The sequence below is a fragment of the Callospermophilus lateralis genome, chromosome 11 (genome assembly GCF_048772815.1).
Source record: "Callospermophilus lateralis isolate mCalLat2 chromosome 11, mCalLat2.hap1, whole genome shotgun sequence".
In the NCBI taxonomy this organism is placed as follows: Eukaryota; Metazoa; Chordata; class Mammalia; order Rodentia; family Sciuridae; genus Callospermophilus; species Callospermophilus lateralis.
In genome coordinates, this window is record NC_135315.1 from 5,053,018 (window position 1) to 5,155,138 (window position 102,121).

Here is a 102,121-nt window from a genome sequence, read left to right on the forward strand (position 1 = left end):
CATTAAAAAAAAAAAAAAAAAAAAAATCCTTTGTAATAGACATCAGTTTTCCTCCAGGATACTTCAAAATTCATGACATGATTCATTATTCTGTTAGTCAAAATCAGATTGTCAAAGGACTAAATTTCTGCAAGTTTAGTTCCTGATCTAATTGAGTTTTATTAGTGATTCATGAATGTGGCAGCGTCCCATCTATGAAAGAGAAGGGTGTTTTCCATTGAGTTAAGCAGAAGAGGTGGGTTTCATAGGTAAAGAAAGGGCTGCAAAAAGCAGAAATAAGGAACAACAACAACAACAACAACAAAAAAGCCAGAGTGATCATTTCAAATCACTTTCTTTATGGTGTTAAAGCAGAAGGGACTTCCTTAACTTGCTTAGGTTGACCACGTTCCTTCTGATTGGTTGCTGTGAAAAATCTCTGTCTTGCAGGACACTGTGGTGCACACCTGCAATCCCAGCAACTTGGGAGGCTGAGGCAGGAGGACTGCAAGTTCAAAGCCAGTCTCAGCAATTTAGCAAGGCCTTAAGCAACTTAGCAAGACCCTGTCTCAAATTAAAAAAAAATAAAAAATAAAAAGGACTGGGGATGTGGCTTAGTGGTTAGGAGTCCCTGGGTTCAATCCCTTGTACAAACCGCCCCCCCCCTTCCCTTCCTGTTAGCTCTCTCTTTGTTCATACTGCCCTATTTTTTTTTTAATATTTATTTTTCTTTTTCTTTTTTTTTATTTATTTTTTTTGGCGGACACAACATCTTTGTTTGTATGTGGTGCTGAGGATCGAACCCGGGCCGCACGCATGCCAGGCTAGCGCGCTACTGCTTGAGCCACATCCCCAGCCCCATACTGCCCTATTTTAAAGTTAAGTTTCCTTTAAAAAAATTTATTTTTTAGTTGTACACAATACCTTTATTTTATTTCTTTATCTTTATGTGGTGCTGAGGGTCGAACTCAGGGCCTCGCTCATGCTAGGTGAGTGCTCTACTGCTGAGCCACAACCCCAGCCCTCAGTTTCCTTATATAACACAAATAACACGTTCTGTTTTGGTCTGGTCTGTTGGAGGCTAGTGCAGAAGCTCTGTCCAAACAATAGCCTCCCATAAATTTTATTTAACAAGATTAAATTTGGCCAGGTGCGGTGGCTATACCTGTAATCCCAGGTACTCGGGAGGCTAAGACAGGAGGATGGCAAGTTCAAGGCTAGCTTGAGCAATTTAGCGAGAACACACCTAAAATAAAAAATTTTTAAAGGTCTGGCAGAATGTTTACCTAGCATGCACAAGACCCCAGGTTTATCCTGGAAAAAAAATTACATTTGACTCCAAGTCCCCATGTGCTAGAATTGATAAATAAAAGAGCCCCATCACCCCCACCATCCCTACTCACACTGCCACCAAACCCTGAGCTTCAGGAAGACCTTCTGGTCTTCCACTTCTCCTGATTCCTCTGAGGGTCCTCAGGCACTGACTACGTGCCCCACCTGCCAATCTGCACCATCTCTACAACCTGGGAAGACTCCTCTCTCTCCAGAGCTGGGGTACCCAGGAACACTCCAGTTGTTTGTCTTTGGGAATTTAGACTTTTATTGAAATATCAAGTCCCTGGGACATGCCCCTGTGTGTGTTCTCTTTCTCTTGAGACATGCAGGAAAATGCAACTCAGATAATTTCTAAAACAGGTTATCTTATCACTTTGTTTATGCAATATTACATTACAATCAATGTTATTTTATGAACAAGTCATCAATGATTCTTTAAAAAGCTAACTTTGATGACTGCCAAGTACTGCATTGTGTAGAGGGATCATATTTATTTAGCTGTCCTGTTATTCTTGGGCATTCAGGTTACTTCTAATTCTTCTTGTAGCTAAATTGAGTAGCTGCTCCTTAGGCTCAATGCATTGAGAAATGAGCTGTTATATCTTCTCTTCTCCAAGGGACCCAGCAATGGTGCTATGCACGGGGTGCTGCCAGGGGGCCACACAGCACAGATATTGCAAAGTGGTTTGAGTATCAGCTGCTTCTGGGGATGAGGACATGGCTCTCTTGGGGAAAGACAAACCAGGCCACTGTGAAGCCCACCTGTCAGGCAGAACATAGAGGTGTGATATTGTAGCCAGGCCCAATCTGACTGTCTGTTTATACTGCTGCAAAATACCACTGACTGGCTAGCTTAAATAACAAAAACTTGTTTTGCCCAGTTCTGGAGGGCTCTCTTCTGGTGGCAGACAGCCATCTTCTCACTGTATTCTCACATGGCAGTCAGAGGAAGCTCTGCTGTCTTTTCCTCTTCTCATAAGGGCTCTAATGCCTTCATGAGGCTCCACCCACACTCAGCCCCAATTACCTCCCAACAGCCCCATCTCCTAATATTGCCAATCCCCGGTAGGATTTCAACGTATGAATTTTGGAAGGACACAAACCTCCAGTCCATGACCATCAGCCAGCCTGAGGCATCCCATTATAGTTGAAAGCCTGTCCTCATACTTCTATGTCCCGGGGGAAGGGGGTATTCTAGTGGGCACGGACCCTGTAATAGGTTCACATGGCACCTTCTCGTGCAGCTTAAGGACGACTGTGGTGGAGACCAAATGCTCTCCCTTATTCCAGGGCATGGACTTGTCCAGGTGGAGACAGCGGTTCTCAGCTTCCTTTGCAGCCAGGCTGACCCAGGGACTGAGTTTTGGCAGTGAGATGCCCAGAGGAGTCATCTGTGGCTCCTCCTCACTTCCCTACTCCTCTGCCACGGTGGGAAAGGGGGATGACTGGGGCACTTGGGAAGCGTGTGCTGAGGATAGTGGTATGATGGCACCCCTCCTCCACAGAAAATCTTCCTTAAGCTTCTCCAGAGACCCTCTCCATAATTGTTCTTAGACTACCAGCAAAATTTTCTGCAAAAGAGTTTTCAGGGGGAAGGTGTGTTTACAAAAGCAGACTGCCATGGGTAAGGGGGACAAGGCCTCTAGCCTTGGACTGGAGCCTTCACTGAGGTGTTTACATTTCAAAAGAAAGTAGGTAGATCCTAGGGAAAGTGTGTGGTGCAAATTAGGTTCCTTGGAAACCAGCTGGCTGAAAAGTAAGGGGAACTCTCCCTTTCCCAGGCACTGGTTTTTCCAGGGGGTGTCCTTGGGTTACTTTTAAATCCAGGCCTGAGTTGATTGCCCAGAACAGTAGAAAAAAACCTACTTTTATGTGGACTTTTGCAGATTGTGAGCCTCTGAGCTCCCTCTCCCCCTACACACTGAGTATAAAGTTCTAAACATTTCTGCACTCAGCATTCAGAGGAATGAATTGATTTAGGCAAAAGCCTTCCTCTGGACCTGGCTGCAGCCAATAAACCTGCTAATTCCTCAAGGTCCAGCCTCTTCTGCCCTAAACAGTGGAGCCTCCCATACCTGGATCCCTGGATGACTTCCTGGAGCAGAGCCTGCCTACTTACTCCGACAAAAGAAGAAACGCAGGTGTTCTTTAAGTCCTCCCTACGTTATGAGGTCTTTCTGATACTGCAATTTGTCCTTGGCCTTCACTAAATAAGACATAGGCCTGCAAATTGTTTTTATTTTATTGTTTTAACTATTTATTCTTAAGGTTTTTAGGTGGACACCTTTATTTTACATTTATGTGGTGCTTATCGAACCCAGTGCCTCCCGCATGCTAGGTGAGCGCTCTACTACTGAGCCACAACCCCAGCCCCTGTGAATTATTTTATTACAGTGAGATTTATTTAAAAAAAAAAAAAAAAAAAAAAGAAAGAGTTCAGTGGGGGAAAAAGAAAAGTTACCAGTCAGGGTCCAACTAGGAAAAGAGAAATCACTCAGGGTATTTAACACAGAACAGAGGGAATTTAATGTAGGCAATTGGTCGTACAGGTATTGGAAAAGGCTGAGAAGCCAAACAGCAGACAAGCAGAGGATGCGGAAAGCATGGGGGAGGTGCAGTTCATGCTCAGGATATTGTCCAGGGAAGATTAAAGGAAGAAATGTCCCAGTTTCCTTCTCCTCCCACCCCAATCTCCTTCCAGCATCTCTTATTGGCCAAAGTGGGCCAGAAGAAGCTGATGCAGAACCTGGAACATTCAGGCTTCAGGGATCAGCCTTCGGTCATCCAGAGAATGAGGTGTATGATTCTGAAGACAAAGAAGTGGGTTCACTTGCGAAACCCACAAACATGTGCTGAGTTCCTGCTCTGTATCGGGCCCTGGATCAGATGCTAGGGAACACCGATTTATAGCCTGGCACATAAAGAAGGGGCAATCTTGGGGACTAAGCCCTCTGTGTAGGATCAGCCACCATCTCCAGCTAGACAGTGTCAGAATTGAATTGAGTTAGTGGACATCCCGCTACAGAATTACTTGCTTGTTGGTGGGAAGACCCCATACCTTTTCAGGTCACAGAGGTCTTCCCTGTGGATTATAGCAGAAGAAAACTGTTGTTATTGTTGTTGTTGCATTTTCCTATGGGACAGGATGACAAGCCAAGACCTTGCAATCCTGTAGGCAGTTTTGTTTTTATTCTAAAGGCAACAGGGTTTTAGGTGGAGTCCTAATGGGTTTCTGTGCAGATGGAGCTCACTCCGGCCCAAGGGTGCAGAATGGATATAAGGTATTTCCCATACCTGTTGGATCATCATGGTCAGGAACATAGGTTCAGGTCTCCCAGGTGATTCTCACATCTGCAGGGGAGGGAGATCCTACAAAGGACAGAACCCCTCAGTGAGAACCTGGTGGTCCTAGCAAGAGACCTGCAAAGGGGTGAAGGGGATGGGATGGGTCCCACAAGAGACAAAACCCGTTTGTTAACCCATTATAGAACCTCCTTGCCCTGTCTCCCCTTTTTATTTTGTTACCTTCTCTGTCAGGGAGAATAGTGGTCCCCCAGAGATGAAAGATGTTGGTGTCCTAACTTCACGGGTGTAAGTTCAGGATCTTGGTGGGGACCAGAGGCAGAGGAGTGGGGGGGAGGCTCTGGGGAAGGTTGACCCAGGGGTACTAAGTTATAGCTAGGTAGGTAGGAGCAAGAAGTTCCTGGGGGCTGAGGTTGTGGCTCAGCGGTAGAGCACTTACCTAGCACACATGAGGCTCTAGGTTCATTCCTCAGCACCACATAAAAATAAATAAATAAAGGTATTGTGTCCAACTACAATTAAATTTTTTTTTTTTTTTAAAAAAAAGAAGTTCTGCTGTGCTATTGCACAGTAGGATGAGTATGGATGACAATAATGTACCATACATTTTGAAAACTAGAAAAAGGATTTTGAAAGTTTTTACCATAAAGAACTGATAAATGTTTGAGTAGATAGATATGTTTAACCTGATTTAAACATTACATAATGTAAACCTGTATCAAAACATCATTTGTCCCATTGATTATTATGTATACAGGCATCAGTTAAAAATAAATTTTATTTAAAAAATGTTAAGGATTGTCACCAGCCATCAGTGGGCTGTGGGTGCACTATGTGGCACATAGTAGCCTCTAGAGGGGATGAATCTGGTATTGGGAACTCCCTGGTGCACTCCCCACAGAGACTGACTGCCTGGTGCAGAGGAACTTCTGCCTCAAGCTCTGCCTGAAATCCCACACAGCACCTGAGATGGATGTGATTGCCAAGATGTCAATCAACCTGCTGACTGCTGAGATATCACAAAGCAAGACTCTGCCCTCAAAACCTTACCCCTGCCTTTGATGTTACCCCTTAAATAAACTACAGGAGCCAATTTGTCTTTGTCTAGTTTAAGAACCCATGTGGACTAGCTCTATCAGGGATTCACTTTTGTAAATATATTTCTGATTGTTGGTGTTTATTATTTGTTAATTATTTGAGATATTAAGATTTAGGGTGGCTATTTTGGGTGGCTTAGATTTCTCTGGGCAGAAGAACCCCCCCAATGATATGCTGGCCATCTTGCCCTCCCAAAAAAGGATCTTGAGATGGGGAGCCTATCCTGGATTACCATGGATTAGCTTTCCATTGCTATGGCCCAAAACACCCGACACAAACAACCCAAAGGCCCAGCTTGGCGGCATAAGCCTGAAATCCAGCTAGTTGGGAGGCTGAGGCAGGAGGTTCTCAAGTGTGAGGCTAGCTTCAGCAACTTAGTGAGACCCTGTCTCAAAATAAAAAAATAAAAAGGGCTGGGGGGATGTGGCTCAGTGGTAGAGCACCCCTGGGTTCTATCTCCAGTACAAACAAAAAAAAACAAAACAACTGAAGGAAAGACTTACTTTGGCTCTCTGCTTCAGAGGTCTTAGTCTTGGTCAGCTGGCTCCATTGCTCTGGGCCCGAGGTGAGGCAGATTATCATGGCCCAAAGGGGTGGTGGAGGAAAGCTGCTCTGCTCAGGGCAGTTAGGAAGCCGAGGGTTGAGGGGAGAGAAGGAGAGGAAGGGTCCAGGACAAGACATATTCCTCCCACCTACTTCCCAGTGACCTACTTCCTCCAAGCAGGCTCCCCTGTCTACACTTCCCACCTCTTCCCAGTAATGCCATCAAATGTGAAGTCCTCAAGGGGTTAATCTGTCAATGAGCTCAGACCTAAAATCCCCACCTCTGAACGCTGCTGCAATGGGGACCAAGCCGTCAACTCAGGAACTTTTCAGGGACATTATATATCCAAACCATAACAATCTAATTTGGTCTAATGTAGCACAAGGGTCCTTATCAGAGCATGATGGTCTGTTACTAATTATTTTTAAAAGTATATGTCAGGTCGGTGGCAGTGACTTAAGACAAGGCAGCTGTGCGGGAAAGGAACATCAATCAGGCACCAAAAGCCTGTCAATCAGTGGGATCTCCTGGGTAATGCCTGTGGATCAGCAAGACCTCCTGACCAATCCTGGATCTCAATCAGTGTCCCCCCCCCCCCCCCCACCAACTCCAGCAGGACAAGGGACTCTAAAAACACCTTTTCCTGTCCCAAGCTCTTCCCTTCCTGCCTAAGCCCCATAAAATTCCAGTCTGGTCGAGCTCCAGAGTGGTTTCTCCTCAGATCCTTCTCCTGTCCACTCTGTGGGTCTGATTGATTTCTGTCCAGGAGTGATATCTCAAATAAAGCCTCTTTTGGCAGTCCTTTTAAATCTGCCTCCCGGGCTGGGGATGTGGCTCAAGCGGTAGCTCGCCTGGTATGCATGCGGCCCGGTTTCACACCCTTCGAGGAAATGGAGGGTTCGATCCTCAGCACCACATACAAAGAAAGATGTTGGGTCTGCCGAGAACTAAAAAATAAATATTAAAATTCTCTAAAAAAAAAAAAAAAAATCTGCCTCCTTTGGTTGCTGCCCCCCTTGCCTGATCTCACAGTATATATATAATAAAATTTTATACACACACACACACAAATATTTATTTGGTTTGGTACCAGGAATTGAACCTGGAGGTACTTAATCACTGAGCCACATCCTCAGCCCTATTTTGTATTTTATTTAGAGAGAGGGTCTCACTGAGTTGCTAGGTGTTTCGTCTTTGCTGAGGCTGGCTTTGAACTCATGATCCTCCTGCCTCAACCTCCTGAGCCACTGGGATTACAGGTGTGTGCCACTGTGCCTGGCTGTATTTATTTTTAATTGACACAGTGATAGTACATACTTATGGGGTACGATGTAACATTTGAAGAATACAATGTGTAAATTAGGGCAACTGGTGTATATATCATATTAGACATTTTCGGGGCTACTAAATTTCCTTATTTAAAGGAATGTTACAAATTAAAGGACTTTAGTGGATGTTTTGGAACAACTGATGGAAAAGGTAACCCTGACAAGCATGCACTGCCTTGGTGGCCAGGGCAATCACTTGGTGGTCTGAGGCTTAGCTCTTCTTGTTACTGTCAAAGAGATATTCTGTCATGCCTGATTCCAGGCCCTTGTCTTCTGCAAGTTGGCTACATGGTTACCCAGTTCTTGATGAACTTCATTTCCACATTCAGGTAACGAGTCTCAATGAAGTCACACGAGCAGCGGTCACTTCTGTCAGTGGCCAGTGTGTGGTCCCAGTAGTGACTGATTCACACTTTTTCCAAGTGTGAGACACATTCCAGTGCATCCCCCCCGCTCTCCTGGTCTGGTTTCTTGACATCCTTGACATCTAGTTTCTGGACTCTGCTACCTCCTTGGTTCTGCAGCCCCCTCAGTTTCTCTGCATGCCCCTCCCGCCATGAGACTGGTGAAGAGAACATGTGGCCAAGTGCTTCAAGGCCACACTCAAGGTAGCAAGATACTGACTCTCCAGGAACACGCCTCCGAGCTTTATTGTTTTGTTGGGTTGGGAACATTCAAACTCCTCTCTATTACACTACTGGTTTTGGAGATGGAGGGTGGAGACCATGAGCTGAGGAATGAGAGTGGCTTCTACAAAGTGGAAAAGGCCAGGGTGTGCTGTCCCCTACCCCACCCCTTCAGAAGGAGCCCAGCCCTGATTTTTGGACTTCTGACCTCCAGAACTATAAGATCATGAATTTTTGTTTGTGGTTACTGTTACTGCAGCAATAGGAAATAGATGTGCCTCTAACATCCTTTATAATTTTACTTGCTTATTAGAATGGATTTTTATTTTTATTATCATTATTTTTTTAATCTTTTCCCTGCTATAAAGTTTCCCAAGGGTAGGGATTTTAGTCTTTTTTCTCACTGAAAAAGCTGAGCACCCAATATGGCCCTGGCAAACAGTAGGTGCTCAGTGTGTATTAACGTTCAGATGAGGGATGGGAATGTAGCCCAGTTGGTAGAGTGCTTGCCTCACATGCACAAGGCCCGGGGTTCAATCCCCTGCAGTGTGTGTGTGTGTGTGTGTGTGTGTGTGTGCGCGCGCGCGCGCGCGAGCGCGGGCACACAGGTTTTAAAAGGCAACAAGCTTTCTGTCTGCGTCCATGTTTGCAATGGTTACTAATTTGGTCTAAGTTGACCACCCCATGCTTTGTTTCCATCAAGGGGGTGAGTGGGCCAGTAATTTTGAAGACCCAGCCAAAATAGGGGCCAGATTGTAGCAGATCCCAGGGCCCTTCCATTTCCAAATCCCGAAATTTCAAGTGTCACGACAGGCTGAGTCATCATCTTGTTGTTCCTTTAGGTCCTCTGTCACAATAGGCTGACCTTCTCAGAGATGGTAGTGTCAATGAGCAAGAGCAAGACCCCCCATCCCCTCCAGGTGGTGGGGCAGCCATAACTAGTGGTTCCACTTTCCTTTCCTTTTGGACGGTACTGAATAAGCACCCACAGCCTGCGGGAGAAATGCGAAGCAGTAAGCAATACCTATCTTGCTGTTGCGCTTAGTTGAGTAGACAGACGTGCACAAAGGTAAATGAAAATACAAACCACTACACGCAGTGCAGGCCTGCAGGCTGGGGGGTTTATGGTGGTTGAGGTGATGGTGCATGAGGATGCAGAGGGTCTTTGAGGGACCGGAGCACAGGGAAGGGGAACAAGGGGGGCTGCGGTGATTGGGACAAGTGTGAGAGCCAAGACCCTCAGGAGCCTTTGACACGTCCAGGGAACCTTGCCTTACAAGGCCAGAGTGCGCGGAAACCTCAAACGCCAGGCTCAGGAGCAGACCAGCTTTGCGGCGTTTTAGAATTCTAGTCCCCAAATTGGCGTTTACTCCGCCCTCCACTTTTCAAATAAATCTCAGTTGTGCGCACGCGCCTCGCCAACGCGGAGCTAGCTCATTTACTTCCATGGGGGCAGACATTTTTGATTCTGGCAGAAAAGTTGAAAGCTGGGGACATTATTAACCTGAATGCACTACTCAGCAGGGTAGGGGAGCTAGAACTCCTCCGAGAGCGGCAAAAACAAGCGGCGGAGAGAGCAGTGATGCGTCTGTCGGCAGAACAGGCTCCAAAGCGTCGCCGCTGCCCTGCCCTCACCAGATATGGCGGCGGTGGGGGCGCTCTAGCCGGCACCTCGCGGGCTGCCGGGGCGAGCCCTTCAGGGGGCGTGGCCGGGCGTTCGGCTGGGAGGGGCGGCGCGCTGGGCTCGACGGGAGCGGCCCAGGAGCACGGCCCGAGGGCGGGATTTCGCCCCTCTCGCGCGCTCCGCGGCGCGTCCCGTAGCCCTACGCCGACTCGCCGCCGCGGCCGTCACAACCGCTCCGGGTTCTGCCCCGCGTGGGCGGCTGCCACCGCGCCTCGGGCCGGACGATGCCCAAGAAGCTGCTGCTGCTGCCCCCACTGTCCGCGTGCTCGGCCTTCCGCGCCCCGGGAGCCCGCCCCGCCGCTGCGCCGGCCATGAACGCCGCCCGCACCGGCTACCGCGTCTTCTCGGCCAACTCCACGGCCGCCTGCACCGAGCTGGCCAAGCGCATCACCGAGTAAGCGCGCGGCAGGCCGGCTGCCTGCTCCTCGGCGCCCGGCGGGGCAGCCGCAGGCCCTCGCAGCCCCGCAGCCCGGCCCCGGAGAACGGGCCGCCTCCCCATCCCCGGCGCCGGGGGCGTTGCTGAGCCCGGGGGCGCGGCGCGTCAGGGCGCGGCCCCGCTCCGCGGCCGGAGCTGCCCCCCGGAGCTGATCGCCGCTGTCCCTGGGCTCCGAGCGAGACGGGGTGGGGGTTGTGTCGGGCCACACACCGAGGGTGTGCGGAGGGCAGGGAGAAGGGGCACCTCTGGGAGCGCGTTGGCCGGGCCTGGGCGGAGCAGAGATAGGCCTGACCGTGCTCTCTAAGGCGGCTTGAGGTTGGAGCTTTCAAGTCAAGCCTTCGCCCATCTGAGCCTGTGGCCTCAAGTGGCTTTTGGGTCTGACAGCTCTGAATACCTTCCCTGGCTTCTTGCCACTTACCAACTCTGTGACCTGGAGCAAAAGACTTGGTTTTCCTGAACTTCATTTGTCAAGGGATGATTCTGTCTATTGGACAGGGCTTTTGTGAGCATGACGGTGATAATGAAGATCATCAGATACATAGCAGAGCAGGGGCTCCAAGTGGCCCTCTGATAATAACCTGTTTTCTAAGCCCAGACTTCTAATGGGAAGAACCTTACAGGAAGAACCCTTTCCAAACAAACTTGTTAGGAATATAAACATAAAACGAATAGTTTGTCTTGCAATATTTAGTCATTTTCACATTTTTTAAACACCTTTATTTACTTTTAGTGGTGCTGAGGATCCGAACCCAGAGCCTCTCGTGGTAGGCGAGCGCTCTATCTCAGAGCCACAATCCCAGGCCCAGTCATTTTCACATTTTAAACAGTTTAAGTTAGGTTTCCTGGGTGAATTCTCAGGGCTGGGGACAGTTGCATTCATAATGTTGTAAAATTCTAGATGGAATTGTAGAGGAAAACAAAACTTAACACTTTTTTCAGCTGTTTTTCAGTTGGAGTTTTGAGATTGGAAGAGTGTTAAGAAACAGTTGTTTTGCAGTCTACTACCTTCTGTTTCTAAGCCCCTATTATTTGTCTTATTGAGGCCAACTAAAACACTAACTTTAAACCTGAAGGTTGTGTTTGTTTACATTGGGTCAGATTTACCACACATGACCTTGCCTGAGAAGCTAAGAGAGAAGGGCACATTTAAAGACAGTGGTTTTTGTTTGTTTTTAATGTTAGATTCTTCTCTGCCATGTTCTAGAAAGGTTTGAAGTCACTGTAAATAACAAATATTTGTAAATACTTATTTGCTTTATATATTGTTTCTAGTAGCATTGTGTGTGTATATACTTTATAATATTTTTTTTGGTCTGGGTCAAACCCAGGGCCTTCCACATGCTGAGCAAGCTCTCTATCACTGGGTTACAACCCCATCCTCTCCAAAACATTTTATTTGAAGAAAGAGTTTTGCCACTAAACAGGGTTTGAAGATGACTGACCTTTGAGGTTATCATATTTTATTTCCTGATTCTTTTCAGCTCTGAATTCAACCAAGGATCTTTGACCCCAACCCACCCGCCCTGGATTGAAGCTGGTGTACTCTACCATGAACTATGGCCCCAGCTCTTTTTATTTTTTGAGACAGGATTTCACTAAGTTGCGAGGCTGGAAAATTTGTTGTCCTCCTGCCTCAGCCTCCCAAGTAGCTGGAATTGCAGGTGTGTGCCACTGTGCCCAGCCAAGGAATTTCAGATTTTTGGTTAATGCACTTTAATCAGCCAAAGAGTTGGGTGCCTTACATTCCCAGAATATATGTTAGAGATATGTTGTACTTACTCCCCAGGTGCCCTGCATCCAGCTTCTACTAGAAGTCTTTTTACATGTATTCCACTATTATAAATTGGGGGGGGGGGGCTGGAGTATTTTTTTTTAAATTTTGTTAAACTATACATAAATTACCTTTTTAACAGTTTTTAATTATACGGTTCAGTGACACTAAGTATTCACAATGTTTGAGCAACTATCACTACCATCCATTTCCAGAACTTTGTCATCCAAACACAGACTCTTTAAAGAGAGAGAGAAAGAATTTTTTTTTTAAATTTTTTTTTTTCTTTTCAGTTTTCGGCGGACACACCATCTTTGTATGTGGTGCTGAGGATCAAACTCGGGCCGCACTTATGCCAGGCAAGCGATCTACCGCTTGAGCCAATCCCCAGCCCAAACACAGACTCTTTATGTGCTCACGAAATACTTACTCCCATTCTCCCAGAACCCAGGATCTTAGTACATGCAAGGCAAGCACTCTACCAACTGAACTATATCCCCAGCCCACCCCTGGTAATCTCTATTCTGCTTTCCGTCTGTGAATCTACCTGTTCTAGGTACTGCCTATTGAATGGGATCATGCAATATCTATCCTTTTGTGTCCAGCTTATTTTACTTGGATTTTTTTCAAGTTTCATTTGTGATTTCGCACATATTAGAGCTTCATCCTAGAGACTGGTGAGGTTCTGTTGTATGCATGAACCTGGCTGGAATGGTTTTAAATAGATTCTACCCTTGTGACATATAACATATCCAGGCAAGATTCATACTACATATGGTTAATGGCACTAAAGTTCCTTTTCATCTATATGTCTTTTTTTTTTTAATATTTTATTGGTTGTCAACGGATCTTTATTTGTTTGCACGTGGTGCTGAGAATCAAACCCAGTGCCTTACACACGCTAGGCAAACGCTCTGCTACTGAGCCCCACCCCAGCCCTACAAACCTTTTTTTGTATGTGGTGCTGGGGATTGAACCAGGGCCTTGTTGTTCTAGGCAAGTGCCCTACCATTGAGCTACATCCCCTGCTCTTTTCTTTAATTTTGAGATAGGGACTGATTTAGTTGCTGAGACTGGCTTCAAGTTTGTGATCCTCCTGCCTCAGCCTCCTGAGTTCTTGGGATTACAGGTGTGCATTGTCATGCCGGACTCCATCTATATATAATGCTTTTGACAATTGAGGCATTTATGTGTGACTGTTTTTGAAGTCATTGCTGGTAACCATATATTTGGGAATGATTTTCCAAGACAACTATTGTTCAAAAAACAATGAATCACTGGGCATGGTGGTTTGGGCAGGTAATCCCAGCCATCTGGGAGGCTGACGCAGAAAAATTCCTAGGCCAGCCTAGGCAACTTAGTGAGACCCTATCATAAAATATAAAACAGACTAGGGAGATAGATAGTTCAGAGGTAGTCCACCCTGGGTTCAGTTCCCAGTACTGCAAACAAAATCAGAAAACCAAACCTAACACAGTTGTGCGTGCCTGTAATCCCAGCTACTTGGGCTCTATTTATTTATTTATTTATTTATTTTTGGTAGCAGATATTGAACCCGGGGGTACTTAATCACCAAGCCACATTTTTAAGCCCCACCCCCACTTTAAAAAATATTTTTAGTTGTAGATGGACACAATGTCTTTATTTTTTATGTGCTGAGGATTGAATCCAGTGCCTCACCCAGTGCTCTGCCACTGAGCCACAACCCCAGCAGGAGGATTGCAAGTTTGATGCCAGCCTGAGCAACTTAGATTCTGTCTCAAAATCTAAAAAAGTAAAAGGAGCTGGGGATGTAGCTCAGTGGCAGAGCCTCCTGGAATCAGTTCCTAGTACCACAAATCACAGTGACCCTGATGTTAAATATGGGTTGTGGGCTTTCTCCAGTAAAACTGTTACAAAATGGCACTCTGCTTAGGGAGCAGGGGTGGGGTTTTAGCTTGGGCTTCGGTCTAGTGCCCTCTAGTTACTTTCTGTTAAAACAGATACATGAACTGGATTTGCCTAGGAAGAGAATTCTTAATTGCCTTTTTGTCTTGTTTTATCTGTGCTATAGGCGTCTTGGTGCTGAGTTGGGGAAGTCTGTTGTATACCAGGAGACTAACGGAGGTAAGTTGGTGTTTCCTGATGATCCTGTCTTCCCTGAGCTGTTGAATCAGCTGGCGTGTTTTTAGAGAGTAGAACATGGCAATGCCAGAGGTATACAGACTGTCCTTCTGTGCTTCCCTTGAGATATGACTTCTCCTTCTCTTCCACAGTGTCTCCTTTTCTTTTTTTCCATGATGATGTAAATATTCATCTGTTGTTTTAGAATAAAACAAGGAGACACATAGAATGTTTTTTCTTGTTCATCAGGTTGTAGTTGATAAATACTTTCTACGTTTGTCTCATTTGTCATCAGATGACGTCAAGAGCCATTGGGTGCTAGGTATAATGACTTACTAAAAAATTGTCTTTAAATCTTAAATTTTTTCAAGTCTTCTAGACTCTCACCGTGGGCTGGTGACCCATTTTTGTTTCCCACCTTTGTGCAGAGAACTGTACAAAATTGACAGCACTTGAAGGCGTTTTGTGGTGGCCAGTGTTCTCTCAGTGCTGGATCAGAAACGTCCCCGTGGGGCCAGGTATTTCAGATTATACTGCTCCTATTAATTGCAAAGGCAAATTAGTATATAATAATTTGAGATTGTTTCTACAAAATTGAAAGACTAGGTACATGACTCTCTGCTTCCCTTTCTTTTTCTAAGATGTGACTATAACTGACTTAAGTAGCTTGAGGAAGAGTTACCAGGACAGTGACAATGGGGTCTAAGCTGGCCAAGCACTGCAGAAGGAACATGGAATGGAGTTCAGTGGGTTGTTGTGTGGAAGGCATGTGTTCCCAGACGTGGATAAGTCACTTGTGGATTTTTGTTTGTTTGTTTGTTTTTTCATGGTTGTAGATGACCAGAATGCCTTTATTTGTTTACTTTTATGTGGCACTGAGGATTGAACCCAGTGCCTCACACAAGCTAGGCAAGTGCTCTGCCGCTGAGCTCCAGCCCAGCCCTCACTTGTGTTTTAATTTACCACCTGGCACCTTTCACCTGGCTTCTACACTTAGCAACTTTTTACTTGGTGACTCTATTTATTTATTTATTTTTGGTAGCAGATATTGAACCCCGGGGTACTTAATCACCAAGCCATATTCTTTTTTTTTAAAGATAGAGGGAGAGAGAGAGAGAATGAGAGAGAATTTTTTAATATTTATTTTTTAGTTTTCGGAGGACACAACATCTTTGTTTGTATGTGGTGCTGAGGATCGAACCTGGGCCGCACGCATGCCAGGCGAGCGCGCTACCGCTTGAGCCACATCCCCAGCCCCCCAAGCCACATTCTTAAGCGCCACCCCCCTTTAAAAAATATTTTTAGTTGTAGATGGACACGATGTCTTTATTTATTTTTTATGTGGTTCTGAGGATTGAATCCAGTGCCTCACCCAGTGCTTTCCCACTGAGCCACAACCCCAGCCTCCCTAGCCTTTTCAGTTCTTATTTTTGAGTCAGGATCTTGCTGAATTGCTGAGTCTGACTTTGAACTTGTGATCCTCCTGAGCTGCAGGGATTATAGGCATAGTTATGGTGTAATGGGTGATTTTAGGACTTTATCTACTGCCAGGGAATTCAGAGATTTAAAATCTGAAGCTGAATGTGGGTGGGTCTCCAGCTTAAATCATAGTGTTACATTTGGGGGTCTCATGAGATGAAGCACTTGGGGAGGAGAAATGAGTAAGGAAAACCCTTTCCCACCCTTCCCTCATGATGGGTTGTGTGCCTCATGGTCTCTCTGGAGCCATAGCTTCCGGTGACCTTCCTGTTTCATTTCCTGCCTCTCTCATCCACTCTCTTCACCTCTATTGGTAGTTATTTATTATTATCATTTTTTGAGGGTGCTCAGGATTGAACCCAGGCCTCCTGTGTGTCCGGCAGGCAGTCTCCCACTGAGCTACACCCTTAGCCCTTTCTGTTCTTTAGCCCTTTCAATTCTTGATGAATTGCTTAGACTGGCCTTGAATTTGCAATCCACCTGCCTCAGCCTCCTAAGTAGCTGGTATTTCCACCAGGGTATTTCTAAAATGGAAATATTGTTGACTTATTACTCCTTCCTTATTACACTTTATCTAAAATGCTTGGGACCAGAAGTGTTCCATATTCGAGTTGTTTAGATTTTTGAATATTTTGCATAGACTTTACTATTGAGCATCCCTTATCCAAAAACCTGAAACGCTCCAAAATCCAAAACTACTTGAGCACCATCAGCACTCAGAAAGTTTCAAGTTTTGGAGCATGGATTTCTGGGTTAGGGTTGCTCAACCCGTGCTAACCCACAGACTGGCATCCAGTCTGTCTGGCTGTCACACGGGGCTCTCTGGGATCCTATTCTGCCCCCTTACCTGCCTGATCTTTGCTCAAGTCCACCACCATGTTTTGTGCACTTTCCTGCCTCCCTGAGGACATTTCTGCCCTGTCACTTTTCTCACAGTAGCCGGCCATTATTTTACAACAAGTTAGTCAAACTCTTTCTACCCTCATACTGTCCAGTGGCGTTGCTTTCCTGTCACACATAAAAGAAAAGCCAGAGTGCCATGTGGTTGGGCCTCTGTTGGCTTCCTGGCCTCCTACTTACCTCCTCTTTCAATTGCCCTGCTTCCCAAGTGGCCACAGTGACCATACCTCTGCCTGGCACATTCTTCCCCGCTTCCTGGTCTCCTCATGGACTCCCATGCCCGTCCTCCTTGCGTGTTCCTGAGCCTCCAGCACGTTGGCCTGGAGGGTTAGCTGGCCTTTGTGTTGAGTTGACTCTCGGGTCAGTCTTCATCCTTTTGGTCCTTGTCCTCTACTTTAGGACCTCAGCGTTTGTTGAATGAAAATAAGGGTGTTAGCCTTTGGTCTCTTTATTTGCTACAGACTCCCCTAGCATCTTTTTGTTTTTAAAGAATTTAACCTTTATTTTAGTTGTTGTTTCTTCTGTGGTGCTGAGGATCAAACCAGGGCCACCCCAGTGCTAGGGAAGTGCTCTACCCCTGACCCACAACCCCAGAACCTCCTAAGCATCTTATGTACAAGTATCTTTATTTCAGTGATAGTTTTGGGGGTATTTCCATTTTATTTTGTTTATTGGTTTTCTTTTTTCTTTTTTTGACAGAGATTTCATGTGAATCTGTTGGTTAGTTTTTTGTTTTTGGGGGTTTTTTTGGTACTGGGGATTGAACTCAGGGGTACTCCACCACTGAGCCACATTTCCAGCCCTGTTTTATATTTCATTTACAGACAGGGTCTCACTGAGTTGCTTAGCACCTCACCATTGCTGAGGCTGGCTTTGAACTTGTGATCCTCCTGCCTCAGCCTCCCAGGCTGCTGGGATTACAGGTGTGTGCCAACATGCCCAGCTGGTTAGTTTTATCTTCTACTTTTGGCTTATTTTTTCCCTAGCTTGACTTTACTTTTTTCTTTCTTTTTTTGCACAGCGTTCGAGATTGAACATAGGCTCTCACACTTTGCTAGACAAGAACTCTGCCACTGATCTCTGCTTCCCCACCAGCCCTTTTAATAAATGCTATTTTTAGATGGGGTCTTAAGTTTTCAAGGCAGGCATCTAACTGGTCATCCTCCTGCCTCAGCCTCCCAGGAGCGCCCCCATGCCCCACCAGCTTGACTGTCCTGATGTGTATGTTTGTCATTCTGGAGTCCGTCAGGAACTGACTTTGTTTTAGCAGTTGAAGTGTTGATTTAGAGTCTTCTTTGCTCCCTTTAAGTGCCAGCTGCTAATCATTGCATCGTGAAGTGCTGCTGTTAAAACTTGAGAACATTTCTATTTTTCAGAAACAAGAGTTGAAATAAAAGAATCTGTTCGTGGCCAAGACATTTTCATTATACAGACAATACCCAGGTAAGAGCACTATTTGATGAATTCTTTTTTTCCTCTAAAAACCATTTTTTCCCATGTGAGCAAGTCAAGGTTCTCCTAAACTATAAATTTGTCAGCATGTTAAATGCTTCCCAGAACACATTTCTGGTCCCCTAGAATTCCTACACTGTTGCACTACACTGTACCAGTGTACTTGACCTCTTCCCAAGCGTCAAACACCTCAAGGACAAGATCTTGTTTCTGGGTGCACTAAATCCAGGCCATTGTCTGCCAGCTCCACTCTGCAGAAGAGCTTGTTGTTGAACCTGCTTTGTAACTGCTCCTGGTTCACAGATGGCCTTTCTTTTTTTTTTTTTTTTAACTCTTTGGTCTTCTAGGGATTGAACCCAGGGCCTCGTGGATGCGAGGCAAGCTCTCGATGGCTGGGCCACCTCCCAGCCCTGCACACCATTTTATTGTGCACTGTTTGCCTCTTCTGGCCATCTCTATTACAGACGGCATCATCACTCCTTCCCATAACACAGGGGGGCTGACCCAGGGGCCTGTGGCCTGTGGTCATACATCTGGGATTCTTTCTCTTTTCATTGCCTGTACAATGGGATTCCTGATCCCCTTTGCATTCCTAAGGCTTTGTTAGCATTAAAGATGGTACTGAAGCTGGGTGTAGTAGTACACGCTTGGACTCTCGTACTCAGAAGGCTGAGGCTGTGGGAATAACTTAGGCCCTGTCTCAAAGCAAAAAGGGCTGAGGACGGAGCTCAGTGGTAGAGCCCTGTACACCCTGCATGGGCCTATCAGTCTTTCGTACCCCCTCCTCCCAAAAAAGAAGACTGGCACTGAGTGCCCGTGGTGTCCAGGCATTTTGTGTGTTTCACATTTAATCCTTAAATGCTACCTGACAGCTGTTTTTGCCACCATTGAGGGGATTGAGAGGGCTGGGTCTGCAGGAGATCAAGAACAGCAGGGTCATGGAGTTATACACACTCAAATATAACCAAATCTCCTACACAGTGTTACTGGCAGGTAATAAATATTTGATGTATTTTTTTTAAGATTTGTTGATTGACCTTTTTATTTATTTTATTTATTTATATGTGGTGCTAAGACTCTAACCCAGTGCTTCATGCATATCAGGCAAGTGCGCTACCACTGAGCCATAACCCCAGCCCAGATATTTGATTTTTAATGCTTTCTTTCTGATCATAACAATAACAATGTTAATTACTAAAAATACAGACAGGTGATTATGGTGGTGCATGCCTGTAATCCCAGCAGCTTGGGAGGCTGAGGCAAGAGGATCAAGAGTTTAAAGCTAGCTTCAGCAACTTAGTGAGGGCCCAAGTAACTCAATGAGACCTGTCTCTAAAAAAGGTCTGGGGCTATGTCTCAGTGGTTATGTGACCCTGGGTTCAGTTCCAGTACAAAAAAAAAAAGGGGACAGGAGAAAGGGTTAGGGATATGGATCAGTAGTAGTGTCCCTGGGTTCTATCTCCAGTACCAAACAAACAAAGAACTAGGCATATCAGTATAAAAGAGCTATCTCATCTTTTAAAAATTCTTAGTTTGAAGCAATCAAACTTACAGGAAACTTGCTTGTACTACCATCTCTGTTTTTTAATGTGGTGCTAGTGATGGAACCCAGGGCTTCACACATGCTGGGCAAGTGCTCTCCCTCTGAGCTCTACCCAGCCTTGATGTGGCCCTCTGAGAGTAGGCTGGCACCTGATGGCTTCCCAGCCCAGAAGTTCAGGGTGTAATTCCTGTAAACAAGGACTTTTCCTTCTGTAATCACAACATAGCCAACAGAATATTAAACAAGTGACTCCTGTCTAATCCTCGGGCCATGTTAGTTCTGCCCACTGTTGCAGTGATGTTTGGAGCAGAAAGATCTAGTTCAGAACCTCAGCTGGTGTTTAATTGGATCTGCTCATCCTCACTCTTCCTTTGGCCTTCAAAACTTTGACATTTTTTAAGACTTTTTATTGAAGATTTTGACATTTTGCTGTTGGGATGATGAGATTGAGGTCAGACATCTGTGGTGGGAGGTGGGGGTGAAGCCATGCCTTCCTGTCGTCCTGTTGCATGGCATCGCGTGGATGTGCCATGTTCTAGCCAGCAGTCTTGGCCAGCTTGCGCCTGTGCTGACTCAGCAGTGTGTGAGCACATCGCCTGTTTCCAGCTATAGGAAGATTCCAAGAAGTGGCATTGCTATTTGGAAGGTTCGTGCATTTGTGTCTGGGGAGATATGGCTGCATTGATAGATATTTGCAGTATCTGTGGTATTGATAGATATGTTCCTCTCGGGGTGACTGGTTCTTTTTTGTTTAGTTGATTTTGACATGTGTCTTGGGAACGAGGAAGACCAGGGGGCCTACCTAGAAACCCAGGGAAATGGATGATAGACACATTGCTTTTGCTTGTCCTCCTTTCTAGCACTAGACACAGTGCCTTGAATTTGGAAGCACTGGGCAGTCCTGTTGCATGCTTCCAGTCTCAGAGTCACTTCCTGCCTTGTATTCTTTCTCTTGTGACCGCTCAGTGTTTTTGTTTATTTTAGTGTTGATGGACCTTTACTTTTATTCATTTATTTTTATATGGTGCTGAGAATCGAACTCAGTGCCTCATACAGCCTGACTGCTCAGTTTTGATCCCACAGAATCCCTGTTTGAGGAAGCCTCTTACTGTGTGTCTTTCCCAGTTGCCTCGCTGTGGGTAGCTAGCTGTGGACGTGCTGAGAGGTACAGGTTTTTGTGGACCATGTAAATCTGGAAATGGAAGTGGCTGGTAAGGGATGGGCAGCACACAGGTGGCAGGCAGAACAGGAACTTCCTTTTGGGTGTCATCTGAGAAGATCGGTTGTTCTAACTCCATTACAAACTGCTAGTCCCACTATCAACAGACTTTGCTGACCCACTCTTGAGTCTAGCAGAACACGACAGCGGGTGTGCAGGTGTCACTACAACCTTGTACACCTGTCTTCTCTGCCTTGAAATGAATGGGTTTGACCTATGTCACTAGCATATAGAGTCCCTCAAATTCTTGTGGAGTGAATTAATGAATACTTTGCATAATTTTTTGCATCTCTGTCTTTTCTTCATTTTCACATGATAATTGTGATCCTTTTGTACTGTTCTTGGATCTCAGCAAGATCCTTCCTTCCTTCCCCAGTTGGTACTTTGATATTCCTGACTGTAACTCAGACTGTCCTTACCATGTCATTTTAAGTGCAGATTCACAGTTTACTATCTTGGCAAGAAAGCGTTCACCATTAACAGCAGCATCCTCTGTGATCCCTTCCTGGCGTCCAAGTTGTCCTAAGCTAGTCAGCCAGAATGCTGCAGTTAGTGTAGGAGCATTACATAGTGGCGTCCTCTGTGGTAAGAGGTTGCATTTTATATAATCCTTGGTCTCAGTATCATGGTGGTCATGAGTGCTCAGTATAAATATTTATCGCCTGCAGTCCAGAGGATCCTAGGGCAGTGTGTAGGCCATACTTTGCAAGTGAAGGATCATTGATGAGCAGGTTTCTTCCGGGGAAGGAGCAGAGAAGCATGGAAAAGCAAATTGGTTAATGAATAACGGGGAAACATTTTTGCAGTTTTTTTTTTGCTCGTACCTAAAGTGTTAGAAACTTGGACCAAAGGGTTCACAGATGAACTTTGTAGAATAGCTGTGAGGATTTTACACATGACTCAACACATGGAAGACCCTTCCTCTTGAGAAAGGAGTAGGAGTGTGGCTGTATGCCTCTGAGGCCAGAGTCTCCCTGAGGATGGCCTAAGTCCCCCAGGTGCAATAGCGCACGAACTCTCTGAGGTTCCAGAAGCCACAGTTCTCTTCCCAGTGGCTCAGTGTGGCATCAGAGCAAACTCTGGCTTACCTGGCAGTGTCCTAGGGTGGCAGGATGGAAGAAATGAGGATAAACTTGGAGAAAGGTTCAAGAGGGTGAAGGTTACTAGGTTTGGCATAATAAACCAGTATTTTTATTGCCTGAGAATGGAACAAAGTTAAAGTACAGAGAGCCATGCACAGTAGCCACACCTGCAGTGCCAGCAATTGAGGAGGCTGAGGTAGGGGGACCAAAGTTCAAGGCCAGGGGCTAGGGTGGTGGCTAAGTGGTAGAGTGCTTGCACTCGTAGGTCACAGGTTTCAAATCTCAGCACCGCATATAAATAAATAAAATAAAGGCCCATTGACCCTAAAAAGTATTAAAAAAAAAGAAAAAAGAAAAAGTTCAAGGCTAGCCTGGGCAACTTAGTGAGACCCTGTGCCAAAATAAAAAAGGGCTGGGGATGTGACTCAGTGGTTAAGTGCCCCTGGATTTAATCCCCAGTACAAAAAAAAAAAAAAAAAGCTGATTCTAAACAAAAGCTTAGACATTCAGATTAGTTTAGTTCCTGCAAAATGCTCATCCTGAGAGCACTGTGTGAACCCTTTTCTTAGTGCTAGTGTTGCTCAGAATAGCTTTTGAACTCCTGAAACCGCTTTCAAGACATGCAGTGTGTTTCTTATGACTAGTCCAATAATAGCAAGCTTTCGGTTGTTCCTCATTAAATTTTTGGAAAGGGCAGAAGGCCATTCTGAATGAAGTGAGTATGCTGGTGATTGAACTGTGTGCTGCTAATCACCAAAATTTCAAATCCACTGAGCCATGGAACTAAGTAAAATAAATGTAAATCTTAAAGGCATTTTTTGAGAGACAAGTTTCATTTTATGTACAAGTTTCTGCCTGTTGATACAAAGTAAGACAGCTCATTAAAATACCATTTGCAGGGGCTGGGATTGTGGCTCAGCAGGAGAGCGCTCGTCTTCCATGTTCGAGACCCAGGGTTTGATCCTCAGCACCACATAAAAAAATAAACAAGTGAAATAAAGGTGTTGTGTCCAACTACAACTAAAAAACCCAAAAAAACATTTGCAATGTATTTGCTGAGATGATTAGTAGTTGGGGGTGGGGTAAGCCCCACGCCTCGCCAGGCTGCTGTCACTACAACTCGGTGGTATCTCTGCTGCAGTGCTGAGCCGTATGGTCAGTGTTGCTGCGTCCACTGCTCACCTCACCTTGTTTTGTTTGGTTTTTTGGGGTGCTGGGGTTCAAATGCAGAGCCCCATGTGTGCTGGGCAAGGGCTCTGCCGACTGAGCTGCACCCCAGCCCTCAAGTGTTAGAGCAGTGGGGCTGAGTTCAGAACAGGGTATGACTGCCCAAGGAGAGGAAGCCCCTTGACAAAGCAGTCAAGATTATCCTACTTAGATGCAAAGACTACACGAACTAGCCAGGATGTACTTGGACATTCTTAGGTACAGATAAACAGCGCAGTCTGCCAGCCAGTTTCTCTTCATCCAGCTAACAATTACCATCGCCTGTATCCAATTTGTCCAGTATCTCTCAGCGAATGGGTCAGACCAGTGTGACAAAGGCCCCTTTGTCACCTTCCTGCCCAGCAAGGGGTGGGGGTGGAGGCCTGGAAGCTCTTCTTAGCCTTGGGCAGAAGGATGTTGAATTCCTTGGCATAGGTCATTAGGAAGAGGGAAAACTGGAAAATGAAACCTGTGTGTGGGGAATTGTCCATTAAGGGAAGTAAAGTCACCCTGGAATGAAGACTCCTCAGAAGCTGTCTCATACAGTAATGTCTCACTCCCTGGGCCTCCTTGGGATGGCTCTGCAGACTCATCTGTCATACAGTTGTGTATTATTAATGCCATACCAAAGCCAACTAAAAGCCTACCCTTCTTCCAGAATTTTCTAAACTAACTTCAGCTCTATCTTTGCTCTGGATTAGCCCAAGAGGCTACACTAGGGGAGATTTTTTTGGGACCACACAGTGTCATACAGTAGAGGGTCAGGAAGTGCTCTGATTGTTTCTAGGGTCACAGCAGCCTATGGAGGAGATGTGGGGTCACCAGTATTTCATCCAGCCACCTACTCAGCCATCATTGGCCAGGTCCCTCTTGGGTTAATGGCAGAATGTGGATTCAAGGCCTGGTACCTCAAGAACCCTCTCCTACCAGCCTGGGAATTGGCTACTGGAAGAGGGCAATAGTCCTCACCCCAGACAGGGGTTCTGAGGAAGCGTGGAGAGTCCCTGGAGGGATTCTGACACACAGGTGGATGTGGGACGTCATCCCGGCAGACCACGGGGTTCTCGTGCTCAGAAAGGCCGAGCCCACCATGGCTTGATCAGCCTTGGCAAAGGGCAGGAGCCCACATTCATCACTGGTGGGACTTCCCTTCCAATGTCTTTCGGGGCTATATTTCCTCCTGTAGTCTTTTCAGGAATCTGTATATCTCAGGGAAAGAAGGGACTGGCTGACAGGAGGTTTTTGAGCGGCACCAAGACTTCCCTGTTCCCTCAAGCCCTGAAAGAAAAGAGATCAAGCTGAGCATGGTGGCATATACATATCATTCCAGCAAATCTGGAGGCTGAAGCTGGAGGATCGAAAGCTTGAGGCCCGCTTCAGCAATTTAGAGGATACCCTGTCTCAAAATAAAAAGTGCCAGGGATGTAGCTCAGTGGTTAAACACCCTGGGTTCAAGCCCTGGTACCAAACCAAACAAAAAGAGATCAAAATCCTTTCTGTTAACCACAGCTAAATAGCAGGACAGGTTTCTCTTGGCATTCATTGGTCTGAATCTCTGGGAGAGTGCCAGCAGATTTCAGGTATCCGTGGCCTCCAGCAGCTGCCTCCAATACCACTGCAAGGGCTGTCACCACATGGAAGATCCAGGTAAACGAGAGTGGGTTAACTGTGCTGTGGGTTCAAGTAACCACAAGTGGACCCAGGGCTGACTCCACCTTGTACAAAGAGCAGTTGCCTTGCTTTTCCCTGCATTTGTGGGTGCCGTCACAAGCCGGGTGGTGACAAGATCCCTTTGTCAACATCTTGGCAGCCCAAGTTATGTCGCTGAAGTTGAGATCCTTCCTAATACGCATTTTAACTGTTCCAGAGATGTGAACACAGCTGTGATGGAATTGCTGATCATGGCTTATGCCCTGAAGACGGCCTGTGCCAGGAACATCATCGGCGTCATCCCCTACTTCCCCTACAGCAAGCAGAGCAAGATGCGGAAGAGGGGGTCCATCGTGTGCAAGCTGCTGGCATCCATGCTGGCCAAAGCAGGTGAGCGCACAGGGACCCTGGTGGAGGGTCTCAGGCTCTGCTGTTGGGCTGCAGCCTGCCTCGGGCATCTAGTCTGGGCCTGCTTCTTTATGCGGTGTTTGCTGGTTACTCTGTTGCTCCTGTTGCTTGGCTGGGCTAGGGATCTGTGAGGCAAGGCAGCTCCCACCTTCCTCTCTGTTGCCTTTGGGATCTGCTCGCTCCTGCTTTCTCTGACCTTGGGCTGGGCTTTATGGTTCTGTCACTTCTCTTCCGTTTTCAAGTCAAAACTGGCTGGCTTGGCATTCTTGTACAGTCTTTTGAATTTTGGGTCTAGATGTGTGTATTTGCCTTAGTTAGCCATGTTCCTTTTATGTTCACAGAATTAAGACACTATTTTTCTTTTATTACTTCTTTAGTTTATATACTCTTTCCCTCTTCTCATCTCCAGTTGCCTTTGTGTACAGCACCCCATTTCTATTGCTTTTATTTTTCTTATGTAGTAGTGGTATACTTTCTGACCTATAATCAAATGTAATAAAATATTAAACTTATTGAATTTTTATTTGTCTGACATTTATTTAAAATACTGGTTCCTTGCTGGTTATGGTGGCACATACCTGTAATCCCAGCTCCTTGGGAGGCTGAGGCAGGAGGATTTCAACTTCAAGGCCAGTCTGGGCAACTTAGTAAAACCCAACTCAAAGGGAGAAAAAAAGGTGGGGGTATGGTTAGGATGTAGGTCAGTGGTAGAGGATTACCTAGCTTGTATGAGGGTTCCATTTCCAGTACTACTCAAATATATATATGTGTGTGTATATATATATATATATGTATATACATATATGTATGTATATACATATATACATGTTCTTCACTCTGGAGGTTTTGCATTGACCTTTGACCATTCTCAGTGTCTTTCCATGTATCCTTTTCTGTTCAGCACTGTTGATTATTCTGAGTATGTTTTCATTGTTTTTCTATAAAATACTTCTTAAGCTGTTATTTTATCACATGTAGAAATTACCTCATCCTTTAGCATTTTATCCTTGTGATGTATGAATTTCTTTTCTTCCTGTGTGCATTCCTTTGCATTGCTTTCTTGTTCCTTTCTGCTGAGGCCACATCCTTTAATAAAGGCCTGTCTGTTTCTTGCATCTGTTATTACCTGGATATTTATTAATTCATGTTCATATTTTTGCTTCCACCCGGTTTCCCTCACTGGTCAGGACCAGGCTATGGTCAGAGTGGAAGGAGCACACTTGTCAGCCTAGCTGTGTCCTATGGTGGGGCGCAGGCTCTTTGGCATTAGGTTGGACAGCTCCTCAGCTCCTTAGGTCTTACAGCGAGTCTGTAACTGCAGCACTGGCTCACAGTGTCTCCTGCCTTCAGCCTCCTGGTGGGAAACAGGAGTTGATCTGCCCACTGAGGCCATTAACTTGTAGGGGAGAACTTTGTAATTTTTTGTTTTAAAATTTCAGGTTTAACTCACATTATCACTATGGATCTTCACCAAAAGGAAATACAAGGCTTTTTCAGCTTTCCCGTGGACAACCTTAGAGCCTCACCTTTCCTGCTTCAGTATATCCAGGAAGAAGTGAGGAGCCACCAGCAAACACCCCTTTGTCCTCAAAGAGATCCTATTTAGTTTTTCTCTGGCACCAGATTTCATGATTGAAAGGCACATGTGATGCTTCCTTCTCAGACTTACTGCCCGTGGCAGCCGGATAGCCTCAGATTCAGCATTTAGTGGCGCAGGACCATATTTTTGAAAGACATTATAGCGAATTTCCTAATAAGTACCTTTAGCAATCACACTTTCTAGAATGAAGGTTTTTTAAAATATTGTTTACCTTCTTGATCTAGCAGTACCTTTGCAATGAAGTTAATTGATAAACAATGAAAAATTTAAATGTGTAAATGAAATTCTGGCATATTTGGTTGCTAGTTTGGGTCACTGATGAGAGGAAGAAGTGTTATCCAACATCTAGGGGTTTTTGATGACATTTCAGTATTTTCTATTTTTCCTCCAAATCTAGATACCAAATTACAGAAATGCTGTCATTGTAGCTAAGTCTCCTGATGCTGCAAAAAGGTAAATGAATCCTATATTTATTTAAAACAAACAAACTCTTGAGAGTTGGGCACGATGACATGCACCTGTAGTCCTAGCACTTGGGAGGCTGAGACGGGAGGACCCCTTGAGTCTAGGAGTTTAAGGCCAGCCTGGGCAGCACAGCAAGACCTTGTCTCCAAAAAGGAAAAGGTGAGAAGTCCTTTTGGGTGCTCTGAGATCAGAATTAGCTGTTTTGGAACCCACAGCTCCCATGGCCAGCAAGCTCCCCGGCTCAAGCTCCCCTGGCCTTGGCCTCTAGGCTACTAAGGAAGGTACCTCTGAGTTCCTGGGTTTTTCTCTAAGATGGAGTTCTCTAAGTTCTCAGAAAGAGAAGAGTGGGACTGTGGGGTTTTTCAGGCAGTGGTTTTTAAGACACCATTTTAAAGAGAGTTCATTCTCCTGAAAATGACTATTAGAATATTGGACGAAACAAAGAAGAAAAATACATTGTAAAAAATATTGGGGGCTGGGGTTGTAGTTCAGTGGTAGAAAGTTTGCCTAGCGTGCATGAGGCACTGTGTTCAATCCTAGGCACCACATGAAAATAAGACAAATAAAATAAAGGTATTTAAAAAGAGTATATTAAAAAAAAAAATTGGACTAAGGATAGAACCAAAATTATCTAGACTCAGCTGCTGGCCCAGAACCCAGTTCCTGTGCCCTGAAAGCATTTGTACCTGACCTGCTGTGTGTAATTCCTTTGTTCCTGAAAGTGGAGTGGTAGAGTGATGCTTCTTCCCCTTGGTGCTCTTCTCCCTTTGTCTTCTCTTAGGGCCCAGTCATATGCTGAGAGACTGCGTCTGGGCTTAGCTGTGATCCATGGAGAAGCCCAGTGCACAGAGCTGGACATGGATGATGGCCGTCATTCTCCCCCAATGGTCAAAAATGCTACCGTACATCCGGGCCTGGAGTTGCCGTGTAAGATTAGCTCTATACTTTTATTATAAATTGGAGAAATTTCTAATGGCTAATATGAATGGCTAGGTGTTAACCCCTGTGTCTGCTGTGCATGGTCTCTTGCTATTTTAAAATAACTGAATGGGCCAGGTGTGGTGGTCCTTACCTGTAATCCCAGTTACCCAGGAGGCTGAAGCAGGAGGGTCATAAGTTTAAGGCCAGCCTAGGCAACTTAGCAAGACCATGTCTCAAAATAGAATATTTAAAGGCGGGGGGGGGGGGTGCATTGGGGATATAGCTCAGTTGGTAGAGTGCTTGCCTTTCATGCACAAGGCCCTGGGTTCAGTCCCTAGCACCACAAAAAAAAAAAGACTGGAGCTATATAGCTCACCACTCTTGGGTTCAATCCCCAGTACCCCCACAAAAAACATAAAAAAATAAAAAGGACTGGGGATGCACCTCAGGGGTAGAGCACCCCTGGATTCAGACACGGTACCACAAAATAATAACTTATCATATATTTATTATGTATTTTATATTATTGAATAGCAGTGCCACGATTTCCCCTTTTGTAGGAGGTTGCATGTGTTATACACATTTGCAGACTGTGTAAGGACAATTAAGCTGATCTGGGTAGCATTCAGTGTTAAATAATTTTAGCTTTAGAAAACAGAGTTGTGTGTAATGGTGGCACATCTGAAACTTTATGTTCAGTAAAATGGGTGATAATAGCCATTAGTCAGATACCGGGTATTAGCCACCAGGTAACCCTGAGCACTTATGTTAGAATGTAGTTCTCTGACCCGATGCCAAGTAATTTCTCTTACTCATCTAACAGTGTAGAAGCTGTTTACTTCCATGGACTTTGGCACTGAGTGCATGTATATTTTATGTGTGTGTGTGTGTGTGTGTGTAGATACATTTAGAGTTTTCAGAGGAAGCAGGTAGTTTCTTTCTAGATCTATTTGCCACGCCTCAGAAGCATGCAGTGGTTGGTGGGATGGAGGCGCTATGGGGCGGGGCCTCAGGTGGTTTGTTCGAGGCAGGCTCCTATCTCAGTGGAGCATTCTAACCTTTACTCCTGCTAACTTTGCCGTTGCTTCGTTTTAAACTTGGAAGATTTTCACATAAGAGTAATATACTTTGTTTAACTTTAATATTTGATATCAGTATGGTTTTTTTTTTGAGGAATTCATAATTAAAATTTTTGAATAGATAATACATTCACGTGTTACAAAATTCAAAAAGTATAAAATTCTTCACAGTGTGAAGTATTCCCCACCCACAAGTTCTCTTCTCCTAGCTCCTTGGATATCTAGTACCTTGGTTTTCTGTGTCAGGGCAGAGACTTTTTGCATTTATTAGCAAATACGTATTTCTTTTTCTCTCATTTCTACACAAATAATAGTAAGTTGTACACCTCATTTTGCCTCTTGCTTTTCTCATTCAGTTCCCCTTTCCCTGTCAGCATGTACAGTGGAAGGCATCTCAGTCTCTTGTTGCAGTTCCATAGAATGGATATCTCATAATTCTGGTGGTCTCAGAATACAGTTGAAAGGCATGTAGATTTTTTTAAGTCTTTGAAAAACAAGGCTCCAGTTACTGTGAGCATTTGTTGGACCCCTGCTGCAGACCAAGAGCTGTGCTAAGCTCCACAGCTATCCCTGCAGGGACTTGTTTTCATCCTTCTGCAGACCAGGAAGCAGTCACATGGCCAGGACCAGCTGTGGGATGAGGCAGCTGGCTCCATGGGCCACATTTGCTTGTTTTTAGCTATTTGATTTTAGTTGTAGTTGGACACAATACCTTTATTTTATTTATTTTTATGTGGTGCCAAGGATCGAATCCAGGGCCTCACACATGCGAGGCGAGTGCTCCACCGCTGAGCCACAACCCGAGCCTCTTGTTTTTAGCTTTTTATTTCAGACATGAAAGAAAGGTAAAGAATGTAGATGTTCACCGTGCTCTCAGAGTCCCACACTTCACGTTTCTACACATATTTTTGTGTCATTTAAGAATGAGTTGCGGACGTAATGTTCCTTTATTGCTAAAGACTTCAGTATATATTTCCTAAATACTAAAGGCTCCGTTTCATCACCACAGTATAATTCTCAACTCAGGAAATGAATGCTGTTACAGTACTATTGTCTAATCCACAGGCTTTATTCAGGTTTCAAGAATGTCCTTTTAAACAAAAACAGGGGAAAAAAGAACTTTTTGGGGGCCAGGACCTAATCCAGGGTTGCACATGGCATTCAGTTGTCATTTCTCTTTAGCCTCAATCTGGAATGGCTCCTCCGTTCTTTGTCCCTTGTGATCTTGATGCTTTTGAACAGCACAGGCCAGTTATTTTGTAGGCTGCCCCTTAATTGGGCCATTTGTGTGCTCATGCCGAGATTCAAGTTGTGTGGTTTTGGCAGGAATGTCAGGAAGCACGTGATGCTCCATTGCTGGAGAGTTGATTTTGGTCATTTGATTAAGCCAGGTTTTCCCCTGGATGGCTGCTCTTTCTTCTCTTTGTAGTTAGTGGTGTCATAGGTTAAAATCTTGTAAATATCCTGTTTCCTGTTTATCCTCAAACTTAGCATCCAGTGAAGATTCTCACCTGAATCCATTATACTGTGATTATTGACAAGTGGTCTTTTCAAATTTTTAAGTATTTATTTTTTGAGATAGTGTCTGTTGCCCAGGCTGGTCTCCATCTTCTGGCTCAGGAGATCCTCTCTCTGCAGTCTTCTGTGTAGCTGGGCCCACAGGACCAGTGGTCCTGTTCCAAGTTCATTGTTCCTTCCACGTTTATCTGCTGGCATCCTAGTGTGGGCTTTCCTTTCTTCTCTGTTCGTTCATTTATTTGGAATGTGTGGGCTCATAGAATCCTCTTTAATTCAGTGGGTTATACTGTAATTTCTCTCCATGCTCAGAGTATCTTGGACTTGACCAAGGCCAACTCTTCAAGCTCCTCCTTTTAACATATTCATTGTTTTTCGATACTTCCTTATTTCCTGATATAACTGGATGCTCCACTTTCTTTTTTTTTTTTTTTTTTTTGTATCAGGGATTGAACTAAGGGCCACTCTACCACTGAGCCACATTCCCAGCCCTATTTTGTATTTTATTTAGAGACTGAATTGCTTAAAACCTCGTTTTTTTAAAAAAAATATTTATTTTGTAGTTATAGGTGGACACAATATCTTTATTTTATATTTATGTGGTGCTGAGGATCGAACCCGGTGCCTCATACATGGTAGGTGAGCACTCTACCTCTGAGCCACAACCCCAGCCCACACACCTGGTTTTTTGCTGAGGTTGGCTTTGAATTCATGATCTTTTGCCTCAGCCTCCGAGCCACTGGGATTTTCTGTGTGCACCACTGTGCCAGCCACTCCATGTTCTTGTACCTTCTTAGCCCTGGAATCAGCCCCTTCTCCAGGGATCTCCAGTTGCTTTGGTGGAGAAGGTGTTTAGAAGCGGCCTTGGGCTCCGTGTATACAAGTTCAGTTGCCAGGCACCGAGGCCCGTGACTCACCTGGTCTTAGGTCCATCATGAGTGATTGAGAATCATTCAGGGTAGCACCAAGAAGCAAAACAGCTGGGTTTGAGATGTTTGGATGGATGTCACTGTATTGAGGCATAAAGTACATTGAATTTGGAAGGCACAATTACACGTACAAGAAATAATGTTTTAAGCAGGGTCCGATGGCACATGCCTATAATATCAGCTACTTGGGAGGCTGAGGCAGGCGGATTACAAGTTTGAGGTCGGCTTCAGCAACTTAGCAAGACCTTGTCTCAAAATAAGATTTAGAAAGGGCTGGAGACATAGTTTGGTGGTGGAGAGTTTGCCTAGCATGTGCAAGTTTGGAAAGATTGTACATGTTGAGCATCCGTTGGACCCCTGTTCTAAGAATGTTGCTTTGTTAGGTTTGCTGTTGCCGGCATGTTCCCTTCCTGGTCCTCTTCATGAACTGTGGAAACGTTTTAGAAGAGTGCCTCCCTTCAGGGGGCGCTGGCATGCTTTCCCTGTAACTTGCACAGTTGCTGCAGGGCTATCTCCTGTGATTCCCCACTCACATAGTCCTTGCCAAGAGAATTCTGAAAAACCGATTTATTTATTTGTGCTGGGGATTGAATCCAGGACCTTGCACATGCTAGGCAAACTCTCACCACCAAACTATGTCTCCAGCCCTTTCTAAATCTTATTTTGAGACAAGGTCTTGCTAAGTTGCTGAAGCCGACCTTGTAATCCGCCTGCCTCAGCCTCCCAAGTAGCTGATATTATAGGCATGTGCCATTGCACCCTGCTTAAAACATTATTTCTCATACGTGTAATTGTGCCTTCCAAATTCAATGTACTTTATGCCTCAGTGGTTCACTTATTAATATACTGGAATGTTATGCCAAAGCAAGAAGAAAGCAAACACTTGCACTTGGGGTCTGCAGCTCTTAGGGAGATGTTTTAATTATGTTTCTCAAACTTGTTCATTAGAGCAGTAACTCTCAACCAGGGTCAATTTTGTCCCCAGAGGATGTTTTGCAATATTAGAAGCAGATTCTGTCTGTTACAGCAGGGGAGGTAGAGCACTGCTGCGTCCCCCTACCCCAAGTCTTTAGCCCAGAATGTCTGCAGTGCCAAGGTCAAGAAGCCCTGTTTCAGCAAAATGATTTATTAAAAGTTAAGTTGTAAATGAAGTAGTGGGACCTTGAAGTTCTTCCATTTTACAAAATAGACTTGCTGCCTCCCTGAGGATGGACAGGGAACAAGTTTGGAAAGATTGTAAGTTATATGTCAGTGCCTCTGCTAGAGATGGCTGGTGCTTTGCCACAGTGGTGCATGCCTGGCAGGAAGATCAAAAGTTCAAGGCGAGCCTCAGCAACTTAGAGACCCTGTCTCAGGATAAAAAGGACTGGGGATGTGGCTCAGTGGTTAAGAATCCCTGGATTCAGTCCCAGGTACAAAAAAAAGAAGAAAAAAATTAGGCATTTGGATAATAAAAAATGAGATGAAGTTACCTTTTATTGCTTGCTATTCCTGGGTTGTGGTGGTGGTTGTTATTTATTTTTTTAATTTTTTTTTTAGTTATAGATGGACACAATATCTTTATTTATTTTTATGTGGTGCTGAGGATTGAACCCAGTGCCTCAAACATGTGAGGTGGACACTCTACCACTGAGCTATAGCCCCAGCCTGTTGTTGTATTTTCTAGGGAAAGTTTTTCCTGAGTTTTTTTGTTTTTCTTTTATCCCAGGACTGGTGTCCCTGACCCACAGCAGGATATTTTGCAGTTGCCTGGGGCCAGGCTGAGAAGAGGTGCCCAGACTGTCAGCACTGGCCCTCAATCCTCCTTTGGTGTCCTGCTATGTCACATGTTAGAGGCAGCATCTTTTTGCATCCAACTTAGTTTTTGCCTGCTAAGGCTTCTTATTAGGTAAAGCAACTCCCAACTGCAAGATTGTACAATAATTCAGAAAACCATTCAAAGACCAGATTATTACAGTAAAACATCATCTTTTTCCTAGACACGTGTACATCTATAGGTGGCTCATTCAGCCAAGATCGTTCCCAAGAAACAATCTATAGGATCAACGCACTATTGCCTATGTCTTAAAGGGCCAGAAACAAATACAACCAAAAAACGTAATGTTGGACAAATAGAGGATCCCCGAACCATGGCCGACAGATGGGAAACCTTTAAAACAGACCAGATAGGGGCAAAATCTCCCCCACCAAGTTCCCAACTCTCCCTTAACATGACTCCTACACCAATGGTATCACGGATGTCCCCATGAAGGGACCAGATGCTCCCACAAAGGGGAACCAGAAGTGTAGAATTAAGGGTCTCAGTGTGTATACTGGAGGAACTTACCAAATGGCCAAGGTGTCACCACTTCACTGCGTACAATTTCCTTTTTCTCAAAGTAGACCAAAATGGAGCAATCCTGACAGTGCAGGGAAGGAAGGCCAGAGTTCCCCAAGGGGAGCAGCTGCTGGGAGTCCCTCAGTCCCTCCCTTTATTTACAGGAATAGCTTCCGGGGTTTGACTGGAGGCACACCTGCTGGTCTCTTCTAATCAGCTCCCAAAAAGTTGCCTTATATCCTCAGCATGGAAGTGCAGTTGCTTGGAATGCTAGGCTGGTCCAAGAAAGTTGGAGTAGAGGTTGCTCTCTGGTCCCATCTGGGTTGCCAGAATTTGCAGCCTAAAGCTCAGTCCCTGTCTCCAATGCCAATCAATGCCAATTTAAAATAAAAATGCTCACCATCTCTAGCAGTCAGAAAAATGCAAATCAAAACCACCCTAAGATACCATCTCACTCCAGTAAGATTGGCAGCCATTATGAAGTCAAACAACAAGAAGTGCTGGCGAGGATGTAGGGAAAAAGATACTCTTCTACATTGCTGGTGGGACTGCAAATTAGTGCGGCCAATTTGGAAAGCAGGACGTGGTTTTGAGAGAAAGGAAAAAGAAGGCTTATTGCTTTGTTAGCAAAAGAGAAACTCGGGGCCTGCTATCCCAAAGGCTGTGACTCTCCCCCATCCTGAGGGACAGAGGTTTTTAAAGGAACTCTTCAAGGGTTACGTTCCAATTCCAGGTGTGCTCTGGTAGGGGGTCCCAGGGCACTCTGTTTGCTTGTTGGGATTCACTTGTTGATTTGGGAGATATTCACTTCCTAGGTCCTCAGCAGGCATCTCCTTCCTGTAGTGGGTGTGCTAAAGGGCAATTAACTAGGGGAAGAAAAGATAACACTGTCTCCCTAATCTTTTTAGGGAGGAGGAAAAGGGGAGAAGAGAGGAAAATCATTCTTTAAAAAAATAAGTCTTGGGTTGGGGATGTGGCTCAAGAGGTAGCGTGCTCGCCTGGCATGCGCGGGGCATGCAGGGCGCTGGGTTCAATCCTCAGCACCACATAAAAATAAAGATGTTGTGTCCACCGAAAACTAAAAAATAAATATTGAAAGAATTTCTCTCTCCCTCTTTAAAATAAATAAACAAATACATAAGTCTTCCAGCGATGAGGGCTGTATTTAGAAGGTGAAGGGACCACTGTTAAACCCCAGTCTCGCTCCTCCAGGCAGGAGGGAAGTGGTGTGGATGAGTTGTGCCTTGGAGGAAGGGCTCCATCCTTTTGTAACTAAGGACTCCTATAAATGAAGCCATTGTTTTATTTGGAAAATGCTGATTTTAAAAGCGGAATGCAGTTTCCTACTCTTATTGTAAAAACGTTGGAAGCCTTTGAAGATGTTGTATCCTGGCTAACAGAGTTTCTGGCCTCAGTGATTTGGTATAGCTCAGTTTTATTCTGAGACCATCGGGTTCTGCCTGACACGATTCAGGAGGAGAGCAGACTCTTAAGCGTAACTGGTCTCAGGTCCCTTCACTTCCACCTTCAGCGTGGACTTGTGGAGGGCGTGCTCTCCATGTTTCCTCCTGGGTGAGCCTTATGAATTGTTGACCTTAACCGCCTGTGGTGAGGTGTGTGTCAGTTCCTGTCCTTAGGACAGGCAATCTCTGTTTTTGAGAAGACATCAAATTATGTGTTCATTTTTGTCCAGATACGTAAGAGGAAGGCGTCTATGGGGAGAAGGGCCCTCTCCAGCCTGGGCAGGCTCCACCAGCCCAACCTGGGTTTCCATTTCACACCAGCAGTGTTTGTGGGGAGGGAGGATTTTAGAAAGTAAACACAAACTGTGACCTGTTTTCTATCAAACTGAGCCAAATTGCTGATGATTTGATTAGCGTCATCTGCTTTTATCTTTTTCTGTTAATTCAAAGAAAAATGTTCAAGAAAAGTTACCACATCTCTGTGAAGCAGGTAGGTCAGCATAACCACTTGTCCAAATGGCTTAATTTAAAGGGAGAACTGGTGCTGTGGTTTCTCTTGAGATGGTCTGAACCTTACCTTTGAAAGCTGGAACCCTGGGAAGTTGCCCTGATGCTGGTGGCTCCCACCCTCCCTCCTCAGGAGGTGTGCACAGAGCCTTCTTCACTGCTCAGTACAAGACTTTCCCATGTTTTCAGGAGGACTGCAAACTAGACACCAGCTCAGCTGCTTCAAATATAAACAAATGGGGCTTCAGACAAAACTTCCAACAAAATAAACAGGGCTGGGCATGTAGATCAGTGGTGGAAAACCCCTGGGTTCCACCCCTAGTGCCACGAGAAAAAGAGGGAAAAATCGTTGCTGAAATAGAAAGTCAGGAAATAACTATTAAAATTTGTTAGTAAAACAGTGCTCAGTTTCAGCTCAGCCTTTTTCCGTAAGCTGAGCCTGTGGGTAAGAATCAGCTGGAATTGATTGTTAATCACTAAACTGTGTAGTCACCCTGAATTGGGTTCTTTCCTCTCCTCCACTACTACTTTAATAAGTATTTCAGAACAATAAAAAGCTTCCCTAAAGAACAGAATACTCAGTTGTTCTTCTGTGACTTTCCGCACCCCCCTTCAGTTCCCTCACTTCCTCTTGAAGGTGATTCCATTTTTGTTTCTCTGTCCTGCGGTTGCCTTTTGTACACTCATGGCCTCTTCCAGATGCAGGTTCTATAGTCAGATAAGATGAGGGGCTTGTAATGACTGTCTTGAGGTTCCTGATTTTCAGGAAAGTCATTGTGTGAGTGGTGCCAGTCACTTGATGAGGCTAAATAATCAAAACAAGGTGACACAGAAATCAAAGGCGGTTAAGCCGCCTCTCCACCTGGAGGCCTTTCCCTGGGTGTCCCACAGGGTGGCACTTACTGGGAGCACTGGATTCTTCTCAGTGATGCTGCTTCTCTGCGCTGTGAAATCCCACTCCTCTGCTCTCCAGCTCTCCACTGTGTTGTGCCCTATGTGGCCACAGTCACAGGCTGTGAGCTCTTGAGACCAGGCTAGTCTTAACTGAGAACTGGGTTTTATATTGATTATGTGTTGAAATGATGACATTTTGGATATACTGAGTAAAATAAAATCATTAGTTTCACCTGTTTTTACTTTTGATGAGGCGACTAGGAATTTTAAGCTACATTGCAGGCTTGCCTTCTACTTGTTTGGGTCTTCGCTGTTCTCAACTGTTTCTGAGACTCCAGGCTGGTGGTGGGGGGAGTCTGCATGGGTGGTTGTCATCGTCATCTGTGCTCTGGTTTTTGCCCCACTCCCAGGGATGAGGTTGGGATTGCTTAGTTATCTAGAAACACACAACTAACAAGTCTTGTGATCTGTTTTGTTTTGCTAGTGATGATGGCCAAAGAGAAGCCGCCAATCACCGTAGTTGGGGATGTTGGAGGACGCATCGCTATTATAGTGGTACGGTGACCTGTGGCCGTCCTTGGTGCATGGGTGACACTGCTGGCATTCAGCCAGGAGGTGTCCTCTTCTGGGTTGTACTTCCAGTGCAGCGCTGGATTCAGTGGGTCTGTCCATCCTTTCTCACCCAACTCCTTTAGGAGAAGTAGCAGCGGTAGTTGAACAGGGATTAGAACATGACCCTTAGGTGTAAAGGAGCATGGTTCCTCCTGCTCAGCACTGCAGCCTCACCTCGGGGCCCCAGTTCCCCTGGGGCAGCCGCCTCATCCTCCTTACACTTTGAGACCATGTGATGAACTGGCGATGCACTGTTCCCTTGTCACTGTTGAGAAGAGAGCCCCAGTTCCCCTGCACGCTGCATTCTGACGTGTTGGCTCTTAGCTCCAAGTTTCTTTGCTGGCAAGAGGTTCACCTGTCATTACGGTAGCTCACTTTATTCTATTTTCCTGATGTGTCACTTTTTCCTAGAAGAAAAAAAAGTGGGACACTGGCTCTGTGGGATGAATCAGGAATTTGAAAACAGAGAAGGAGCCTTGGCAGTCCTCAGCTTGAGCTCTCCTGTCACACGTACTTGACTGGAAGATTTCACCACTTTCTGCCAGTCATGCGAGGTGCTGCTGAAGTGTTCCTCTTGCCATCTCTGACTCAGGCCCAGACTTGGAAATCCTCCAGAACCAACTGCAGAAAAGAGCAGGGAGCTGTGTGTCCATAGATAGGAGCAGAGGCCATTTCCTTACACTAACACTGTTCTCACAGGATGACATTATTGATGACGTGGAAAGCTTTGTTGCCGCTGCAGAGATCCTGAAAGAGAGGGGCGCTTACAAGATCTATGTCATGGCCACACATGGCATCCTGTCTGCAGATGCCCCCCGCCTGATTGAGGAGTCCTCCATTGACGAGGTATGTCTATTTCTGAAGGACTAGGACAGGGCTGGAGTAGGACTCGGTGATAGAGCTCTGGCCTGACATGCACGAGGCCCTGGGTCCATCCCTGGCACCATGAAACTAGCTTGAGTCAAGATCTGCTGCTGTAGTTTCTGTGAATAAGAAGATGACCCAGTCAGTGTTAAGTTGCTTCATCCCTCTAGAGTACCTATGAAACAGTACTTTTTTGCTGACTAGCAGCCTTGTTGGGGTAGAAACATATTTAAGAATATATGCCTATTTGCATAAATGTTTGTTTCAGTTTTTTAATATGATTTGACACTGAAATGGCATTTGAGACTTGAATTTGTCCCTGATAATAGGAAAGTTTTGCACAATGCCGGGGCTCCCTGTATAGAGACTGTGACATTCCCAGGGGCCTGAGTCTTATTTTCTGAGCCATGTAAGCTTTCCTTGTGGAAACTTGGTTAACTTTAGTTTGTAAAAACTGTATTGAGGGGGCTGGGATTGGCTCAGCAGCAGAGTGTTTGCCTCGCACATGTGAGGCACTGGGTTTGGTCCTCAGCACTACATAAAATGGATAAATAAAATAATGGTATCGTGTCCAGTAAAACTAAGAAAAAATTAAAAACATGCTCAGTAGAATGAAGTTTTGTAGCTTAGAACTTGGCTTGTGGGTACTGAATGCTAGATACTTTTCTGAGTAACCATTTTAGAGCACACACATTTGGTAACTTTATTTTCTGCTGCTGTATGACTAGGTGGTGGTGACAAACACTGTCCCTCATGAGGTCCAGAAGCTGCAGTGTCCCAAGATAAAGACTGTGGATATCAGTTTGATTCTTTCTGAAGCAATTCGGAGAATCCACAATGGAGAGTCCATGGCCTACCTTTTCCGAAACATCACAGTGGATGACTAGCTTTCATGGTGGCCCTGGCCCTGGAACTCCCAAGGAAAACATACCAAGCAGTGCCGGCAGCTGTGAACATAGTGTGTCCTTGCAGGGAGGACAGGACGTGGTGTGGAGTTAGCTAGTCTCTCCAAGATCTGTGGAAAAGGGGCCTTAAGTAGTGGAGACGGAACTACCGTAAGTGGATGACAGCCGCTCTCTGAGGAGTCTCCTTGATACTGAAGAGGAGTTCAAGGCCGATGAAGTCTTAGCTCTGTAGTGTTCCTTCAGTTGTCTCAGCTTTGGGGCGCAGTGTGAGTTTGACCTTGGTCGGGAGCTGAGTCCCTGGCACCATCTCTCTCCAGTTCTCTCCCTAGTCAAGTTTGCAGAAGCCTTTTATAGAGAATCCTCTTTTTTTCAGAATCTGCTGTGCCTGCTGCCCCTGCACAGTGGAGCACTGTGTCATTGCTCCTCTCCAGATGTTAGGTTGGAGAGGAGCAGCCTGCCCCTGGGTATCTGCGTTGCTAAGTTGCAAATAAAAGATTTTATTGTCTCTCTGGTCTTGTCCCTGCTCTGCAGAGCTCCCTGTTTCCTGCCTGGGTGGTGACTCACTTCTGTCTCAACTGTTCAGATGACAGTGGATACAAAATGAGGGGTGTTGGGGGTCCAGAGCCTAGAGGACTTTATGTGGTGCTGAGGATCAAACCCAGTGCCTCACATGTGCGAGGCAAACACTCTGCAGATTCCATCTCCTTCCTAAGCCTTGAAGTTGAATCCTTGTTAAAATCTAAACGAGAAATAGAATGAACTGTCTTTCCTTTGTGATAGATGATGCCCCATAGATTGTGTTCTTAGGACTGCCATGGCCCTGCTGCCTTGCTGTCCTGCCGTCCTGCCTTCTAAACTGCATCACTACTCCAAGTTCTTGTCACCTTTGTCAGGAGGCGGTCACTGCAAGCTCCTATAGCTTGTCATGCCTTCAAGCTGCTCCAGCCCAGAACCTTGTCACAGGAAGGAGGACTTGGCTGGGAAATGAGCTGGAATTGCTAATTGGCTCTGTGAGGCCTCAGGGAAGATTCTTTTATTTGTACAATTGTATTTCTCTACAGGAAAGTTTCCTTAACTTTATCCCTTTCCTAATGACAAAGTCCCCAACCCACATTTGCTTTTTTAAGCACAAATAAGTTCCCTTCTTTTGAGCAAAGGACAGTCATTAAAGTAATTAGCATGGAGGTAGGGAAGAGCCAGTGGGCTGCTGGGGGGAGACCTGGCTCTTACTAGTCAAGGGTAGGCAGATGATGGCCCCTTCCGGGTCTCTGCCTTCAGTTGTGAAAAAGGAGACTTGGGGTTAAAAACTAAGGTCCTTTTTGAGTCAAATTCCACTTCTATCTCCAGTTAACATTTTTTTCTTTCCCTGTATTCAATGGTAGAGATTTCCAAATCTACTTATTTAGCAAAGGTAATTAGTAAAATAGATCATAGTTTCTAGAACTAGAAAATGCTACTCTGACCCTTGGTGTGTTTTGTTTTGTTTGGGGTACCAGGGCTTGAACCTGGGGGGCACTTAACCATTGAGCCACATCAGCCCTATTTTGTATTTTATTTAGAGACAGGGTCTCACTGAGTTGCTTAGTGCCTCACTGTTGCTGAGGCTGGCTTTGAACTTGCAATCCTCTTGTCTCAGCCTCCCAAGCAGCTGGGATTACAGGCATGCACCATCTTGCTTGACTGTTAGTTTTAATGTGCCTTAGCAAGATACTGAGAGAAGAGGTGTAGCTTGTGGTAGATTACTTGCCTGACATGTAGGAGAGTTCAGGTTCAATCCCTACCACTAGAGAGAAAAAAGATACTAAACCTCAGGGGCTTAACAGTGAGCTTTTGAGGACACTTCAGTTCTGATTATAGCTAGTGTAATTGTATCTGCTAACATTCTGAAAAATTCCTGAAGTTGCAGATAAGCATGTGGACCTACTGGTCCTGCTGTGTACCACAACCCCCGGTGCAGCCCACACTTGTTCCTAAGGCTTTAACTTTGTGATCTGGCCTTAAGTTTTCAAGGTAACAGTGTAAATGTACAAAAGATTACAAAGAGATTCTTAGGTTTGTCAACCATTGGGGGCTGGGCTGTTCACTAGATACTGGGAACATGGGGTGCTGAAATTGTTCAAAAACTGTCAACTCAGACTAACTGCAAATTTGAGTTGGTATGGTTGAAGGATGTGGTGTACACACTGCCATAGGCTTCCTTTAGCCTTACTGCAGGTAAAATCTTGTCTTCTGGAAGAAACTGGCATGGGATTTGCATCAGATTTGCCTGGTCCTAATGAACTTGTGGTGCTGGCACTTGACCATCTAGATGAAGCTTGTCTTGAGATGTTAAGCGGCAGAGAAAGTCTGCCACCTAGCGGATAACTGGAACCGCCTGAGCAGTGGGTAATTTCCAGGTCGCCTTTTGGTTTCACAAAATGGAACTGCGCCCACAGGGCCAAAGCTCAGGATTGCATCCTGTGGCCCTACCGTGGGCGGTGGAACGGCGATTGGTGGTACAAAGCAAAGCGTGGTGCTACTATTCCCTTTAAATCTTTCGGGTTTTAACGATCCCTCAAGAACAAGTGGGGGGACTTTCTAGGTTAGGGGGATGGACAGAACCTAATTGAGCCTTAGGCCACCCCACACCCCGTCCCCAGACTTGGTGTCATACACATGGCTTGGGGCCGCCCACGCACCTTTCCTCGGAACACTTACATGGAATAAAAAAATAGTGGTGCCTTGGGGTATGCGAATGCTGCCTCCCCGTGGGCTCCCCTTGGGCTTGGGGGAGTCTGAGCAGCGCCCCGCCCCCCAGACTCGTCGGGCCTGTTCTTACACGGAACCCTTGGGCGCGCGGAGCGGGGGTGGGGCCGTGGAGAACCAGGCGTCCGCGTTCCTAACGGCCGCCGCTGGCCTGGGCCAAGCAAGGGAGCGAAGCGGGCTGGAGCTTGGAGGCCGGAGACCCGACAGGGAGGGCCGCCGGCCTCACCCCGCCCAGAGGCGGTGGGGCGCGGACTGTGGGAGGCCAGGTGCGCACCTTTGACTGCGGGGGCGGCCCAGGCGCCTTGCAGGACCGAAAAGTCTCTGGAGGCGAGGCGAGCAGTGAGGGGACTCAAGTCGCCCACACCCACGTACCCGCGCCCGGCTCCCGTTAGGACGCACGATGCCGCCCGCAATTCCAGCAACCAAGGTCTCCCTCCGGGAGTTGGCCGACCTGGCCATCGGCACCCCGGAGGTGGGCGCGGTCAACTTCACCGTCCTGCACACGCTCATCTTGGCCATACTCAAGAACCTCGGCATCCTAGAGACTCTTATCGACCTCCAGACCTTGTCCCCGGAGGCAGGCCGCTCACTGGAGTCCCTCCGGGGCTCCTTTAGCACTCAGTTCCCGCCCGGGGCCAAAGAGAAACGCAGAGGTATGAGCAGGTCCTTCTCCCTGGCGCTGGAGAACCAGGTGCAGGACCTCACCAAGCAGCTCAAGACCATGGACGGCAGGGTGGAGGACATCACCACCCACTTGCAGTTCATCACTTCCAAGGTCAGCGCACAACAGTTGGCCATCCCAGAGTGGCTGGAGGAGATGGACATGCCAACCTTGGACACAGCTCAGATAAGGTCTGGGAAGGTCCTGAAGGACACCGTGGGAAGCAGCACCCCCAAGGTCAGTGTGCAGACGTGCAGACCCTCTGTCCCTCCAGACTGCCCTCAGCCTGTGGGAGCTAAGCCCTGAGCTGCCACAGAGAGGGAGAGGGCCAATCCAGGGTCACCAGGCCTGGGTGCAGCTTGTTCCCACCAGGCCCATGCTATTCCTTGCAGGTCATGCGCGTGCTCCAGGACGTGGTGGAAGATGTGAAGAACCTGAAAGAAGCCTACAAAATGGTGTCTCCTGAGTTTAGGCCTCAGGTGAATGTGCTTGGGGACTACACCTTAGAGCAGAGTGGCCTCTTCCCCAGTTTTTCCTCCCTTAGCCTTGTTTCCGGAGATCACCTACCCCTTATCAGGCACCCACAGTGTCTGGACTGACCCAGCAGGGTCAACATCTCAACTATGCTTAGAGCCTATTTCCATTTCCCTTGAATAAAGAACCGTGGTGCACACATGTAATCCCAGTAACTTGGGAGGCTGAGGCAGGATGATTGCAAGTTCAAAGCCAGCTAAACAATTTAGTGAGACAGAACGTCCCTGGGTTCCATCCCCAGTATTGCTAAATTAATTGATATTAAATAATCAGGTGGCAGGCATTGAAGACCAAAGGCCAGTGCACAGAAGGGGAGGTGGGAGGAGGAGTTAGACAACAATGTCTTGGTTACAGACAGGAGCTGCAGCATGTGGGATCAGTCAGTTTCAGTTGGACTTCCAGGTTTCTGGAGGGTGAAGTATACGTAAATGCTTCAGCATAGCCTGTATCTGATGCACGGTAAGAAACACCCAGCAATTCTGACAAAGGTGATAACAGACACATGCTCTTATTTCAAGGCATGTGTCAGGTTGTGGATAGTGGACCTGGAGAGAAGGCGGAGCAATTGGGAAGAAAGCCTGGGGGAGACTGGAAGAGAAATGGGAAGGCCAGAAAGGCTGGAGGAAGCCAAACCCCCAGGGCTGCCTGGCATTGCTGCCATCCTACACACCAGCACCGGCCCGGGGAGCCCAGCACACTCATCTTTGCTTTAAGAACCATCTGCTCTTCTTTCACATTTTTGATTGGTACATTATGGTTGTACATAATGGGGTTTGCTGTTACATACTCATACATGCACACAATGTAACAATATAATTTGGCCAATGTCTTTCCCCATTATTTCCCCTCCTTCCTCTCTCTCTCTCTCTGCTTTTTAAACTTTCAAATCCAATGTGTTTGTTTCTTTTTGTTTTGATCCTGGAGGTGGCACAAGTTATATGGTGCAACTTACTCTTTAGCAGTTTGCTTGGATTCCCTTGAGGATTCTTGTCAGCCAACATATGCCTCCGAGGTTTCTGGTCCTTGCTCCTTGTGAGGCAAGGTGGACCTCTTGCTGCAGTGCTGGAAGGCTTTGCTAGAGGGTCGCATGAGATGAACCAGGATCAGTGGTTCCCTCCCCTTCACTGGCACTAACTCTTGGCATGATGTCTCACAGTACCACCCTCAGTGCTGTCTACTTCCCTTCCTCTGTTGGTTGGGGAAAGACCTGGAAGCTTGGCCTTACTGACCAGGCAAAAAATCAGGTAGAAACTAGAAACCCTCTTTTGTTCTAAGAGCCACTGAGTGTGTGTGAGTGTGTCTGTGTGTGCATGTGTGTGCACACACGTAGGGGCGCCAGGAGAGCTGCCTGATGCTCCTTCTCTGAACTCTGTCTCCAGGAAGTCCTCCACCGAATTGAAGACCTTGAGAAGCAAATCAAAGATCGAGATGAAGTCCTGGTAATATGAGCGAGCTCTGGGGAAAAGGCTCTCTGGGCTGGGGGCTGTCCTCAGCCTGGCTTCACTCTAGGACTGGGCCCCACTCCCCCAGAGCAGGGTGGTGCCCCTGGATTGAGGGGGAAATCCTTTCCATCCCTGACCATCAATTGGGAACTCACAAGGGACAAAGAACTGGCTGCCCAAGACTGGTTGGTCACTTGAAGGATGGTGAATTCTTCCTGGGGCTAGGGCTGTGGATGGACCCACACATCCTGTTCCTAAGCCGTCCGTCCTACGATTAAACCTGGGGTATGTGTGTAAGTGTACTATTGTTATTGTCAGGAACAAATAAACTGGAAACTGGGTTCCGTTCCTGGTGCAGAAGAAGCCACTATGGTCACCTGGGAAGAGCTGGAGCAAGCCATCACTGACGGCTGGAAAGGCTCACAAATGGTGAAAAACTGGGGTCCCTGGTGGTGGTCTTGGGTGTGGCTCCCCAGAACCTCTCTTTGTACCAAGAATGGGATTCTGCTGTGTTCATGTCTATCCTTTATTTCACAAGTTCCCTATTATAGACAAATATTTTCCTCAATTTTATAAGGAGTGCTCCCAGGTGACATATGTGTGAAGAGCGTAAATTCCTAGAAATGGAAATGTGCCTTTGAGTTTGGCTGACTATTGCCAGATTGTCTTCCATGGGTGTTGTTCCAGCCTAGATTCCCTAGATTCCCACGAGCGACATAGGAGAGAACTTATTTCATGACACCCCCACCCCCACCCCATGTGTCAGTCGATGTTTGGAACTTTGCCAATGGGTTAGGTAGAAACAGTACCCACCTGATTTTCATAGCTTTTGTAGTTTTTTGAGCTGTCCTGAATTGCACAAGTCCCTTCACTGTTCATGGAACAGGGTGACCAACCCTGGAAATAATACCCTTGCAGGAGGCCCCTTGCTGATGGTGACTTCTGCATATGGGCATGTGGCCATCTGTTCTGGTTCTATGCACAGGAAGACCAAATCATTTTCAAACCCTCAACCTTTCTTCACCTGGATATTTTCAAACAGCCCCCGCAGACCAGGATCAGCTACTCCTTTGGTCTCCATGCTCTCTGTCCCCCAACTCTGCAAGTGGTCTCCTCAAACCAGATCCCCTGAGGTACCCACAGAAGTGAGTGAAGCAGGAGCCTTTTGGCGCCTCCCAGTGGCCACCTAGGGAATACCAAATACCATCTGGATGCCCCAGGCATCCTGCCAATCTCCAAGACTGTTTTCTGAGTTCCTTGCCCATCCTCAGAGGAAACAGCTTTAGAAAGAGTTGCCAGAGGGAGCTGGGAATGTGGCTCTGTTGTGGAGCAGTTTCCTGGTATGCATGAGGTCCTGGGTTTTATCCCCAGCACCAAAAAAAAAAAAAAAAAAGTAAATGGAGTTCCTTGGAAAAAGGTGGCTTTTTAAAATTTTTTTTATTTTAAAGAAACTGTCTCAAAAATTTAAAAAGGACCAGAAATGTAGCCCAGTGGTAGAGCCCCTGGGCTCAATCCCCAGTACCACAAAGAAATAAAGTTGAAGCTTTATCACACGGGTACCACTACCATGTTGCTTTAGCAAGCAACGCATTTCCTCAGGGTGACAGCAGAGGTCACCCCCAAGACTTAAGCGTAATTATACACCTTCAGAGATTTTTACTTTTTCAGAGACAAGGAAACATCCATTTTTGTCTTTTGTTTTGTTACTACGGATGGAACCTAAGGGCACTTAACCACTGATCCACATCTCCAATACCACTCCCCACCCTTTTTTTTGAGACAGAGTCTCACTAAATTGCTGAGGCTGTCCTTGAACTTGTGATCCTCCTGCCTCAACATCTTGAGTTGCTGGGATCACAGGCATGTCCCACTGTACCCAGCCAAGAGTATATTGTAATGGCAGCTGGGCAGTTCTTCATGACTTTGTGTACCACAGGATGATGGTGATGATAAGGTGATGCTCCTTCTCCACTTCCTACATTTTTCTTCATGATAAGAAAGAATAAGAGTTACTGGGCTGGGTGTGGTGGTGCACACCTGTAATCCCAGCAACTTGGGAGGCCAAGGCAGAAGGATCACAATTTTGAGGCCAGCCTCAGCAATTTAGTGAGGACCTAAGCAATTTAGTGAGATCCTGTCTCAAAATAAAAATTGCTGAGGATGTGGCTTAGTGCTTCAGTGTCCCAGTTTCAATACCCAGTGACAAAAAAAAAAAAAAAAATCTTATTGAAACTAGGAAAATCCAACCCCAGAGCATAGTCAATACCTGCTTAATAAAGGTCTGAACGTATAGTCAGTGCAGAGCCCTTGCCTGGCATATGCAAGGCCCTGGATGTGACCCAGCACCACAAAACCAAATAAAACAACCTGTTTTTAAGATGAGACCAAGCTTCTTCAGTTTCCTGTAACCAATACAATAAATCCAGATGACAGTGACTCAGTCCTGAGGGAGAGGTCACAATTGTTTGATCATCTTCCAGCCACCCTTTTACCAGGTCCCACGACCTGGAGCCAAGTGCTCCCTTGCAGAAATGGTATGCCTGAGGTAAGGATGTCTTCTCTATGAAGCTCTGGTGGCCTGACAGGCAAAAATAGGGAGTCATGTTCACAGCCTCTGTGGAGGACAAGGCCACAGAAAAAGTTTAACACCATGGACAAGTTTAAAATGGCCAGAAATGACATTGTTCTTTTTAATCATCTTGAGAAATCCAAAGTCCAAATTTCCCAGGTGCTTGAAGGCAAAAACTGGAAGGCAGGACAGACAAAGGTGGGCACTGGGGCTGGCTGGGACTTTGCCTTCCAGGACTTGCCAGATATGAGCTACTAGATTGTAAAGTAATATTTCCACATTAACAGAGTCAAGATCTTGAGTAAAACCACCTATTGTGTATTTTGAGAATATCGAGGATTTGGGAGCTTATAAATGGGTGTAGTTGGAAGTGTGATTCCTGAAGCAGGGAATTAGGTGAGGAAATGTTTATTTTGGACCAATGTTTCAAGTCAAATTGTATTTATCCTAAGTCCATCCTTCTCTGTCCACCTCCTGGATTGGGATCAACATTTGGATATCTCCAGCTTTGGAACCCAAAGCCCAGTGGAGGAATTCAGAAAGGTGCTTCATAAAATTAACTTGATCTTAACTGGGCAAAACGAATACATCTGATGTCATGGCACCTCCCAGGAAAACAGAAATAAGAATTTTGTATTGTACTGCGGTCACGGAAATAGCAGGTTGTCCGGGCTGGAGTCTTTGTTAAAACAGTCAGGATGCAGCCCCAGTGTGGGAGGGACAGCTAGACACATTCAGGCTTGGGGAGCGTCACACATCCTAATTGCTCAGGAGCCCCCAGCCTAACAGGTGAACAGAGAAAGAGGGCTCTGGAGAAATGTATCTCAGTTTAGACCAGACTACACCCACTGACTCTAAGATGAACATTGGTGGAACCAGGATGTGTCTTAAGAGTTGGTGGCATTTCATCATTAATTGGAACTGTTTTCTCTTTCCTGTTGGTACCTAAAATAATGGTGCTTTAAAAAATATTATCATCATAGACTTAGTGGAACAGAGATGGCAGGGAGAGATGAGAGATGGGTTAGAAGGTGAGACAGACAGCATTAATGTTCTAGGTGGAAGGTGCCTGCTGTTTCTGACTCTGCATCCTTGACGTGGAGTGCCAGGGGAAGGGACTGAACCGCAGAAGGTGTTTCTGGTCTCCAGGATTCCTTTCCTGGAAGAGCCTGTACAGTTGTTGATTGTTCATTTGGATACTTAAAGGACAAGTCTCAAGAGTGGTCTGCATTCGGTCATCAGCACTTGCCCCCAGTGTCCTCAGAAATGAAATGGTCTCATCTGATGCCCTTAATAAGAACTGAACCAGCTCCTCTAGGACCTCATTCCCACCCCCACCCCCACCCCCCCCAATCTCTGGAGCTGTTACACCTATTTTTCCAGGATTTCAAAGTGTTCTATAGAACCGTGACTTTGGTTTTAGTCACTGGATGTGGGACGGCTGAGTAATAGCTCCAAGGATGTCTGTCATAATCCACAGAACCTGGACATGCCACCTGCCATGGCAAAGGGACTTTGCAGATGTGGTGAAGGGAAAGATGTTGAGGGTAGGAGATTCTCCTGGTCATGAAGGGAGTCCAGTGATATCATCACCAGGGTCTTTATAAGAAGGAAGCAGAAGGAGATAGCCCTATAGGAGAGAAGGTGATATGGCCAAAGCCAAGGACCACTGGCAACTGTTAGAAGCTGAAAGAGGATTTTCCCCTGGAGCCTCTGGAAGGAACCAGCCCTATTGACCGGCACCTTGACTTTTGCTAGTCAAGTTGGACTTCTGACCTCCAGAATGATAACATTTTTATGTTGTTTTAAGCCACCAAGTTTGTGGGTCCTTTGTTACAGCAGCTGTAGGATACTCATACATACCTTATCCTCCAGAGGCAGTATATACAGTGTACCTGAATTTTTTGCTGCCATTTTCCTGCTATTTTTGTTTCTGAAATTTGGATGAAAACCTGGACACAGTCTGCCACACCTGCTTCTGGAGTGTTTTTCTGACACTGGTAATGTGTTGGGTGTCTCTGAAAGGTTTACTTTTGAAAGTCTTTCCATGCTGCCATTTCCTTTCTGCTTTATTTGCAGTAATTGGTTTGTAGCCTTTCTAAGGCCTTTTAGGTATTTTCTACACCCCCTTTCACTTCTTCTTTAATCCATGGTATATTTGGAAATCTGCATTTTTTTTCTAAATATTTGAGGACTTTCCAAGGATATTTCTGTCACTGGTTTCTGATCTATGCACTTGAAATGTTTTAAAGTTATTATCTACCTTGGTGACCATTTTATGTGAACTTAAGGAGAAATATATCTTCTGCTGTTTGGGGTGAAATATTCTACAAATGTCAATCAGATCAAACAGGTTGATGGTGTTATTTAAGTCTTTTATATATATTAGGGTTATATATATATATATAACCTTAATCAAACAACAAAGGTTATATATATATATATATATATATATATATATATATATATATATATATAACCTTTCAAACCTGTCCTTTCAAAACAAATCTTGAGATCTTATACCCCAGGACCTGCAAACATGGCCATATTTGGAAATAGGAGCTTTGCAGATAATGAAGTTCAGATGAAGACATTACGGTGGACCCTAACCCAATACGACTATGTCTTTATAAAAGGGGAGATCTGGATAGAACAGTCATGTACCAAGGGAAGATGATGTGATGATAAGAGAAAGAAAGGCTGGAGGCTATAAGGCACTGGGAGAGAAGAGGAGACCTCCCTCACAGCCTCAGATGGAACTAGTCCCGCTCATTATTGCATTTCAGACTTCTAGACTCTAGAACTTCGAGACAAGAAATTTCTACTATTAAAGGTTATGGGACTTTGCTATGGTAACCCTACGAAACATGCAGTGTTCTTACCTGACTTTCCACCTACTTCTAACCAGGGGTATTGAAATCCCTGACTGGGGCTTCATCCACCACCTCCTGTAATTGGTGGCTCTATTAGGTGCACAAACATTTAGAACAAATGTCTTTCTTGGGGGGTGCGGAGGAGTACAGGGGATTGAATTCAGGAGCACTTGACCACTGAGCCTAGGGTCTGAGTTGCTTAGTGCCTCATTAAATTGCTGAGGCTGGCTTCGAACTTGCAATCCTCCTGCCTCCACCTCCCGAGCCACTGGGATTACAGGTGTGTGCCACCACGCCCTGCCCAGATGTCTTTTTGATGGATTGATCTCTTTATATTAAGGAATTTTTTTTTTTTTTTTTTTTTTTTTGTGCTGGGGATTGAATCCAGGGCCAAGCATGCTGATAAGCACCTGCTCTACCATTGAACTACATGCCCACCTTCTTCTTTTTTTAAAAATTTATTTTTTAGTTATAGTTGGACACAATGCCTTTATTTTATTTATTTTTATATGGTGCTGGGGATTGAACCCAGGGCCTCGTGCACAAGTGTTCTACCACTAAGCCACAACTCCAGCCCCAGTAATTACCTTCTAATACTAATAATAGTCTTAGCTTTGAAATCAGTTTTGTCTAATATTAATATTGTGATTTCATTTTTTAATAACAAGTGGTTTTTAAAAGATTTTTTTGATCCATTTGTTTCTTTGTCCCTCTTTTCTGCCCCTTTTGAACTGAGTATTTTTCATTCCATTTTACCTTCTTTGTTGTCTGACTAGCTGTAACTTTAGGTTTATAGAATACATTTTTTGTGTGTGTGTGTGTGGTACTGGGGATCAAAGCCTTGTAATGTACATTTCTTTGTCTCTAGTAATAAATGTGTCTTAAAGCTATTTTGTCTGATATTAGTATAGCCACTTTTTTTTTTTTTTTGGCTACTATAATGCATCCCCCCTCCTTGTTTTTCTTTTGGTGCTGGGGATGGAACCCAGGGGTGCCTTACCACTGAGCCATACCCTCAGCCTTTTTTATTTTTTATTTTGAGACAGGATCTTGCTAAGTTTTTGAGGCTGGCCTCAAACTCCTCCTGCCTCAGCCTCCTGAGTCACTGGGATTACAGTGTGTGCCATGGTGTCCCAGCCTGTGGACAGCTTTTATTTCCCAGGGGGGCGTCACCCGCTGCCTCCTTGCAGCCCTCTTCCCAGTGAGCACTCCACCACATTCTGCTTGGTTCTGCAGCGTACACCTCCTTTTTTCTGCTGTTTTAAGATTACCTCTACATCACCGCTTTGGTGTGCCTTGGCATGTCATGGTGTTCTGTGCTTGAGTACATTGAGCTGCTTGTATCTCTGGGTTTATAGTTTTCATCAAGTTTGAGAAGTTTTGGACCATTCTTCAAATCTTTTTTTCCTCTTCCGTCTCCCTCTTCTCCTTCAGGAATTCCAATTTGTATGTGTGTGTGTGAGTGTGTGTGCACGCGCGCACGCACACGCACATGCACACATTTACCTAATAGCTCACTGACGCTTTTTCATTTATATTTATATTTCTCATTTGGTTTCATTTTGGCAAACTTTTCTTCTGTGATGCTTAACCTGTAATTAATCTCATCCAGTTATTTTTCATCTCAGACTTTAATGCAATTCAGATTGTTTTTAAAATATCCTCCAGCTGGGCGCAGTGGTACACAACTGTAATCTCCAGTGACTCGGGAGTCTAAAGCAGAAGGATCATAAATTTGAGGCCAGCCTCAGCAGTTTAGCAAGCCCCTGTTTCAAAATATAAAATAAGATAAAATAAAAAAAATTTAAATGGGCTGGGGCTGTAGCTCAGTGGCAGAGCACTTGCCTAACATATGCAACATCCTGAGTTCAATCACTGGCACCACCAAAAACACAAAAAAATTTCCATGTCTCTACTTACCTTGTTGAACATAACAAATAATAGCTGTGTTCATTGTTTTAGTATCCTTTCCTGCTAATTCTAGTACCTGGGTCACTGTGGGGTGGTTTCAATCGACTGAACCATCTCCTCATTAAGGGTCATGTTTTTATGTCTGTTTACATGCCTGGTCATCTTTGATTGCTTGCTAGTCACTGTGAATTTTCTTGGTGGAATGCTGAATTTTTTTATAATCCCTCACCATAATGCAGTTATTTGAAAATAGTTTGATCCTCTCAGCTCTTGTTTTAGATTTGGGAGGTGGGTCCGTAGCAGTGTTCGGTCTTGGGCGGACTGTTGTCTACCTCAGAGGCATCCCTTTTCTGAGAACACTGCCCTGTGCCCCTTGAATGATGAGTTTTTCCAAACTGGCTGGTCAAAGCAGGCACTCCTCAGCCCTGTTCTGGGCCCTGTTCTCCTAGCTGTGCAAGGTGGATTGGTGCTCTCCTCACACTGATCCTTTCTGTGCTAGATGCATTTCTCTTCCTGCTGATACTCTGTCCTGTGGTCTTGAGTTGCCTCCGTCTCTACTCCAGGAATCCTGTAGGCTCCATCCCAACCTCCTCCCTGCACTGTAGCCACTCCATTCTCTCAGGAATTTTTATTTCTTCATTACCTGTTACCCTTGTTTGAAAAACCACTATTTCATAGTTATTACTTTTCGATGTTTTAGTTTTGGCTGTTACAGTTGAGAGGGTAATTTCAGTCTCTGTTACACCCTCTTGGCTAAAAATGGAAATATTCCATCATTAATTTTGAGTGGGTTCATAGTATTTCACCACCTGGGTCTGCCCCAAGTATGGATAATCTATTCCATGAGCAGGGCTGCAGGCTCCATTTTGTACATACCTTCTGGCATTCTGTGTGACAGTCCATAGAGAAAATCCCTTTCTGTGGAGTTCCAACCCAAAACTTGGATCCTTTACAATTTGGTTTGCTCATCTCCAGTGTGCGCCTCTACCATCAGCAATGGGCCAATAATTGGGCAGACTTTAGATTTTAAATTTAACAAGTGACTTCCATCCTTTATTCGTGACTCAGTGAGAGCCTGGAGGATCACTTGTATTTGTAGTTTCCCATCTTTTATGAAGAAAATTGCATGTTAAGATGCCATTTACACAGGTGCAGTCTCAAAAACCTGATGACCTTTAAGAATGTTAAAGTCTTGGGGCTGTGGCTGTGGCTCAGTGGTAGAGCACTTGCCTTGAATGTGTGAGGCACTGGGTTCGATTCTCAGCACCATATATAAATAAAAATTAAAGGTTCGTCAACAAGTAAAATAAATAAAATTTTAAAAAAAGAATGTTAAAGTCTTTATGTCCAACTTAGCTTTTAGGACCAGATAGTTTTTCTCATTAAGGGCTTTAAGTCACCAGAGTTAGATATCCCAGATCTCCTTCCTTTTGACTCTTGCAGTATTTTTGACTTGAAGTTATTGACTTTCTTCTTCTAGGGCTTAGGCCAAATGGGACTTCCTAAGCGCAGAGGGCAATCTGCTTTAACATTGAGTGATCGGGCTCCTAGTCTAGCCTCTGTGAAGCATCCAAGTTCTGACCAGGTTCGGGATTCCACTGGTGGCCTAGATCAGTCATCAGAATCCAGTGGATACCCCTCTGAAGATGCTGCCCTCAGGGAACGAAGCAGGGGTCCCTCTACTACTAGATTCCTTGCAAGGGCCCGTGATGAAGCTGGCATGTCAAAACCCCGCCAAGCTACATCCCAGTTAAAAGCAGAGCCAGAGCGCCGCAGAGGTAGAGAGACCTTAACACGTCCAAGAAGAGATGAACGAGATGCACACCCTGGCCCATCGCAACAGGACTTACCCTCAGCCAGAGTTCGGCATTATGCATATCCAGATCAGCGCCGTGGGGCACGTGTCAGCCAAGACGAAGCCTATGCAAGGCCAGATCAGCAAATCATGGGACTCCCTGGCACAGTGTTGCCATATGCTAGCACTTATCCACATGGTGTGGTGCCACTTCGTGAGAGTCAGCTTGGTGAGCCACCACCTGAAATATACTATCAGGGCTTGGAACCACTTGGCATGGATCAGCATGGTGTTGTGCCACCTTTAGTACCTGGCAGAGATCAACAAAGATTGGAACTACCTGGTATAGACCAAGTTGATATGGTCTATCGGTATGGCATGATACTTCCTGGCACAGATCAACTCAGTATGGAACAGGCCGGCATACATGAGCGTGATATGGGACTACTTGGCATGGATCAGCAAGGACTGATACCCGCTGCCATGGGTCAGCAACAACTGGTACTGCCTGGAATAGATCAACAAGGATTGCTTCTACCTCTCACAGATCAGTATGATTTGATATCACCTGGTTTGATGCAAGTTGGTAGAGATCAACAAGGTTTGTTACAGCCCACTTTGGAAGCACCTGGCTTCATACAACCTGGCACTGAGCAGTATGATTTTATCCAGCCTGGGAGAGATCAACCTGGTTTGGTGCAGCCTGGCAGGGTTCATCCTGGTTTTGTGCAAACTGATTCAGGGCAGCGTGGTCTGGTGCAGCCTCGTGCAGATCAGGGTGGTTTGGTAACACCTGGGACAGACCAACAAGGTTTGGTGCAACTTGGCATAGGTCGGCGTGATTTGGTCCGGCCTGGTCCACATAGGCCTGGTTTGGCACCTCCTGGAATAGCTCAGCGTGGCTTTGTCCAACCTGGTATATATCCACATGATCTGGTGCCACCTGGTGCAGGTCAGCTTGATGTGGTGCCACCTGGTAAAGATCAACGTGGTGCAGTGCAACGTACCAGAGATCAGCGTGGGTTAGTCCATCCTGGGGTAGATCAGTATGGTCTGGCACAACTAGGGGAACTGCCTAGTGATTGGGTGCAGCCTGGTGCATTTCCACCTGGGTTGGTGCAGCCTGCTGCAGAGCCATATCATTTGGTCCAACCCGATATAGGTCAGCATGGTTTGGCCCAGCCTGGCATAGATCTGCAAGGTTTGGTGCAGCCAGGAGTGGATCAGCATGGTTTGATATCACCTGATACAGTTCAGCATGATTTGGTGCAACCTGGGATGAGTCAGCGAGGCGTGGTGCCACCTCATATGGGTCATCGTGGCATGCTGCCACCCCGCATGGGTCCACGTGGCTTGGTGCCACGTGGCATGGGTCAGCGTGGCTTGGTGCCACCCAGCGTGGGTCCACATGGCTTGGTGCCATCCAGTGTGGATCAGCCTAGCATAGTGCCACCAGGTGCTGATCAGCCTGGCTTAGTACCACCTGCCAAGGATCAACATGGTATAGTGCCACCCGCCAAGGATCAGCATGGTATAGTGCCACCCACCGTGGAAAAGCCTGGCTTGGTGCCACCCGGTGTGGTTCAGCATGGCACAGTGCCACACAGTGTGGGTAAGCCTGGCATGGTGCCACCCAGCATGGATAAGCCTGGCATGGTGCCACCCAGTGTGGATCAGCCTGGCATGGTGCCAACCACCGTGGATCAGCCTGGAATGGATCAACCTGGCTTGGTGCCACCTGCTAAGGATCAGCGAGGTATAGTGCCACCTGCCATGGATAAGCCTGGCTTGGTGCCACCCAGTGTGGATCAGCGTGGCACAATGCCACGTGAGATGGGTAAGCCTGGCATGGTGCCACCTGCCTTGGGTAAGCCTGGCATAGTGTCAACCACCCTAGGTAAGCCTAGCATGGTACCACCCGGCATGGACCAGCCTGGCATGGTGCCAACCACCGTGGATAAGCCTGGCATGGTGCCACCTGGTGTGGATAAGCATGGCATGGTGCCACATGGCATAGATCAGCGTGGCTTGGTGCCACCCCGCATGGATGAGCATGGCATGGTTCTACCGGGTGTGGATCAGCCTGGTTTGGTGCCACCCAGCATGGGTCAGCCTGGCTTGGTGCCACCTGGTGTGGATCAGCCTGGCTTGGTGGAACCCGCCATGGATCAGCATGGCATGGTGCCCCCTGGTGTGTATCAGCATGGCATGGTGCCACCTGGCATGGATCAGAGTAGTTTTGTGCCACCCGGTGTGGATCAGGGTACTGTAGTAGTACCACCTGGTGTGGATCAGCCTGGCTTGGTGTCACCTAGCTTGTATCAGCGTGGCATGGTGCCACCAGGAGTATATCAGCGTGGCATGGTGCCCCCTGGGATGGATCAGCGTGGCATGGTGCCCCCTGGTGTTTATCAGCGTGGCATGGTGCCACCTAGCATGGATCACCGTGGCTTTGTGCCACCCGGTGTGGATCAGGGTACTATAGTAGTACCACCTGGTATGGATCAGCCTGGCTTGGTGTCACCTAGCGTGTATCAGCGTGGCATGGTGCCCCCTGGCATGCATCAGCGTGGCATGGTGCCCCCTGGTGTGTATCAGCGTGGCATGATGCAACATGGTGTGGATCAGGGTGCTGCTGTAACACCTGGCATGTATCAGCATGGCATGGCACCACCTGGCATGGATCAGCGTGGCTCTGTGCCACCTGGTGTGGATCAGGGTGCTGTAGTACCACCCAGTGTGGATCAGGGTACTGTAGTAGTATCTCCTGACAAAAATCAACATGGCCTGGTGCCAGCTGGTGTGGATCAGCGTGGTTTGATTTCCCCTGGCATGGATCAGGGTGCTGTAGTAACAACTGGCATGGATCAACGTGGCTTAGAACCCCCTGGCATGGATCAGCATGCCATGATGCCCTCTGGCCTGGATCAGGGTGCTATAGTACCACCTGGCGTGGATCAGCATGGGTTGGTGTACCCTGGCATGGACCAGTATGGTTTTCTGTCACGTGGTGTGGATCAGCGTGGGTTGGTGTCCCCTGGCATGGGTCAGCATGGCTTGGTGCCACATGGTGTGGATCAGCATGCTGTAGTACCACCTGTCATGGATCAGCGTGGGTTGGTGCCCCCTGGCATGGATCAGCGTGGCTTGGTGCCACGTGGCATGGATCAGCGTGGCTTAGTGCCACGTGGCATGGATCGGCGTGCTATAGTACCTCCAGGTGTGGATCAGCGTGGCTTGGTGCCCCCGGGCATGGATCAGCGTGCTGTAGTACCACCAGGCGTGGGTCAGCGTGGTTTCATGCCACCTGGCGTGGATCAGCGTGGATTAGTGCCCTCTGGAATGGATCAGCGTGCTGTAGTACCATCGGGTGTGGATCAGCATGGCTTGGTACCAACTGGCATGGATAAGCGTGCTGTACCACCACCAGGTGTGGATCAGCATGGCTTGGTACTACCTGGTGTGGATCAGCGTGGCTTGATGCTAACTGGAGAGGATCAGCGTGGCTTGGTGCCCCGTAGCATGGAGCAGCGTGCTGTAGTGCCACTGGGTGTGGATCAGCGTGGGTTGGTGCCCCCTGGAGTGGATCAGCATGCTGTAGCGCCACCAGGTGTGGACCAGCATGGCTTGGTGCCACCTGACGTGGATCAGCATGGGTTGGTGCCCACTGGCGTGGATCAGCGTGCTGTAGAGCCACTAGGTATGGATCAGCGTGGCTTGGTGCCACCTGGCATGGATGAGAGTGGGTTGGTGCTCACTGGTGTGGATCAGCATGCTGTAGTGCCACCAGGTGTCGATCAGCGTGGATTGGTGCCACGTGGTGTGGATCAGCGTGGCTTAGTGCCCCCTGGCATGGATCAGCGTGCTATAGTGCCAGCAGGTGTGGATCAGCATGGCTTGGTGCCCCCTGGCATGGATCAGCGTGCTGTAGAGCCAGCAGGTGTGGATCAGTATGGCTTGGTGCCACCTAGCGTGGATCAGCATGGGTTGGTGCCCACTGGCGTGGATCAGCGTGGCTTAGTGCCCCCTGGCGTGGGTCAGGGTGCTGTATCACCAGCAGCTGTGGATCAGCGTGGCTTGGTACCACGTGGCATGGATCAGCGTGGGTTGGTGCCCCCTGGCATGGATCAGCGTGCTGTAGCGCCAGCAGGTATGGATCAGCGTGGCTTGGTGCCACCTGGCGTGGATCAGCGTGGGTTGGTGCCCACTGGCATGGATCAGCGTGGGTTGGTGCCCACTCGCATGGATCAGAGTGCTGTAGCGCCACCAGGTGCGGACCAGCGTGGCTTTGTGCCACCTGGCGTGGATCAGCGTGGCTTGGTGCCCCCTGGCATAGATCAGCGTGCTTTAGTGCCACCAGGTGTAGATCAGCGTGGCTTGGTGCCCCCTGGCGTGGATCAGCATGCTGCAGCACAACCAGGTGTGGACCAGCATGGCTTTCTGCCACCTGGCGTGGATCAGCGTGGCTTCGTGTCACCTGGTGTGGATCAGCGTGCTTTAATGCCACTAGGTATGGATCAGCGTGGCTTAGTGCCACGTGGTGTGGATCAGCATGGCTTGGTGCCCCATGGTGTGGATCAGCATGGGTTGGTGCCCCCTGGCGTAGATCAGCATGCTGTAGCACCACCAGGTGTGGATCAGCGTGGCTTGGTGCCACGTGGCGTGGATCAGCGTGCTACAGCACCACCAGGTGTGGCTCAGCGTGGCTTGGTGCCACGTGGCATGGATCAGCGTGCTGTAGCGCCACCAGGTGTAGATCAGCGTGGCTTGGTGCCCACTGGCATGGATCAGCATGCTATAGCGCCACCAGGTGTGGATCAGCGTGGCCTGGTGCCACGTGGCGTGGATCAGAGTGCTGCAGCACCACCAGGTATGGATCAGCGTGCTGTAGCGCCACCAGGTGTAGATCAGCGTGGGTTGGTGCCCACTGGCGTGGATCAGCGTGCTGTAGCACCACCAGGTGTGGATCAGCGTGGCTTGGTGCCACCTGGTGTGGATCAGCATGCTGCAGCGCCACCAGGTGTGGATCAGCATGGCTTCGTAACACCTGGTGTGGATCAGCGTGGGTTGGTGCCTCCTGGCATGGATCAGCGTGCTATAATGCGACCGGGTGTGGATCAGCGTGGGTTGGTGTCCCCTGGAGTAGATCAGCGTGCTGTAGCGCCACCAGGTGTGGATCAGCGTGGCTTGGCTCCACCTGGCGTGGATCAGCGTGGGTTGGTGCCCACTGGCGTGGATCAACGTGCTGTAGCGCCAACAGGTATGGATCAGCGTGCTGAGGTGCCAATTGGTGTGTATAAGCGTGGCTTGGTGCCACCTGGCGTGGATCAGCATGGGTTGGTGCCCACTGGCGTGGATCAGCGTGCTGTAGCGCCACCAGGTGTGGATCAGCGTGGCTTGGTGCCACCTGGCGTGGATCAGCGTGGGTTGGTGCCCACTGGTGTGGATCATCATGCTGTAGCGCCACCAGGTGTGGATCAGCGTGGCTTCGTGTCACCTGGCGTGGATCAGCGTGGGTTGGTGCCCAGTGGCGTGGAACAGCGTGCTGTAGTGCCAACAGGTGTGGATCAGCGTGGTTTGGTGCCCACTGGTGTGGATCAGCGTGCTGTAGTGCTACCAGGTATGGATCAGCTTGACTTGGTGCCACCTGGTGTGGATAAGCGTGGGTTGGTGCCCACTGGCGTGGATCAGCGTGCTGTAGCACCAACAAGTGTGGATCAGCGTGGCTTGGTGCCACCTGGCGTGGATCAGCGTGGGTTGGTGCCCACTGGCGTCGATCAGCGTGCTGTAGCACCAACAGGTGTGGATCAGCGTGCTGTAGCGCCACCAGGTGTGGATCAGCGTGGCTTGGTGACACCTGGCATGGATCAGCGTGGGTTGGTGACCACTGGCGTGGATCAACGTGCGGTAGCGCCAACAGGTATGGATCAGCATGCTGAGGCGCCAACAGGTGTGTATAAGCGTGGCTTGTTGCCACCTGGAGTGGATCAGCGTGGGTTGGTGACCACTGGCGTGGATCAGCGTGCTGTAGCGCCACCAGGTGTGGATCAACGTGGCTTGGTGCCACCTGGCATGGATCAGCATGGGTTGGTGCCCAGTGGCGTGGAACAGCGCGCTGTGGTGCCAACAGGTGTGGATCAGCGTGGCTTGGTGCCACCTGGCATGGATCAGCGTGGGTTGGTGCCCAGTGGCGTGGATCAGCATTCTGTAGCACCAACAGGTGTGGATCAGCATGCTGAGGCACCAACAGGTGTATATCAGCGTGGCTTGGTGCCACCTGGCATGGATCAGCTTGGGTTGATGCCACGTGGCGTGGATAAGCGTGCTGTAGCGCCACCAGGTGTGGGTCAGCGTGGCTTGGTGCCACCAGGTGTGGATCAGCGTGGGTTGGTGCCCACTGGCGTGGATCAGCGTGCTGTAGCACCACCAGATGTGGATCAACGTGTTGTAGCGCCACCAGGTGTGGATCAGCGTGGGTTGGTGCCCACTGGTGTGGATCAGCGTGCTGTAGTACCACCAGGTGTGGATCAGCGTGGCTTAGTGCCACCTGGCGTGGATCAGCGTGGGTTGGTGCCCCCTGGAGTGGATCAGCGTGCTGTAGCGCCAGCAGGTGTGGATCAGCGTGGCTTGGTGCCACCTGGCGTGGATCAGCGTGGGATGGTGCCCACTGGGGTGGATCAGCGTGCTGTAGCGCCACCAGGTGTGGATCAGCGTGGCTTGGTGCCACCTGGCGTGGATCAGCGTGGCTTGGTGCCACCTGGCATGGATAAGCGTGGGTTGGTGCCCACTGGGGTGGATCAGCGTGCTGTAGTACCACCAGGTGTGGATCAGCGTGGCTTAGTGCCACCTGGCGTGGATCAGCGTGGGTTGGTGCCCCCTGGAGTGGATCAGCGTGCTGTAGCGCCAGCAGGTGTGGACCAGCGAGGCTTGGTGTCACCTGGCGCAGATCAGCGTGAGTTGGTGCCCACTGGCGTGGATCAGCGTGCTGTAGCGCCACCAGTTGTGGATCAGCGTGCTGTAGTGCCACCAGGTGTGGATCAGCGTGGCTTGGTGCCATCTGACATGGATAAGCAAGTGTTGGTGCCCACTGGCAGGGATCAGCGTGGGTTGGTGCCCACTGGCGTGGATCAGCATGCTTTAGTGCCACGAGGTGTGGATCAGCGTGGCTTGGTGCCACCTGGCGTGGATCAGCGTGGGTTGGTGCCCACTCGCATGGATCAGCGTACTGTAGTGCCAGCAGGTGTGGATCAGCGTGGCTTGGTGCCACCTGGCATGGATCAGCAAGGGATGGTGCCCACTAGGGTGGATCAGCATGCTGTAGCGCCTCCAGGTGTGGATCAGTATGGCTTAGTGCCACCTGGCGTGGATCAGCGTGCGTTGGTGCCCACTGGCGTGGATCAGCGTGCTGTAGCGCCAACAGGTGTGGATCAGCGTGGCTTTGTGCCACCTAGTGTGGATCAGGGTGCTGTAGCGCCAACAGGTATGATTCAGCGTGGATTGGTGCCACCTGGCATGGATCAGCGTGGGTTTGTGCCTACTGGCATGGATCAGCGTGCTGTAGCACCACCAGTTGTGGATCATCGTGGCTTGGTGCCATCTGGCGTGGATCAGCGTGGGTTGGTGCCCACTGGCATGGATCAGCGTGCTGTAGCGCCAACAGGTGTGGATCAGCGTGGCTTGGTGCCACCTGGCATGGATCAGTATGGCTTGGTGCCACCTGGCGTGGATCAGCGTGCATTGGTGCCCACTGGCGTGGATCAGCGTGCTGTAGCGCCAACAGGTGTGGATCAGCATGGCTTTGTGCCACCTGATGTGGATCAGGGTGCTGTAGCGCCAACAGGTATGATTCAGCGTGGATTGGTGCCACCTGGCGTGGATCAGCGTGGGTTTGTGCCTACTGGCATGGATCAGCGTGCTGTAGCACCACCAGTTGTGGATCATCGTGGCTTGGTGCCATCTGGCGTGGATCAGCGTGGGTTGGTGCCCACTGGCATGGATCAGCGTGCTGTAGCACCAACAGGTGTGGATCAGCGTGGCTTGGTGCCACCTGGCATGGATAAGTATGGCTTGGTGCCACCTGGCGTGGATCAGCGTGCGTTGGTGCCCACTGGCGTGGATCAGCGTGCTGTAGCGCCAACAGGTGTGGATCAGCGTGGCTTTGTGCCACCTGGTGTGGATCAGGGTGCTGTAGCGCCAACAGGTATGATTCAGCGTGGATTGGTGCCACCTGGCGTGGATCAGCGTGGGTTTGTGCCTACTGGCATGGATCAGCGTGCTGTAGCACCACCAGTTGTGGATCATCGTGGCTTGGTGCCATCTGGCGTGGATCAGCGTGGGTTGGTGCCCACTGGCGTGGATCAGCGTGCTGTAGCGCCAACAGGTGTGGATCAGCATGCTGTAGTGCCACCAGGTGTGGCTCAGCGTGGCTTGGTGCCACCTGGCATGGATCAGCTTGGGTTGGTGCCTACTGGCGTGGATCAGCATGCTGTAGCGCCAATGGGTGTGGATCAGCGTCCTGTAGCGCCACCAGGTGAGGATCAGCGTGGCTTGGTGTCACCTGGCGTGGATCAGCGTGGGTTGCCCACTGGCGTGGATCAGCGTGGGTTGGTGCCCACTGGCATGGATCAGCATGCTCTAGAGCCACCAGGTGTGGAACAGCGTGGCTTGGTGCCACCTGGCGTACATAAGCGTGGGTTGGTCCCCAGTGGCGTGGAAAAGCGTGCTGTAGCGCCAACAGGTGTGGTTCAGCGTGGATTGGTGCCACCTGGCGTGGATCAGCGTGGGTTTGTGCCTACTGGCGTGGATCAGCATGCTGTAGCACCACCAGTTGTGAATCAGCTTGGCTTGGTGCGACCTAGCATGGATCAGCATGGCTTGGTGCCCACTGGCATGGATCAGCATGCCGTAGCACCACCAGGTGTGTATCAGCGTGGATTGGTGCCACCTGGTGTGTATCAGCGTGGATTTGTGCCCCCTGGCATGGATCAGCGTGCTGTAGCACCAACAGGTGTGGATCAGCGTGGTTTGGTAGCCACTGGCGTGGATCAGCATGCTGTAGTACCAACAGGTGTGGATCAACGTGGCTTGGTGCCACCTGGCATGTATCAGCGTGGTTTGGTGCCCACTGCCGTGGATCAGCATGCTGTAGCACCAACAGGTGTGGATCAGCGTGGCCTGGTGCTACCTGGTATGGATCAACGTGCTATAGCACCAACAGGTGTGGATCAACTTGGCTTGGTGCCACCTGTCGTGTATCAGCGTGGTTTGGTGCCCACTGGCATGGATCAGCTTGCTGTAACGCCAACAAGTGTGGATCAGCGTGGCTTGATGCCACCTGGTATTGATCAACATGCTGTAGTGCCACCAGGTGTGGGTCAGCGTGGCTTGGTGCCACCTGGTGTGGATCAGCGTGGATTGGTGCCCACTAGCATGGATCAGCGTGCTGTAGCGCCACCAGGTGTGATTCTACGTGGCTTGGTGCCACCTGGTGTGGATCAGCCTGGGTTGGTGCCCACTAGCATGGATCAGCGTGCTGTAGCGCCACCAGGTGTGATTCTGCGTGGCTTACTGCCACCTGGTGTAGATCAACGTGGGTTGGTGCCCACTGGCGTGGATCTGCATGCTGTAGCGCCAACAGGTGTGGATCAGCGTGACTTAGTGCCACCTGGTGTGGATCAGCGAGGGTTGGTTCCCACTGGCATTGATCAGCGTGCTGTAGCTCCACTAGGTGTGGATCAGCATGCTGTTGCGCCACTAGGTGTGGATCAGCGTGGGTTGGATCCCACTGGCATGGATCAGCGTGCTGTAGCTCCACCAGGTATGGGTCAGCGTGGCTTGGTGCAACCTGTTGTGGGTCAGCGTGGGTTGGTGCCCACTGGCTTGGATCAGCGTGCTGTAGCACCACCAGGTGTGGACCAGCGTGGGTTGGTGCCAACTGGTGTGGATCAGCGTGGCTTTGTGCCACCTGGCATGGATCTGCGTGCTGTAGCACCAACAGGTGTGGATCAGCATGGCTGGGTGCCACCTGGTGTGGATCAGCGTGGGTTGGTGCCCCCTGGCGTAGATCAGCATACTGTAGCACCACCAGGTGTGGATCAGCGTGGCTTGGTGCCACCTAGCATGGATCAGCATGGGCTGGTGCCCAGTGGCGTGGATCAGCGTGCTGTAGCGCCACCAGGTGTGGATCAGCGTGGCTTGTTGACACCTGGCGTGGATCAGCATGGGTTGGTGCCCCCTGGTGTAGATCAGCGTGCTGTAGCGCCACCAGGTGTAGATAAGCGTGGCTTGGTGCTACCTGGCATGGATCAGCGTGGGTTGGTGCCGAGTGGTGTGGATCAGCGTGCTCTAGCGCCAACAGGTGTGGATCAGCGTGGCTTGGTGCCACCTGGTGTGGATCAGCGTGCTGTAGCGCCAACAGGTGTGGATCAGCATGGCTTGGTTCCACCTAGTGTGGATCAGCGTGCTATAGTGCTACCAGGTGTGGATCTGCATGGCTTGGTGCCAACTGGTGTAGATCAGCGTGGGTTGGTGCCCCCTGGCGTGGATCAGCGTGCTGTAGCGCCACCAGGTGTGGACCAGCGTGGCTTGGTGCCACCTGGCGTGGATCAGCATGGGTTGTTGCCCGCTGGTGTGGATCAGCGTGCTGTAGTGCCACCAGGTGTGGGTCAGCGTGGGTTGGTGCCACCTGGCGTGGATCAGCATAGGTTGGTGCCCACTGGCGTGGATCAGCGTGCTAAAGTGCCACCAGGTGTCTATCAGCGTGGCTTGGTGCCCACTGGCGTGGATCAGCATGCTGTAGCGCCACCAGGTGTCTATCAGCGTGGCTTGGCGCCACCTGTAGTGGATCAGCGTGGCTTGTTACCCCCTGGAGTGGATCCACGTGCTGTAGCGCCAACTGATGTGTATCAGCGTGGTTTGGTGCCATCTGGTGTGGATCAGCGTGGCTTTGTGCCCCCTGGCATGGAAAAGCATGCTGTAGTACAACCTGGTATGGATCAGCGTGGCTTGGTGGCACCTGGTGTGGATAGGCGTGGCTTCGTTCCTCGTGGCGTGGAAAAACGTGCTATAGTACCACCTGGTGTGGGTCAGCGTGGCTTGTTGCCCCCTGATGTGGATCAACGTGGGTTGTTGCCCACTGGCATGGATCAGCTTACAGTAGTACCACCAGGTATGGATCAGCGTGGCTTGGTGCCATCTGGTGTGGATCAACGTGAGTTGGTGCCCCCTGGCATGGACCAGCGTACTTTAGTACCATCTGGTGTGGATCAGAGTGGCTTGGTGCCATCTGGTGTGGATCAGCGTGGGTTGGTGCCCCCTGGCATGGATCAGCATGCTGTAGAACCACCTGGTATAGATCAGCCAGGCTTGGTGCCACCTGGCATGGACCAGCTTGCTGGAGTACCACCTGGAATGGATCGGCGTGGCTTGGTGCCACGTGGCATGGATCGGCATGGGTTAGTGCCTCCTGGCATGGATCAGCGTGTGTTGGTGCCCCCTGGCATGGATCAGCGTGGGTTGGTGCCTCCTGGTGTGGATCAACGTCGCTTGGTTCCACGTGGCATGGATCAGCGTTCTGTAGTACCACCTGGCATGTATCCACATGGGTTGGTGCCCCCTGGCATGGATCAGCGTGGTTTGGTGCCACGTGGCATGGATCAGCATGGGTTGGTGCCACGTGGCATAGATCAACATGCTGTTGTACCTCCTGGCATGTATCCACGTGGGTGGGTGCCCCCTGGCATGGATCAGCATGGTATATTACCATCTGGTGCGGATCAGCATTCTGTATTACTACCACCTGGTGTGGATCAGCGTGGCATGGTGCCCCCTGGTATGGATCAGGGTGCTTTAGTACTACCTGGCATGGATCAACGTGGCTTGGTACCCCCTGGCATGGATCAACGTGCTGTAGGACTATCTGGTATGGATCAGCGTGGCTTGGTCCCACCTGGTGTGGATCAACGTGCGGTAGTACCACCTGGTGTTGGTCAGCGTGGCTTGGTGACACCTGGTGTGGATCAGGGTGCTGTAGTGCCTCCTGGTGTGGATCAGGGTGCTGTAGTGCCACCTGGAGAGGATCAGGGTGCTGTAGTGCCCCCTGGAGAGGATAGGGGTGCTATAGCACCCCCTGGTGCAGATCAGGGTGCTGTAGCACCCCCTGGCATGGGTCAGGGTGCTGTAGCACCCCCTGTTGTGGATCAGCATGGCCTGGTACCACCTGGCATGGGTCAGCGTGGTTTGGTGCAACCTGGGGTGGTTCAGCATGGCTTTGTGCCATATGGTATGGATCAACGTGGTTTGGTCCAGCTTGGTACAGGGCAGCCTGGAATGGGTCAGCGTGTTTTGTTACGACCTAGTACAGGGCCACGTGGCTTGGTTCAACCTGGTGCATACATGTCTGGCTTAGCTCAACCTGGTTTGGTCCAACCTGATGCTTATCTACCTGGTGTTTTCCAACCTGGTGCATATCCTGGCAGTTTGGCTCAAGCTGGTGCATATCCTGGTGGTTTGGCTCAAGCTGGTGCATATCCACATGGCGTGGTGCAACCTGGAATGGATCAACGTGGTTTGAGACAACCCAGTGCTGATTGGCAAGGCTTGATGGCATCAGGCACAGAACCTCGTGGCTTTCCAACATTCCAGAGAGATCCTCAGGGTTTAACATCACTTCGCCCATATCCACCTGGTGTGGGACCTTCTGGTCGAAAGCCACGTGGCCAGGTGTCATCACTGTTACCCAGTCGAGGTTTGGCATCACCAATTATAGACCAGAGGGGTTTGGTACCACCAGAAACCTATCAGCAAAGTTTGATGCATCCTGGCCTAGAGCAGCGGGGCCAAGCCCCAGATCAACAGCTTTCGGTATCATCTGGGCCAGATCAGCCAGAACAGGTGTACCCAAGTGCACTTCAGCAAGATAGAGCATATTCTGTCTCTGCCTCTGGTGGCCCAGATTATGAGGGTATTGGTCCACATGATCAGGATTATTTGGATCTACGCAGAACAAGTGATTTACAGCAACCTGGGCGACCTGCCCAGGCTGCCTCTGTCCAAGAAGTTCCCTCTTTCCTGAGTCAAGAAGACTCCGAAAGGAGTGAGGTCCAGAGTGAGCGACATGATTCACTGGAGAAACTGGCCCCCAACTTCCCCATAGCGGTGGAAACGTTTCGTCTGATGGGAGAGATGATCGGTCTCTATGTGGAGCTAAAGGAGAGAATAAAGGATCTGGATGAGAAGAAAGCCGGCCAGACTGACTTGGAGAAGATAGAGTACCTGCTGGCACTGATGGGTGGGTACCACTTGTGAGGTGTGGGGGAGGAGAGGGCACTGTTTTCACTCTAAGTCGGTGGCATCCTTTCCTTGCCCTGGCCACAACTATAGGCAGAGCGTCCCTCTCAGACCTTCTGGGCTCCACAGGCCTTCAGGGTCCAAATGAACAGGTCGGGCAAAGGCTGGGGCAGGCCAGCGGGACTGATGGAGCCTAGGGGAGGGATGAAGAGTGCCTCTTCTGCCTCTGTCAGTCCTCCTGGAGAGCAGCTGGGGGAGGTGTCGGGAGGTGTGGGGAGAGAATGCTGAGGACTGAACTTAACACTTGCTCAGGGCTGGGGGTGTCGCTAAGTAGAAGAGTGCTTGTCTGGCTTATGCCAGGCTCTGGGTTCCATCCCCAGCATAGGAGGAAAAATGGTCCAATCACAAGTTTAGGTTCCAGGGAGTAATTAAGATTTCAGTCGTGGGTCAGTGGGCGGGGTTTCTATGGGTGCAAGACAACCCTCTTCCCTCTTTCCTCATCTCCTCACCCCAGTCACCAGGGAAGGCCGTGTTCTCTGGGGTCCTTCATTTTGTGGGGTTGGAAAGAGAGTGGGAGCCCACTGGGAATCTAACCCTTTTGACTTTAAGGTCTCCATTTTTCCTAGTCCAAAAAACCATACCCCCTGACCTGCAGGAACAGCTGAAAAGCATAAAGACCTTGGCCAAAGAAGTTCGTCAGGAAAGAGCCCAAGTATGTAAGGGAGAGTGAACCTCCTTTGCCTTCTGGATGGGGTGGGTCAGAGCCCTTGTGCTTTGTGCTTGAGGGTGACAGAGTCCTTTTTCAGATCTGATTGGACCTTTGCCATCCCTCAGGTAGAAAGTGCACCCTGGGTGTTACTGTGTTTGTTTCCTGACCCTCAAAGCTATTAAGATACAGCTGAGTTAAGCAGGCTTGGCACTTTCTGGGGACAGAGGTCATTGCAAGGGGCTGCTAGGAATTCAGCATTCTCAATGCCAACGACTACATCCAGGAGGTAGATGGATGGCTGGATGTCCAGAGAGGACCTAGATTTCATTAGGTAAAGATTAGAGAATGGAGAGGAGTGGGGGGGGGCTGCAGGATCACATGCAGGAAATGGGGGAGCAGGCCTACCTGACCTTCCCCTTCCATTGGGTTTGCAGCTGAACAAGCTACAAAGAATCCTGGAGGGTGACAGTGACCAGGAAGCAGGGAAGGAGCTGAAGGCTAGTCAGCTGAGCCTGCAGCTGGGCATCATCAGGTGAGATGCCCCTACCCTGTGCACTGCAGTCCTGGTGTCCTGTGTTCCCAAGCCAGAAGGTGGTGGCAGCCTTCACTTTTCCTCCTGCTCTGACCTGACTGCTGTCTTTGACCTGGATCATACCTAGTCTTCAGGTTGCCAGATCTAGTTCAAGGAACTGGTACAAGTTCCCCAGGTTCCTAAAACAGCTCATTAGCAGGTCTAAGAAGAGCACAAGGCTCTTACACTGTCCCCAGGGAGATGCAGCTCAAGCTCCTCAGAGCTCCTCTTTGCAGGGCCCTGTATCACTGCCTAGAAGCCTTAGGCCAACACATGGGGCAGCCCCTGGAACAGAAGTAGGACCTGGGGCTCCCTAAACAGAGCCAGCCTCCTCTCATCCCCTGAGTCCAGGGTGGCCAGGCTCAGTACTACTGGGCTCCGTTCTCTGAGCTGGCCCTGGTATCGCAGAGTCACCGTGGCTGACATTGAGAAGGAGCTGTCTGAGCTGCGGGAGAGTCAGGAACGAGGCAAGGCTGCCATGGAGAACTCCGTCTCGGAAGCCTCGCTTTACCTGCAGGACCAGGTGAGGAACTGGTGCTCCTCAGCTCCAGGGACCACGCACCCTTCTCAGAGTTGGCTATGGACAGTGGACAGGCCTGCCTTCTCACTCCTCAGAGACCAAGCTTTCAGGTCCCCCTTAGCATGTGTGGGGAGGTGACTGTGTCTAGGATTCAGCCTCCTCCCAATGCAAAACTGAATTGGGCCACAGGTGCACAGGCACGAGCATCCTGGAGCAAGGTGATGATGTGCTGTTCACCTCCCACTCATCTACTTTCCCTGTCCTTCCTTCATTATATAATTTATATATTATAAAATTGCCCTTTTAAAGTGAACAAGACAGTCGGGCACAGTAGCACATACTTCTAATACCTGGGCTCAGGAGGCTGAGGCAGGAAGGTCACAGGCTGGAGGCCAGTCTCAGCAGTTTAGCAAGACCCTCAGAAACTTAGCAAGACCCTGTCTTAAAACTTGAAAAAATGTAGCAGAGTGGAGGAGCACCCCGGGGTTCTAGTACCAAAATAATAATGATAATAAAGTGAACCAGGTATTTTGTAATAACTCACAAGTTGTGCAACCATGACAACAACTCAATTCCAAGATGTTTCATCACTGCCTAAAGAGGCTTTAATCCTGTTAGCAGTTTCTCTCCCACACCCCATGACCCCCACCACACAAGCCCCAGGCCCTGATAACCATTCTTCTGCTTTCTGTCTTTTGGAAGTGTCTTCTTTTGGACATTCATTTCATAGAAACAAAATCTTGTGATAAATGGTCTTTTGCATCTGGCTTCTTTTTCTGAGTAGTGTTTTCAAGGTCCATCCATGTTGCAGCATGTATCAGTCCTTCACTCTTTATTACTCAGGACAATTTTACTTTGTGGCTATACCACAGTTTATCTATTCATCAGTTGAAGAACATTTGAGTTGTTTCCATCTTTTGGCAATTAGAACTAATGCTGCCATGAACATTCCTGTACAAGTTTTTAATGTGGAGATGTTCTAATTTCTCTTAGAAACATACCAAGAGTGGGATTGCTGGGTCATATGACAACTTTAATTATCATTTGAGAGACTGCCAGACTGTTTTCCAAAGTGGCCACACCATCTGACATTCCTCCTAGCAATGTTGAGAGGGTTCCACTTTCTCCCTGTCCTCACCAACACTTGTTATTTTCTTTCTTTTAATTTGAGCCATCCTAGAGAGAGTGAAGTGGTATCTCATTATGGTTTTGACTTACATTTTCTTGATGACTAATCATGCTGAGCACCTTTGCATGTGCTTTTTGACAATTGTATGCCTTGTTTTTTAGCGATAAGGGATACAAATATCTACTCAAATCCTTAGTCCATTTTTACATTGAGTAATTTATCTTGTTATGTTGAGTTCCACAAGTTCTTTACATATTCTGGATACCAGGCTTATCTGGTATAGACTTGCAAACATTTTCTCCCACTCTGCAGGCTGTCTTTTCTTTTCTTCTTTTTTTTTTTTTCTTTTTCTTTTTTGTGGTGTTAGGGATGGAACCCAGGCCAGGCAAGAGCTCTCCCACCAAGCTACAACCCAGCCTCTCACTTTCTCAATAGTGAGTGTCTACTTTTGAATCTTGAATGACACTGGCCTTAGTTTTCCTAGTAAAGAGTGTCTGACCTTGGAGCAGTCCCCTGAGCACTCACAGAAGGACCACCTAAGGAAAGCCACTGGGCCCAGGGATTCCAGTCAGGAATCCCTGTGTGCCTTGAGCCATGTTGTGGTCTCTCTTCCCAGCTGTTGGTGCAATGGCATGTAACATTTCAAGACTGAGCCAATTATCCCATGTGGGGCAGAGAGGGTACAAAGTCACCTGCTGGCCCAAAGTTCATGTCAGGTCTTGGTAACCAGCAGGGACCTCCCAGGGCCACACTTTGGAAAGGAGCTTCCCCCTGGTTGGCCTAGCTCCCTGTGCAGCCTCTCCTCTAGTCAAACCTTCCTCACGTCCAGCCTCCAGCCCTCGGCCTTCCTGCCTCTGTCTTTTAGCCCCCTCCCACTCTCTCATGCTGTCTTTGTTCTGGAATTCTCCTCCTAGATCTTCTTTACCCAGAGAGCTGCTTTATGTTCTTCAAGGCATCACTGAGATGCCCATTTTTCTGGGACTGTTCCTTTTCCCTTTGAGAGAATGATTCTGTCCCTTTGCATCCCAGAGGCCTGTTATGTGCTGGCCTCAGCCAAGGCCATTCAGTTGCAAGTCCTGTTTGTTCAAGCAAAAGGGAGACACATTGAGTATACTCAGAGTTGGAAGGGGGGTATGTTCAGGCCACAGCGGGCAGTTTGGGGTGTTTCCCCATGTTTGGTTTTCTGCATACCTTTGTCTTTTTCTTCACCCATCCCTCTCAGCCTCCCCACCTCTCTTCCATCCTGTTCCCAAGCAACTTGTCTCTTATACATGGTTCCAAATGGCTGCCCTGAGCCCTGTAGTTTTTTGACTTTTCTGCCCACTACCAAATTGGGGGATGGGTGGATGGGGGGTACAGGTTGGCCGTGCCCCTTTTTGAGTCAGGCAATGAGTTGAGGGTCTCTGGCCAGTCCAGGTTGGTTGCTCTTAAATTGTGTTCTGCTTAGGCCCGGTCATTAGCAACAACAAGCTGGACAAGGGGCTGCAGAGGAGAGCAGCAGGGCCAGGCCAAGCAGCTGTCCCTGGAAGGGGCTTATACCCCCTGACCCTGAGAGAGCCCTGCAGCACCGTCTTCACTGTCCCATCCCTTTACTGTCAGTTATGCACATATTTGGTGGGACAGAGCATGGGCAAGCCCACCATTCACACCCCTAGTCCCCCAAGCAACCTGGCTATCATCAGAGTGCTGTGAATGTCTATGGATCACTTCAGGGTTTAGCCAGAGCAGATCAATGGGCTGACTGGAGAAAGGTCCAGAAACCTCCTACCTGCAAATGCTTTATTCAATTGAATTTTTACTTTTGGTGGTACAGGGGGTTGAACCAGGGGCACTCTACCACTGCATTATATTCCCAGCCCTTTTAAAAAATATTTCATCTTCGGGGCTGGGGTCATGGCTCAAGCAGTAGAGCACTCGCCTAGCACATGTGAGGCCCTGGGTTAAATTTTCAGTACCACATAAAAATAAATAAGATAAAGTATTGTGTCCAACTACAACTAAAAAATAAAATATAAAAAATAATAAAAAAATTTTCATCTTGAGACAGGTCTCACTAAGTTGCTGAGGCTAGTCTCAAACTTGCAATCCTCCTGCCTCTGCTCCTGAGTCCTTAGTATGACAGATGTGGCCACAACATCCAGCCACCAGTGCTTTATGTGGCGTTCAGGCTGACCCCAAGGAGAGCACTGTTCACTGGTTGACCAACAGAGATGGGGTGCCTACTACACTCTGTACATTCTGCAAGGCACCAAAGGGTGGTGACTTCCCTCTCAGTCAGGAAGAGGCAGGAAGCATCTCACTAGCATTGGTGGTCTGGGCAGAATATGGCTGAGACTGTCTCTGCCCTCTCCCCATGTCTTTCCTTCACCCAGTTAGACAAGCTGAGGACAATCATCGAGAGTATGCTGGCCTCCTCTTCCACCCTGCTGTCCATGAGCATGACCCCACACAAGCCCTTGACTTATTTCACACCTGGCCGGATTGACCCCAATGCTACCTGTCCAGCCTGCAGCCTGGACCTGGGCCATCAGGTCAGCACACTTGTACAGCGCTATGAGCAGCTCCAGGACATAGTCAGCAACCTGGCTGCCTCCCGGCCTTCCAAGAAGGCCAAGCTCCAGAGCCAGGTGAGTCTCTGCTTGCCTCCCTCCCAGTGCCCTGGAGGCCCTGCAGAGTGTCAGCTGACAGCTCTCCCCAAGAAGGGGAGCTTCAGGCTTGAGATCATCTTTAGCCAGATCCTACAAAACTCCCTGATCCTTTCACAGGGTCACAGCGTGAGTAGCTGTGAGTCAGCTCTGGGGACAGGAGACTGAGAAGAGCTGGTTCAGTGGGCGGGGTGGTCCTGGCTGGTCAAGGGTAGAGCAGTGCCATGTGTCTGCACATTTGAGCAGACAGCCACTCCCCTGGCATGCCCATCTTCCCAATTCCTTCCAGATTTCTCCCCACAAGTCCTGCTCCTGGACTCAGGAATTCATATTTGGATCCTGAATCCAAGATCAGGGAAGGTGGGGAGAGACTACAGCCACTGGAGCTAGACCTAGTGAAGCTGCTGCTGGAGGACCAGTGGAGATCTCTCTCTAGAAGCAGCTCAAGAGCAGCACATGCTCCTGAGCCTCAGTCACCTCTGCTGATCACTGTACTTAGCCCAGCAGCTCCTCGTCCTGTGGCAGGGGACACAGGGAGGACTCTTTGAGGCTTCTGGGTGGCCCTACACCTTGGGGCAAATCCATGAGGATTTAGAGGATTGCTGTCCCTGTCTGGCTGGGGACACAACTGTTGGTGGGAAACTGAATGTCACTGTGTAAAATGGACATGGATCTGAAGTGAGCTTCCTTATTGGGTGGTGTAGGGCCACCCAGCAGCCTCAGAGAGTCCTCCCTGTGCCCCCTGCCACAGGATGAGGAGCTGCTGGGCCATGTACAGAGCGCCATCCTGCAGGTGCTGGGTGACTGCGAGAAGCTAAACATCACTACTAGCAACCTCATCGAGGACCATCAGCAGAAGCAGAAGGACATTGACGTGAGTAGCTAGGGCAAGGCTGAGGCCCACACCACCCAACCCCTACTGCTCAGCTGCTGGTTCTTTATTTCTCACTTTCTGGGCCTCTAGATGCTGTACCAGGGCCTGGAAAAGCTCGAGAAGGAAAAGGCCAACAGGGAGCACCTGGAGATGGAGATCCATGTGGTAAGCACCAGTTCCCAGGGGCCCTCTGCCCTAGGGTGGTCTTGCTGGCCAGAGGGGTGAGGGGCTGGTGGTGTAGGGCATGGAGATGTGGGCTCTTGGAAAACTGTGCTTCAGGGGATGACATGGGGGGGATGGGTCCTGTCATGGCCCTCTCCCAAGTGGGGCCTCCCCTACTCTTCATGCAGAAAGCAGACAAGAGTGCCCTAGCAGCCAAAGTGAGCCGTGTCCAGTTTGATGCCACCACAGAGCAGCTGACCCACATGATGCAGGAGCTGGTGGCCAAGATGACTGGGCAGGAGCAAGACTGGCAGAAGATGTTGGACAAACTCTTGGTACAGATGGACAGCAAGGTGAGTGCAGGAAAGGCTGCAGGATGGGTGGGGCTGCCCTCAAGGCTAGACCCCCAGCTGCTGCCTTGGTCTCACCTGGAACCCACCCCCACCCAGCTGGACCGCCTGGAGCTAGACCCTGTGAAGCAGCTGCTGGAGGATCGGTGGAGATCGCTGCGGAAGCAGCTCAAAGAGCGCCCTCCACTCTACCAGGCAGATGAGGCAGCTGCCATGAGGAGGTGAGGCCCGGAGATAGCTGGGAAGTGGCATACCTTGCTGGGAGGGCAGGTGGTGGGCTAGGGACCCCCAACAAACTGAATCTTCCAGAGATGTCCCATTGTTGGAGGGACAAATTTTAGAGCTGGAAGAAGTCTAGCTCAGACCCCTTCAGATGACCACAGAGAAAGGGCGTTGGGAGATGCTAAGACTCCCTGGCTGAGGTGTGTTGCACTGGGCCCTTGGGACAGGGAGAGGTCTGTAGTCTCAGAATTGAGATGTTCCTTGGGGACCTGGGTGGTAGTGGCCTTGAAGCCCAGGATTACCATTCTTGGCCACCAGAGGGGCCCCAAGGCCTATGAAGAGCATCCTTGGGACCCTGGGAACCCTGCTGACTTTGAGTAAGGATGGCAGGTGCAGGCCATGTACGTGGAAGCAGGCATGTGCAAAAGCAGGGCCACCCTACTGAGCCTCCTGCCAGCCTGGATTGTGGGCAGCCAACCCCTCTGAGCTCTCCCACTCTGTGCACCTCACTCCCAACAGGCAGCTCTTGGCTCATTTCCACTGCCTCTCATGTGACCGGCCCCTGGAGACAGCTGTGACTGGACAGTGAGTGCTCACACCTGGCCCAAGGCAGCTGGTGACCATGGTGGGGTGGCATACAGGGCTTCACTTTCTCCATCTGCCTACCTCACCTCTCATCTTTTCCTTCAGGCTCCTGGGCCTACTTCCTGCCCTGCGCCTTCTCAGGCCTGGCTAGCCTGGGGTGGTTAGGAAGGTCCTTTAGGCAGATGGAATATGGGAGTGGTAGGTGGATCCAGTGATGGAATATCCAAATCTGAGCCCCCCTACCTCTGTGTCCCTGTCCAGAATGATCCCCCTGATTCCTATGAGTCCTGGCCTGCCAGCACACCGGTCCATTCGCCCCTACACAATATTCGAGCTGGAGCAGGTCCGCCAGCAGAGCCGCAAGTACGGGGCAATGGAGTCCTGGGCAGGACTGAGTGGGAGGGTGGGGTAGAGAAGGCTCCAGAGGGTGCCCTGGGGCACTGTACAGGGCTTGAGGTGAGACCCTGCCACCAGTCGGGTTCTGAACTACCTGCTAGCCCTTCTGTTCGCTCCCCTTTGACTCTTTTTTACTTTAGCCTCTGGGGAAAACCTTTCTGGGCAAGTGTGGCCCCTCAGGGGTGCCTTGGAGAGGGCTGATGCCCTGGGACCAAGCTGCCCCAAACCTGCAGGCCTCAAGCCTTTCAAGGGTGCTAGCTCCGCCCGCACAGGGTTTTGCAGAATAAAGGCCCATGGTGTAAGGAAGTATTTATGCCAAGTATAGGAATGGAGGATGTGGGGCTCTGTCAGTCTTGGGCTGACCACCCTCCCTTCCACCTGGGCCCCACAGCCTCAAGCTAGGCAGCACTTTCTGCCGGGGTGACCTGTCACCAATGGAGCGGAGTGCAGGGCGCCTGCGCACCATGCACTCCAAGATGCTGATGGACATTGAGAAGGTGCAGATCCACTTTGGAGGCTCTGTGAAGGCTAGCAGTCAGATGATCCACGAGCTGCTGCAGGCCCAGGGCCTCACTTCCCCTTGCTACAAACGGTAGGGGACAGAGTCCAGGTGACCGTGCCTGGTTTATGCCCACCTCACAACCATGTGAGCAAATGCCTCGCCCCACTGTGGTAAAGGGGAAGGTGTGTAAAAACGTGTGCGTGAACATGCTTGTGTGTATGTGTGGTGGCCTCGAGGTTGCTGTGCTCACTCACTCACCTGTCCCTGGCCCCTTGCTCCTGCCCTGACTCCTGGGAACTCCTCAAGAGAGCTGCCTCTGTGTCTCTGGCTAGCCCCATCATAGGTGTGTCCCAGGTCACATTCTTGGTAGCTCTCAGTGACTCCATGCTGTCTGCATCACAGGGTGCCAGATGCGATGGTGGGTTACACCTACTCCACTGTGCCCCGGCGCTGTGGAGGAAGCCACACCCTCACCTACCCCTACCGCCGTAGCCGCCAGCAGCACCTGTCCCAGGGCCTGTATGCTCCTGAGGAGATCCAGATAGCCATGAAGGTCTGGGCCCTACCAGGGAGCCTCAGGGAGGAAGGTCCTGACATGCCCCTGATTCCAAGTCATTCTGGAAAAACAACCTGAAGTCACCTCCTGTGCCCCTTGCCTTGGGGCGGTTTCTTAATCAGACCCAATTCAAGCCCCTTCTTTACATCCTGCCTTGGGGAAAAGATTGCCACTCCAGCTCTGCCAGCAGGCACCGCCACCACAGGGCCTGAAGAACCACGTGCTTTCCACTTCCTCCCACCTTGTCACTGCCCTGGTGCAGCCCAGGGTCCACAGGGAGAGTTGTAAGCACTGTTTGGTACCAGGAGTCAGAACAGTGCTCTGAACCCCAGGCCTTCACAGGGGCAGGAGCAGAGGGAAAGGTCTAGGGGTTGTAGTGGTAATGGACTGTTTGCCTCTACAGCATGACGAGGTGGATATCCTGGGCCTAGATGGACATATTTACAAGGGACGGATGGATACAAGACTGCCAGGCATCCTGAACAAAGACAGTGAGTATGCAGGTAGCCCAGGGTCCTTACTTGAGTCCTAAGGAACCATCCATCTCCTGGAAGGTTGAGCATGCCTTGGGCTACCGGATTGTGGGTGCCACCTTCTTCATTTCCCTGCCTCCAGAAGTTCAGGTCTCTCCAAAAGCCCCCAGGTAAGTGCTTTCCTGCCTCAGCTGATCACCCAGCAGATGGTGGCCCCATCTTTTCTTGCTAGTCTTCTCCTGTCACCACTGTTGAGCTGACCCACCTCAGGCTGCTCCCATCAACATAGCCAAGCTGTACCGGTCCTTTCTTTAAAACCCTGCAAGACACCATCCCTTAGTGATCTCCCACAATGCTGAAGGCTGGCTTCCAGTTCCCCATATCCGAATCGGGCTGCTTACCACTTCCCATTGTGCCTTTTAACCCTGCGAGCACCTAGAACTCACCACACCTGGCACATAGCTGATGTGTGTAGTTTTTCAGAGAATGAGTGAGTAGAAGGATGGACAGATGGATGGTGGGTGGAAAGAGCAATGGTCAAGAGCTGGGTGAGTGGGGGGCGGTGGGTGGATGGGTGGGCATGTGAATGAGTGAAGTGCCTGTAAAGGGTGAAGGGGCAGATCCACAAATTCTGACCATTCCGCTGAGGCTGGCTGTGACCTGCAGCCTACATCCATCTCCCCATGTGCCTGGGTCTGTCTCAGTAAAGACTCTTCCCTCCACTGCTCTCCGCAGCCTCAGGGGTGTCGAAGCACAAGACCAAGCAGCCCCGGCCCCACCTGCCCAGGCATCAGGCCCTGGGTAACATCGGACAGCTGCCCTCCCGGCCTCAGAGCACCCACCTATTGGCTGGCAACTCAGGTAGCTTTCTTCTGGATGAGGTGTCCTTCCATGTGGCTTGAACACTGTCCCCTGGTCTCTTCTTCCTGCCCCACCACCCCCTTATCCAGCTAGTTTATACCTCTGTTTCCCTGAAGAGAGGAAAGGCTAGGAGCTGAAGGGTAGGATGGGAAGGAAAAGAGAAAGTCAATTACTGAGTGCTTGGCATGTGCCAGGTCTATGGGGTGGATACTACTGCTGTTCCTGATTCATACAAGAGGACACAGGTTTCTCTGGCTTAAACCCAGTCCTTCCCTTCTCACATAACAGGATTCTCTTTGAGCTGCTGCTTATGGGATCCAAGCACCTGTAGGGCATGGGACCATGATCAGGTCCCAAGGGACCCCTCACTCTGGTGCTGCCTGGAGGTATTCCTCCCACCCCCAGGCCTGGAAAGCCCCCACAGCCCCTGGTCTCATCCAAGGAGCTAGATCACATCTTAAGGTCAGGGAGCAAAGGGCCTCAAGGTTAGCCACACAGGGCCTGAGTCCCTTGCTAGGATCCTGGGGCCAAAAGGCTTGATCAATACCAGGTGACTATTCAGGTCTCTCCCCTCTGCAGACCTAGGTTTTCTCATCTGTCGTCAAGGGGGTGGGGGGCTGGATGCATGCTTCTTAGAGTTAGGGCCCCTGTGAGATTGTCACAAAGGTGTCAACCTTCCATTTATCAAATACTCAAGTACCCTTAGTACCTAGTAAATCTGTAGGAGGTTCAAGGATCCCCTGACACCCACACACCATCCCCATCCCCAGCTTGAGGGCTCAAATCCTCTGTGCTCTGTAACACCCTTCCATTCCCACATTCAGTGAGTGCCTGTAACAAAAGAAGAAGGGAAAACAAAAGAGAAAGCTTTGTTGGTAATGGTGCCTCGCCCTCATTGGGGATGCCCTCCTGTCCAGGCAGCATTTAGGAGTTTTTATACATACAAACAATTTTAATCCACACACCAATACTAAGGAGTAGGGACCATTGTTAGCCCCAGTTACAGCTGAGAATACCAAGGCGCAGAGAAGTCTTAGGAAACATTCCTGTGCCTGTATGATCTGTGTGATGTTGCCTAAACAGTCCTGTATTAACATTACCCAAGAGGCAGACTTTTGGCCCCAACAAGAGGGCATGTTTACTGACTAACTTTCCTTCACAGGGATTATAAAGGAGCCCCAACTGCTCCAGCGCTCCTAAGTACTCTGCATACTCCAATCCTACCAGCCTGGCCAGTGGGGCCATGCCTGACTTCCCTGTGCTTTGGGTGAGCTGAGTGGGCCTTAGTGGGTGTGGGATACATGGTGGAGCCACCTCTGCCCTCCTGTCTTGCAGTTTCTTCGAGGCAACATCTCTCCCAGTCAGATATGGCCCATCCACCCAGCCCCACTGAGATGGAACACCTGCAGGACAATGGTTCAGGACCAGAAATGCACATGGACATACCTCCTGAGGAGGAGCTAGAGGAGCCCACTCGGGGACCACGGTCCACCACTGCTCCCTGAATAGAGCTATAAGTAAATGTTTAAGAAGAGGCTTATATTGGGGAAGGCTTCTCTGTCAGTCCTGCCTCAGGAAGATGGAGTGAGAAGTGCTGGCCAGGCAGCCCCAGGTGCCCCCAGGGTCCTCAGTCTGAGAATTAGACCTCCAGTCCACCACATAGATGAAGCTGTTCTGAGTGTGCTGGGGCTCCTGGAGGGCTTCACCACTGAATTCAGGGCAGCCTGGGTTGGGCCTCCTCTCACACCCATCGGCCAGCTCAAGTGTGCTGCTGCCTTCGGGGATGCAGCCCTACCTTCTGATGTGGAGGACTGGCCCAGGACACTGGATAGGCCTGGACCCATGGTGTGGATGTGCTAACTGTATCTTGGAGTAGAGGGCAGAGCTGCTTGCTACTACCTTGCTGCCAGCTCAGGGCAGCTCCTGGGTCCTCACACAGGTCCCAGTGAAGCAATGCCAAGAACCAGAAGCAAAAACCCACAGCCCCTGGGAAGGTTACCATGCTCTGCTGTCTGCCCTTGAGTGGGCCACACAGCCAGCCACAGCCTGAAGGCCAACCCCAGGCAGAGGGCTGAGTAGAAGCTTCCCTGGCCAATGCCTGGGAAGATGGAGAGCAGGGGTTCAAGGGGCATGGCTTGCATTTTGTGCAAGGCTGAGCCTTCAACCTGCTCCAGGCGGCTGCTTGGCCCATTTGGTCACCTCCTCACTAGCCCCAAACCTACAAACCTATGGAAAAAATGCACCGCTATTGGTGGGAGGGTACAGAGGAGTACTGTGTGGTTGAGCCGGCAGCAGCTGCCAGGAACAAGCCCCCAGCACCCAATTGAACCTCCTGAACTTGGGTCACTGGCTGAATTCTGGGGACCCCAGGAGACAGGCAAGCTGGGGACAAAGAAGGCCTGAATCACCAAAGCAGTTTCTACCTCAGGTCTTTTCCCACATCAGAGGGAACCAAATGCCCAGAGTGGAGGATGGGGCTCTCCCCACCCCCAGTTTTCATCATCCCTCACAATGGGAAAGGGATGTCTCGGGTAAGAGGCTCATTTGGGGGTGTGAGAAGAGGGGGCGAATCACACAGGAAAGAGAGGCAGGAAATAGCCCAGAAATAGGTTTCTCACCCCTGGCCTGGTGTGGGCAAAAGTGGGCTTGGTGGGGGATGCTGTGGGAGGTGGGATGCACCCTGAGGGTGGTTGCCTGCTCCCAAGATTCCATGTATCTTTATGTAATCACATAATGCTTATGGCTGGGTGGGAAGAAGAGCTGCTTGGACAGTAGACACCCCAGGCCAGTACCCTTTTCTCTGTACACAGGAGGCAGCGCCAGGCCATCCCTTCCCCCTCGGCTCCTATTTCTCTCACTAAAGCCCCACCCTGGCAGTGAAATGCCAGGTCAGCTCAGTTTCCCTGGTCTAGAAGCCAAATTCACAGGCTTGGCAGGGAGGAGCAGGTCAGCTCTCCTCACCCACAGAGGACAGGAGTCACATTCCCTGAGTTGCCAGGGCTGGCCCCCACCATTCCACACCTGGGCATGGCCGCTCCACCCTCTCCCAGGCTGGCACACACCTGGGTGCACCCCAGCCCCGGTCCCAGCAGCCTCTAGGGTGTCACAGCCTGAAAGCCCACGTTCCTTCCAGGGGCTTCCCCTGCTAGCCTGGGAAAGCACAGGTGGGCAGGGGCAGAGCTGAGGCTGGGAGGAGTCTCAGGGGTTTCCAATCAGGAAACAAAACTGAAAGGACAAACCCAGCTTCCACGTACAGCCACATTTCACGTGCAGTAGACAGGGCAGCTGGGCTCACTGTTCCACTCCACTAAAGGAGGGGGTGCCCCCAACCAGGGTGAGAAAATGCGAGAAGGCCCAGAGGCAAGGTGGTTAACAACCTGGCTGGGGCCCTTAAGTTTCACTTCACTTTAGGCCAAAACCTCCAGCCCCCAGCCCAGCAGTTCTGCCTTTCAATAGCACTTGGTCCCCCTCAAGCCACAGGAAGGGGTAAAGCTCAAGACAGGGCTGCCCCTACCATTGCTGGTACTGGCTGCCACATGGTGGTTGTCCATGGCTCCAGGAGGAATTCCAACCATGTGGCAGGTCACTCACTCTCAGCCTGTCTCACTCACCTGTACTGGAGGACAGCAAGAAAAGGTGCTGGCCAAGGACAGCAAATGCTGCCCATTCTAATACCTGGAGGACTGCAGGGCAGGTGGAGGAAATGGAAGAAAGTGTCTCCAGGAACCCCCCCACACTCTGGCTCCAACAGCTGTGGAGTCATACAAATACATACTCATTGACACACCTCCCCAAGGGAGGCTGAAGGTAGGAACAGTAAGATGGGCCCAACTGGAAGATGCAGGGAGTGCCTAGGGCAAAGCAGCATTTGGGAGGACACCAGCTTTCCTAGCAGCAAACAGAATTGGTTTCCAGGGCCAGCCCTGTGGTGCACACCTGTAAGCCTAGCTCCTTGGGATGCTGAGGAAGGGGATAGGCACGCAGCTCAGTGATAAATCCCCAGTGGGGTTGGGGGAGGATGGCTTCCCTCCAGGCTCAAGGGTTCTGCTGTTCTGAGCTATAGACAAGGACCAAGTCTTGCAATATCCAAGTCAGACTTGTCCCTACTCTTGCTTGTACTATCAATTCCCCCATGCAGATGCCATCCAGAAACATCTAGAACAGCCAAATGCAATGGGGCCCCTCCCCCGACCACAGTACAACCAGAGTCCCCACAATTCTCTTTCCAAAGGCATAGCTTCTACCCAGGAAAATAAAGGCACTGCAAAGCAGGGAAGTTAAGTCTTTACGTTTTTAAATTAAAATTCACCCTGGTGAGATGAGATTTTGACTTAGGAACTCCACCCAAAGGTGAGTTCCTCCAACCCTGGACACCTATGGGGAAAGCTTAGGTGACCAGAGAACAGTCAGGGATGGGACAGTTAGGTCCCCCACTGGGCAGAGCCTGGCCTTCCAAGCCAGCTCTTTAGTTCTATAAGCCTTTCATACCCAGCTGGAGATAGAGTGACAACAGCTAAAAGTCACCAGAGGGGCCACAAAACAAGGGTGGCAGAGGAGATGAAGAATCAAGAGCATGGCAGTGTTAGGGCTAGGGGGCAGGGACAGCCCCGTGATGCCAAGGAGGCCCTTCTGGGACCTCTCCTGCAGCTGCTAGGTAGCTGTCCCCAGGATGGGAAGAGTTGGGATCTTCTTCCTGATGGCAGGTATGAATTCTGAGTGAAGGCAGCTCACATCCGACTGCAAAGGACATTCCACCTGACTTTGAAAGACCCCTTTGCCTGGAGACTGGAGTGGGGGAAGAGCTGCTGGCCAGGGAAGGATTCTTGTGGCTCTTCCCCTCTGACCCCCCACCTCAGGTGTATCCGCCTCATGCTCACATACATTAGTTATATTTATATATTCATATATATTATAGTTATATATTAAAAAGAGAAAAAAACTTGCCCAAAGAGAAACTCCTGAGGGACCCAAGTGGCCCAGGAAGTTTACTGTCCCCCCACCCACAAAAATTTTTTTATAAAATCTTCCAGTGCGATCTTCAGGAAACCCCAAACCTCCCCAGCTCCCCCCTCCCTGACCCTCTGTGTCCCCACAACCCCAGACTGCCCCCCACTCCAGCCCAGCACTTGGAGGCATCCAGTCTCATCTCTGGCCATCCATCGCTGCCATGGCTTTCTGCTGGGCGCCCCCCTGCTGTGCTCCAGGGGGCCACGTGGGCTGTGGGCAGTGGAGGCGATGGAAAGAGGTTGGGGAGGAGGGCGGGATCCAGTGAGCCTGGTGGCTGGGAGGGGAGGAGGCCCAGAAAGGACTGAAGTTTGCAGGGGGTGAGCAGGCCACCGCAGTCATGGGGCTGTTGCTGCTCTGCAGGCCCTCGGAGGCACGGAGCTTGGAGAACATGGCCAGCGCATCGGGGAAGTTGGGCGGTGTGGCAGGTGTGTTGCTGGGAGTACACATCTGCAGGGAGAGAAGAAGGTGTGGGGAGGGCTGCCTGCAGGGTCCCAGAGCCCTTTACTCCCATTGCTCAGCCCACAGCTTCAACAGGATTGAAGCACCCTCTCTCTCCTCCAGAGTCAATAAAAACAAAAAACCAGAGCAAACACATAAATCTCGCCAAAGCCAAAGGGTCATCCTTGGAAATGACACCAAGGGTATCAGAAAAAGGCTGACAGTGAAGGGACAAGGAGTAGTGCAGGACAGCATTAACCAGAAGCGCTAAGAAAAATCAGTCGGCTCCCTCCATCACCCATCCTCAAGATGTTCCCAGGGTGCTGGGTAAGAAAGAAAAGCTACTCCCGTGTTGGGTTTATTCCACATTCTCAGTCAAAAAACCCTCACCTCCAAGATCTTACTTCTCACAAGGAGGCCTGGTTGGCTGAACTCTTTCCATATTGTAAACAAGTAAACAGGCTCAGAGGTCAAGTCATGACAGAAAATGCACTCAAAAGCAGGGTGCAGTTGAGAAGGCCTGTTCCAGGCTCCCAGGTCTGCAGGCTCAAGGTCTTAACTGTGGGAAGGCCACACTCTGCTGGGCCAGAGCTTTCCAGTGCAGCATCCAGATTTGGACTCCCTAAGTCTGGAGTCTCCAGCCTCATTGCCTGCCTGTCCTTGCCCAGAGGCTGGCAGCTTGGTCTAAACAGCCCCTCCCAGTACTCTTATGGGGGTAGTTCCAAACAGTCCAACAAGAGTAGTCTTCTGCCACTGCCCTTGGGGCAGGGAACAGGCAGCCTAAAGAACAAAACCTACACAAACTGGGCTGACCTCAAAGTCGTTTCTCCCTGTCCCAGGAAGCCATGGGAGTCCTTCTTTGAATTTCTCCTAATTTTAGTAACACTGGCCCCACCCCCAGGCACAGGGCTGAGGTGGGGGCAAGACTCTAGGACTTCATGAAGGAGGAAGGCTTGCAGCTCTGCACTTAAACCTAAGGCAGAAACTGTGAGGGGGACCCCACCCCACCCTGGTCACTGAGGCTGGTGCCACATCAGCTCCTAGGGGAACTCTGACCATTGTCTTCCCAGGGGCCCTCAGGGGAGGCCAAAGAACTCAGCCAGAAGCCAGGCCCCACCCAGATATTTCCCTCATCCCTCTCAGGATTCCCTGCCCCCCATCAGGGCTGAATTCTCCGTGGCAGGAAACAATGAATGGGGGGTGGGGGTGGAGGCAAATTGCATCACAGCATCGTGACCCACTTCCCCAGTTCACCAAGTCAGTGGGGCCCATCTCCTCTAGCAGCCACCCTGCTCCAGAGAACAGCCCCATGGCTAACAGGGCCTGTGCTTGCCTGCCTGCCTGCCTGCCTGCCTGCCTGGGTGAGCTTGGGCAAGTTTCTGCACCTCTTTGAAGATTCTCTTTGCTTTAGTAAGACCAGGGGCTTGGACCAGAGTACTAAAGCCCCCTCCCCAGGCTCTCCAGTGAACCCTGTGTCCCGTCACCCCTCCTCCCGCTTAGGTCAAAGTCGTCCTGCTTCCAGTCTCACTGTCCTCCTTCATTATTATCTGGGGATCTTCCGCCAACTGTGGGAATCTATAAAACAATCCTACAAGGAATCTATAGGCCAAGCATTTATAGATTACTAATGTCTTAGTAACTTCTGGTATTGCAATTCTGTGAACAGTCTCTGGTGTTTTTATTTTGCTTTTTCCTTTGATTTATTGTCTAAAAGAACTGCCAACTCTGAGGGCAAGGACTGACCGTCCTGATGAAGCGCCCAGTACTTGTCACTGATGGATACACTGATTATAATGTCTATTACAAAACCTGCTGCCTCCCCTGAGGGAAGCTTCCAAAAGCCATTACAATCCCCCTGGGATTTGCAGACAAAGGGGAAGGAAAAACCAAACAGAACACCAGTCTTGGCCCTTTCCTGCAAGTATCCCAGGTCTTGGCCCTTCAGAATGGCAATGTTGAAGGCCCAGGGCATTTCAGAGTGACCACAAGTAGGAAGGAACAAATCTCAAGGCTCTTTTGAGAATCGGATAAAGGCAGGGAGCTCCCAGAGACTTCCACAGCTGGATGCAGAGGAGTGTATGTCTCCTGGAGATGAACCCCTCCTGGGCTTACTATGGTGGGGAGAGGGACTGCCACAGCCTTGTAGCCAGTACCCGTCTTCCATTGTACTTCCAATGCCTTTCTTCTGTGATTCATCCTCTGCATGAGCCACTCTAAGAGAAAAGCTAGTTTAAAAAGTCAAGGCAGACCCGTTTGTCCTCTGTGACTAGATGAAAACAGTAAAGGACAAGACACAGCAGAAGTTAGGAGCAGCCTATGCCCTGGAGAGAGCCATGGGCAAGGACACCCATGTGTAAAAAAATGCCAAAAATGCACCCTGAAGCCACAGCAGAGTTGAGGAATAATGTTTTATAGTCCCCATCATTGAGCTCAATCCCTCCCACCCAATGGGCTAATAGGTAACCAGGGGTGGGGGTGAAGAACGGATATTCTGGGACTTCACAAAGCAAGGTACCCCCTGGCCAGGAGGGCAAAGGCTTCCTCCTGGGGCCAAGTTGGAAAGAAAACAAATCCGGCCCAGAACCACTTCTGTTTCCTGGACTGCAAGTCTCTGAATGTACTGATATTAAATGCAAATTCTTGGGCTTATCTTGGGTCAAAATCTGTCGTCCTCCTCACACTGGGTACCTCGCCTTCGGCTTTGGAGGGGTCAGCATACCTTGGGCTTTAGGAGGGCTAGCCGGCTTCCTGAGTGGGTGGATTTATCCCTTCCCCGTTTCCTGCAGCGCTGGGTGTGTGTGGAGGGGGAGGGGGCTGCGCTCCGAAGCTCCGGGCTCCTCATTAGCACACGAATACCCCAACTCCCGGCGCCCTCCCGGGCCTTCCCGGGCACTCGGGCCGCCTGGTGTCCCTCCAGCCCCCTCCCCGCCCCTGCCCGCCGGCTCCGGAGCCCCCGCCCGTCCTGGGGCCGTCACCCGCCCCTTCCCCTCAGGGCGCAGCGCCCCGCACCAGGCCTCAGGCCGGGGTCCCGCGGCCAGGAGGCGGATCCCGAGGTCCGGCGAGGCCGCGCCGGCCTCGAGCGCTCCTTCCAGGAAGACATTTTGGCTCTTTGTTTACATTCGCGGCGCGGCGCTCCCCGGCAACATGGCTGTCACCCCGGCTGACAGCGCCCGCCGGGCCAGCCTCCCGCCGTCCTGCCGAGCGCGCCGCCCGGCCCCACCGGGCCGCGTCCGCGCCGCGACACTTACCATCTGGGGGTGATGGTGGCTGTTGGGAATGTTGGTTTCTTGGAAAAACGTGCTCAGGGCGGTCTGTAGACAAACACGGGGCAGAGCGGCATTAGCACGGCCCGGCCGGAGCGCAGGAGCCGCCGCCGGCCCTGCGCCCAGCCTCCCGGCCCGCGCCCGACCCCTGCCCCAAACCCGGCCTGTGCGGGGCGCCCTAGCCCCGGGGCCTAAGCGCAGAGCCTCCGCGTCCCCCGCCCGGCCCGGGAACTGGGCCTAGGGACCTCCGCACCCGGGGGACTGACTGGGCGCAGGCCCTCCGGGTCCCCGGGCCCGGCCCAGGCCAGACCCATTCCAAGACCGTCACGAGCGGATCCCCCGTCCCCAATGCCCCGACCGGCCCCGCGGAGAGGGCGCGCTCATCCAGAGGCCCGCGCGCACCTCGAACTGCCAGTGGGCCGCCTGCAGCAGCTGCTTCGCCTGGTCGGCTGCGCAGCCCGCGGCCAGCACGAACTGGTTGATCATGACCTGGTGCCGCAGCTCTTCCATGTTCACCGACATGGTGCGACCGGAGGCCCGGCAGCGTCGGCCGCGCGGATCCGGGGCTCGGCGGCCGCGGGGGCCGCAGCTCGGCTCGCGCTCGCCGCCGCCGCCGCCGCCGCCGCCGCCGCCGCCGCCCGGCGAATGTTGTGGTTCGGCTCCCGCGGCCCGGCCGACACCACAAACAACAGCGCGGGGCGGGGCCGGGGTGTCCCAACGTTCGGGGGCCGCGAGCCGCCGCCGCTGATTGGCCGGCGTGCCGCTCTGCCGGCGTCCGACTCCCAGACAGACGTTCGATTCGAATCCTGCGGCCGGCCGGGCTGCAGTGTTTCTCTTTTCACCCAGCCGCGCCCATTGGCGGAGCTCAGCGCCGTGGGGCTCCCCGGTATTGGCCGGTCTCTGTGTTTTGGCTTATCCGGGATCTGGTTGGCTGAGGCCGGGCATTGGGGGCGGGGCTGTATGCACTGATTGGCCTCCAGTGAGCCTGTTCGAACTCAACTTGAAAACCTGGAGTGCCTGCTGATTGGCCAAGGCCCCTCTGTTTGCTGTTGTAGGCTTGGGGGTGGTGCGGCCAAGTTCATTCATTACTTCATTGAAACTGAACATGCTCAGCTGGAAAAGCAAGACAGAGTGGCTTTGACTCATTTCCTCTGAAAGATGTGGTCATCTCGAAAAACAGAATGATCAAAATAGAAAACAGACGGAACCTTGCAGCTGCTCAAGTCTCAAAGTCTTAAATGTTTAAAGTAACTTCCAAGCAGTCGATTCAAATTAAAAAAAAAAAAATCCTTTGAAATGTACCGCGTGAGGCCCAGGTTTCAGTCCCCAACACCAAAAAAAGAAAAGGGCAAGGGGTGTATAATGTACATATAGTAAAGCTATGTCACAGGTACAAGTCACAGACAAAAGGAATAACACCGGATCAATTAACAGAACAATCCAAGAACTCCGATCTTACCCCTTCTAATCACTGCCCATCCCAAAAATGGAGCAGTCTTCCTGTTTTTAAACCAAAAACCTTGCTCTCTGAGATGTCAATCAATATTAATGAGTAATGAATATAACTGCAAGAGGGAAAAGTCACTTTCCCAAGTTGAACTTTTTTTTTCCTTTTAAATGGTTGACCTAACTGAAGCTGTAATTTTTACCTTTTTCTTTTTCTTTCTTTCTTTCTTTTCTTTTCTTCTTCTTCTTCTTCTTCTTCTTCTTCTTTTTTTTTTTTTTTTTTTTTTTTTTTTTTTTTTAAGGTGAGTGTTTCTACACAAGTACTGGTTCCCACTCTAAACCTTTATTCACTTTTTAGAGAAGAGCTACTAGTTGCCTAGGCTGGCCTCCAACTCCTGGGCTAAAAGGAGCCTTATGTCTCAGCCTCCAGAGTAGCTGGGACTACAGGAATGCCAACGCAGCCCACAACTCTAGTGTTTTTAAACCCCAATTTGTTTTTATGGTGCTGAGTTTCCACCTTCTGGATTAGGATTTGACCTTCAGGGCTGTTTGGGGATTGTGGAGGTGGAGAAAGGACAAAGAATTTAAACAGATTGAAGTAGGAGGAGAAGTTAGGAAGGTAAAAACATCCACCCACCCTCCAAACCTGTGTGTTCATATATGTAAATAATGGACTGAGGGGTAGTTTGACAGTAGAGCATGCTTAGTCCTGGGTTTCAGCCCCAACACACATACACACACACACACACACACACACACAGACAGAGAATTGGCTCTCCTGAGCATGCACAGACCTTTTTTTTTTTTTTCTTATCATTATTCCCTGAACAAAACAGTAAAACTACTATTTATGTAGCATTTAGATTGTATTAAGTATTGTAAGTAATCTAGAGATGATTGAAAGTGCAGGGGGGAATGAGGCAAATATGACACCATTTTATATAGAAGGCTTGAGAATTTGAGCATTTTGGTATGGGGAGAGGGAGTCTGGAACCAATTTCCTGAGGCTACTGAGGGACAACTGGGTTGTTAGGGATTTACTATTAGGGTTTCTGTTTCAGAAAGAGTACATTTAAAAAAAAAAATCTGAACTGCCAATTACAGAGTATATTCTAACTAGTTAAGGTGTGAAGAACAAGAGGCTAGGAAGAAGAAAGCAAGTCATGGTTCTGACTCTACCTAAAATGGATAAAATCCCCATCTAACAAAACTCAATCATATTTTAAAAGACATAGATCAATGAAGAAAAGATTACAACCAATGTTTATATACTGATGAAAAAACAGCTGAGAAGGTAGCTGAATTTTAGGATACTTGCTTAGCATGAAAGAGGCCCTACCTTAGCATCTCAAAAAGACAAGGAAACACAGCCTTGGGCATTCTAATGAGTTATCCCATTTAGTTTGTCTTTTGGTTTGTTTGTTTGTCTGTTTTCAAAGGCTGGGAGTACTGTAATTGACCTTGGACACTCCAAATTGCTCAGGGCCTGAGACCCGAATGTGGTTGGTGAGTCCAGTGTAGTTGTCCCTCAGTGTCCATTGGGGATTGGCTCCAGGACCCCTGAAAGATAGCAAAATCTGTGGATGCTCAAGTCCCTTACATAAAATGGTATAGTGTTGTACATGACCTTATATATATCCTCTTGTATGGTTTCAATCACATCTGGACTACTTATAATGCCTAGTGCAATGCAAATGCTATGTAAACAGTTTGGTTCAGGCAGTAAGGACAAGTGGGGGTGGGGTGTCAGTATGTGTTCAGTACAGTTTCCTTCTCAAATATTTTTCATCCGAGGTTGGTTGATTCCAGCAATGTGGAACCTACGGATAGGAGGGACAACTGTGCAGCTTCCCATCCTTCTCTTCCTGTCATTGCAAAGTGAAAACAAAAGTGAACAACCAGAAGCTTCCATTGCCAGGGAGCTCAGGCCACAAGCAGCCTCAGGACAAGGAAGTAGTGTCATTGTGGGGCTCCAGGTTTTCATTAATACAGGCAAGTATTATATGCCTTGAATAGTGGAGTCTACTCTGGGTAGAGTTTTGTCTGGCCATAGGACAATGTGCCCCAGGGCCTCAGATCTTAATTAACAAGTTCTCAGGGAAGACAAGTGTCCAAAATTGCCAAACCTGTTATTTCTCGGACAACAAGGCAGTTGTTCCCCAAGGTTTATTATTAATTTAGTTTAAGCTTTTTTTCAGTACTGGGAATTGAATTCAGGGTCTTACATATGCTAGGCCCTGAGTACTCTACAACTAAGCTATATCCCCAGCCCTTTTTATTTTATTTTTATTTTGGTAGTACTGGGGTCTGATCCTGGGGTGCTGTACCTCTGAGCTACATTCTAAGCCCTTTTTATTTTACTGTGATACAAGTTCTTACTACATTGCCAAGGCTGGCCTCTGACTTGTGATCCTCTTTCCTCAGGCTCCTGAGTCTCTGGAAGCACAGGTGTGCACCACTGTGCCCAGCACAAAGGTTTATCTATTGTTTGCCATTCCTGGGCCATAGCTGTGAACACCTGAGTCCCAAAGGTCCCAAGTCAGAGGGACAGGGGTTCTGCTCATCTTCTGAAGGCAAAAGATGGCTCTAGGCAGTGGGAGGGAGAGCTAGAGAGCTCCTCCTGTGATCTGTGGTGCTGCAAGGTGGAAGTACTTTATCAATACTCAGTCTTCTGAGAATCTAGTTGAAGATGAGCCTCTGGGAGCCATGGAGAATGAATGAGGTCATGTTTGCAAGAGGGCTTTGAGCTATTGGGATGAAAGCAACTTCCCAAGTGGAAGGTATTATTAACTGAAGGTATTATTTTAATCTGAGTGGACAGTGTGTGGCAGGTAAAACAGAGTAATAAAAACATGCCCATTAATAACAAATAAAACACACAGCAGGGGCCTTGGAAAGAACAAAATCTTCTTGGTGACATCAATAGTTGGGGCCCTTGGGACCAGCAATGATGCAGCAACAGGGAAAAGAAACAATCTTAGCCAGTATTTCCTGGTGCCTGGTTAAGCAGGGTGTTGTTGGATGCAAGTCACCGTGTCACTCCTGGCAGATACACAATCACTGGACCGAAGCACATGGCTCCATTTGCCAAACATTTCATGCAAGCCTGGCCCTCTGGCCTCTTGGAGCGTGCAGTGTCTGTTAACTCGCTTCCATCCTCCCAACCACCAGGAATCCCATTTTGTAGGTGAGGCAGCGGTTTCCCCGAGTCACCGGGTTGGTGGAGTGAGGGGGTGGTTACACACAGTACTACCTCCCTTTATGGCACAGTCATCAACTCAGAAGGGGCTCACGAGGGGGTCCCTACCAGACAGGAGCTCCCAAGGGCTCTGAGATTTCCACCTGGGAGGCTTGAGGGGGAGGAAAGGGCACAGGCTGTCGTGGAGGAGCACCAGCATTCCCAAGCCGCCTCTCGGCAGTGCCTTTCAGTGCTGTTCCTTTTCCCTCCTGTCCACTTCCTACTCCCCAAATTCAGACAAGCCCAACACAGATCAGGGAGCGCGAGGAGGAGGCTCAGAGGGCGCGGAATATACTCCAGCCCGGGACTAAACCTGAGCTCATAGATCAAAAAGCTCATTTCCTTCCTCCCTCCTCTCCTTCCCTCGCTTCTCCCCTTCCTTCTCTTCCTTCCTTCCTGTAATTCTCATTCCTTGTTTCCCTCCTGTTACTTCAAACTGCCAGAACAGGACTCAGGAGTAGAGTGCTCGCCTAGACGGCAAGAGGCCCTGGGATCCATCTGGGACAAAAGGACAGAGTGTCCAGGGGATTGGAAAGGAGGGAGAGTGGGAAGGGAAGCACAGAAAGACACCTGGAGTGAACGGCCCCTGGGGCCTCTGGGTTAGGCTGGACCCTCGAAGGCTCAGACCGGGGAGGTGCTGGGATTTCAATGGTCTCCTTTTGCTTTTCTGGACTTCTAAATGCTACTGCTAGCTTTTGTTTCTTTAATGTAACCTATATTGCTGCTATTTTTTATTGCAAATTTATGCACTTTATACCATGGGGCGGGGCGGGGGCGGGGTTAAGTAGACTTTGCCACTTTGAAATTGTTTTTTCCCTCTTAGTCTTTGGCCTCTGAGAGGAAGGCTTAGTGCAGGAGCACTGCTCTTCTATCCCAGCAAATCCCAGTGCTTCCAGGGAGAACAGCTCTGTGTACTGAGGACAGATGGGAACCCAGCTCTGTCTGAATACTTTACTGGGATTTCTTCATTAAACACAGTGATCCAGTGTGGTGGGACCACCCTGCAGAACCCCAGCTAGTAGACAAGAGGAGCAGGCAAGTCAGACAGGCCAGACAGGATTCTGTTCAAGGCCCCTCGGCTCCCTCCCAGTGGAGCTGAGATTTGAATCCAGGTGTCCAATCCCTTCTTGGAAGCCCTGCCTCCCACCGTGTCCTTTAGCTTTCCCTGGATGGCATTGACAAGATCCTGAACTGCTGATGGAGACATCAGGAATGTCACAACTGATCCCTCAGTGATGAGTTGTTCATGCTGGTTGATTCCAGATTATATTTTTTCACAAAATATCACTTGTCTCACTGGGACAAAGGCCACACCGCTCCCAGTATATTTAATGGCATTTACCCGAAGCAGCACTCTGGCCTGCACTTTCTGTCCTGCACCTGCCAGCCCAGTGCGAGGTGGCCCCACCTCCTTAGGTGTGTCTTGTGGTGGGTGAGTTCTGGCAATCCTTTCAAATGGACACTTGGCCAGACACAGGACTGGGCAACAAAGGGAGGGCCGATGGACAGTCTCCTGAGGAAATGCTTCCTTCTCAGGGACTCCATTGTTAGCTCAGACTCGGGACTCCTGGTCACCTTCTCTAGAGGGAATGGGAATCAATAAGCCTGGAGCTGGGCCACCCTAGCACCGTCCTTGTGTCCAAAACACAGGAGGCCTGTTACTGTGGAAGCTGCTGACTTCAGGTTTGAGCCAGCCTCCCTACCTGACCTACCCATTTTAAACTGGAGAAATGTAACATACACTGAAAGCATGTGTAAAACCTACATACATCATTTTCCCCATACTTTTATTGCTGCATTATAGTTGTATGTAGTGGTGGGACTTGTTGTTACATATTCACATATGCACACAGTACACACTTAACAAAATAATTTGGCCAATATCACTCCCCAGCACTTCACCCTCCCTCCCCCTGTGTGGTTTTTAAAATCCTAGTCACTGGGGTCCCCAACACAGAACTTAAGATGTCCAAGCCCAGTGTTTTTGAAGCTGCTTGAATGACCCTTCTCAAATGCGCCCCTTCCTTTCTTCTCCAGAGACTCTGTTCCTCAAATTTGCCTCCATCATCCCGAGCCCTTTCCTACTTAATTGTATGCATAGCATTTCGGGAACAATGCATTGCGGGGGGTGGTGTAAGTGACTCTGTCTCTCTCTCTCCATTTAACCCTGGTGGATGAGCTCTCCGGTGTCCCCAGACCAATGTGGATACCTCACTGCAAGAGCTGGCTTCTCTTCTGTCCTCTGACCCCATACTGACCATCTTATCCAAACTGACCATCACGGGCCTTAAGGACACAGTTCGAAAAGCACCTCAGCACGCGGGAAACTGAAACTGGGGAGGATTGAGATAAATAGAAAAAAGATGAGAGGAGCTCTTGGCAGAGAGAACAACACAGATCAAAGCAAGTTCATACTGAGGCCCGTTTTGTGCACCTGCAGGACAAGACCAGGGTTGGGCAGAACTGAGCCTGATGGGCAGGTGCGGCGAGGGATGTGCTCCTTGCAGTGGGGGAGAAGGGTGGTCTAATCTCTTTTCTCCAAACAGTGGCATACACGTCCAGTTGGCCCAGAGACCCGTCAGGTTCACCAGGTTAGGTATGCCAGCTGAGGTAATGCAATCCTACAGCCCTTCTCACCCATACAAAGTCTGCCGCAGTTTGGTGACTCAAGAAAAACTCCTCTCTGGGCAGTGACATGGTGATCCAGACCGTGGAATCTTCCATTGTCTTGCTGTCTTGTGGCTCCAGGTCAGCAAACATTATCCCTCAGGTCCATTTTTTTTTTTTTTTTTGTAATAAAGTTTTATTAGAGGGCAGCTGTGCCTATTTGTTTACATATTACTTAAGACCACTTCTGTGCCAGGGCAGAGTTGAGTGGCTGGGTGCCACAGACCACAAAGCCAGAAATATTTTCAGTCTGGCCCCCTGTGACGTTTGGAACCGGCCAGCAGGCAGCAACAGGGCTGGATTGCGAAGTGTCAGCAGTGAGATGCTGTAGCCTGGGATTAATGGCCTCTGAGTACACTTCGTTGTCCTGAAGGGTCCTGTGCCTTCTCTGAACTGCAAGGGGGCAGCAAAGCAGTTCTCCACATACCCACAAGAGGTGATGGGGTGTGGGAGCACCTTGGTGGAGTCACCATGCTCTCCCTCTGGCAGCCAACCTGTGGGACAGTGAGAACCACCCTGTTCACTCTTGATTATCTCCACATTTCAGAGTCACATGGGGAATTAATTTTTTTTTTATTTTGGTTATTTTTATTTGTTTATTTTGTGTCACTGGGGATTGAACCCAGGGACATTCTACCCTGAGCTATATCCCCAGCCCTTTTTATTTTTTATTTTGAGACGCAATCTTACTAAATTGCTGAGGCTGGCCTCGAACTTTCAATCCCCCTCCCTCACCCTTCCCAGTCACTGGGATTACAGGTGTGTGCCACTGTGCCAGCTCTTTAATTTAATTTTTTTTGTGATGCTGTATGCTAAGCAAGCACTCCACTACTAAGCTACATCCTCAGCTTTACAGAGGGAATTTAAATTGACTAGGACCCAATTGACCAAACTATGCTAGGTACAAGTGTGATTATATCCCAATGAATCCCACTTTAATGTGCAACTATAATGCACTAATTAAAAGTACAACAAATAAGTAGAAGAAAGACCAGTAGAGGAAAGGGACCGGGGGAGGGAGGAAGGGAGAGCAAAGGGAAGTACTAGGGATTAAAATGGAGTAAATTATGTTACATGCATTTATGAATATATCAAAATGAACTTATTGTGCATGACTATAATGCCCTCATAAAAAATGCCGCCAAATTGACTAGGATTTGGCAGAAAGCACAGAAATGTTAAAAGAGATATGAGGTTGCTGATGAGATAATGTTTGAGGTTTCAGAAAATTTCAGGAACACAAGAAGCCAGCACAGGATGAAGAGAGAGAGAGCCCTGGAAAAGAAGGATTTGTTTAAAATAAAGCCTCTGACTTTTTGCTAGTTTGGAGGTGAAAGGTCCCCTCTGCCTTCAGAAACAGAGCAGCACCTCCAGGGAAAATGACAGAGGGCTATTTCCTGACCCCAAGAGCCCAAACTCTCCATCATCCTCTGAACCCAGCACAAGGGGCTGTCAATAAACACAGGACCAGTGTTCTGCATAAAGAGGAAGGAAGCGTTTGCTGCGCAGGAGAGCACTGGATGTACCCGACAGAGTTGGGAAACCCCCAGAATGTGCCTTGTCATCTTCCATGTCCATGCCCTGCTAGCCCTTGCCTGACAGGCCCAGAGGGCTGGGAGCAGTCAGAGAAAACCTTGTGTCCTGCCCTCAGGGAGCTTCCAGACCACAGCTGACCCACTGAAGAGACTGCATATGGAGCCCAGTTTTCAGAAGGGGCCAAGTGATGAGACAGGGCATCCCTCTGTCCTGAAGGCATGCTCATCCTGTCAAGCTCTTGGACAGTGATTTGTTTTTGTTTTGCTTTGTTTTGTTTTGCATTCCTAGGGATTGAACCCAGGACATTCTGCTGAACTACATCCCCAGCCTTTTTTATTTTATTTATTTTTGGGTAGTGAGGATTGAACCCAGGCATGCTTAACCACTGGGCCACATCGCCAACCCTTTTTAATATTTTATTTAGAAACAAGTTTTCACTAAATTGCTTAGGGCCTCACATTAAATTGCCAAGGCTGGCTTTGAACTCATGATCTTCCTGCCTCAGCCTCCTGAGGAGCTGGGATTAGAGGTATGCACTACTCTACCTGGCTTGGAGAGAGGTTTAACCCAAAAAGAACTTCTACAGATAAGAGGAGATACAGGGTCCAAGGCTTGCTGAGAACAGGGTTCTAATTCAGATAAGGAGATCCTGTGGAAGGAAATGAGATAAGAAGAAACAGTAAACTTGGAGAGAGGCACGGTGACAGAGAAGTCCCCATGCATTGGACTTGATCACTGGCACCAGAGACCACACTGTGGGCTCAGCAGTCAGCAGGCCTTAGAGGCTCTGAGTGACCATCTATGAACAAGGCCTGTGTTTTGGATTCCAGTGAACCCCAGACAAGTTTCTGCTCCCTGTGTCTAGTTGAGCATCAGTTTCCTCACCTGAGAAATGATAACAATAATAGTTGTGATGTCCTAGGGCTGTCTGTAAGATTAAATGAGAGGATGCGCATCAAAAGTGCTTGGGAACCCAGCATGGTGATGCACGCCCATAATCAAAGATCCTATCTCAAAATAAAAAAATAAAAATAAAAAGGACAGGAGATGCAGTTCAATTGTAAAGCACTTGCTTAGTATGTGCAAGCTCCTGGGTTTGATCTCCATACCTCCATACCTAAAAAAAAAAAAAAAAAAAAAAAAAAAAAAAAAAAAAACCCAAAAGTGATTGTTCTTGGGTTTGGATGCAGCTCAGTGGTAGAGCACTTGCCTAGCATTCTCAAGGGCCTGGGTTAGATCACCAGTACCAGCACACACACACACACACACACACACACACACACACACACACAAGATTTTTAGAGACAGGATCTGGCTGTGCTGCCAATGGCTGGCCTTGAATTTCTGGGCTCAATTGAACCTATTGCCTCAGCCTCCTGAAGAGCTGGACTATAGGCCCAAACCACCCAGCCCTGTTTTGTTTTTTGTTTTTTTTTTTTTAAAGAGAGAGAGAGAATTTTTTAATATTTATATTTTAGTTCTCGGCAGTCACAGCATCTTTGTTTGTATGTGGTGCTGAGGATCGAACCCGGGCCGCATGCATGCCAGGCGAGGGCACTACCGCTTGAGCCACATTCCCAGCCCCCCAGCCCTGTTTTGAGTATTCTTTTTTTTTTTTTTTAATAGTTTTTAGTTGTAGATGGACACGATGTCTTTATTTATTTTTTTTGTGGTGCTGAGGATCGAACCCAGTGCCTCACACATGCGAGGAGAGCTCTCTACCTCGGAGCCACAACCCTAGCCCCTGATTATTCTTAATACATATTTAAATGGTTGTTATTTTAGTGAGCACTTACCATATGGAAAACAATGTGCCTACTCTTTCTTGGGGGTTAAGAGAGACAAGGCCGGGGGATGCTGGTAAACTGGCTCCATGGAATAAGGGGATGGCCTGATTCATATTTGATGGTTCAGCCTTGTAAATACTCTCATTATGGTCAGTATGGAGCTACCAACAGTTTATCAACTGGCTGGCAAAATTCCTGAACAATCAGCTCTGGAGAGCAGGCCCCCAACATCAGTGAACTTTCTCTCTAGTTAGCAAATGACACATAAGTGAGAAGTTCCTAATGGCTACAACCTCTGACCCCTGACATACACCTCCTGTCAACAATGGCTGATCCAGACCACAGCGGGATAGAGCCTTTGGGGATCCCATTTGCTTCTAGGCAAATATAGGCTGCTGCACTTCTGGAAGAAAGAGGAGCAGGCTGTCTTTCCTTTTGACCCTTCAGCAGTTGTCAGACATTTGACAGGGAAGATGTGTTCCTGGCCTTTTGAGTCCCAGCAGGCATGGAAAGGTGCTGACTCAGGAAATCAGAGCCCTGGGCTCTGCCTCCGGCTGCTGGGGCTTGGGCCTCAGTTTGTCATCTGTGCAACAAAGGCATGACCTTTAACACACCTTTTGGGTCTGGAATTCTAAAAGTCTGACTTTAAATTTTACTTTTGGAATCCAGGCACTTGGTAATTTTTTTTTTTTTTTTAATTAAAAAAAGTTGGCGGGGGGGGGGTGCGGGGGGCGGGGGCGGGGGCTGGGGATATAGCTCAGTTGGTAGAGTACTTGGTTTGCCTGGACAAGGGCCTGGGTTTGATCTCCAGCACCAAAAAAACAAAACAAAAAAAAAAGGGTTGGGGTTGTACCTTAGCGGTAGAGGACTCGCCTAGCCTGTGTGAGGTCCTGGGTTCGATCCTCAGCACCACATATAAATAAACAAAGTAAAGGTATTGTGTCTACCTACAATTAAAAAAAATTTTTTTTAAAAAGTTACCTTTTCAACTTAGTGAGATCCTGTCTCAAAAAATAAAAAGGGCTGGGGATGTGGCTTAGTGGTTAAGCACCCCTGGGTTCTATCACTGTTACCAAAAGAAAAAAAAAAAGTTAGCTTTTACTGAGCTCCTGCTATGTGCCAAGAATTGTGCCAGGGCTTCCCATATTTTGTCTAACGTAACATTCAAACAGCTCTTTGCTGTTCTCATGCTCATTTGTAGATAAGGAAACTATGGCTCAGAGAGGTTGAAGAATTCCCCAAGATGTACAGCCAATAATGGAAGAGCTGGATTTTGATCCTTGTCTGTTTGACTCCAGAGCCATATATATATATTTCTTTTGCCTTTCCAGGCTGGGATGGCTGGCATCTAAGTATTGAACAAATTATATAGAAAATAATTCATACAACAAAACTTCTGAGAAAGAAAAAGAAAAGCCCTCCTCGGGCTACAGTTCTCAAGAGATGGCTTCATGGAGGAGGTAGAATTTCAGCTGTAGGGTTCACCTTGACAGACAGGCAGGGAAGGACACACATGCAAGAACACATATTGTGTTGTGGCTTGTTTTGAGGTACTAGGGATGAACCCAGGGCTCCGTGCATGCTAGGCGAGTGCTCTACCATAGAGCTAGACCCTGAGTCCTTTTTATTTTTGTTTTTAGACATTCTTACTTAGTTGCCCATCCTGGCCTTGAACTTGTGATCCTTTTGCCTCAGCCTCCCAAGTAGTTAGGATTATAGGTATGTGCCACCTTGCCCAGCTCACGGAAGGTTTTTTAAATGAGCAAAAACATGAGTAAGAATGATAAGCTGCATTTCAGTGGAAGATTATGGAAAGCAGAGGGTGAAAAGGACTCAGGGATGACCTGTCTGTGTCCTGTAAGGTAACAGGGAGCCACTAAAGATATGTGGGCAAGAGAAACAGAGGATGACAGTTGCATATCAATAAAGTTAGCCTGAGAGCAATTTTTTAAATAGATGAAAGAAGGGAAGATCATGGGGTAAGAAGACCAGAGAGGACAGTAATGAAACTGCCAAACCTCTTTTCATATGTAGATTTCATCTCAGAATAAGATAAGAGTATACAACTAAGCAATATAATAAACATAAACCTCATGGTGCATAGGAAAGATGTAAGGCCTTCAACAGTTTACTGGGAGAACCACAACAGTGAATGGTATCTCTGTTTACTGCTTTGTCAGACTCAACAGGTCTTTGAAGTGCCCTAATAGGACAGTAATTATGGCTTAAATAAACAAGCAATTAGCTCAGGAATAAATGTGTCATTGTAAATGAATTGCTGGTCTGGACTTTAGCTGGGACACACTAATAGTTGTGAATGTAATGTTCATCACCCCCTTGCTAAGAGTCTGATCTCTTAACTCTCAGTGGCGGCTCTCATTTCTCATCTGCCCTTTGGTTCCTGTGCCTGGGAGGAGCTAGGCGACAGGCTGTGGTTGATGGTTGATGGTTGAAGGGTTAATGGGTTCATGCTCTGCAACCCTGACTTCAGCTCCATTTTCAGAGAGAGGGTGGACAGAGGAGTGTCCTGCTGAAGGCAGCTCCAGGGTTTTCTTAAGCCAACCTGAAAACAGTTATGTGTAATTATCATGCAAGTATAACTTATTGCTTGTTGACACTGTTATTACAACAGCAGAACATGTATGTGTACTTGTGTTGGGACTCTGAGCTTATTTTGTGAGTTGGCTTGTCCCCTTACGCCAGCTCTAGGAGGCAGCTCAACTTGAAAAGCAAAGAAAGAGAAAGGAAGGAGGGAAGGAAAAGGAAAGGAAAGAAAGGGAGGGAAAACCCCAAGCCAACAGCACCAGCTTCCCACAGCCAAGCTCAGGGAGCCGGGATCCCTGGGTTCTGAGCTATCACTCTATGGTCTTGGGCCAATCCCTCTGCCTATCCAGCCTTCAGCTGCCTCATCTGTCAGGTTTCTTCCAAAAATGATGGTTCAGCTAGGACATGCATTTTCTTTTCTTTTCTTTTGCAGTACTGGGAATGGAATCCAGGGCCTTGCACATGTTAGGCATGCACCCTACCACTGAGCTGCATTCCTCAGTTTTTTTTTTTTTTTTTTTTTGAGACAGGGTCTCCCTAAGTTGTCCATGATGGTCTCAAACTTTAGGTCCTTCTGCCTCAATTTCTCAAGAAACTGAGAATATAGGTCTGTGCCACCATGTTGGGTTAGGACAGGCATTTTCAAGAAACCCTAAAAGGGATGGTGGTGCAGAATAGTGGTGGAGTGCTTGCCTAACATGGACAGGGCCCTGGGTTAGAGCCCCAGTACTGGAAAAAAAGAAAGACAGATGGAGTAGGTGGGGGAAACCGAGGAACCCTGGGAGAAGGAAGAGAATTTGTTCTCACTTTCTTCCTTTGATCTTCTAAGTAACCATGATTGAGTATTTTGTTAAAGAAAGGTTTGGGTTGTTACCATGCTGCCTCTGTCACATTCTAGTTTCCCATGGCATTAAGAGATAGATGGTGGGCTTTGTGTCTGCCTGATCTGTTGCCCTGAGAAGAGTGACAGAGCAGCTGGGAGGATATTGGACTGATACATTTGTGGCACATTCTTTTCACACTGATTACCATGCAGAATGTGCAGCCCCTTGCTGGGCACGATGGCACACACCTGTAATCCCAGCAATTTGGAGGCTGGAGAAGGAGGATGGCAAGCTCCAGGCCAGCTTCAACAACTTAGAAAGACCCTGTCTCAGAACATAAAAAGGAGCCGGGCATGGGAGCCCACGCCTATAATCCCAGAGGCTTGGGAGGCTGAAGCAGGAGGATCATGAGTTCAAAGGCAGCCTCAGCAACAGTGAGGTGCTAAGCAACTTAGTGAGACCCTGTCTCTAAATAAAATATAAAATAGGGCTGGGGATGTGGCTCAGTGGTGGAGTGCTCCTGAGTTCAATCCCTGGTACCAAAACAAAAACAAAAATGGCCCAGAAATGTAGCTCAGTTGCAGAGTGCCCTTGGATTCAATACCCAGTGCTGGGGGGGGGGGGAGTTCAGCCCCAGGTGGGGCGAACTCAATGGAAAGAAGGGCAGGGTCAACAATGAGGAAAATGAAGACAGAGGGGGACATGCAGTTCAGAAATAAGCTTACAGGGTCTGGAATTTGATAGAAACCATCTGTGACTACATTAAAGGAAAACAGAATGGACTGCCTAATTTCTTTAAATGAGTTCTTGAACAAGGACAATGTCTCATTTTTCCAAATGCCAGATGCTGGATAGCAGGTCAGAAGCAGGAGGACGCAATTGAGGCTTCTTGGATGAACACGACACAGAGTGAAGTCTACCCAGGCACTTCACAAACTCCCACAGGTTCCTGCCACCTTGGATAGCGTAAGCAAATTGTATTTAACTTTTCTCTTAACTTGAAAAGTAAATTAAGAAGCGACAAACCCAATGAGACTTACAGCCATTTGAACAGTCCTCCGTTGTTAGAGGCCCACAGCTGAGGATGAAAACAAGGAGGAATTCACTTCGACCAGAAGCAAAATATGAAAACCCTAATGCCAATTTCCTTTTTCTCCCCCAGTGCTGGGGACTGAACCCAAGGCTTCGGGCATGCCAGGCAAGTGCTCTACCACTGAGCTACATCCCCTGCCCTTTTTCTTTTTCTTTTCTTTTTTTTTTTGGGGGGGGCGGGGGGCAGGGTCTATTAAATTACCCAAGCTGGCCTTGAACTTGTGTTTCTCCTGCCTCAGCCTCCTGAGTTGCTGGGATTATGGTGTGTGCTGCCATGCCTAGCAATTGTTGACTTCCTAAAGGACAAGGTTATCTCCCCTAACAGAGAGCCTTTAGGTTGCCAGAGAACCTGTGTAGGGTCCTGAGGTGTTTAGAATCTGACTCCTCTACTGCACTAGTCTAGCCCACAAAGCTGGAGCAGCATGTGAAATTCTCTGTTGGTGGCTTTGGCTTTAATCCACTGTAGCCACTGGCAAAGGACCTAGGGAGGGTTCAGGGCCTGTGAGTTACTGACTGGGCCCCACCTTTTGGAGAGATCCTTACTTATTTAGGACAGCCAGGGCTCTAACCTTTCTGTTCCTGCAGGAGGGGCCAGACTGAGCTCCCTGGAGTTGCCCGAGGCAGCAGCTGGCCTATTTGTGTGGCTGCCTGGGGAATGCTGGGCTCCAGGGCAGCGCCTGTCATCCTTAC

General features: G+C 49.0%; 3 protein-coding genes across 4 annotated transcripts; 2 read left to right on the forward strand and 1 right to left on the reverse strand.

Moving 5' to 3' along the window:
• The first annotated feature begins 9,981 nt into the window (after nucleotides 1-9,981).
• Nucleotides 9,982-39,722, forward strand: Prpsap1 (phosphoribosyl pyrophosphate synthetase associated protein 1). Of its 2 annotated transcripts, XM_076870691.1 has the most exons (11): nucleotides 9,982-10,291; nucleotides 14,158-14,210; nucleotides 14,636-14,725; nucleotides 17,963-18,029; nucleotides 24,956-25,128; nucleotides 26,586-26,701; nucleotides 27,144-27,199; nucleotides 27,993-28,138; nucleotides 37,321-37,391; nucleotides 38,148-38,294; nucleotides 39,041-39,722. In XM_076870691.1, exons 1-11 carry the CDS (start codon nucleotides 10,122-10,124, stop codon nucleotides 39,197-39,199), a joined length of 1,248 nt encoding a protein of 415 aa, XP_076726806.1. In that variant the 5' UTR covers nucleotides 9,982-10,121; the 3' UTR covers nucleotides 39,200-39,722. The 2 variants fall into 2 exon arrangements, with proteins under 2 accessions (XP_076726806.1, XP_076726807.1); XM_076870692.1 differs by lacking the exon at nucleotides 14,636-14,725.
• A 2,640-nt stretch (nucleotides 39,723-42,362) lies between these two features.
• Nucleotides 42,363-79,094, forward strand: Qrich2 (glutamine rich 2). The gene is made up of 26 exons (XM_077110556.1): nucleotides 42,363-42,860; nucleotides 43,016-43,078; nucleotides 44,537-44,596; nucleotides 44,918-45,028; nucleotides 53,433-54,579; nucleotides 54,940-55,040; nucleotides 56,010-56,151; nucleotides 58,108-58,404; nucleotides 60,355-60,687; nucleotides 63,565-63,600; nucleotides 66,154-67,035; nucleotides 67,661-67,746; nucleotides 68,178-68,275; nucleotides 68,723-68,837; nucleotides 72,336-72,590; nucleotides 73,360-73,482; nucleotides 73,573-73,647; nucleotides 73,833-73,997; nucleotides 74,094-74,215; nucleotides 74,736-74,801; nucleotides 75,063-75,164; nucleotides 75,589-75,789; nucleotides 76,102-76,252; nucleotides 76,659-76,746; nucleotides 77,464-77,592; nucleotides 78,925-79,094. The coding sequence occupies exons 1-26, from the start codon at nucleotides 42,363-42,365 to the stop codon at nucleotides 79,092-79,094; spliced, it is 5,616 nt and encodes a 1,871-aa protein (XP_076966671.1).
• A 3,381-nt stretch (nucleotides 79,095-82,475) lies between these two features.
• Ubald2 (UBA like domain containing 2) lies at nucleotides 82,476-87,084 on the reverse strand. Its single transcript, XM_076870022.2, has 3 exons — nucleotides 86,700-87,084; nucleotides 86,283-86,345; nucleotides 82,476-83,043 (listed from the first exon to the last, which is right to left on the reverse strand). Exons 1-3 carry the CDS (start codon nucleotides 86,817-86,819, stop codon nucleotides 82,732-82,734), a joined length of 495 nt encoding a protein of 164 aa, XP_076726137.1. The 5' UTR covers nucleotides 86,820-87,084; the 3' UTR covers nucleotides 82,476-82,731.
• Nucleotides 87,085-102,121: the final 15,037 nt, after the last annotated feature.

Bases quoted from the DNA above. Each gene is read 5' to 3' on its own strand.
- Prpsap1 (XM_076870691.1), top strand. From the start codon at position 10,122: ATGCCCAAGAAGCTGCTGCTGCTGCCCCCACTGTCCGCGTGCTCGGCC. The intron at 14,211-14,635 runs GTAAGTTGGTGT...ACCTTTGTGCAG, and splicing joins ATACCAGGAGACTAACGGAG to AGAACTGTACAAAATTGACA. The intron at 14,726-17,962 runs GTATTTCAGATT...TCTATTTTTCAG, and splicing joins AAACGTCCCCGTGGGGCCAG to AAACAAGAGTTGAAATAAAA.
- Qrich2 (XM_077110556.1), top strand. From the start codon at position 42,363: ATGCCGCCCGCAATTCCAGCAACCAAGGTCTCCCTCCGGGAGTTGGCC. The intron at 60,688-63,564 runs GCGCAGATCAGC...TAGCTCCACCAG, and splicing joins GCGAGGCTTGGTGTCACCTG to GTATGGGTCAGCGTGGCTTG. The intron at 74,216-74,735 runs GTGAGGCCCGGA...CACTCCCAACAG, and splicing joins GAGGCAGCTGCCATGAGGAG to GCAGCTCTTGGCTCATTTCC.
- Ubald2 (XM_076870022.2), bottom strand. From the start codon at position 86,819: ATGTCGGTGAACATGGAAGAGCTGCGGCACCAGGTCATGATCAACCAG. The intron at 86,346-86,699 runs GTGCGCGCGGGC...GTTTGTCTACAG, and splicing joins CGGCCCACTGGCAGTTCGAG to ACCGCCCTGAGCACGTTTTT. The intron at 83,044-86,282 runs GTAAGTGTCGCG...CTCTCCCTGCAG, and splicing joins GCCACCATCACCCCCAGATG to ATGTGTACTCCCAGCAACAC.